The sequence below is a fragment of the Lemur catta genome, chromosome 15 (assembly GCF_020740605.2).
Source record: "Lemur catta isolate mLemCat1 chromosome 15, mLemCat1.pri, whole genome shotgun sequence".
NCBI lineage: Eukaryota > Metazoa > Chordata > Mammalia > Primates > Lemuridae > Lemur > Lemur catta.
In genome coordinates this window covers 3,623,902-3,768,080 of record NC_059142.1, presented here as the reverse complement: position 1 = coordinate 3,768,080, position 144,179 = coordinate 3,623,902, and the positions used below count along the sequence as shown (strand labels likewise).

At 43.8% G+C, this 144,179-nt stretch overlaps 1 protein-coding gene across 1 annotated transcript; it reads right to left on the bottom strand.

The window, feature by feature from the left end:
* Positions 1 to 80,114: 80,114 nt before the first annotated feature.
* HS3ST3B1 (heparan sulfate-glucosamine 3-sulfotransferase 3B1) lies at positions 80,115 to 120,926 on the bottom strand. Its single transcript, XM_045525174.1, has 2 exons — positions 119,896 to 120,926; positions 80,115 to 82,262 (listed from the first exon to the last, which is right to left on the bottom strand). The coding sequence occupies exons 1-2, from the start codon at positions 120,447 to 120,449 to the stop codon at positions 81,644 to 81,646; spliced, it is 1,173 nt and encodes a 390-aa protein (XP_045381130.1). The 5' UTR covers positions 120,450 to 120,926; the 3' UTR covers positions 80,115 to 81,643.
* Between the last annotated feature and the right edge of the window lie 23,253 nt (positions 120,927 to 144,179).

Genomic DNA, 144,179 nt, shown 5'->3' with positions numbered 1-144,179 from the left:
CCTCATCTTTTAAACACTGGTTTCCCATATAAGATTTTAACTGAAGAAAGGGTTCCATTCCTTTTAAAAGCCTAAAAACCTCTAAGCCTGTGTTCCCTAAGGATTCTTCCAGTCTGATCTCTGGCTTTGATATTCCATGCTTCACAGAGGACGCGAACACACACCGGTGGCCACCCTGAGCCAAGCCCAGCATAAGGAGTCGTTTAATTTGTGAAGTCAAGTTAAAAGGATTGAATTTTTTTTTTCTTGGTGACAAGACCTGAAATGAATCAAAGCTTTCAAGGGCTAGCATTCTTGTTCCCAGATTGTAACAGTCACCTCCCCTGTTTAAAGGAAAGAGTGGAAAATGCCCTCCAAATCAAAAACTCTTATTTACCAAACAGTAACAATGCCACCTTTTGTAGAGTTACCAGAAGAACACTTTATAGGAAATCCTTTTATCTGATTCTACCCCTTGATAGCACCTTCTTTGATCTTTCCAAGTTCACTCATTTTGCTTTCCTCATCCATTTTTGGTGCCCCGTTTTCTTTAAGAGCATAAACTTGCGATGCTTCTTTGTTTCCATTCCGAGAGGCAGACTTCAAATGGAAGTATGGCATCCGATTGCAGGTAGTGTGTTTGGTTGTTCTTTATTAAAAGGGCTTAAAATTCCTCTAAAACTCCTGGAAGTCATTCCTCCTCCTTATTTGGAATGTGGTTGGAACAGGTTCATGTCAAACTTTTTATTTCCCTGTAGCTTACAGCTACTGATGATACAGCCCTGTGCAAAAGTGTTAGTGGAAAAGAAATAAATAATGGAGTTTCTTGCTTGGAAAGAGTTGGCAGAGGGAAAGCAAATGATAAAACAGGAAAATCCGAGTAGATTCTTGAGAATAGGGACAATGTCCTATTCATCATTCTGTTTGTGTCTCCCCAAGATACTTGGGACACAGTATCAGTGCTACTGAGTATCCTAACTGTACGGCAAAGATTTGTTAAACTTTCTTCTCCATAAATCTCCACTTGCCTACTTTATCCTATAACTAACAGGAAGTGTTAGACACCTCCTGGGGATGGCAAACCAATACAAAGTTTAACTTCATCAATTGGAAGGACCGCTCTTAATGATTTTTGTGTCTGTGTGTGTGAGCGTGTGTGTGTGTGTGTGTGTGTGTGTGTGTGTGTGTGTGGTGTAAATACTTGTTATCACACCTATGATTCCTTCCCTTTTCTCTCCTGAAAATTCAATATTTCCTCTCATTTAGAGTTGATATTTATTTCTTTGAGTACTCAAAAATTGTCTCTTTATAGAGTTAGATAGACTTGACTTTGAATCCTACCTGTCATGTTTCTTAGCTATCCAAATGTGAGTACACTGCAGGGATTGGACCCACATAGGTATCAATCAGTTATTTAGATTATAAATTGGGGGGAGAGGAGTTTGCAAGATTTATATTTTGAAATATACACTAGCTACAGTGTGGACAAGTTAGAGGGGAGACAGGGAGAGACAGGACCAAGTTAGGAATTTATTATTGCCATAGTTCAGATAAGAAATGACGATAGTTTGGATTAGGGAGGTGGCAGTAAGGAATGAGAAAGATGGATGGGATTGGGATACATTCAGGAAGTCAAAATACTATAATGTGGTGACAAATCACATGTGAAAGGTGAAGGAACAGGGGGTATCAAGATTGAGTCTTAGATTTCAGGCTGTGCAAGTAACTGTCTGCATAGTATTGTCTTTCTCTAAGATCTTTAGGGTGGCCTGAGTTCAAGGGGAAGAGGAGAAGATCAGGAGTTTTTGTCACAGCTACAGGGCAGGTAGAGGCCAGAGATGATGCTAAACCCTCTGCAATGCACAGAACAGCTCTGCAACAGGAGATTATCGGACTCAAATGTCAATCGTGCCAAGACTGAGAAACCTTTCTACAAAGGCATGAAGAGCACTGGAAACAGTAACTGTTAATGGAGTAGAATTTTTTTTCTTGAAATATATCTCCATTTATTTAGTTCTTCTTAGATTTATTTTTGATTGACAAATAAAAATTGCATAAATTTATTATATGCAACATGTTTTGAAATATGTACACATTGTGGAATGGCTAAATTGAGCTAGGTAACATGAGCATTACCTCACATACTTATTTTTGTGGAGTGAACACTTAAAATTTACTCAGCATTTTTCAAGACTATGATACATTGTTATTAACTAGGGTCACCATGTTGTAAAATAGATCTCTTGAACTGATTCCTCCTGTCCAGTTAAAAATTTGTACCCTTTGACAAATATTTCCCCACTCCCCAAGCTTCTGGCCCCTGGTAGCCATCATTCTGCTCTCTGCTTCTATGAGTTCAACTTTTTTACACTCCACATATAAGTAAGACCATGTGGTATTTCTCTTTTTATGTCTGCTTTATTTCACTTGACAAATGTCTTCCAGTGTCATCCATGTTGTCCCAAATGATAGGATTTCCTTCTTTTTTAAGGCTGAATAGTACTCCATTGTGTATGTATAAAGTATAATTTTTTTTCTAATGTTTACAAGCCGAGGCAATTGATGAAATTGAGAAGAAAAGATTGGATATTCAGGAGATAAAAAAAAAAAACCCCATAGTATAAGGCTCCTGGGAAGGAGCCAAGAGATGGGGTCCAAAGCACACTTGAGGACTCTGTCTCCCTCAGGAAGAGAAACAGCTCCACTGTGGAACAGGCAAGAAGGAAGACCAGACAGGTCCGGCTGCAGTTATGTTAGTGAGTTTGGTAGCAGGATTGGGGTAGGGGGTGGTTCTTATGTGATGTGTCTATTTAGTCTGTAAAATACGAAATAAGGGCATCTGTTGAGAGATGGTGGGAACGCTGGGCATTTGAAGGGCCAGAGAGGGTCTGAAATAGTCACTGTGGATTGCTGGACTGTAAGTTGGCCAGAAGTATCTGCAGGATTGCCTGGCATGGTTGTGCCCATTGGGAGTGGATGGTCATGAATTTATGACAGTGCAGTCTACTCTGTTATGTGTTTCTCCAGCTGCTCAGATACAGGAAGATAGAAAGCATACAGTGGGGTGCTCTGGGAATGGATTTCAGCCACGTGGGGTCTGACAAAAGCCCAAAGGGTATTGGCAGTAGTATCACTGAAATAATGGACCCCAAAATCTGACCTGGGAAGGTAAAAAACTGAAGGAAAGATAAGGCTGAAGGATGGGGAAAATTCAGGAAGAGGAGCTAGAGGTCACAATGAGGCCAAGAACTATTTTAACAACTGTAATTAAAAAGCCAAGCCAGAAAGGAAGGAAGTTGCTGTCAGGAATAGGGTGCCTGGCATTAATGATATTAGTGGTGACGCTCTGATCCAGTGGGGACCAACAGTCACAAGAGTCCCTGAGATGAGAAGATTAAAGACCAAAACTTCAACATGTTCGATAAAGTGTGTTTCATACATTAAATTTGTTTTCTTTGTCCTTTTTTTTATTTTTTTAGTAATTTGGAAAGTATGCATCCTGTTTTTTCTCTCAACTAGCTCTTATTTTGAGGTTTAAAAACTACATCCTGGACCATATATTTCTCTAGTTATCTTTATCAAGAATGAAATAATATCCCCTTGGGAACAATGAGGAAATAGTATTTTCTCCTACCAGTGTGTCTCTGCAGTTTTTGTTTTTGTGTGACAACACCCTTAAACTCAAATTATTATAATTAGACCACCGTTTTTGTACTATGACTCTCCTCTTTCAAGAGTTGTTCTTTGCACTTTCCTTCTGTTTTATAATCATATATAAAACAATGACCCAGACTTAATAGATTCTTGTTATCAGTCCTTTATCTGATATGTAGTATGCAAAAATTTTTTCCCATTCTGTAGGCTGTCTGTTTATTCTCATGACTGTTTCTTTGGCTGTGCAGAAGCTTTTTAATTTAATCAGGTCCGATTCATTTATTTTTGTTGTTGCTGTGATTTCCTTAGGGGTTTTCTTCATAAATTCTTTGCCTAGACCAATGTCTGTAAGAGTCTTTCCTACATTTTCTTCTAGAATTCTAATCGTTTCCCATTTAAGGTTTAAATCTGTTATCCACTGTGATTTGATTTTTGTGAGAGGTGAAAGCTGTGGGTCCTGTTTCAGTCTTCTACATGCGGCTATCCAGTTTTCCCAGCACCATTTGTTAAATAAGGATTTTTTCCCCAGAGTATGTTTTTGTCTGCTTTGTCAAAGATTAGATGGCTATATGAGGATGGTTTTATATCTGGATTTTCTGTTCTGTTCCACTGGTCTGTGTCCCTGCACTTGTGCCAATACCAGGCAGTTTTAAGAACCACAGCCTTGTAGTATAGTTTGAAGTCTGGCAAATTAATACCTCTCATTTTGTTTTTATTGCTTAAAATTGCTTTTGCTATACGGGGTCTTCTCTGATTCCATACAAAGTGTATAATTATTTTTTCTAAATCTGTGAAAAATGATGTTGGTAATTTAATAGAGATTGCATTGAATCTGTAGATCACTTTGGGTAGTATAGACATTTTAACAATGTTGATTCTAGGAAAACACCACACCACGCAGTCATCAGACTGACCAAAATATCCATTAAAGAGACCCTTCTTCGAGCTGTAAGGAGAAAGAAACAAGTAACATACAAAGGAAAGCCCATTAGAATTACGCCAGATTTCTCAACTGAAACCTTGCAAGCAAGAAAAGGTTGGGGCCCCATTCTCACTCTTCTGAAACAGAATAATGCCCAGCCTAGTATCTTGTACCCAGTCAAGCTAAGTTTTCTATATGAAGGAGAAATTAAGACATTCTCAGATAAACAAGGACTGAGGGAATTCACCAAGACAAGACCAGCCCTCCAAGAAGTACTCAAAAGAGAGTTACATATGGATCAGCACAAGAAAGACTCATGAATGTAAAACTACTCAAGAGCCAAAGATCAAATTCCAGCCACCACAATGGCTCAAGAGAGAAAACATAGCAATGAAGTTCTATCCAACAAGATGAACAGAAATCTGTCCCACTTATCAGTTCTCTCAATAAATGTAAATGGCTTGAATTCCCCACTCAAGAGACATAGACTAGCCCAATGGATAAAAAAACCACAAACCAAGTATCTGCTGTCTTCAGGAAACTCACCTAACCTGCAAAGATGCATTTAGACTGAAAATAAAAGGATGGAAATCGATATTTCAAGCAAATGGTAGCCAAAAGAAAGCTAGTGTGGCAGTTTTACTCTCCAGTAGCTTAGTTTTTAAACCAACAAAAGTAATAAAAGACAAAGATGGTTACTATATACTGGTGAATGGCACAATTCAACAAGAAGACATAACTATACTTAATATATATGCACCCAACTTAGGGGCACCCAGATTCATAAAGCAAACCCTACTTGATCTGAACCAAATGTTAGATAACAATACTGTAATAGCTGGAGACTTTAACACCCCACTGACAGTACAGGACAGATCCTCCAAACAGAAAATAAACAAAGAAATAATGGACTTAAATAGACTGCTAGAACAAATGGGCCTATCTGACATCTACAGGACATTCTACCCAAAGTCCACTGAATATACTTTCTTCTCATCAGCCCATGGGACATTCTCCAAGATTGACCATATCCTAGGACATAAAGCATGTCTTAAAAAATTAAAAAAAAATAGAAATTATATCATGCATCTACTCAGATCACAGAGGAATAAAAGTAACAATGAACCTTAACAGAAACTCTCATTCCTACTCAAAGTCATGGAAGCTAAACAACCTTCTCCTGAACAATTATTTTATAAAGGAAGAAATCAAGTCAGAAATCAAAAGATTCTTTGAATTAAACTACAAAGGAGACACAACTTATCAAAATCTATGGGACACAGCTAAAGCAGTCCTGAGAGGAAAATTCATTTCCATAAATGCCTATATCAAAAAGACAGAAAACTTACAAATAAAAAACCTAATGAATAGACTCAAAGAGCTGGAGAAAGAAGAACAGACTGACCCCAAACCCAGCAGAAGGCGAGAAATTATTAAGATCAAATCAGAATTAAATGAAAAGGACAACAAAAATACCATAAGGGAAATTAATAAAACAAAAAGTTGGTTCTTTGAAAAGATAAACAAAATAGACACACCTCTGGCTAGACTAACCAAGAGCAGAAAAGAAAAATCTCTAATAACCTCCATCAGGAACATGAAAGGAGAAATCACAACCGATGCCACAGAGATACACGATATCATCTATGAATTCTACAAGAATCTTTATGCACACAAACTGGAAAATGTGGAGGAAATGGACAATTTTTTAGAAACACATAGCCTTCCCAAGCTCAATCAGGAAGAAATAGAATTCCTGAATAGACCAATATCAAGAACTGAAATTGAAACAGTAATAAAAAACCTTCCCAAAAAGAAAAGCCCTGGTCCAGATGAGTTCACACCCGAATTTTACCACACATACAAAGAAGAACTGGTGCCCATCCTACATAAACTATTCTCCAATATCGGGAAGTATGGAATTCTCCCCAACACATTTTACCAAGCCAATATAACATTGATACCAAAACCAGGAAAGGATGCAACAAAAAAAGAAAACTACAGACCAATTTCTCTTGTGAATATAGATGCAAAAATTTTCAATAAAATCCTAGCAAATCGTATCCAAGTGCTTATCAGAAAAATAATCCATCATGACCAAGTGGGCTTCATCCCAGAGATGCAGGGGCGGTTCAACATACATAAATCTATAAATGTAATTCACCACATAAATAGAAGCAAAAATAAAGACCATATGATCCTCTCAATAGATGCAGAAAAAGCATTTGACAAAATTCAACATCCTTTTATGATAAGAACACTTAACAAATGTTCAGGAGAAGGTTGTTTAGCTTCCATGACTTTGAGTAGGAATGAGAGTTTCTGTTAAGGTTCATTGTTACTTTTATTCTGCTGTGATCTGAAAGGATGCATGGTATAATTTCTATTTTTTTTAAATTTTTTAGACGGGACCCACCTAAAAATGATACAAACCATATATGACAAACCCACAGCCAACATCATACTAAATGGGGAAAAATTGAAAGCATTCCCACTCAGAACCGGAACCAGACAAGGCTGCCCACTGTCCCCATTACTTTTCAACATAGTATTGGAAGTCCTTGCGAGAGCTATCAGGCAAGAGAGCAGAATCAAGGGAGTCCAAATAGGGAAAGAAGAGATCAAACTCTCACTCTTCGCTGACGATATGATGTTATATCTGGAAAACCCCAAGGATTCAACCAAGAGACTCCTGGAATTGATTAATGAATTCAGTAAAGTCTCAGGTTACAAAATCAATACACACAAATCAGAGGCATTCATATATGCCAATAATAGTCAATCGGAGAACCAAATTAAAGACTCAATAACCTTCAAAATAGCAACAAAGAAAATAAAATATCTAGGAATATATTTAACTAAAGAGGTAAAGGACCTCTATAGGGAGAACTATGAAACACTGAGGAAGGAAATTGCAGAACATGTAAATAGGTGGAAAACCATACCATCCTCGTGGATCGGAGGGGATAAAATTCTTGATGCTTTGGAAAAAGGCTGCAGCCCTTCCTTGAGGTGGGAAGAGGGAGACAGGAGGCCATGGATGTGCTCCAGAAGTCAAAGGGGGCCAGGGGACCAGCGTTCTGGACACCAATAGCATCTGTGACCACCACCCGCCTTCCAGAGGATCCTCCAGTGTGCTGGGCAGTGGTCAAAGCACTGTACATGAATTAACTCATCTATACCTTTCAATAATCCTATAAGGCAGGTAGAGAACAATTATTTTTTAAGTTCTCTTTATACAAACTCCTCTGATTTATCATCTCTTTTTTCAAAAGATGTCCTAGCTCCCCTAGACAACCCCCCAAGACAGTTTTCTTTACTTCCCAATCCTGCCTAGATGATATTAATGTCCGTCTGAGATGTCTCTCACCACCACCTACAACTCTGTGTAACCCTGTTCTTCCACTGAACCCACACAGCAGGACGGGAATCCCACACTCTGCCCCTCAGCTTCAGTACTGAGACTGTGAAATGTGAAAAAGCACTAATTGACAATCCCCATTTGCAGACTCCATGTTCCACTGGACAGGCAGCATGACCCCAAGCACCATTTACCTTCCTTCGGCAGCTGTGTCTCCCATTTCTGCTAGCAATCTCTGAAACTTTTACTCACCTCAGGTCCTCCAAACGTTAACTTTTCACTTTAAGAACTTTGCGTCCTACTTCATCAAGAACATGGGTATCGTTGACCTTAACTGTCTCCATCAATGAAACAAATCTATACACTCTGCCTCCAGATTCAGAGAATGACAATTTCCTTCCCTTCATAACCAACCTCCCTGACACATACTCCTGACCGTGTGTCCTCTCTGTCCCATCTGATCTCCTACATCAGCTACCTCCTTTCATCTGTGTCGTCCTCTCTCTGTGTTCTCCTTCCCCATCACTATAAACTTGTTCAATATTTTCCCATGCTTAGAAAATCTCTTTCTTTTTTTTAAATGTTTTTATTTCAAAATATTAAGGGGTACAAATGTTTTTGCTACATGGATACCTTGTATAATGCTTAAGTCAGGGCTCTGAGTGTGTCCATCACCAGAATAGTGTTCATTGTATCCGATAGGTAAGTTTTTACCCCTCACCTCCTCCCATCGTCCTCCCTTCTTGGTTTTGGTGTCCTTTAAGTCTCTTTGTGCCCATAATTTAGCTTTTGATTATTAGTGAGTAGATGCAGTGTTTGTTTTTCCATTCCTGAGGTACTTCATTTAGGATAATCATCTCCAGCTCCTTCCAAATTGCTGCAAAAGGCATTAATTAATACTTTTTATGGCTGAGTAGAACTCCATGGTATACATTTTCTTTATCCACCCATGAATTGATGGGCACTTGGGTTGATTCCACATCACATCTTTGAAATTTTGAATTGTGCTGCAATAAACATTCAAATGCAGGTGTCTTTTAGATAAAATGACTTCTTTTCCTTTGGGTATATACCCAGCAGTGAGATTACTGGTTCAAAGAGTAGGTCTACATATATTTCTTTGAGGAATCTCCACATTAGTTACTTCAGAGGCTGTACGAATTTGCAGTCCCACCAACAATGTATAAGCATTCCTTTCTCTCTTTGTCCACACCAGCATGTACTGTTTTTTGACTTTTTAATAATGGCCATTCTGCCAGGGGTAAGGTGGTATCTCATTGTGGTTTTAATTTGCATTTCCCTGAATATTAATGATATTGAGCATTTTTTCACGTTTGTTGGCCATTTGTCTATTCTCTTTTGAAAAACTTCTGTTCATGTCTTTTGCCCACTTTTTAATATGATTGTTTGGTTTTTTCAAAATCCCTTTCATGACACTGAGTCTACCTTGAGATATCATCCTAACTCTCTCCTTCTCTTTTCAGTTAGCTTTTTGAAAGAATAATCTGTACTTAAACATCATTCAGATCTGATCACTGGTCTCTATGTTCCACTGAAACTGCTCTCAATGAGTAGTTGAGATCATTGCCAGATCTTGAGACACTCTTCTCTCTGGGCTCTAACAACACCAAACCCTCCTGGTTTTCCTCCTATATCATTGATTATTCTTTCTGCCCAGGATCCTTTGCTAGTTCCTTCTTTGTTCAACTTTTAAATATTGAAGGGCCCTAGGCCTGGATACTCAGCTCTCTTCTGCTCTTTCTAGATCTGTCAGTTTTTCTACATAGACAATCCATAGATCCATGAAGCTCAAGGAGCCCCAAGCACAAGACACAAGAAGAAAACTACACCCAGACACATTATCACCCTCTTCCTCCATACCAATGATAAAGATAAAACCATAAAAGCATAAAAAGGCATGTTATACACAGCAAAGCAAAGATAGGAACATTGGAAGAATCTGCTTTCACACAGTAGCCAAAGCAGTCTTTTTAACCATAAATCAAACCTCCAAAGGCTTTCCATCATTCTTTGAAGAACATCTAGGTATCTAATGTCCCGTAGACCATGACACTCTACCTGCCTACTCCAAGACTTCATTTCATGTTCTTTAAGGCCACTCTCTCTAGTCTAGCCAAGTTGGCCTTCTTGTCCCTCAAATACCCAAGCTCATCCCCACTACCCCCAGGCCTTTCCTTTGCTGTTCCCTATGCTGGCAGTGACATTTAGGTCTAATCTAAACATCACCGCTCAAAAAGACCCTCGACAATCCGTTTGATCTAGAATGGCTTCCTCTGCCTGCCAGTTAATTGCTATGTTGTCAGCCTTCTGAGTGTTTGTCAACACTTTAAATTGTCAGATTCAGTTACTGGTTTCCTTGTAATTTTCTGTCTTTCCTATCATCTCATGGTATAAATTCCAAGAAAGCAGAAACTTTCTGCTTTTGATATTACACATTCCTTAAACTCTTTGCTAAATGGCAGTCACTTGAATTATTATAATAAGGAGATGAGATAGTCAAAATCCAAAGCATCCAGGCACCAGACATAGTAACAGAATAATTATTTCAACTTTAAAAGTAAGAAAGGAAATATCTGAGAATTTGCAACTGAAAGTGAGATTTGATTCTTGTGCTCATTGATGTCTCGTGGCAACTGGGGTCATGGATGAGTTCTCTCTCAGATTCAAGCTCCACAGACTTGTGTTTTGAGCTCTCTGAGTTTACTTAAGCATGTTTAATCTGGACTAGGTTCAGAAGTCACCACAGAAACAGGGCTGGGTCCTGTAGCAAGGCCTCAGGTGTCTGACTGGTTCAGACAGAAGTGGGACTGGGTGCAGCAGGTAAGGATACTAAAAGATGGAATCATGCTATCTTCTGGATCCAAAGGGGCCAGAGCTTCTCCATCTAAAACCCTGGCCAATTTAATGTTTAAGAACTATGGGCCTAGAACCTGTGCTGTTCTACAGAAATGGATGAACGTTACCAGAGGCTGCAGTGGGGAAGCTCCTTACAAAAGGCACACAGGCACATGTCCTTAGAGTTACGCAGCTTCAGGAACCAAGCAGAGCTCCTCATATATATCCATGTATATTGTCATCCCAAATCAAGGGTACCAAGCTAAAGAACCCTGTTCCCCAAGATCTGCCTTTATTGTACACAGCCAAGCCATTGGAAATAAACTGTCTACTTTTACACCATCATATTGTGGACCTATTCCCTTTTGCCTGGACTGTTTCCTCACTAGAGGAAATCCCCAAAACTTCACTCCTGGGGGTTGATAATAACTAATTTCTCAGAGAGAAAAAAAAAGAATATTTTTGTGGTAAGGGTTTCAAATCAAGTCCAAAAGGTCCCTATGTCAAAATCTGTCTAATTGACACTTGGACCATTTAGAAAAAAAAAAAATGTAGGAATTAGCCCTCTCTGATTTCTCTATTCAATTCTGCTTCTGCTGTGAGAATCTCTCAATCAGTTGAAACCCCTCTTCTCAAACTCCTGCTGACTATTTGCTCTGACAAATCTGCCCACCTTTTCTTGTTGTCATCATCTTTACTATGCTCCAAAACACTTTCTTGGGGGGAAAAAACCAAACAACTAATTGGTCTGTCAGTCAATCCTGGAAACAAACAAAAAAAGGATGAACCAATCTCTGACTAGAAGGCAAGATTAAAAGTGTCTATGCTGAGTCTAGGCATAGAAAGTGCTTGGTTTTTTTTGTACCTGGCACATGGTTAAAATATTAGAATGAAAACTATAAGATCTGTTTCTGTCTATATGTTTATGCATGTTTGTATATATGATATATATGTGATAGTTTTCCATCTCCTTATAATATTGCCAAAAGTCAGTATTATAAAAGAGCTCTATTTGATTGGCTTAAAGAATATTAAGTGCTCTTATAAATTAAGTATTCCCTCAAAAAATAAGAACTAACCCAAATGCTTTTCAAGTTCATGTGACTAGAGCTATTTTTGGTAAATAAGAATATTGTTGGTTTGGTTAAAGCAAGCTTATCATCAGAATTTTCAGCATTAAATACTATACAGGCACACAAATTTTCCTACCTAGGTTTGCTGTAAATAAACTTATGTTATCTCTATATTACAAAATTTGTCAGCAAGAAAAATAACTTAAGATGATGGTGAACTATCTAATGTGCTTCATCTTCATGAGCAATCCAAGCATAATGGTTAAAAACATGTGAGTCAAATAGATATACATAAGATAACATTGCCACGTGAAAGATGTCCTCCCTACACCAGGAGGTTTTAACATTCTTATTATCAAGACTGGAAAACTGATGCTGACGAAAATCTTTAACAAATAATAATTTAATTCTCAGACCTACCAAAAAAAAAAAAAAAAAACTAAGAGAATAAGGATAAAATTCTGCCTCCTCTACACTTTCTTATTACACAGCGACTAAAGATATTTGGGATTGTTAGTAAACATGGTCTGTGCTACACTGACAAATTGTGCTATGAGAAAGCACATGCTTCTAGAAATTACGATTCATAGCTTTGCTATTCTACAAATTGCTGGTGTGGCAGACAGTTTACAATTACTTTCCTGCTGATGTTCAATGGAAATTAAGGCCATAAGGGTGAAGAATTCTAACTAATATATTTAACTAAAATTACTAGAAAAAATAAGGGTAACAACTCTATAGGTAGTATACAAGAAAGGTAAGATGTGCTTTTGATAAGAAAAAGCTATAAGGTATGAGGTTGTTCTATTTTGTTAAAAGAAAAAAAGAGTAATTTTTGTTCTAAAATAGAATGACAGGTTGTTTCAAAATGAGATAGGACAAAAAAGTGAATGGGTAAGAAAGTTGTAGAAGGTTTGTGGAAGACAAATCTTTTTGAAGAAATTTTACGTGTGACCAAACTGGCTAAGATTAGAAGAGAATTATCTATAAATTTTCCTAAAAATTAAGCATTAATATCAAAAGTACAATGGTGCAAAACTAGAATTTGGTCCTCTCTGTTAAAATAACAAGGTTTTCTTAGCATATTGGTCTGCTCTTAATAGGAAAATGTAAAAGCTTGTTCTTTGCCTTTTAGGTAATTGGCCTACAAGATAAAGATTCTGTGTTTTACCAAGATAATGTCCTGTGCTTTGTTGTTGTCTTTATTAGGTTTTTGATCATTAAGATAACTGAGTCCTCTATTAAAAGAGCTAAGGTTTTTCCACAACTATGTAACTTCCTATATTTGCCTTTAAAGTCTTTTAATTATCACTCTGTTTAAATGAACAACTATAATTTCACAGTGACCTGTGATCCAATTTTGGTCAAGTGTTTTAAACCCTTGATATTTTTGACAAACTTCCTAAAATTTAATTATAAACTAAGTCTTATTCTTTTTTTTCAACAGTAAAAACTATCATTTATTAAGAGATTATATTCCAAGAATTGTGTCATTGCTTCCAAGATTCATCTTATTAAATCCACATGGCAACCTTATTATACAAAAGGGGAATTTTAGGTTGTATAGTTAGGGTTATCCAGAGACATAGAACCAATAAGATATAAATATAGATGTAGATAGACATAGCTATAAATAAAGATATGAGAGGAAATTTATTAGGGGCATTGGCTCATATTATGGAGGCTGACAAGTCCCACAATGTGCTGTCTGCGAGCTGGAGAACCAGGGAAGCCGCCATCATAGCTCAAAGCTGAGAAAGTCTCTGTCAGGCCTGAGTACCTGAGGCAACACTGGTGCAAGTCTCGAAGTCCAAAGGCTAGAGAACTTAAAGTTCTGATGTCCAAGGTCAGGAGATCAGTGTTCCTGTTCCAGAGGAGAGCGAGTGAGCAAATGCACTTTTCTTCTGCCTTGTTGTTCTATCTGGGCCCTCAGCTGATTAGACGGTGCCCACCCACTTTGGATGAGGGCAGATCTTCCTTAGTTCACGGATTCAAATGCCAATCTTTTTCTGGAAACACTCTCACAGATATATCCAGAAATAATGCTTTACCAACTATCTGGGTATCCCTTAATTCAGTCAAGTTGACACTAAAAACTAAGCATTACAGAGGATTATATAGGTTCAGTGATATGTCCCAAGTGATACAGCACTTAAGTGTAGGGCCTGGGTTTCTAACATAGTTCAATTCAGAACCCACAGCACTCTTGGTGGTTCTGATGTCTTCATAATAGAGATGATGCAAGCAGAGTGTAGTTTGAGGGAATGTCTTCAGATCTAGATTTTTTTTATTTCAGCATATTATGGGGGTACAAAAGTTTAGGTTATGTATATTGCCCTTGTACCCCTTCCCCCCACAATCAGAGCTTCAAGCATGTCCATCCCCTAGACGGTGTGCATTGCGCTCGTTATTCTAGACTGCAAATTAATTTTAAGAATTTTAGATGGTCCTGTGAACACATTTGGGGCAAAAAAAAAATGAATTTTAGATGGGCCTTTGGAACATCTCAGAAGGATGTCTCTCCTTATAAAAAGAGAGAGATTAAACTAATTGGGCTTATTTGATATATATATATATTAAATTATATGGAGAGTGTTGTCAAATAATAAGTAATGCTAAGCCTTATTTGAGTTATATTTGTTTGGATGTGTTATTAACATGTGTTCTAGAAATTGTATTAAATCCCTAGAAATCTGATCATACCACTAGACTGGGTAGGAATCCATAGAACTCGAATGAAAAAACTGATTGGTTTTATAAAAGTGCTGGGTTACAACATCAAGGACAATAAGAATTAATTGAATACCAAGAAAATGCTTTGGCAGATTTTCATGCTAAGTCAGCTAGTACTGAAATAATTAACACATGCAATTTGAATGAACTCCATAGGATAGATCCAAGTTGAGTTACCTATGATAACCTATTTAATAAACAGTGTTATGTACTTGAACTGGAGGAACAACACCGGTATTTAAGAGGATGTAAATCCAGTATTAAGTGTGGACTCATGGAAAGGCTGATGGCTGTGGTCTTCCTGAAGTCCTTAAAGCTTCCATTATTAAAGGTTCTGCACTCTATGATTCATCATAGAGTAGTTAAAATAATAAAAATTATTTTAAAACTTGGCAAGGTGAATGTTCTAATATTGCTAAAAAGCTAAAATGGCTTCAACCAATGCTTGGTCTATCAAGCCCACAATTCTGATAAGACTATAAAAACTTCAGGTCATACATTTCAGCACCTGATAAATTACGGGAACACTTACAGATGGATTTTTCTCCAATTGCTACTTCCACACATGTTTCCTAGTTGTACAGATGCTTTCCCACACAGGAAAGCCAATGCTATAACAGAAGCTAAAAAGGTTATTAGAAAATATATTTCCCTTATGGGGCATTCCTGGAGAAATCTCCAGTGATAAAGGTACTCGTTTCAATGGACCAGTCATAAAATAGTTAAATAACGTATTACAAGTACAATGGCATTAGGCAAATCTAACTGAATTGATTGGATTCTCTTAGTCAATCCAATCTACTCTCAGTGAAAAACACAGCTTCACCCCTTATGAAATAACTCTTGGAAGGCTATGCCCCCAATAATAGAAATTCATGTATCTCCTACTCTTATAAACTCTGACATGACTCAATATTGCAATGCATTATGTCAAAGTATATTTTCACCAAGTTAAAGAAGACTTTTGTGATCCACCAACTGATGACAGCCAGATCTTTCACAATCTAGAACATTGAGTGTTTTGACCCAATCAAGAATCCAGGGTTGGATCTTTTGAAAAAGACACCAGAGAAAAACTGTCCTTAAACTCTATTGAAAGGGACCATACCAAGTACTTCACCACAGCAAAACTTCAGGGACTTGATTCTTGACTCACATTTCTCTGCTCAAGTGGGTCCCTCCAGACTCTGGGGACTGTACACCCATTGCAATCCTCAAGGTGAAACTGACCAGAGAGGTTTCTTCTCAGAAGCAGATGGCATCCTAGGTATGGACAGCTTTCCCTAAATTACAGATCAAGACTTCTCTCCTCTGTCACCATAAAACTTTTGTTCCCTTTACTCTTTTCCCTGTTTTTCTTTTCTGTTTATACATGGAAAGGTAATGCAATGTTTAAAATTTCATAATCAATAGTTTCCACAGGGAACTTAACTGAATGTTGTATATGTTGTGTTAAGCTTAAATCCTTACACAATCTTAGAAATTCTCTGGTTCACTCTGTAACAAATTTCACTGATATTCCAAATGTGACTGTTTGTTCAAATTCTACCTCTGGTCCTTTATATATGGTTAGGCTTTTAGATTCATGTATTCAGATCCCTTGTTTAAATTTAAGAGTAGACAAAGCCTAAGTGAGGAGTTTGCAATTTGCAGATAAATTAAGCCAGAAATTGAACGAGAAAATCAAGTGAAATATAATATAACAGTCTGTAGACAAATTTATAATCCTAATCCCTTAAAGGTCAGTATCTTCCAAGCATGCTATGATTCAGTAACGGAGCCTTGGACAAATATTACTAGTGTTTCCCTATTGGTAATTCCTAATACACAAGGGGCCCCCAGGAAACTGTCTTTTGTACCCCTCTAGGATATATTTTTATCTGTGTAGGATTTTAGTGACCAACCACATGTGTGGGCAACTCCATGTCAAAATAGTGAAAACTAAGGAGCCAATGTAGATTAGGGATTTTAACAGTGCAACTGCTGCCCCATAACCAATTGAAAACTGACATTGGTCTACTCTACACTTCTTAATTTGCACTATGGAATAAGGAGGAATTTGCCACCAGACATAAATCTCCCTAAACGGACATCCTTTGGTAGAATGTTCCTTCTCTGGCTTATCATAATTGTAAATAAAATTATGATTAGAAACATAGCTGCTATAGCTGACTCTACTGCGAAAGCTATAGTTACCCAGCAAACTTCTTTAAGTTCTCTTGATACAGTTGTTTTAGATAACATGATTGCTTTGGACTATCCGTTGGCAGAACAGGGGGGACTGTGTGCAATAGGTAACACCTCCTGCTACGCTTAGATAAACACATCTGGTATGGTAGAAACTTGTAAGAAATCAATGAACTCACTACTTGATTGAGACAAATAAACCAAGCCAGGCATGGTGGTGCATGCCTATAGTCTTAGCTACTTGGGAGGCTGAGGCAGGAGGATTGCTGGAGCCCTGGAGTTCAAGACTGCAATGAGCTATGATCACACCACTGCATTGCAACTGGGGTGACAGAGCAAGACCCTATCTCTAAAAAAATAAAAGAAAAAAGTGGATTACTCACATGTCTCATATTAGATATATTTGTTTTCATCAGTTCAGTTTGTGAGGGCTCCTCTTAAGGAGTGCACTTCAGTCTCTTAGTAGTATCCTCCTGATAACCATCCTAATAGTCTCCCTCATGTACCATACCCTCTGAAGAGTCTCGAACACTTCTATGCAGCTGCCCATTATACATCAAATGGTTTCACTATGGTTAGAATAATGAAGATACAAGGAGAACATAAAAAATCACTGACCTGGCTTGACATTGTGAATTGTGAATTCCATACTGAGACCAAACAAGTCTATTATGATGCCCAAGGTTTGAGTCAATCTCTCAAAATTGAGAGGCTGATCAAGAGGGGGGAATTGCTAAATTAAATTAAATTAAATTTGGCCTAAAGTTGCCTCTAAATGTAGTGACATGCAACCTAACATAGTATGTAAGTGAACTACAACCTAACTTAATAGTATATTCTTGTAACAAGCTGGCAATCACAGCAGCTAAGCTTCAGCCAATCACAGGCTGCCAACGATCAGCTCATGTCCATAAAAGACAAAAATGCCTCAACACACCATGGCCAGATAAAGTAAATTCAGGGCTCTAACCAGTAAAGCTGTTTCTGTATGTCACTTTCTCTTTGTGTCTATAAATACTGCCTGCCCATTTCTCTGGGGGAGCTCTTGGAGCCTCCCCTGGCTCTGAATATTGCCCAATTTGTGAATTGTTCTTTGCCCTAATAAACTCTGCAAGTTTAATTTGTCTAAGGTGTTTTTAACAAGTAAGACCTAAATTTAGTAATTTAATTCCTCTATTTTTCATTTAGAAGATTATTTTTATATTAAAGTCTGAAGTTAAAGATCAGAAAATGGCCCAGTAGCCTTGCCTCACCTATCATCCACGCAGCTCTGAGCAAGTCAGCATCCCCGGGTCTCAAATTCATTCCCTGAAAATAAGGACTAATAATACCCAGATTGAAGTACTGGAGCAATTTTCAAATGAGCTAATGGGTAAATGTGAGAGATGGTGGACAGTGCTGGGCCCCCACAGCGCAGACCCAGCAGCTATGTGGACACAAGTCTTCAAGGACCACCGTCACCATCACACACTGATTATCTCCAGGGCTCACGACTCTGGCTGTTGTCTCTTTGTCACTGCTGGCTTCCTCTCTCTCCCTGCGACATACATGGCATACCGTCCTCAATGCTCTTCCTGGCACACACACTAGCACGTGCAAAACCGCTGGGAACTGCTGGTGGCCTCAGCCCCTGCTGACCAAGGGACCCTGTGGAGCAATAGCCATCTGCGTATGGTGTCCATGCACTAGCAGAGTGGCCGAAGACTCGGGCAAGCACAAGTAGGAAAATTCTGAAGGAGAAGATGCCAGGTTTTCCAGAGAGTAAATATATATAAGTTACAGAAATCGACAGCACAGCTGCTTGTGCTGGCTTCCTTTACCTAATCTGTGAAAATGCCAAACACCGTCTTTCGCTAATAAGCCATCACTGCCGCAAGACCTTAACAAGATGGGGAAGTCCTCTCCTTATGTACATAGTGACTTCTCAGGCATGGGGAGAGCAAACAGGAGATCTAGAGATTACCAAATCCAATTAATGTCAACTGAGCCCGAGCTCAGCCCCCGTGGCTCAACAGAGCTGCCTTGTCCCTCGATTGCTATCACAGTGGCAGCCATGAATTCATCAGCTCCCCAGAAACAGCCCTTTAAGAGGCTTTTCCAAAAATAACCAAAGTAAGCAAGGCATCCAGAAAACTGTGGGCCCTTTGCCCTCTGGCCTTCCCAAGAGACATTCTCAAATGCCTCTCCTGTTGCTGTATGCCCCCTCCAGGGGTCAGGCTACTTATTGTCCCCACACTCAAACAGAGGTTCAATTAAAAATCAGGATTTGGCAGCAACAGCCTGTTTTCTTGTCAGACACATTGTAAATTGTATAACATCTATTTTGGTGCAATTTACAACTTTGGAAATAAAAACACCCTCATGCAGCAATTTGTCTGCTGTAGCACTGGGGAGTCTGGATACCTGGGCTCCCGGTCAGAGGCTGGAAAGTGGCCAATAAAGGGCACGTGTTTGGGGGTGGAATGCACACGGTAGTGACCACCAGCAGCTAGGTGTGGATGGAGAAACACAGTCCACCTCCTCTGGGTTCTGTATAAGGATTAGATGGATAATAAATTTAAAATATTTTGCACAGTGCCTGGCACATTGTATTTTAATAGAAGCAATGGCGTGGGGTTGGGGGCTGACTATAGCAGTAATAACAGTGATCGTCGTCATAGTAGTAATAATAGCTGTGAGTGCTGAACTGGAGCCAGGAAAACCCACGCTCCAGTCATAGCTCCCCCACTAATAAGCTCTCAGTCCCTCCTTCCTGAGTTCAGGAAGGATCAACAAAAACACTGGAAAAGCAGATCAAAGCCAGAGTAGCGGGCTGTGCTCGAGGATAGCTCATGACCAGGCATGCAGTAGTTCCGTGAAGCAGCCAGAGGTAGACAGAGCCAAAGGAAAAGTTAGGTCTCAGGACCTGAGAATGGGGCAAAAAAACTAATCAAACTGTCTAGTTACTGGTCCCCTCCATAGTTTTCCTCAGAGTGAGAATAGGTAGAAAAATCCTGAAAGAGAAGATGCCAGGTGTTCCAGATATTAAATACATATATGTTACAGAAATTAAAATTCAAGTTATAGGACACCAGGACAGGAATAGACAGATAAATGAAATCAAATAGAAAGTCCAGGCCGGGCGCGGTGGCTCACGCCTGTAATCCTAGCCCTCTGGGAGGCCGAGGCGGGTGGATTGCTCGAGGTCAGGAGTTCGAGACCAGCCTGAGCGAGACCCCGTCTCTACTAAAAAAATAGAAATAAATTACCTGGACAACTAAAAATATATATAGAAAAAATTAGCCAGGCATGATGGCGCATGCCTGTAGTCCAAGCTACTCGGGAGGCTGAGGTAGGAGGATCGCTTAAGCCCAGGAGTTTGAGGTTGCTGTGAGCTAGGCTGACGCCACAGCACTCACTCTAGCCTGGGCAACAAAGTGAGACTCTGTCTCAAAAAAAGAAAACAAAAAACAAATAGAAAGTCCAGAAATAAACTCAAGTATATGATAAAGGTGGCACTTTAAATCAATGGGGGAAAAAAGATAGATTTTAAAAAAGTGATGTTGGGGAAAATGGATAGCCATCTGGAAAAACCAATAAATAAATTTAGGTCTCTCTCTAACTCATATTTTATAATAAAAGTAAATTAGAAATGAATAAAATTTGAAATATATAAAATGAATCCATAAAAGTACTAAAATAAAATATGAGCCCTTTTTCTTAGAATGGCAAAGGCCTTCCTTAAGACAGTTACATAAAACCCAGAAGCCATTAAAAATGACAAAGAAACTTGGCTACCACAAAATTAAAAAAGAAAGTTTGCATGGCAAAACATAAAAACAAAATAATAAAAATAAAGCCACAGTAAAAATGTCAAATTAGGGGGAAAAATTTGTAGATCACAAAGTACTAATTTCCCCAATATACAAAAAGTTTTGGCAAATCAATAGAAAATGGCAAATGTGTAAACAGACTGTTCACGGAATACAAAATAGAGATGCTCTGAAACATTTCAAAAGAAGCTTGACCTTGCTCATGATTAAAAATCCAGAATTACTAGATACCTTTTTGTTCACCCCTCAGATTGACCATTAAAAAGAATGGAAATGTATACACTTCATCCAGCCCTCTGACTATTTTTATAGGTGAAAAAGAGGCCGCATAACAAGCTTAAGCTCTTACAGCTATTTAGTGGCAGATCGTAACCTGGAAACCTCCATCTCGTCCCCCTGCCCCACTTTGCCTGCTTAGTTTACCTGGGAGCCAAGACCAAGAGTCTTTATCTGCCCTTATCCACATGATGTACTAAGTGTGCCCCGGACTCGTGCCTAACTCCCTTATTCATCCACACCTTTCCCTTCCTTCAGAACATAGCTCAGAACTTCCCAGTGCCCCTCTGCCAGCTCTCACAGGCTCACGGACAACAATTACATGTCGTTATTGTGCTCTGGTCGCACAGCGTCCAAAGCAATATTGCACAAGTGGAAGGAGTCCTGGGCGTGAATTGCCAGGCCTTCTAATCACAAGTTCTCTCTCATTTTTGCTAGCTGGCGACCCTCTCTAAGCTCCAGGTTCCAGGTTACGTAACCTGAGAAGCAGAAACGTGGTACCTGCCCCACCTATCTCACAAGACAGTTACGAGAATATGTGAAAATGTGCTGTGCATTTTAGGAACTATTCTTTATTGTAAGCATTTGACCCCTTAAAGAAAGCCCACTGTTATGGAGGGCAGAGCCTGGTCAGCCCCAACCTGAGCACTCACACTGAGCACTTTGCTCTGCGTGCTGACTAGTCACTTCCCAAACGCAGGGAGACACTCTGAACACGGGCACGGGCGAAACCTCTCCCCTCCGCTTTCTGGGCAGGTAGTTTTAAGTAAGAAAAGCTATGGTATTGTTTTTTTTTTTTTTCTTTTTTTCTTTTTTTCTTAAAATCATTTTCTGGGATCATAGCAGAAGCTCCTTAATGCCATTGCGCCAGAGGGTCACAGAGTCATGAGGCTGCTTGTTGACTAAGTTATCTTTAGAGCTTCCCCACAGGGAGGAAAGTTGGTAACCGGGTTAATTGGGGTGCTGCCTGGAGAAAGAATGAAGTGTTAGCAAACACACACGCACACACATGCACGCACGGACACAAACACACACAGAGCTGGTTTATTGTGGTATAGGGACAAGAGCCCTAAGGTGGGCACTAGCAGAACTGATTCTTCAGTGGCCTGCTCTGCCACTAACTAGCTATGTGACCCTGGGCAAGTCACCCACCGTCTCTAGAATCGCTGCATTCTAGTTTACAGGGATGCTATGAAGGTTAAATGAGACAATGGACATGAAAGCACTTTGCCAGCTGGCTGCTTGAGCATGAACGACTATACTCTAACCTGGCGTTTCCCAGACGGGTGTTCTGCAGAGCTCTGAAATAAGAGGGCTGCGAGGGAAGTGTCTGTGCTCACATGTGCTGGGGAACTTACTCTCTTCACGGCAGGTCTTCCCAAAGCCCTTCATAGGCTTATACGCATTTGAACCTCCAAAACCAAAAGAAGGGATTGATGTTGCCGTGTTTCCCAATATGTTCCAAAGAAGGTCACTCACTTTAGGAAACATTGCACTCAACTCCTTTTCATTTGGAAGATAAGATCGTCATCTCGTTCCTTTCCCTGGTACGGGAACTCAACAGAGAGCCGACCTCACAAGTCTTTGGGGCATCGCGCACGTTGGTTACTCTCACTGGCCCTCACCACTGCTTCCCCTCCCCCGCCCAGCCCCACCCATTCTCCACCCTCTTCTGCTCCCTGCTGAGCCACAGGGCTCTGACCCCCTGGGCAGCCTTGGCTGGACTCCTGCGCCCTCCGGCTTCCCGGTGAGCCCAGCAGGTGGAAGACACTGCAGGAAACCAGGCAGAGAAGAGGAGAGAGATGGGGTATTTCTTCCCTGGTCCTTCTCTGTGTAAGTGTCATTGTTCTGGAAACACTGTATCCCTCGAGACAGTTTCTAAATCTGGAATCCATAGACCCTCCACCAAGAGAGAGATAAATAGAATTCTGAGGATCCGTGATTTTGGAAAAGGAAAAAAAAAATCTCATCTTTCTAAAACTAACTTTTAATTGAAATTTAAGCATTTCTTTCAATTGTGAACATAGGAAACAAATCTTAGTAATACTAGTATCTATGATCTGTCACCAGACAAAATTCGATATGTTTTGTAGTTTGCTACCGTTGTGGCAGTTATCCCCAAATATTGTTAATACTCATCACTGTCTTCACATTGTGGCATTATGAAACTTGCCTCTCAATTTTGTTATTTAAGAGGCTAATAAAGAGGTTTATAATTTACTATATCACAAGTTGGCTTTTTGAAATATTTTTAATAACTTTATTTCCATATAATTAGTTTTTGTATAATTCTATTAGTTTTATTAAAAGAAGGGCTACATAAATTTCACCAGCCTGCTTAAGGGGTACTTGGCACAAAAAAAGATTAACTCCTACCTAAAGGATCTGAATAGATTTCTCCAAAGAATATACACAGATGGCCAATACACACACACGCACCTGAACATTGTTAAGTCATTAGAGAAATGCAAATTAAAACAGTAATAAGATACCACTGTACACTCAGTAGGATAACTATTAATCAAAAACTCAGATAATAAGAAGTATCAGCAAGGATGTAAAGAAATCAGAACCCTCTTGCATTGCTAATAGAAATGTAAACGTTGCAGCTGATTTGCAAAGCAGTCTGGTAGTTCCTCAAAAGGTTAGAGTTACCATATGAACCAGAAATTTCACTCCTAGTTATATACCCAAAAGAAATGAAAACATTTGTCCACACAGAGTCTTGTTCACAAATGTTTATAGCAGCATTATTTATAATTATTTATAATTATTATAATTTAAAAAGTAAAAGAAACCCAAATGTTCGATGTATCAGTAGATACATAAAATGTGCCATATCCAATGGAATATTACTTGGCAATAAATAGGAGTGAAATATTGATAACATGCTACGACATGGATGAAACTCGAAAAGATAATGCCTAGTGAAAGAAGCCGTTCAAAAGAAACCCATATGGCAGGATTTCATTTATAGTAGATTTTCATCATTCACAGATTTCATATTTCCAAATTTACCTACTGGCTAAAGTTTTTGTAACCCCAAAACCAATACTCTCAGCAGTTTTGTGGTCACTTTGCAGGATGCCAAGAGCAGCAGAAAATTTGAGTTGCTCAATGTGCACGTTCTCAGCTGAAGTCAAACAAGCCAACACTCTGCCTTCTTGCTTCTGCTCTCTGACTGTAAAAAAGTGTTCTTTTCTCTATTTAATGCCACCCTTTTCCACATTTTTGTACTTTTTGTCTGTGATTCCACTGTTTAAAATGGCACCCAGGCATGGTGTTAAAGCGCTGTCTAGTATTCCCAAGCGCAAGGCTGTAATGTGCTGTACAGAGAAAATACATAGGCTAGATAAGCTTTGTTCGGGCATGAGTTATAGTGCTGTTGGCCAGGAATGAATCCATGATAGATATTAAATAAGGTGTCTTTAAACAGATACATGACATAAAGTAAGGTTATGCATTGATCAGTTGACAAAAATGTTGTGACCAGAGGTACATAGGTACCTAACCCTGCATTTTCCCTAGAAGAGCAATGATTCAATATTTGCTAATTCAGTGTTAAAGGCAACTTTATGGAATGTAACTGCTGAGAGTAACAAGAATTGACTGTATATGAAATGTCCAGAACAGGCAATTGACAGAGAAAGAAAGCAGAGCAGTGGTTGACAGGGGTTGAGAGGAGGGAGAAATGCCAGAAAATGGGGAGTGATTGCTAAGCGGTATGATGTCTCTTTTTGGGGTAATGAGAATATTTAAAAACTGGTAGTTGTATGACTCTGTAAGTGTATTAAAAGTCATTGAACTGTACAGTGTAGATGGGTGAATTGTACGATATGTGAATTACATCTCAATAAAGAAGAAGGAAGGGGAAAAGGAAGGAGGGGAGGGAGGGAGGGAGGGACAGAGGGATGGAGGAAAAGATGGAGAAAGAAAAAAAGAAAAAGAAAGGAAGGAAAAGGAGCCCTGGGTTTGAGTTATCCCTGTGGGTACCTCCCCCCCACCCCAACCTCCTGGCTCCAGCGTCCACTGGGCTCCAAGTCACACCCTGTCACCTCCTCTTGAAGGCAGTGATGGCTTTGCACTCTTGCTAGTCCCTGTGTGATCAATATTCTTTTAGATTTTCTTAACTCTGTCTACACCTGTGACAATAGTCCCTATATTGATATTGTCTTCAGTTAAACTCTTTTGAATAGGATCCTGCTTCCTGCTGGTACCCTGAATGCCCTAGCATTGGTCATCTCTTACACCGTAATCTGCTTTACCATCCGAGTTTGCTGTGGTGTGAGGGCACATGAGACAATAAAATTGAGTCACACACTTGAAATCACCACATCCTGGATTGCAATGCTCTGAAGCTCAGTTAGGACTCATTGATTGCACATGACAGAAACTGATTCTCATTATCTTAAGCAAAAGGGAAATTAATTGGAAAACTAAAGGGGAGTGCAGAGGATCAAAGGGAAGGCAGAATAGGCTAGCACCAGGCAGCTCTAGAAAGTTTCAGGGGCAAGTGCTACTTGACAGTGTGCCCAGGTTGCTGTCACTGGAAGGAATGTGCCACCTGAGTTGTTTCCATCCTTGTGACACTTCACTCAACATTCAGAATCGCAGGAGACAGGTCTGAATGGATGAACTTCGGTCTCAGGTCTGTCCCTTTTCTGAAGCCGGTGACAGACAGAGGACATGGCAGTAGGAGAGTCCAAGGGTTTCTCTGGCTTTTGTAGAAGAAGGCAGGTACCTGCTCACCACTGTGCTAAGGGAATAACCAGGGGGAGACAAGTGATTCCCCAAAAGGAAATCTGGGTGCTTTGAGGAGAAAAGGATGAATGGCAGGTGTCCTATCACGACAAACCCCCCACAGGCAGAGCAGGAGAAGGGGCTCCCGGGGAAGGGGCAGCACGGAAGGCTAAGAGCTGGGGCCTGGGCTCTGCCTTCTCATCAGTGGCGGCAGCAGTAGACAGAGAACACCACGCCAAACGGACACTTCTCGTCTTTTCTTTTTTCTAATTTACCACATACAGTGTTTTCTATTACCAAAAAAAGGGAGGATTTACTAGGGAATAAAAAAATAAAAGAATCACCAATCCAAACCAAACTTTCCCCATTTTAGTGACTTCTTTTCTGTCTTTTTTTCCTCTGTGTATTTTTTCAGAATTACAAACGCACTCATTTGCATTTCGACACCCTCTCCAGCACTGGGGACACGGATGAGCTGCCCTCACCAAGCAGGTTGTCGGTGGGAGAACAGACGGCACAGTCCCAGCTGCCGGGGTTCTCTCGAGGCCCCAGCACATGCCCGCACTGCCCCGGCCGGGGCTCCACACCAGCCGGCGCGGGTCCTACCCGGGCCAAAGCCCTGCGTGCCCAGGGGGACCCGGGCATGGCACAGAGCTCCGGCACGCAAAGGCACTTTTCTGTTTTCTTCACACAGCTTTACTTCATGTTGTTCTTCCTCTTAATTTAAATTAGAATGCCACTGTTTAAAATTCCATAGCTCTGCAAGAGGCCCTTGGTGGATTATGTTCCATATTCCAAATCTGACCATGTCCCTGTTTTGGTTGAGCAACATATTGTTTCAAAAGACTTTACCTTGTAAATGGAGATGTGCATAATCTGATATTAAGTTGATTTTATAAAAGTAATAATTAAATCCAGGGAATCTATCTTTAAGTCAAACCTTTTACTCGTGTAAAGACATTAGCTTTTATAGCAGATTTACCTTAAATCTAAAGCTTAATCCATTTGGTCAATTTCTTGACAACTATGTTTGGTAACTGTCCTGCTTGTTCTTTGACAAAACCTAAACACCTTACAAACATATGCAAGGGTGGAAGGTCTCCTCTCTGCCTATCTGTGCACCTACAAAAGCTTGCACCAGCAAGAGAGAAACAGAGACAGAGAGAGACAAAACCAGAAATGGAGAGAGAAGAAAAAGAAAACAAAACTTGCCTATTATCAAGTCCTGGGCAGCTACCGGGAGTCACTACCACAGGCAACTCATGCTCACATTCAAATATCAAGATTCATTCTTTAAATAACTAAAATTAGAATTTGAAGAGATATTTGTATCCTCATGTTCATAGCAGCATTTTTCACAATAGCCAAAAGGTGGAAGCAACTCAAGTGTCCACCAACAGATGAATAGATAAACAAAATGTGATATATACATACAAGAAAATATTATTCAGCCTTAAAAATGAAGAAACATCTGACACACACCATGGATAAACGTTGAGGACATTATGCCGAGTGAAATAAGCCAATCACAGAAGGACAAATACTGCATGATGCCATTTAATGTAAGGCACCTAGAATAGTTGAATTCGTAGAGACAGACCGTGGGATGGTGGTTTCCAGGGGCTGGGAGTGGGGCAATGAAGAGACATTGTTTAATGGGCACAGGGTTTCAGTTTTGCAAGATGAGAGGAGTTCCAGAGACGGATGTTAGTGATGGCCGCACAACAACGTGAATGTATTTAACACCACTGAACTGTGCACCAGAAATGGTTAAGATGGTAAATTTTATGTTGTATGTATTTGACCACAATTAAAAATAATTTTTAAAAATAACAAAACTCAAAATCAGCGTTAGGAAATGTGGCCTGACACCTTAACCTAAGCTATTACTATCGGGATCTAATCTCTATAAAGTTCAGTATTTTCTGCCAGTCTTCATTTTTACCCTTGGGGAAAAGAGAGGAAATAAAAACAAATTAAAATAGCATGCCTGCTTCTCCGCCTGCCCTTCTTTATTAAATACAATATTCCTGGAACTCTCAGTTTTAGGGGTCTTTAGAACTGATCTCCCATGGGTTCTGAAGGCAATGACTTTCCAACATTACAGCTCACAGTATTCTATAGCATGGAGAAAGGTTTGAAGATTTAATTCTAGAGCTCAAAGCAAAACTTGTAAAATTCCTTCCATTCACAGTGTATTGAGAGTGCAACTATAGTGCATAAAAGACCAGTTGCTTGGGACTTAGTTTTCACTTGGTCTTTTAAACAAAAACACAAAAAGCTTAGAGGTAATCTTGGCAAAGCTGTGTTGAGCCAGTGCTAAGAGAGCAGCTAATAATGTAGTAGCACCTTAGTAAAGTCAATTTCCTTTTTTTATATCTTAGAGCATGCTAATTTATAGACCATGAGCAGTCCACAGCATGAATGATTTTGCATTTCTGGGACCATTAGTAGTCAGTCTATAACAGACATTTAGAGAGTGCCTGCTACACGGCACGTGCAGTCTTCACGGAGCTCACAGCTCAGACACTGGCACTCCACTGAACAAAGCAACTGGGACATGCAATAACCATTTTCCTCCCTCCCCCGACCCTAGTCACTTCTTAACTAGGAGCCCCTATCTTCTTTCAGAGATAGATGAGGGCAGCGTTGGCAATTTATAGTCAGTAAATAAAACTCTATAGATCAAACCTTTATCAATTGCAAAGCTCAGCCCCAGTTCTATCTTTAGCTAACTAGCTCAGCCATGCTGCAGCCATCTCAGTTCACAGGACACACCCTCAGCTTCCCCTGCTTGACCATGCTGATTGTTTCATTTATATAATTATTGGTTTTTTGCTATTGCTAATATTATTGTTATTAGTAGCACCTGTATAGTGCTAGCTATGTAATATATATGTGCATATATGTATATATTAACATATATATACACACACATACAAACACACATTTAATAGTAGTATGGACTAGTATTATTATCCATTGACAAGTGAGGAAACTGAGTCACAAAGAGGTTAGATAACCTACCACAAATCACACAGCTAGTAAGTGGCAGAGCTAGGATTTGAACCCAAGCAGTTTGGTTCCTGAATTTGCGCTCTAAACCAAAGCTACACCAAGTAGCTAGCTTTTAAAGTTTTTAATACTGATCTGTGAGAAGGTAAGGAGTTTACGCCAGATTGCAGATCTGTGCACTGCGTCCTTCATCGAGAAAGTCTTACTATGAAAAAATGCCAGCTGAGCTAAAATGGTGCTTAGTTTCATAGCTGATTTACATTCTGGTGCAAGCTCCTTATCTCCTTGGGAACCAGGAATGAACAATTGTATATCAACATTGGTCAGCAGACCACACTTTGAGTAGCCCTGCCGAACCACTATGCTATCTGGCTCTCAAGTTACCTTCCATATGAGACACAGCATCCACATTTCTTTCGGTAGGGCCAGGACTATTAACCAAAGGTGTTTGGAGGAGTCAGTACAGGTCAAACACCATCAAAGGTACCCCAATTACAAAGAAAATCTTAAAGGAATGAAAGGATTTCCAAGTCCCAGCCCACCCATCCCAAGCAGCATTTGATATCCGTAAGGTATAGAAGCCTCCATGGGAACAAATCCTTTCCAGACTGATGTACAAAAAGGTATCTTCCAAAGTGACAGCTGGAGCCCTTTGTAATTTAGCTTAGCTTTGAACCCACTCTAGTAGGATGCAAAATAAGCCAAATTATGGTTCCTCTCTCAGAAAGAGATAAGACTTCAAGATTTGTCTTTTCTTTTATATGAATGACCTGAAGCTATAGCCAGAGGAGAGTGCTCAATTACAAAGCATGCTTGAAATAGAATCCTGTTTCAGTCAGTCAATTAGGATGGAATTTGGATGGGATAAATGCAATTTCACGTGCCAAATGTGGAAAGGTAAAGAACTGCAAACACATGCAACTCTTTGAAGCAACTAAAATTTGGGAACTGGAGATCCCAGGGGCTTATAATGTCAGAAACTGCAACAATTTCTTTAGGGAAGCACCAGTAAATGCAGTAAGTCATCATGAAATCTTACAAAGAACCAGGCATAGTCTGAAGATGCAACTTTGCACCAAATATATGCTGAGAGATGCTATAGTTTAGTGGCCAAGTATGGCCTCTGGTTCTAGTCCTGGCTGCTGCTTATAGTTCTGTGACCATGAGTATAATATGCATATTTTCTATTTCTTTATCTGCAATGGCATCTGCCTGGTAAAGATCCTATGAGGATTAACTAAAATCTTAAGCAGAGTTCCTGGCACAGAGTGAGGACTCCATAAGGGTCAACCTTGATTATCAGTGCATAGATCACCCCAATTTTAGCTTCTACCCATTAAATCTGGGAAAGTGTGCTCCTTCCCAAAGCCTCAGTTTCTTCATCAGTAAAATGGTAGTACTGACACCCTCTATTTCCCACCCACACTGGGCTGTTATAAGGATTAAATAAGACAACACACTAATGTTTATTATAATATAATACCTGGTATTTGATGAGAGCTTAAGAAGCGGTAACTGCTATAACCATTACATCCACCTCCACCTTTACCACCTTCACCATCATCACCACTATGAACATCACCACCACCATCACCACCCCTTCCATCATCATCACCACCATCGTCACCACCCCTTCCATCATCATCACCACCACCATCACCACCCCTTCCATCATCATCACCACCACCATCACCACCCCTTCCATCATCATCACCACCACCATCACCACCCCTTCCATCATCATCACCACCACCATCACCACCACTTCCATCATCATCACCACCACCATCACTACCACTTCCATCATCGTCACCTCCACCATCACCATCCCTTCCATCATCATCACTTCCACCATCACCACCCCTTCCATCATCATCACCACCACCATCACCACCCCTTCCATCATCATCACCTCCACCGTCACCACCCCTTCCATCATCATCACCACCATCGTCACCACCACTTCCATCATCATCACCTCCACTATCACTATCTCCACCATCACCACCTCCACCATCATCAACTCCACCATTATCATTGCCTCCACCACCACCTCCACCAACACTACCACCCTCACCACCATCCTCAGCATCATCACTTCCAACATTATCACCTCCATCACCATAACCACCTCCACCATCATCACTACCATTACCATTACCACCACCATTACCCACCTCCATCATCATCACCTCCACTATCACCACCTTTACCTTCACCATCACCTCCACCATCACCTCTACCAACATCACCAACTCTACCATCACCATCTCCACCATCATCACCTACTCTATCATCATCAGTGTCTCCACTACCACCACCACCACCACCATCACCACCATCACCACGATCACCACTGTCACCACCTTCCACCATCATCACCACACCACCTTCCACCATCACCACCTCCATCATCATAACACCACCATCACCACAACCACCACCACACAATTACGCAATTATTTTATTATCACAAAGGCAAATATCTGTCACTTGGACAGTCCTATTCTCATAATAGCAGAAACTATCACTACTTTTCTTTACCCCCTTTTATATTCCCCTTCCTCCAGAATATTTGAGAAAAAGAGATTTTTGTCAACATTCATTATAATATTGAGCCACCCTACCCCAGCTCCTTCACTGCAGGGATTGCTCTCTGCTGCACTCAATATGCTACATGTCAGAAGAGAAACCTAGGCAATTCTGTGTCTTCCTCGAGGCTATGCTTATAGGTCTATGTGTGTGTCTACTTGTCACTGTGCTTGTCATTTTCAGGCATCTGGTTTCCTAGTGCAGCACAATGCACTAGAAAGAGCATGGACTTGAAGTCAACCTGGGTCCAAATCATGACCGTGGCTCTAGCTGTATGATCTTAGGCAAGTCAACTTACCTCTCTGACTTTCAGAGTCTTCATTAATGTAAATGTCATTTATAATATTCACTTCACAGAATTTGAATAGGAATCATGAGTAATAAATGAAGTCATGACTATAAAGTACTTAGGACTCTGTTTAGCATAAAGCAGGTGCTGAATAAATCCAAGTTTCCTTTCTTCTTTTCCTATTTCTATAACTTTTGCTCAGTCCATAATGCTGTGATTCCCAAACTTTGATAAACATCAGAATCACCTAGAGATCTTGTTAAAAATCTCAATTTCTGAGTCCCACAGTCAGATTTCTGATTGGATAGGTTTGGAGTGAAGCCTGAGAATCTGCATTTCTAACAAGTTCCCTCACCCACTCACCCACCCTGTAATACTTGTTCTGTTGGTCCAGGGCCACGTATTGAAAACCACCACTGTAAAGAAACAGCAAAAATAAAAAGGAAGAAAAGTGATCACTAAAACTTGAGGATAAAACGCTAGTACACATAAACAAGTTTTGTTCTTTAAAAAACATAAACATTCAGCCCACCTGCTTTTATTTAAGAGAAAAATGATTTAAAAAATCATCTCAATGAAGACATAATGACAAAGAGTGCACATGCGTCGTTTTCACACTGTGGTGAACATTAGTAATGTCCCATCCTGTCCCTTCTCCGTCTTGACACACAGCAGCGGCACCTGTGCTTTCACACTCAACTCACACACCTGAATCTTTTCCCTTCTTTGAAAGTGCCTTGGGATTACACGTTCCTGGGTTACACCTTTGACCAATGACCAGAGGATACAGCTAAATAAACACCTTAGCTCCTTGCTCCAGCTAGGAATGACTTTCGGGTCTGAACTACCCTGTTCACTGTAAGAACTAAGCCAACATTACTACCCTGCACGAGACTTTGATTGATATCACTCTGTTTCTTTGACCTTTTTTTCCAAGTCTCAACTCTTTAATTCCCTACAACTTTTACTTGAGATCACTTTCTTATTATTTTTATGGACAATTGATACATAATAATTGTACATATTTATGGGGTGCAATGTGATGCTTCCATACATGTGTACATATAATGATCAAGTCAGGGTAATTCGTATATCCGTCACCTTAAACATTTATCATTTCTTTGTAATGAAAATGTTCAAAAACCTCTCTTCTAGCATTTTGTAATATACAATACATTATTGCTAACTCTAGTCATCTGACTGTGTAATAGAACACCAGAACTTCTCCTTGCAATCTAACTGTAGCTAGGAATACAGGTGTGTGCCATCATGCCTGGATAATTTTGCTTATTTTTTGTAGAGACAAGGTCTCACTATGTTGCCCAGACCTCAAGTGATACTTCTGCCTCAACCTTTCAAAGTGCAGGGATTACAGGCATGAGCCACCATGCCTGGCCAGAACACTACTGATTTTTTATGTTAATTTCATATCCTGCAACCTTGCTGAATTTGTTTATCAGTTCTAATAGTATTTTGGTGGACTCTTTGGAGTTTTCTATATATAAGATCATGTCATCCACAGACAGGAACAATTTAACTTTCTCCTTTTCAGTTTGGATTCCTTTATTTCTTTCTCTTGCCTGATTACTCTGTCTATAACTTCCAGTATACTGTGTTGAATAAAAGTGGTGACAGTGGGCATCCTTGTCTTGTTCCAGATCTTAAAGAGAAAGTTTTCTTCTTTTCCCTGTTCAGTATGATGTTAGCTATAAGTTTGTTATATATGGCCTTTATTATGTTGAGGTACGTTCCTTCTATATTTAATTTGTTGAGAATTTTTATCATGCATGGATGTTGAATTTTATCGAATGCTTTTTCTGCATCTATTGAGATGATCACATAGTTTTTATCCTTCTTTCTATCCATGTGATTGATGTACCATGTTTATTGATTTTCATATGTTGAACCATCCCTGCATCCCTGGGATGAATCCCACTTGATCATGGTGCATAATCTTTTTGATGTGCTGTTGAAGTTGGTTTGCTAGTATTTTGTTAAGGATTTTCACAACTATGTTCATCAGTGATATTAACCTATAGCTTTCTTTTTTTGTTGTGTTCTTGTCTGGTTTGGGTATAAGGACTTATAGAATGATGGGTTTGGGAAAAATTCCCTCCCTTTCAATTTTTTAAAATAATTTGAGAAGAATTGTTATTAGTTTTTCTTTAAATGTTTAGTAGATTTCAGCAGTGAAGCCATCTGGTCCTGGGCTTTTTTTTTTTTTTAATAGTAGACTTTTTATTACTGATTCAGTTTTGTTACTCATTATTGATCTGTTTAGATTTTCTATTTCTTCATAATTCAATCTTGGTAAATTGCTCAGGAATTTATCCCTTTTTGTCTAGGTTTTCCAATTTGTTGGCGTATAGTTGTACATGATAGTCTCTGTTGCTCCTTTGCATTTCTGTGGTGTCAGTTATAACAATTCTTTTATGTCTCTGATTTTATTTATTTGTCTTCTCTCTTTTTTCTTAGTCTAGTTAAGTGTTTGTCAATTTTGTTTATGTTTTAGAAAAACAACTCTCTGTTTTGTTGATCCTTTGAATTTTTTAGTCTCTATTTTATTTATTATGCTCTGATTTATTATTTCTTTCCTTCTACTAATTTTGGCATTAGGTTTATTCTTGTTTTTGTAGTTTTTTGAGTTGCAACATTACATTGTTTATTTGAGATCTTTTTTTTTAATGTGAGATTTAATTGCTCTAAACTTCCCTCTTAGTACTGTTTTTTCTGTATCTTACAGGTTTTGGTATGTTGTATTATCATTATCATTTGTCTCAAGAAATTTTGCAATTTCCTTCTTGATTTCTTTATTGATCTATTGGTCATTTGGGAGCATGTTGTTTAATTTCCATGTATTTGTACAATTTTAGAAGTTTCTTTTGTAATTGATTTCTAGTTTTATTGCATTGTGATTGAAAAAGATACTTGATATAATTTCAATTTTGTGGGCTACCATCTGGTGTACCCTGGAAAATATTTCATGCACTGTTGAGTAGAATGTGTGTTCTGAAGTCGCTTGGTAGAATGTTCTATAGATGTCTGTTAGGTCCATTTGGTCTAGGTTGCAGATTAACTCTTCTGTTTCTTTGTGAATTTTTTGTCTGGATTATCTGGCCATTGCTGAAAGTGCGGTTGTAAAGTCCCCTGCTATTATTATATTAGAGTCTATCTCTCCCTTTAGGTCTATTAATATTTGCTTTATCTATTTAGGTGCTCTGATGTTGGGTGCATATATATTTGCAATTGTTATATCCTCTTGCCGGATTACCCCTTTATCATTATATAATGACATTCCTTGTCTCTTTTTACAGCTTTTGATTTAAAGTCTATTTTATCTGATATACGTATAGCTACTCCAGCTCTCTTTTGGTTTCCATTTATGTGAGAAATCTTTTTCCATTCCTTCATTTTCAGTCTATGCATGTCCTTACAGGTGAATTGAGTTTCTTATAAGCAGCATTTATTTGTATCTTATTTTTCTATCCATTCAGTCACTCTGTCTTTAAATTGGATAATTTAATCCATTTACATGTAAGATAATTATTTATAAATAGAGGCTTGCTACTGCCATTTTGTTATTTGTTTTCTAGTTTTTCTGTAGTTCCTTTCTTCCTCTCTAGCTGTCTTCCTTTGTGGTTAGGTGATTTTTATTTTTGGTGAATCTATTATAGGTCTTTGCTTTGTGGTTACAAAAAAACATTTTGTAGTTATAACAAGGTATTTTAGGCTGATAGCAACTTAACTATGATTGTGAAGATAGGAAACAAAAGACAATAAAACAAAAAACTATACACTTTAGCTCCATCCCTCCCACACATTTGGAATTTTTGATATCCCACTTTACATCTTTTTATATTTGCTTATCTCTTGTCAAATTAATGTAGTTATTGTTATTTTAATAATTTTGTCTTTCAGTTTTTATACTAAAGATATAAGTGGTTTGTGCACTACATTTATAGTATTAGAATATTTGTGCGTATGCTTACCCTTACCAGTGATTTGTATACCTTCAGAGGTTTTCTTGTTACATGTTAGCATTTCTTGCTTTAAGTTTGAAGAACTCCCTTTAGCATTTCTTATAAGACAGGTCAGGTAGTTATAAATTCTCTCAGCTTTCGTTTGTCTGGGAAAGTCTTTATCTTTCCTTTGTTTCTGAAGGATAGCTTGGCTGGGCAAAGTATTCTTGGTTGACAGGTTCATTTTTCTTCTTCAGCACCTTGACTATACCATCTCACTTCCTCCTGACCTATAAGATTTCTGCTGAGAAGCCAGGTGAATTGGAACTCCCTTATGTGTTAATTGCTTCTTTTCTCTTCCTGCTTTTAGAATCCTCTCTTTGTCTTTGACATTTGAAAGCTTGATTATGATATGTCTTGGGGTAGACTTATTTAGGGTCAATCTGGACTGGTGACCTTTGACCTTCATGCACCTGGATATTTGTATCTTTCTCTAGGGTAGGGAAATTTTCTATTACTACCTCTTTGGCATCCTCAAGTCTCTACTGAATCTCAATAACATGAATATTTGCTCTTTCAATACTGTTCTCTGGTTCCTGTAGGCTTTCTTCCTTCCTTTTTTATGCTTTTTTCTTTTTTCTCCTCTGACTGTATTCTCAGATAGCCTGTCTTCAAGCCCACTAATTCTTTTCACAGCTTGATTAATTCTCCTGTCGATGCTCTTTATTACATTTTTCATATGGTTCATTGTATTTTTCAGCTCCAAGATTTCTGCTTTTTATTATTATTTCAATCTCTTTGTTACATTTATGTGATAAATTACTGGATTGTTTCCCTATATTTTATTGAAGTTCATTGAATTTTCTTAAAACAGCTATTTTGAATTCTCTGAAAGATCACACATTTCCATTGCTTTAGTGTGTCTTATTTTGGCCGTTTGGTGACGTCACAGTTCCTCAAATGTTCTTCACACTTACGGACATGCAATGACATATGCACATTGAAGGATTAGGTATTTATCTCAATCTTTTCAGCTTGGCCTTTTTTTGTACCCATCCTTCCTTAATTCTAAGCAAGAGCATTATTACATCCTTGGGATCACTTTCTAATATTCGTCTTCACTCCAGTCCTCTGCTTAGCTTCTGCTCTGGGGGAAACCCATTCCAAGATGTATAATATTGTGATTAAGTAAGAGAAAGACATGAATTGGAAGAGGAAGGAAAGAAGCTCCAAAATGAATTCAAGGGAATCAGAGCAGAATATGGAGATATACACAAATATATGTCTTAAGACAGGAAAGAAGAGACATATACATGTAAAGAGAGGAAGAAAGAGGAAGACCAGAGGCTTGTGGTATCTGAGGTGAGCATCAAGTTACAGTGTTCCATGAATCCTTCCCACCCCTTCGAACTATGGCCTGGCAACCCATTATTAAGTAATTTAAGATATTGATGAGACACTTCTTCCAGTTTCTCAAACAACTCTAACTCCTAATCTTGTAGAGACTCTGATTTTAGCAGCCCACAAGGGACATTATTCTCTACACAACCATTTACTGGGCTGGATACATTTGTTCATTTGCCCTGATGACATATTGCTAAGACCTAGTTCTAGACCATTCTGAAAGATCCAGATGGGTTTTCCTTTAGATAGGTACAAACATCTGGCTTATGACTTGCCCCTTTTTCATTCAGACCCAGGCAGAACTACATTGGGCAAGACAATGCCTGTTTTGTCAGGGATTATGAAGTTCCCAAGGGAGACTATAGAGGACTCTTGTCACCTGCTTCCAACAGTCAGATGAATTCAAGCTCATGCTTATCCTTAAGGGTCTTCATTAACCTGAAACCCAAAGCTTGTAGATTTCTGGACTCCAACAACAGAGTGATGCTTCTGAAATGATGCCGGAATAGCAGGTACAGATGGTCTGTGTGTTTGTTCTAAGCCTCAGTGGTAGAATTACAGATCAAGGTGTATTTGTGGCTTCAGCACCTACGTGATTAATGCAATTTTCTATCAACTTTATTAGATCCAGCAGAGCTCAGGAAAGAGACTGGGATTTGGATTTTAAATTCCACTTCAGCCAGTTGGACATACTTTGAGGTCCTTCATCATGCCATGGCCGTCTCTCACCTCCAGGCTGCTGCCCAGTCCAGACTTCTCATTCTTGCTTTTCTTCCACTGGCTGCTCCACTGCCACTGTGGCTCTTGGCTTTGCTCTCACTGCCAAGAGAAGACCCCCAGCCTCTCTCACAACTGGCTCTAGTTCTCTGTCATAATTGCATCTTTTGTTCTCCTCCCACCCCTGCTCCAGACAATAAACATCTTTCTTGTTCACTATTGTTTAACCACAAACCCTAGCCTTGTGCCTAGAGCAAAATAAGAACTCAAAAAATAGTTTCTTCAATGGATGAATGAATTCATTACTCTTCTTCCACTTATAAGCCATGTGACGTTTGGCAAGTTTTCTTGTCTATAATATAGGATAGAGGTCTGCTGCGAGGATTTAAATTTTTAAAAGATCTATAGAAGCATCTGGTATATAGTCCTGCTACATGATAGGTGCTCAATTTCTCCACCCCTATGTTTAAGCACAGGACAGCTCATGTATACTTGGGAAATACTGTCTGAGAACACTGGAATCCATTTCAAATACCATGGAATGGATGAAATTGAACAATTCACCATAGTCGTGCAGTAACAATAAACAAACCAACCGACTGGTGTGGGAAGCCCACTTACACACCTCTTCCCAGAAGTGCCATTTTATCCAGGCCCCTTCCTGTAGAGCAACCTCACCTGTTTTTCCCAGACATTATGCACTGCTTTCAAGAGCTGCTAAATCAAAAGCAATGTGAAAATCACTGTCATTAAATAGCAGAAGAAAAAAAATTCTTGAACTGAGCTTCTTACAAGGGAAACCAACATTAAAATATTCCCTGAAATAGTTCTACGCTATTAAAAAAGGAAGAAACTCTCCATTACCATATTTATTACCAAAGCAAACTACCTTTTAATCTATTATTTTGTTCATCTCTGATTTTCAGCAATTCATGTCTCCCCAACGAAGTCTAATTTCCATAACTGTTTTACAGAATTCAAAGAGGACAGATCTTCAAATCTTCCTGATATTATTAATAAATGCTAAGAGGGTATAACAAAATTAATGAGGAAATTTAATAATTCTCCTATTGGAATTTCCTTTCCCTGTAGTTCCCAGGGGAAAAATGTTAGTGCACACTTTCTGTAGACAATATTGTTTAATGGAAACTTTGCAAAAATTAGAATTAGGCCTTTGGTGAACAGGGATCTTTAATTTAATTTGTTTTTACTGCCAGAACACAGGGAGTTACTCACAGCGGATTGCACCAGCAGGCAGCCCGCTAGAATTAAGTTTTGTTGTGATCACCAGGGTAATGACTTCTCCAAGGCCCAGTGTTTGGAGAACAGCGTGGTATAGTTATTATGGGAATTGTAAATGGCATTAATAAAGTCCTGGTGGAGCAATCACATTGCAGAGCAGCCTTATAAACACAGGAGGCCGGTCACTCTTCACATACTTGGGAGGAGAGAAGGGGGTGGCTGTAACGCATTGGGGGAGGGGAGGAGGCAGAAATTTCAGGAAGGAATAAGAGGAGAGAGAGAAAAAAGAGGAGAAAATGGGATCCCTTGCTTTTTACTTGGATTTTTTTTCCCATAAAGTGTGTCTCCAGTTTAAAACAAAGTAAAACCCTATTTTGCTAATACGCAGTGTGCGTTCCTGATACTGACGCTCCTGCTTCCAATTCTGTAATAAGAGCCAGCCTCTCTAGAGGTATCCCAAGAAAGGTAAGGTTTGAATACAAAACTGCCACTTCTCAAAGGAATTGAAAGCAGGAACTCAAACAGATATTGGTGCACCCCTGTCCATAGCAGCATGGTTTGCAGTGGCCAAATGTGGAAACTACCTGAGTGTTAAGTGTTATATACTACCCTATGTATTTTATCACAATAGAAAAAGAAGGTGTGGAGGTAGGGGGACTCAGGCTTTAGGAATCTCTCTTCCTCTTGTCCCCCTCTTCCTTCTCCACTCACCCCTTCCCTCCCTTCCTCTCGGGTGTAGCTCTCAGTTTCCCACGCCATGACTGGAGGGCAGGTGAGTGGAGGTGCCAGGCTCATCCTCAGTGCCCCCTCCTGCAGCCTGTGTGCACGTGAGACTATGCTAATACAAGTTCGGTATCTCCCTCCCTTCTTTTATGTTGTCGATTTCATTTTGTTCATTAAAATAAAAAAAAAGTGTTTAAAATTATTTGCACTGAGAGAGAGCCTGATTCACAAAACATTTTCTGAGGTGTGTTAATTCCAAACACAGTGTTGGGAGAAGACTCTTTAAATGGTGACTTGTTAAGAGAATGATTTCACTTGGAATTTAGTTCATAAGAAAGAGCGGCAGAAAGTCAGAGGAGAATCAACTCATTTCGCACCCACCCCCAAAGATAAATCAGCTTCCGACTGGCAATTGTCACCATGGGACAGAAATTGGATGCTGGCCTGTCTCTGTGACGTGGAGACAACTTTTGGAATCTCTTGAACTTGAGAGTTAATGTGAAACATTAGCAAGGAAGACTAGGTATTTCCTTCGTGTCTGCAAAAAGCATCATCAGGTAAACTCTCTTAAAAGAGAAAGCAAAGACCCAGGCACTTGAGGGATTTTGATTTAAAGATTTAAAGCTGTGGAAAAGCTTTTCCCCAAATTAAAGAAGATTCTAATAAAATTTGTGCACACAATTGGGATTAGAAAGGTACCAAATTATTTATACCTGGATCCCTTTTGGACGGCTTGTTCTCAATTTTCTTATCTTACAAGGATGAAATAATCCTAAAATACAGGTTTAATTTGATTTATTTTGCCCACCCCTTCCCAAAGAAAATACACAGTGGATAATAACATTATTTGGCTGGAGGGACTCTGAGCTTTTTCCTTTCTTTTCTTTATTTTCCAAATTTGAAGTGGCTATTTTCTTCCACAATGAGAAAACATTACTATGATATATAATATGTTATTTAACATTGCTAAGATTAGCTGTTTTGATAAAGGGGTCTATTTCCATCTGTAGATTTTCAACAAAAAACCCAGCTCTATCTGTATCTCAGATCATCATGCAATGCTTGTTATTTAACCATGACAAATAACATGGCTCTCTCTTACACCTGGTAGTAGTTTGTGACTAAATTTTAAGGAAATTAACCGAGAGTGTCTTGGGCAACGAGTTTAGGAAAATGCACCTATAAAACAATGACGACAAAACATCCATATCACTGTTTTTCCAGGACTGGATTAAGACCTTTAGAGAGCCTAAACTCTTAAAAAAGATTATGCTACTCCCATCGTTTTGTGATTCAAAATACAATGAAAACAAGAGTAAACTGCCCTCATTGCTATTATTATTGAAGCATATTGTTTGCATTGCCTGGGCTTTGCCCAGGATTAAATGACACACTTTGGAAGTCCAAATCACGCTTAGGCCACCCAGGTGTTAAAAAAAAAAAAAAAAAAAAACACTAGGCATGAGACTTGAAGACCGTGCAGGGCATTTTCGAAGCTGAGCCTGCGTTGAATGAAAACACTAAACCAGAAGCAATTGATTCTGTATTTTCAATCATCTTACATGGCCTAATTGGATCGACCATTTTAATGGAACTGTCTCATCAATTCAAGCAGCCAGTCAATTAAATCTAACAATCTGTTTAACTGATCTCCTTCCCCTCCCCCAACAGCGCAAGGATTTGAACGAATGGAATTCACAGGTTGTTTTCACATCATGTACACATGGCCTTAATGACGAAATTGGACCCGTGCCACTGCTGAGCTCATCGATTGTACAGAAATCACTCCCTAATATGTGATCTCCCCACCTTCTTTCAAAAACAATAAAATAAAATAAAGTAAGAATCAATCAGTCTGCTACCAAAGAGTGCCTTGGCCTGAGGCTTTGAGGACCACAGAATCCAGCCTCTAAAATGTCTTAGCACAAATTCTACCAAAATGGATTTCAGACGACAGACACCTACTGGTAAATTATAGCTCCCAACGTGCATTTACATGCAGATCTGTGCCTGGTAATGTGGCCATACAGTCCAGAAAATTCACGACACCCTGTCCTGTTTTCCCCATAAGTATACTTGCCTGGGTCCTCATTTTTTTATTTCAAAACTATGGTCACCTTAGTACAGAAAGGATCCAAGTGTTCAGTCCCTTTAACAGCCCCCTCTTGGCCGCATTTAAGGTCCCAAGTGCCCATTAAAAAGTGGTTATAGGGCTCTCTCATAAATTGCCAGTGTGTAAATTGATACAACTTCTATAGTAGGCAATTTGGCATAAATCTATCAAAATCACAAACACATACACTCTTTGTCCAGAAAGCCCACTTGTCAGAATTTGTCCCACAGATAAACATACTCTCAAATTTATGGGATAACCTAAAACAGGATTAGTCATTGCAGCTTTGGCTCTAATAGCAGAAGATTGCAAACTACATCCATGTCTGTCAATAGGTGACTGGTAAAACATAGTATTGTAAATCTGTGCAATGAAACAATGTGCGGCCATCAGTGAGGAAAGTCTGCATTAATGTGGAGCAATCTTCTAGATATAATGCAAAAGTTTTTAAAACCTACATGAAAACAATATATATAGCAAGCTTCCATGTATTTTTTTTTTAAATTTGTCTTTGCATTTGTTTTCTTATGCATAACATAGCTCTGGAAAAAGGGTACAAGAAGTAGTGGATGCTTCAAGGGAGACCATTCATTGGTGGGCCGAGGGTTGGGGCTTACATGAGCAGGAAGAAGACATTTTATAATATTCTCCTTTTTTGTTTTTGAACTAGTCTTGACCTATGATAGACCCTTGCATGCAGAAAAGAACAGGTAGCTCCTAGCTGGGCGCTGCAAGCAAAAGGTAGGTTAGATGCCTTCAGTTGTGAGGGGGCAAGCCCATCACTCAAATGCTACATTCTCCTCTTTCTGACTTCTGGGATGGTCTCAAATCTGAAAGCTGGGACAATGTCATCGAATGGTTTTATTAAGGAAGGCATGGGGAAAGACATAAGGATCTTCCCACCCTCCTATTTCCTGTAGCTATAAAACCTAATTTCCTTTCTTACTAAAAATATAATATTTTGTAATCAGATACATTATTGCTGAATGGTAACTCCACTCTATCTCATTCAATTAAAATAATTACATTTAGTTTATTCATGCATGCATTTATTTATTTAGGCAAAAGCAACAGCTTGTTACTTGGTAGACAAAAATTCAAAGTGACTCCCTCAAGTCTGGCAGATGGGTGGACAACCTTAAGAGGTAACCTTGAGAATATTTCTCTGGAATTTGACAGAATTTCCTGAACCTCTCCCTCTCCTATTCCAAATGTCTATAATGAAACCTAGTACGCTTTATAGAGCCTTCCTTTAAGAACACACGTATTTGCTTTGTCACAAATACATAACATCTGAAAGCATCCCATTCATTCATTCAACAAATATTTATTGAGATGCCATTGCTGCCAGGTGCTGGGGAAAGTGGCAAATTATCCATGCCCCTGCTTTCATGGGGACAGAGTCATAAACACGTAAATAGTAGTCACATGGTAATAAGTGCTTCGAAGAAAAATAAAATACATGCTTCTGGGTGATGGGTACCCAACATTTTCTCCTTTCTGCCATAGAAAGTACAAAAAGGAGAGAAGGAAACTAAGCCACTGGCCATTCAATGACACTCAAATCAACTTCACTGAGCCCAATGCTGGATAAATTCATGGTTGCAAAAGTTTGGATTCTCAACAACATGTAATATTTCAGTGAAATGATGGGTTAATTCATTTAGCTGTAACAATCATCTAGCTGTAAATGAACAACAGCAATCAGGGATTCTGGACAGACTTTTAGAGACAAATAAAATAAACAAAAGTCCATATCAGTCTGAAGGAAAATATTCTCTCAGGGTTTTTTTGTTTGTTTTGGTTCTTTTGAGACAAGGTCTAGCTCTGTCACCCAGGCTGGAGTGCAGTGGCACAATCATAGCTCACTGCAGCCTCGAACTCCTGGGCTCCAGTGATCCTCCCAAAATGCTAATCCCAAGTGCTGGGATTACAGGCAGGAGCCCCCTCACCTGGCCTTCTTTCAGATTTAGAAACACACCAAACCTACAGCAAGATGGAAGATAGGAATGAACAGAAACCCTCTGCCCAGAAACAGGAACCAGGGAAGTCAAGAAGAAATAGTGTTATTAAAGTAAGCCCCGCAAGTGGCTACTGGTTAAAAAAATAAGTAAACAAATAAACAACCTATTTTTTAAAAGAGAGAAATAAAACGTTGATACTGTGTCTGGGTGATCTGTCTCGTGGTCAGGTAGCGGGCACAGAATATGAAAAGGTGACTGCTTGTATGCCATATGGACACAGGAAAGTAGACCCCAAATCTGGGGCCGACCTGAAGGCCAAGTGGGTTCTTGCTTCATGCAGGAAAGAATTCAAGGGTGAGCCAAAGAGTAAAGCACAAGCAAGTTTATCGTAGTAACAGAGGAACAGAAGGGAGGTTTCTCTGCGGGCAGAGCAGCGGCTCTCTCAGAGCAACGGAGAGTAGCACTTCGTGAGTTTCCAGGGTCTTATTTTATACCTTCTATTTATTAATAATTCCATATGAAGCAGAGGGAGGATTGTTCATAAGATTTCTGGGAAAGGGGTGGGGAGTTCCCAGAACTGAGGGTTCCTCCTCTTTTGAGACCATTTAGGGCAACTTCTGGGAGTTGGCACAGCATTGTGAGCCACAGTGGCGCTGGTGGCAGTGTTCTGTGGTGCGCTGATACATTACAGGCAGGGCATAGTGAGCAGTGCGGGTGACCTGAGGTCGTTTCTCATGGCCATCTTGTCTCTAGTTTTGCAGTCCCCAAGCCCTGGGCCGAGGCCTGTTAGGAAACAGGCTGTGTGTCACCCCCTGAGCCCCACACCCACCGCCCCACAACACCCCACGCCCTCCCCACCATCCCTCCGGGTCCATGGGAAAATTGTCTTCCATGAAACTGCTCCCTGGTGCCAAAAAGTTTGAGGACCGCTGTTCTAGTTGGTTGGGACCAGCTTCTCCACCACCTCCAACACCTAAAAATTCAGAGCCCTCAGTTTGGGTCTTATGACACTTTTCTGAGCGGGGCCTGCAGATTTCCTGTCTCAGTCTCACACACAGCAGTGTCAGCACAGCAGTGCCATACTCTGACACCAAATGTCATTTCTGAGAGTTGTTAAGAAAATGTGTTTTAATGCTCTCCCTTTTCCCCCTCATTTTTATGGTCCTTCTATATCTGCATCGTGAGATCATGTGACCATCGCCTGCATGGCCCTGTCTCCTGTTTTGCCCTCATATGGTGCCATCTCCAGAGTGACCGCACGCCGAAAGCTCAGCTCCAGCCCCACAGCCCTGTCTCCTTAGTCATTTTGGTGTCTGTCGCTCACCCTCCGCAAGTGTCCCCATTAGGGGCTGTGGGACAGATGCCACTCCATGTTCTCCTGGCATAAAACACTATTATCAAAAGTATGATGATAATCAAATTCAACTTGTTGGGTCACTGGGTCTTGCCTGAAGAATTTCTTTTCCTTTTTCTTTAAGTCCAAAACTTCTACTAGAACGTGTTTCAGCGTTGGTCATTCTCAGGAATATGATAACTTTCAAAATGTAGTTTCCCTTCTTTTCAAATTTCAGAAAAGTTTCTTGAATTATAATTTTTAGCTCCATTCCATTGCTTTGCTTTTTTTGTGGGTGGGGGTACCACTGTTATGTTGGACACCATCCCCACAACACCTTTGTCTGGGGCCTCCCAACGCAATGTCTGCTTTCTCTTCCGGGCACGGAGATGGCACTCGCTGAATGTGGCACCACTTCTCAATGTCCCCTCACTCTCCTGCCTTCTCTATGTCATGCACTTTTGCCTCCTCTCCTTAAAAGGACCACACAGCCCTTAAGAACTAGCACATTGTCTCACTCATCTCTCCTGTATCCCCAAAACTGTTCTCACCCACCGCAGCTCTGAGCTTCTCGTAGATACCCATCAAACATTCTTGTAATTGAATCAAATAACCACTCTGCCCTGAGACCCTGTGAGTGGCTCCCGGGGGTGGTAATGATCCGCCTCTTGCAGTAAAGTTGGGACGTGATAGGGATCTCAAGACAGAAACTCCCTTGCATTTCCAGCGGGTGGTTGGAGGCCAGATCACCGGCTGTCCACACTCTGCAGGCCTTGCCTAAGCCACCGTTGCAATCCTGGACGAAACGCACGGGCTTATTCTGCTAAATCTGATTGTTTGGCTTTAAAAGTAGGGCATAGCTTCATATATCAATCATTGTTAACAAGGAGGAAGGGCCACTAAGATTTTTATTTATACTTGCTGGGTCTGTTGCCCTTTGGGTGGGATCCACTTTGCCTACCTCATACACTTGCTTTGTTTAATAACATTTTTCTTAAAACAGAGTTATTCCTGTCTATTTTTTTCATAAAGAAAATAGTTTTCATATACTATATTTGAAATAGTCACTTATTTTGTCTTTGATTAATATCCCATTGATGATTGCCAGGTGTCTTAAGTGATCTCCAGAGTAGTATGTTTCACCTACTAGATTAAAATAATTTTTTATCATTTCTCATTTCTAGTCAAATCAGATTAGTATAGTCATTCTCTTACAAAATCACTTGGAAGTAAGAACAGGGTTTTCAAATGTTTTTGCTTGCAGAGCTCCCAAAAATATTTTCAAAAATCATTTATTAAAAACCTTTCAGTGTAGGTTTCCATAATTGCAAAAAATACCACTTCCAGTACTTTCTATTTTATTACTATCCCCAAAGCAAAACTGTCACATCGCTCAACAGATGAGTCTGATAAATACTCAGCAGTCTGTTAAGAGATCAGGAACCTTAGAATGTGTCTATTAAGCTCTAGAGTCCAGAACTGGACTGCCTGGGTTCAAATCCTGCTTCACCACGTCCTAACTCTGTGATTTTCAGAAAGTTAATTAAACTTTCCATCCTCTGTTTCTTCCCTTGTGAAAATGGCATCATTGATAAGCACCTCATGGCAGTTCTGGAAAATGACATAAACTAACGTGCTGCGTGAACACGTGCCAGGCACAGAGCCACCCTCAGCAGGACCGTTTGCTCCTGCGGTTGGAGCCAGCCGTTCTCGCCCGCCCGGGCGGTCTCCGCCTTCTACACAGCACAATCCCCAGTCCATGGCACGTCTGCATTCTTTAGACTTCCTTGATAGCCCACATTAATTTTAATGAAGAATCAGAATGCCACTGACACAGTGCTCTGGGTCGTGAATGCACTTTCCACACTTGAATACCTACAAAGACAAACCCAGCCCCACAGCATTCTATCAGGACCAAGAACAGTTGATCCAAACTGGCTGCAGGAACAAGGAGTCCTTCAGCCTTAGAGGAAGAGGAAAGGCAAAGAAATCCTAGTGATCTTGAAGTCTTCTGCGTCCAGGATATTGTGCTTCTCACCACAAAATGGCAAGAAAATACACACCTGAAATTCTGGTTTTGCTGTTTAAACAGGCAGACATTCACTGAAAACCTCATTAATAGCGGTGCTATGCCATTTCTTCTGAAAACTCATTTAGACAAATAACAGTGTTTATACATCCCATCTCCTGACCAAATTTGCTCAGGAACGGGGAAATCCTGATGTGATCCATTTGCAAACACACTCTAATGGAAGCATCCTGGTGCTGTCACTTAACAGCTCGTAAAAGCAGCCTGGCAAAATCAGTGGGCCAATTACAGCAAATGAACTAAGCCAGTCACAGAAAAAGACAAATATTGTACGATTTCATTTATATGAGGTACCTAGAACACAGGCAAAAGCTTGAATAAAGACTACCAGGGACTTGGTGAAGGGAGTGAGAATGGGGCATTATTGTTTAATGGGGACAAAGTTTCAGTTTTGCAAGACGAAAAAGTCCTGGCTATGGAGGGCGGTGATGGTTGCACAGCCATGCAAATGTACTTAACACTGACGAACTATACACTTGAAGTGGTTGAGATGGTAAATTTTATGTTGTGTGTATTTTACCACAATCGGACAATGTATATAACCTGAGCTTTTGTACCCCCATGAAGAGCTGAAATTAAAAAAAAAAAAAAAATGCAAAAAAAAAAAAAGAATAATATTAATAAAAAGATCAGAGGGCCATAACGAACTCCATTCTCACTCTGCAAGTCTGGAATACAACCAAACGGTCAAGTCTGAAAATGTTAAAGGAAGTTGGTTCAGGCTTAACTTTCTTAAAACAGGATGAGTTTATTTCTCCTACACACGAAGTTATTACTCAGCCAGAATTGGGCCTTATGGTGAGTTGAAAAGTGAGGCCCTGGCATGAGGAGAAGAGACTGGGAAGCCACAGCTGCTGGAAACTTTAGTGTTCTGTGTTTTTCGTCAGACTAGGGGTGTCAGAAGCTGAGACTTTGGAATTAGAAGAGCTTTCAACAGCAGAGCGTGAGTAAGTACACTCCTGCTGGAGCCGACATGGGACGTGTGCCCGTCCACTTCGCTCTCCCCTGCAGATCAAGGGCTGTGTGTGTGTGTGTGTGTGTGTGTGTGTGGTTAGAGGTGTGGGGTGAGTATTACACAACAGGACAGAAAGTGGGGCCCTGGGCAAACACAGTGTGAATATAACCTCTCTCCTTAGAGGATGGGCAGAGATAAACGCTCCAGCAAAGGGAAAGGAAAACATCTGTAGATCAGAGGTTAAAGAAAGCATCTGGCACCTGGGCCTTCTCCGACAGTGGGTTGAGACAGCGTTTTGGAGACAGATAACATCCATTTTTATTTTAAAATAGGAAGATTCCATAATCTACCAATTCCACTTCTAAGAATTTATAGTAATAAAATATAAATATATATCTAAAACTTTGAGCATAGGAATGACAGGTACACAATGCAGTACCAAGCATTTGCTTAAATGTATTTGTATGAGAATGTTTAATGAAAAATATTTATTGCATATTATTATGCAAACAAAATAGATTATATAATAGTTCATTTAATATGATTCCATTTTTAAAAGGTAATTATGTAGATAAATAAATAGATATGGATATAGGTATTAGTGTTTATCTGAAAGCACAGGTAGCAAATTATTAATAATATTTTACAGATGATGAGATTACTGATAATTTTTATTGTCATATATTTGCTTTAGTGAATCTTCAATTAGATCTGTGCTATTTTTCAAAATCAAAAATAAATTTTTTTGAAACAAATATAGAAGGTACACAGCACACATATGTGTTTAGTAGGTATTTGAATTTTCAGCCAAGCAGTATTGTGTTTACACAGCGGTTCTCAAAGGACAGCCCACAGACCCTGGGCATCCCTGAGACAGTTTTCAGGAAGTCTGTGAAATCCAAACTATTTTCAAAAAATGCTAAGCTATTGTTTGCCTTTTCCACTGTGGTGATATTTGCACTCATGGTTCAGAAGAAAACTGCTGGAACCTTCGCACAAGTAAAGGCAGTGGCCAAACTTGACTAGACATTTCAATTTTCACTGTCACACATGTGCAATAAAAAAATGCAGTTCCATTTCAGAGTGTCCTTGATAAAACAGTAACAATCATTAATTTTATTAAATCCTGACTGATCATGGAACACCTGTGTTTTTAATGTACTGTGTAACAAATTGGAGAGTACACACAAGACAGTACTGCCACATACCCCAGTATAACAACTGGCTCAAAGAAAAGTACTCGGGCAATTGGTTGAATCACACACTGAACTAGTGCACTCCCCCATATCCACAGAGCATTGTTTTTACTTGAAAAATTACAAATTATTGTGATTTGGACTTGGGTATTTGGTAGGTATGTTCTTGAAAATGAACAATGTGAGCCTGTCACTTTAAGGAAAACAATTGATGCTGTTTGTTGCCAGTGATAAAATACAAGCTTTTGAGTAAAAATCAGAGCTGTGTCAGTCACCATGAACTTGACAGCTTTGCAATACTTTAAAGGCTTTTCTGATGATATCAGTAGTGATACTAATAAATATGATTGTTTTATATTGTATTAAAAATAAATGGCTGGGCATGGGGGCTCATGTCTGTTATCCTAACACTTTAGGAAGCCAAGGTAGGAGGATCACTCGAGGTCAGGAGTTCAAGACCAGCCTGAGTAAAAGCAAGATCTGATCTCCACAAAAAATAGAAAAAGTAGCTGAACGTGGTGGTGTGCACCTGTAGTCCCAGCTACTCGGGAGGCTGAGACAGGAGAACCCCTTGAGCCCAAGAGTTTGAGGTTGCAGTGAGCTATGATGATGCCACTGCACTCTAGACTGGGCAACAGAGACTCTGTCTCAAAAAAAAAAAAAAAAAAAAAGAATCATTATTTGGAAGAACTACATAACTCAGTGAACTAGTGTTTTCCAAATGACCCATGAAAACTGTTTTAAGACTCATGTATGGTTAAAGATCTATTCAATATGCAAGACAACAATGAATTTTAATATAACCAATCACAAAAGTTCATCGATATGGTTTCAGATTCCACATTGTCACTAACCTTTAAAAAACTACTACTTAACAGTAGGGCAATTAGTCAAAAAATTAAAAATAGAATTACTGTACAAGCAATTCTTCTTCTGAGTGTAGACCCAAAAGTATTGAAAGCAGGGACTCATTCAGATATTTGTGCAACCATGTCCATTTGCAATAGCCAAAAAGTGGAAGCAATTCAAGTGTCCATCAGTGGATGAATGGATAAACAAAAAGTGGTATATACATACAATGGAATATTATTGAGACTTAAAAAGGAAGGAAATTCTGACACATGCTACAACGTGGATGAACCTTGAGGACATTACTCTAAGTGAAATAAGCCAGTCACAAAGAGGCAAATAGTGTATGATTCCACTTGTGTGAGGTGTCTAGTATAGTCAAATGCATAAAGACAGGGAGTAGAATGGTGGTTGCCAGGGGTTGGAGAGGAGAGATGGGGAGTTAACGTTTAGTGGGGACAGAGTTTCAGTTTTGCAAGATAGAAAGAGTTCCAGAGAGGGCTGGTGGTGATGGCTGTATGACAATGTGAATGTACTCTTAAAAATTGTTAAAATGGTTTTAAAAAATAAGGGAAGGAAGGGAGGGAGAGAGAGGAAAAGTACTACTTGTCAAATTTGGAGACCACATCAAAGAAAAATATTCACAGTTACCTGAATCGCTACTAAAATACCCTTCCTTTTTCAAGCATATATTTATGTATAAGGCCAGGTTTTCTTCATATACTTCTATCAAAAAAAAAATACTACACCAAATTGAATGCAGAAGGAGAAATAAAAATCCAGTTGTCTTCTATCAAGCCAGACATAAAAGAGATTTGCAAAAAGGTAAAGCAACACCACTCTTCCTGCTATATATTCTCTTGTTTGAGAAAATATAGTTATTTTCCATAAAAATTTGTTTTTATGTTAACATGTAATGGTTTTCTTATTGTTATTGACTGGATTAATAATACATTGTAACATGTTTCTCAGTTCTAAATTCTAATGTGATTAATATCAGTAGATATAACCCACATGAACAAGAACACTTTGTGGTCTTCAACAATTTTCAAGAGTGTAAAGCGTCCTGAAACCAAAAGAATCACTGATTTAGCACATAGTAAATGCTCAATTAACATTTCTTCTTGATTGACACTCCCTTTCTCCCCTCCTTGTTGGGTGCATACCCTGTAGAATAAATTAGGACTTCTCAGTCTCCATGCTAATCAAGTCATTCCATTTCTCTAGCACCCTACAGGGGAATTCTCTCACACCCTGCGGCCCCTCCCAGCGGCACCTGCTGGAAACCTTGCTATGTCCCGCTGCCTGTCAGAAACACAGATCCTACTCTCTTAATAACCATTTGCCAAAAGTGTTGTCAAACAACTAACAGCACATAATTGAGCTTCTGAAAGAACATGCCCTCGGGTGAGTGTAAAAGAAATGTTACAAATTAAGATAATAGATGATCATGTGAAACATACATCAAAATTGTCAGAAGGCTGCTAGCTCACAAATCCTGAGCTTGGCAAATAGATACCTGTGGCTCCGTGACTGTCCACTGGGTTCTCTCCCTTGATTGCTTTATCCAGATTTCTGCTGCCTCAGAGGTTTTTGTAATTCACATTGCATTGTAATCCTGGATTTGTACAAAGGAGTGATTAATCCAAAAAAAAATCTTTATTACTTGAGATAGATTCCTGAAGTTTAAAACAGAAACCACTAAAACTGATGGAAGAGCTGGAGCTCTGGCTGCCAGAAGAAGTGTGTTCCTCTCTTTTGATCAACGAAATTGATGGGATGCACATCAGGCGGGGAGTAAATAATTATGGCTTGTGTGGCTGAATCTTGCGCACCCCTGTGAGTGGAATGTTGAGTTTTCTTAATGACTTAAGCGCACACACTTGCCTTTTGTCGCACACACTCTGGGTGCCCTGCACAGGGACCAGAACAGCGTCCACTGCCCACACCCTGACTCTCTACCGTCAGGCACTGCCTGGCCACTGGAGGCCACTCAGCCAGAGTGGGGACAAGCCAGGGAGATTACACCACCTGGTAAAAACCCTAGCCAATGACTTGCAACAGCTGATGGACAAATGGCCCGGCTCCCTTTCATCTGGGATGGGACAACTCTGGAATCTGCTCTGCTCTGTCTCTTGGGGTTCCCCAGAGGCATGGAGCCTCGCTGCCCACAGGAGTCATCTGATCAATTGCATACTTGATTGGTTTCCTACATCTCAATTTCCCATTTCCCTTCTGGTGTTTCCTACAGCCACCTTCCAAATAAACTTCTTACATGTTTATCTTTGTCTCAGGGGCTGCCTCTAGGGAACTCAAGCTAGGATCTGATTTAAAGACACACGTACAACCAGGCACAGCAGTGCATGCCTGTAATCCCAGCTACTGGGGAGGCTGCGGGGAGGACCGGTTGAGCTCAAGAGTTCTGCGTTGTAGTGTGCTGTGTACTCAGGTGTCTGCACTAAATTCAGCATCAATATGGCAACCTCCTGGAAGCAGCAGGCAACCTGGCTGCCTAAGGAGGGGTGAACCGGCCCAGGTCGGAAACAGAGCAGGTCAAAACTCCTGTGCTCATCAGTAGTGGGATTGCCACTGTGAATGGCCACTGCCCTCCAGCCTGGACGACACAGCGAGACCGTGTCTCTACTATAAATAAATAAATAATTTTTAAAGCTGAAAACAAAAGCAGCACATATGAAAAGCTGAATTTTCAATTAACTTTTTTTCTTCTGGTGGTTCCTCTTAGATTTGGTCAAACATGGGTGAAGGGGCTCTCAGAAAATGAAGACCCTGTTCCTAGCACCCTACTCCTTTCCTTCCGGGGGGAACCCCACTGTTCTTGAGACATAGTGTAGCCTGCGCAAAAAGCCAGAAAGCGTATTTCTTTCCAAAGCAGTGTCAGGGCACTGCCTCTGCAGAAGGTCTGCATTTCCACTGCCCCCGCAGCTACCTGCCAGCTGCACTCTGTTTTCGGCACCTACGGGGTCCCCAGGCGGAACCCAGGGAGGACTGGTCGTCACCAGGGTGAAAGAGGAGCGGACGCAGCTGGGCTGAGCCAGCAGCCGGCCCCTGCGCTGGACCATCCCTGCCTGTCCTTGTCCTGCCTCTCGGCCCTTCCACTCTCCGGTGACCGAGTGTTTGCACGGGCTCTGCCCCCAGTTATCTGTGTCCCTTGATCTCGGTTTGCTGTTCTGGCCTCTGACCCTCTGTCGGCCAAACCTTCAAGTGTTTACCATGCTCTTTTGTCCTAGTCACTGTTCCGTCCTGGCCGTCAACACCAGGCGAGCACAGAATGAGAGGGAGGGAGAGAGGGAGAATCTCATTTGGTCAATTGAGTGGTTAAAAAGAAAAAAGTTTTTTTTTCTTTTTTTTTTCCTTTCTTTTTAAGTAAGTAACTTGTTTAACTTGCGTTGACCAGCCATTTGACCTAATCGACTCATCGGTTCCAACGGTCAAGCTGATAGAATTAGGTAAATAAAGGAGAGCGAGCAGAGAGGGGTTCAAGGCCGCCGGCCGGTCCCTCCTCCCTCCGGTGTGAGCATCGGAGAGGCTGCTGCCAGGAAACCAGGACTGCGGGCTTGTCCAAGGCGGGTCCGCAGGCAGTCTTTATTGCATGAAAGAGAGCCATGTTTCAGGAAATAAAAACTCTCATGCCGAACTCACCTTCTTTGGAGTTTTAAAAACATTTCTGTTCAGAAAACAAAACATCCTAACATCTTGTTTAGAAAACAAAAACAAATCCCTCCCTAAGGTATCCATGCTCTTGGCAGCACAGTAAGTTCTCACTTAACTTTGATAGGTTCTTAGAAACCGCAACTTTGAGCGAAACCAATTTTCCCATAGACTAATTATTATAAACAAGAGGGAAGTTGCTATGGCATATTTCTGGTCACAAAAACATCACCAAACTTCTAAATAAAGAGATAAAACATTTCTAATGTTAAACATGGAAATACATGTGAGCTACATATACATTTAAGAATGATGAATAAAACAGGTAAGATAAGGATTTACCCACTTATTCCAGTTCAGGGTTGCAGGTGCCGGAGCCTGTCCTGGCAGCTCAGGGCGTAAGGCGGACACCAGCCCTGGACGGGACGCGTCCCCTGCAGGACACGGTCACACACACACTGGGACAATGTCAACACCCCCGTGGACCAAACCTGCACGCGCGTGGGCCATGGAGGGACCCGGGCAGCGGGAGGAAGCCCACGCAGATGGGGGAAATGTGCAGACTCCACACAGACGGGCCCGGCTGAGCCAGGATCCGTTCTTTTTTCTACATCCACATTATAATGGAACGAAGTTGAACAAAACAACTTTATCTGAGCATCTGCCGTATGTTAGGTCTTCAAATATTATGTCATTTGAGGATATAAATGGGCCATTCAAATTCCTGGTTTAAAAAACAAATCAAATACAAACCTAGTTACACCAAGAGTGGAAGGCAGAAAAACCGAGGACGCGCCCCGCATGACGTGGGCTGCACGCAGACATCCGCGTACATGCACATGCGCTTCCATACGGACCTGCATGCAAACAAGGCTCACGTGTCAGCAACCTAAGAAAAATGGGGACTTGCCAAAAAAGAGGAGGAACAGGAAACACTTTAAAATTACATTTTAATATTTTTTAGTTAAATCTCTATAAAAACCTTGGTGGTGTATCCAGCAAGGTAGAACTCAGGTCATGTTTTTCATTCTCTTTTCCTAAAAATGAAAATAGCATCTAAAAACTCTGAATATATTTAGATAGATTGTTAATCAACAGAACCTAAGAGTTTGAGTAGTGTTTTAAAAATGTGTATCCATACTTTAATTTTTCTAAAAAGTAATTTGATGATAATTATTAAAAGCCTTAAAAATATTCACTCTCATCTACCCAGAAATTGTCATTTTATAAATCTATAGCAAGAAATTTTCAAAAACTCAGACTCAGGACATCCCCAGTAGTATGATTGTATTAATAACACAAACCTGGTGGCAACTTACATTCCAATAATAGAATTTGACGTAAAAGCAAATTACAATATATTCATGCTACAGAATATCATTTGGTCATCAAAATTATCCTGAAAATATTATAATGCTTAAAAAGTAATATTAACTAAAAATAAGATGTAAAACTATATTGGTGTAACTATGAAATATATATATATGCATGTACCTACACACATGATCTTGACATTTACCAAATATATATATACACACACACATATATATACACAAACACAATTATATTCTCAGGGGACAGAAGGCTTGGAAATTTTTGTAAATTCCCAAATTTAAAATTACCACCAGAGAATGGAATTTTTCTCATAATGGGCCTGATCACTGGCTGGCCAGGCCCCTTCAGTCACTGGGCATGTGACCAAATCCACACCTCTGCAATTGTACCACTTACCACGTGCCAAGGATTTCCAGCGTCCATCAAGGATAAGGGAAACTGAATATTACACTGATGACTCATAAAGACTTATCAAATACATGTGAATAAATAAGATTGGAAGCAAATTACCCTTCAACAATGCATTTCTCAGAGTAAATATATAAATATATGTGTGTATGTATGTATGTATGTGTTTATATATTTCCTTATTTTCTCTAGCAAATCTATTATTATTATTAGAAAATAAATATTATTTTTGAGTGCATCCGTGTGTAAACCATTCCATCCTAACTGCTCAGTCAGCCCAATCAGAACAATCTAGCCATAATCTCAGGCTGCTGGGACCTCCAAAAGGTTCCAGAATTAGTTTGTCACCTGGTGTCTTGCATACTTTGGTAGCTTTTAGAATGATCAGGGTGAACACAAAAATTCATAGGACTTAGCCACAACACCAAGTTAACACTTTTCTTACAGCATATAAATAAATCTCAATAAATCATTCTGAGTAAGACTCCATGTATTTGGAATCTGAATTTGCCTTAATCTCCGGCTGGCCCAGGCTCCTACTTCTCCCAGATGGCAGTTATTGAGATTATCGCAAACACATGTGTCTTCTTTATTTAAAGTCTGTCTTCCCTTGTGCATGAGAGCAGGGACAGTTGTCTGTTTTTTGCTTCTCTCTGTCCCCAGCACTAGCACAATGTGGCGTAGCAGATGTTGCCCAGGTCCAGACGTCACTGCGGCCCACCTTTGGGTTTGCTGGAGGTGAGCAGACAAATTAGTGCCTCCAAGAGCACATCTCAACCTATGAGGGGCAGGAATAAATGCCCCACCCAGCCCCAGCCCTTCCTGGGCGATTCTGAGATGCTCCACCTGCTTCCTCAGTGTCCAGGGCAGGACTGAGCCCGGCTTATCAACGTCACCTTCATGGGTTCTCCTTCCTTCGTCGTCTCACTTTCCCCCCTCTCCTGCTTCCTAGGGGCACCTCACAACTAAGCCACCTGCACCCACATTTCTTGCCCCAGACTCCACTTAGGGGCAAGCCCACCCGAGACACGTGGCCCATAGTGGGTTTTTCACCAACATCTGTGCGCAGATGGACGAGCGAATAGATTCTCACCGCGGCTGCTCTGGGGTTAACAGCGCAGAGCAAACGCTTTTCTCATAGCGTGAGATTATCAGTATGAGGAAGCCTGTGAGAGGAATCGAGAAATTTGAGGGCAAACTTGCATCTCCTGATTTTTGTAGAACAATTTGATGCCGTTTGCAAGTTATTCACATGCAGCAGGTCTCCGAGAAGCCAGGCCTGCGTGCCGTGGCTGCATTCTTCAGGTCACGGAGACACTCATTTCACCCAGGAAGGAAACCACCATTCTCAGACGGGGCCAGTAGACACAGCATATTTTCGAACTCTCTCATTTCCGAGCAAATAAGGGTCATGGATTAAACTAAATTGGGGGTAGAAACCAAATCGTTCATTTTCGACTAGTTACACATCATTAGGAAAATATCCTCAGCCTCACTCTTCGTGAGCCTCTCAGCGTTCCTTGATGGCCCCTTTCAACATCTGTGAACAGCTGGACGAGCCAGCCTTGCTGGGATCGCTCCTTGTATGGCCTAATGTAAATAAGCGTCAAGACACTGATTAATTTCTCAAGACTCGAAAATAATTAAGGTAACAATAATCCCTCACTCACACACTCCCCCGTTTTTACAACTATTTTGGAGGGAGGGGGTGGAGGGCAGCCGCGACACTCCGCCCAGGGCCCCCACTGCTGCCCTGTAGATTGTGACAATGCGTGTCCCTGAGAGTCACTGGGGAGAGTCCCCTGCTGCTTGCACCTATGAGGGAGGAGCAACCCCCCAGCCCCATGTACACACTGGAGAGTCATCCACCCCGTGTACCCGCTTCCACCTCTAGTTTATGAACGAGGGGATCCGTATGACTGTGGGCCTCTTCTTTGGAGGGAAGTTTCTCAGTGTATACCCATACAAAAAATGCTTAAGGGTATATCCCCAAAAGAATTGAAAGCAGGAATTCAGATATTTATACACCGTGTTCCCAGCAGCATCCGTGGCAGTAACCAACCCAAGTGCCCATCGACAAATGAATGAATAAACAGTATGGGGTGTAGCCACACAGTGGAATATTACTCAGCTTTAAAAAACAATAATATTCTGACACATGTTACAACATGGATGTACCTTGAGGACATGAAGCTGAGTGAAATAAGCCAGTCACAGAAAGTCAAGCACTGTGTGATTTCGTTGACATGAGGTATCTAGAGTAGTCAAGTTCATAGAGACAGGAAGCAGAATGGTGGTTGTGAGGGGTTGGGGGTGGGGAGGGTGGGGAGGTGTTAACGCACGCTGAGTTTCAGTTTGGGAAGATGAAAAGTGTTCTGGAGTTGGATGGTGGTGACGGTTGAACAACTATGTGAATGTACTTAAGGCCACTGAACTATATGCTTAAAAATGGTAACACTGGTAAATTTTTGGTATATTTTAGCACATTTTTTTAAAAAAGAATATTTATGCCATGGCTCCACCGCAGGGCTCACAAACTCGATGCCTCCAGGCACCAGGTGAGTGTCTCGGCTGGTGAAACCCAAGGAGGCCACAGTGTCCCCTGGTGAGCAGAGCCACCTCGTCTGGGGGAGGTGTGTCTCCCCAGCTCTCAGCAACCCGGCACAGCAAGGCAGCCTGCAGGAGCAGAGACGAGCACTGTTTATGACCCAGCGTGAGAAACACAGATGACTTAGAGCAAAGAGTCACCAAACCACTGGGGGCTTTAAATATCTGGCAAGGGCAGCATCTGCCAAAGTCATCGGCGCGTGTAAAGTCAGAGTGGCAGCAGTGATAAGCAGAGGCTCTGAGAGGAAGAGGTGAAAGTGTGGAATCATCCCCAACAAGAGAGCTTCACAAGCCATGCTGAGGTGTGAGGCTTGGTGACAGGCCCTGTGACTTGTGGGAGGCTGTTGATGCATTAGAAACTGTCAAGACAGAAGGATGCTGAACAGGTATCAAGAGGCCATTTGGGCCAGTCGTGGTGGCTCACGCCTGTAATCCCAGCACTTTGGGAGGCTGAGGTGGGAAGATCATTTGAGACCAGGAGCTGGAGACCAGCCTGGGCAACATAACTAGACCCCTCCTCTAATTTAAAAAAAAAAAAAAAAGCCATTTCAGGGACCTGAGTCAGCATGCAGGCAGAGAGCCTGGAGGGCGCCATGATGCATCGGCAAACATCAGGAATGCATCCACTTTCTTGATTCTTTAAGACCATCTCCGAAATCCTCCTACCATTTATGCCCTGGTTTCTTGTTGCTGCTCTGATTCAGGACCCAGCTTAAGTTCCACCTGCAAGCAGAACCTTCCTGACTCTCCAAGCCACCAGCTAGGTTCTAGTTATGGCAGAGCACCCACTCCTCAACTCCCTGGCCCTCAGCCTCCGTCCCTCTTGCTTGGCAGTTGATGACGTACACCCTGCGACATTGCCTCTGAGTGTGGATTTCTGGCATTGTGACTGCATTTCAGAGAAAGATCCTCCAGACAAGGAGTCAGGAGGCTTGGGCCTCAACAGCTCTGATGTTGTCTCCTCCACCCCACCCCTCCCACACCTCGGGCCTCAGTTCCTCCATCTGTAAAACCCAGGGGTGGGCTCTGGGGTCTCCAAGGGCTCTTAAAGTATATTCTATCATTCTGCCCTGTTCCTCCAAGAAATGCACAAACACCTGCATAGATGACCGGGAACATGTGCCTCTGCATAACCCCCTCCCCCGAGAGAGTCCCATATGGTTGGCACCAACTCGATGATGGATGGGCTGAAGTTTATTTATAGAGCCCATAAAAACACAGTCAAGGACCTTTAAATATGGTGTTGTTACCAGTCTGAGAACGAAAGGGCAGCACTTCAGTTGTGGCTATGTGGTGCCAGCCTTGAGTCAGCTCAGCCCATTCAATTAATAATTTAATAATAATTAATATTAATAATTATTAAAATATTCATTTAATAATGTTCTTATTAAATTCCAAAAAAACTTTGTCAATCCATTCTATAGTCTCATTTAGTGAATTCAAGGTGGTGGGGGAGAAGGATCAGAGGAGTGACTTATTTGATCCAGTGGAGATCAAGTACCCGGTTGGTTTGATGCAATTGTCTTGTCTTATTGTAGATGTTCATGATGGCATCATGCATGTTCCAACCCCAGTTAATTCTAGAGTGCATGGTTACAGCTGAAAACACAAAGGGATTATAGGCTTGATAAATGAAGACCATTGTCTTTGACAGTAGAGAGTTGAGGCAAATGTGGAAAATAAGTTTCTATGGTTTGACTATTTGTCCCTTCCAAAACTCGTGTTGAAAATTAATCCCAAATGTGGTAGTATTGAGAGGTGGGCCCTTTAAGAGGTGATTGGGTCATGAGGACTCTGCTCTCATGAATGGGTTTGTCCATTCGTGAATGAATGGACTAACGGGCTAATGGATTAATAGGTTAGCATGGGAGTGGAACTGGTGGCTTTATAAGAAGAGGGAGAGCGACCTGAGCTGGCGCACTCAGTCCCCTCCCCATGCATGCCCTGTGCCACCTCAGAACTCTGCAGAGTCCCCACCAGCAAGAAGGCCCTCATCAGATATAGCTCACAATTGTGGACTTCTCAGCCTCCATAACTGTAAGAAAAAAATTCCTTTTCCTTATAAATTGCCCAGTTTCGGGTATTCTGTTCTAAGCAACAGAAAACCGGCTAAGACACCAGCCAAAATTCCTGCCCTTGCCAATGCACTCAGCAAGTCTGCACTTCACCTGTGAGCTCATCACAGGGAAAGAAACCAGGTGAGGGGGACCTCCTCAGATGAGGTGGCCACGGAGGGTCCCTTGGAGACCTAAAGAATGAGAATGTACCACTCCAGAGAGAGCACACAGGAGGGACAAAACCCTGGGGCCAGGCCCGCGCAGTGGCTCATGCCTATAATCCTAGCACTCTGGGAGGCTGAGGTGGAAGGGATCGCTTGAAGTCAGGAGTTTGAGACCACCAGCCTCAGCAAGAGCGAGACCCCATCTCTACTAAAAATAGAAAGAATTTAATTGGACAACTAAAAATAGAAAAAAATTAGCTGGGCATGGTGGCGCATGCCTGTAGTCCCAGCTGGGACTATAGCCTCCCAGCCTCCCAGCTCGGGAGGCTGAGGCAGAAGGATCACTTGAGCCCAGGAGTTTGAGGTTGCTGTGAGCTAGGCTGACGCCATGGCACTCTAGCCCTGGCAACAGAGTGAGACTCTGCTCAAAAAAAAAAAAAGAAAGAAAGAAAAGAAAAACCTAGGGGCAGAGGAGGACACGACCCAGGATCAACCATAAGGCCAACAATCCAATGCACAGGTTTCAGATTTGATTCTAAGTGCAATAGGAAGTCACTGAAAAGTTTTAAGTCAAAGAGCGACTTAGTCAATGATCCTATTCCTGTTTCAAATATATCGCTGTGGCTATGTCATGGCAATTACACACATATTAGCAGAGCAAAAGCTTTGAAAAACCTGTTTAACTCAGCTAAGTTCAGAGTTTTCCAACTAGTTTGATCATAAAACCTCTTTTCTCGCCATGGAGCACTTTGAAGTTCTTTGATTCCATTCAGGTAAGACACAGCGTGGTGTGAGACACGTCATTTCCTGAAGAACTCTCTGTTGCTACAAATGTTTTGGGCATCCCATACCGAAATCTTGAACCCTTTCCAGATGGTTGTAATAAGAAGAAAAACAATAAATAATGTCTAACAATAATGTCTAATATGAGTACATACTTGGCATCACTTGCTACAGTGAATATTTTTATCATCTTCATTTTTTAGATAAGCAAATGGGGATTAAAAAAATGTAATTTTCTAAAAATCATATACCTAATAACTGTTGGCATCAGAACTCTCAGTCACCACATAATAAGCACATCTCTGATCATTACAACAGGCAGTCTCAAACCCTGCCTTCCTCTATAGGTTTATCTGAGATTCATGCTATCTGAATTTTCTTCTCTGAAAGGCTCAGAGATCCCTTGCTGGTGAGTTTACATATATATGGCTTAGTGCATCCTTTCTAGCCTGTTACTTAGACAATTGTGATTTCCTCTGTGTCCTCAGGTAGAGAAGAACACCAGCAGGGAAGGTAATGAGACTTCAGCAATGTTGGCCCCTGAGGCCTTCATAATAATCTCCCAGGAGGTCATGGACGAATTCCTTCGAGACTGACATACAGCTGGATGCCTCGTCCAAGTGCATCATTTTATGGATTAGTCACTGTGCTAAAGCTGTGTGATCAGACACCATGGGGAAGCCAATGTATGGCTCTGTTTAAAAACTTATCTATGAAAAAACATTTTGTTTTGTTTTTTGAGACAGGGTCTCACTCTGTTGCCCAGGTTAGAGGGTAGTGGCATCATCGTAGCTCACTGCAACCTCAAACTCCTGGGCTCAAGTGATCCTCCTGCCTCAGCCTCCAAAGTAGCTGGGACTATAGGTGCACACGACCATGCCTGGCTAATTTTTCTATTTTTTTTTTTTTTGTAGAGACAGGGTCTCGCTCTTGTGCAAGCTAGTCTTGAACTCCTGGCCTCAAGTGATCCTTCTCCCTTGGCCTCCCAAAGTGTTAGCATTACAAGTGTGAGCCATCACACCTGGCAAATTTTTACAAAGCACAAAATATCTGAATAGATAAGTCATAAGAGATGAACTAGAAATGGCCAATAAAGGCATTAGAAGATATTCTACCCCACTATGTATCAATGATAGGTAAACACAGTGGACACTCAAAAGTAACCAAATTCTACTGGAAAATGCTCCCCCCGACCATGTATTTCTAACGAGTATGTTACTGACCCTCCCCAGCACCAGACCAGACTTGTGATGCTAGTGGGCAAATCAGATTCTTGCCAAGAATTTTTACTTTCCTGGGAGCTGCCAGGGAAGGCCCTTTGATCTCTGTTCCGGTTGCTGAGGTCTTGAGTCTGGAACTTCTCTCAGCCACACCTACATGCCACCCCCTCCCTCCCAGGGGACACACATATTCACACCCGCACTCCCCGGTCAGCCAATACAGTCAGATGCCACGTTGAGAAAGGGAGAGCTGGGCGGCTACTGGACAGCATTTATGTCACTGGCTCCAGCTGTCCTCACGTCCAGTTCCGACTCTAATCATTCCCTTGATTTTGATACTTGTGCCAATAAATACTCCTGCTTTGCTCTAAGCTACGTCAAGACAGGTTTCTGTCACCTGCAACTAGAGTTCTGATTAATATACTAAATACATATGTGGTTTTTAATCTATGAGACTGACAAAGATGTAAGGGTGGTGAAGCCCACTGTTAGTGGCGATGTGAGTCAGCAGGTGCTCTGCTCTCTCTGCAGGGGAGATTCCCTGTATAGACCAAGCAGCTCACTGTGTAGACACCTTGACTCGGAAATCCCATATTGATGAATTTACCCTAAAGAGATAACTGGTAAGTATGCAACATATATGTTTAGGCATATCCATTGCAGTATTAACTTTATATTAATACTAGTAAAATGTTGGAAACCACCAAAAGTTCACCACCAGGGGAGTGGTTAAGTGAACTCTGGAGGGTGGAATTCTATGCAATAATTAAAAATGATTCATAGAGAGAGATGTTCATGATATTTTATTGAGTAAAAAGTAATATTTAGCAGAGCCATTTTTAGAGAGTGAATGTTAGGGACAGGTGCAGGCTGGCAGTGGTAACCACAGGAAAAGACGAGAGGAGCAAAAATGAGGAGGCCGATGTATGTTTAGAACCAAAGCCACAACAGCAGGAACTTGCAGTTAGGGACTTTTCCCCAGCCACCAGCAAGCACAGAAACTGTAAGCTCATGTCCAAAGGTGACCTTTCCCCCATTAACATATATTAGCATAGTAAATGTGCATTTCAAGAGTAAAGGTCAAACAGGAACAAGGAAGCTAAGAGGGAAGGAAGCTGGGGTGGAACTTCCCATGGACCAGCAAAGGACCATGCCAGGATGTCACCAGGCTCCTGACGTGGCACTAAACTGTGATTTTCTCCCTCTCTGAGGCAGCAAAGAGACTATTCAAGGTGAATTGGTAGTAGTGAGAGATGCATTATTATTTTTATAATTAATGTTGTGTCCATAGTGGTAAATCATGTCATTTGTAGGGTTTATAAATACATGTAGTTTTCTAAATACAGTGGAGTAGAAAGAAGGCTAATAGTGTGTGTTCTCAGTTAACTAATTTGCCTGCTTTGTTGAACACATGCACATAGAGGTGGCCACAGCACAGACTACACGGGGGCAGGCAGTGCAGGGGACCGGTCTGGGTTCTAGAATCAGACGACCGGGTGCAGGACTTGGCACTCCATCTGTGAGCTAGGAAACTTGCTTTCACTCTCCAAGCCTCTATATCCTCATCTGTCAAATAGGCATAAAAATAAAAGTATTACATATAGCTCATAAGTCTTTTGAAACATTAGCTAGTGTGCCTGTCATATCATAAGCATTCAATAAAAGTTTATGATGAAAGCCACACCAAAATCGCTTACCTATGTGGTAAGAGACCACCAACCGAGATGGCTCATTGGCAACAGTGGCAACCTGGAAGCACCCAGGTAGCTGTGTGTCATGAGTTGTGCATTATTTTGTGCACATGATGCCTTTGCACATGTTGGTTATCCATCTGCAACATTCTTTTCTCTGGTTTATTTTTCCTTACCTCATCATCTTCATTTATATCATCCCATCCAATCATAATCCACATGGTGTCCCCAACTCTAACAAATCGCTTGACTTTCTCAGCTGAAAACCATGCCACTGTGTTCATAACACTCTGTGCTTTCTTTCTCAACACTCGCCACATTTTCTAATTGCGTATTTATTTGTAATGACTTGTGGTTATCTCTTAAATGTTCATCTCCTCCCCAAGAGCACCACCTGCATGAGGTCAAGGCCACCAGCTTTGCCCAGCGCTTTACGCCCACTGTCTGGAATATGGCTGGCCTTCAAAAAGTTATTTTCTGAATAAATGTATTAACTAAATCGTTATAAAAGCCAGCATGCTTAAAGCTCTTTGGTGTAGTTACGTACCATTCAACACTTTTCTCTTTAAAATTAAATGGTTATCAATCATGGATTGATCCTGGCCATGTACCCAGCCTGAGAAAGCTCATTTTAACTTACCTTGAGACTTTTTTTTTTTTGACATGAATAATGTCAAGAAACCTTTGAGACTGCAGTGCTAATTGTGTGCCCACTCTAATAAGATAGGATCTAAGAGTAATTTGGCATCAGAAGAATTTAAAAGAGATAAGATAAAACAATCCACAAAATGAGTTGAAGCTGTGCCTCTGGGGACTGGGAGGGGGTGTTGGCAGTGTAGGGGGAGGTCATCATCGGGGTCAGAAGTCTTGATGAATTAATTGGCAGGTAGAACTGAGATTTAAAAAAACAAGCACCTCAGAAAAAGAAATGGGAAAGTAAATCAAGGATTAAAAATAAGAGAAACTAGTGCCTGGGTAGAGATAAGCCCAGTGTGCTGTGGTGGCACATAAAGACGTGTCCTGGGGGACATGTTCAAAAGGACTGTCCACAGGAATCCTTAGAGTTTCAGAGTTTAAAACTCTAATGAAGTGAAAGCCAATTCACTCCTCAGAGGCAATCACTAAAATATGTCAGTCCAATAGTTTTTGTGTGTTTTAATTCATTGAGATAACAATGAAGATTTAATTTTGTATCCTCCTTTTTTTCACGTGACACTGTAGAAGAATCATTTTTTTCCCCATATAACCATTACTAAAAAAGAGAGAAAGCAAGTACTTACAGTCTTCATAAAGACCACAGCCTTTGACTCTGTACTCATCCTACTGATTCCATTTACATCAAGACTGAGAAAATAATCCAAAATAGAAAGTTGTTTATATACAAAATTTTCATTAAAATCCTATTTATATGTAAAAAAAGAAACAGCCAAAATTTCCACTAACAGGGAAAAAGTTAAACAAGTTATGGTAAATCCATAAGATGGACTACCTTGAAGTCATTAAAAATTATGTTTTCTACGAACGTTTTACTGGAAAAGTGTAATGATTCACAATGCAATGTTAAATAAAGCAGAATACAAAACTACATATATTTTTATCCAGTTTTTAAATAGACTTATATATTTACATAAAATTATGCACAGAAGAAATTGGAAATATCCTAAAAGTGTTCACCATGATTATTTCCGTGGTAGGATTTAAGTGATTTTTATGTTCTTAATATATTTTTATATAATTTCTAAATTTTATATAATAAGTAGGCATTAATTTTTTTTATCCAGAAGAGAAAAGATATTATTTTTGGAAAGCCCTTTGATTGAGTTAATGCACAAAAATCATTAAGAAATTTTTTTCAAACTTGGATAATTCTACTCTACATATGAATGATAGCTGCAAATAAATCACAATTGTGTGACAGTCCTTAATTAGGTGGAAATAGTAGTGCTTAAAAAAACTTTCTTGGGTGAAGTTTTAAAGCTTTGGATTCATAAATCCCAAGCTAAGTACGGGAGCTGTCAGGCCTTCATCAGTCGCTGCATATCCAGGCCAATTTTTCGATGACATTTTGAAATGTTATTTCACCAACTTCACAACTAGAAATGATCGAGATGATAAAGGATTGAATTTTACAAACTCTTCAGGTCAAAATTTATTTTTTCAGAGACTTATTTATGTTTCTATCCTCTAAAACAACACAGTCCAGTCCATTCACAGAACACCAGGCCAAAGAAAAAGAAAGATGGTAATGGCCCGCGACGAGATTGAACAGATTCCATAATCTGCAGTACAACTCCCAAGTCGCAGCCCCGCCCACAAGGCCACGGGAGGTGGGGGAGGGCAGAGGAACAGCATGGGGTGAACTGCCATGAAGGATGAAGCAGCTCAAGGCCGGACCCTGGCCCCAGGGATACACTGTTCTTGTTCATATTTGTTTTAAAGGTTGAGGCAGAGTGTGGTGCTGGAAAGAACACAGGCTTCGGAGTCAGACTGGAGTCCAAGCCCTGGCTCTATGTACCTGGACGCTATATAACTCCTTTGGATAATTACTGTGCCCCTTGAGATTTCAGTCTGTCTGTAATATAGTGAGGAGGATTCTTAAAACAGCCCTGTGAAAAATCTCCAGTTTCTTTAATATTGGCAATCGGTTTTTGTCTTCAGTGTCAAAACCCTGCACTAGGACAGTGGGGGCAGCAAACTACAGACAGGACTATATGAGTTGTTGATGGTGTTGGGAGGTAGGAATCCGGCCGGACAGTCAGTCACCGGGGTGATTCCTGCCTTCTCCACTGTGTGACCTTGGGCAAGGGACTTAGCTTTCTTACACTATGCCGTCTGCCTCTGCAGAATAAGGATATAAGACTGCTGACCTCATGAGAGTTCCAGAAGATTAAATGAGATGACCCATGTGTTTGGGAGGAAACACTCAACCACCACAACTGTTGTTGTTGTTGTTGTTGTTGAAAGTTTGCACAGGGAGAATCTGATGAAGGCCTCACAGAGAAGGAAATATTTGAGGAATACCTCAAAGGACCAGGAAGAGATTGTCAAGTAAATATCCGTATGTTTAACACACATTTTGAGTGCCTACTATGTTCCAGTCACTGTGTACCTTCTGGGGACTTAGTGTTAAATAAATAGAGTCTTTGCTCTCATGCACTTTACATTCAATTGTGGAAGACGAACTTTAACACATTGACTACCACACTAGAAAAAAAAATTTTTCCTTGGGGCCATGGTGTTTTATTACAAAAATAGAATAAAAACTTCAAAAACAAATGATCCTCTCTAATTTAATGAAAAATTTGTTATTTTTATTGTTTTCTGTGAGTGAGTTATATGCAATTAAATTGTCAATATTAATTTTAACAATAAAAAAGTCAACAAGTAAGATTTTCACAAACCAACTGCAGGGTTTTGCCCAGGGAGCCGCCCATCACGAAACATGTATGCTACAGCGCGGCAGCGTGAGTTGCCTGTGCACCACGTGTCTCCCAAGGTAAAAAGACATGTGAATCACATATGCTTCACAAGGCCCTGGGCTCAAAACTAGTGTAAGTTAAATACAATTCACATGGCAGTTAAGGTGTTAGATGATATGCCTAGTGGCTGATAAACACTATGAAGAAGAATAAATGAAGTGAAAAACCCCAAATGTCCATTAACAGTGATGTGGCTCAATCAGACGTGGTCTATTCATGGAATGAAAAACCACGCAGGAGAGAACAGGAAATAATGCCAGCTGCATACACTGCACGAATGACTCTCACAAGCAGAGTGCAGAGGGAATGAAGCATGTACACAAGAACATGACCGCAGGCACAGAGGTGAAAACGGGTGAAGCTAGTCCTCAGTGTTCAGGCATCCACATTCACAGGGGCAAAACTCAAGAAAGTCATCGTGAAGCAATATTGCAATTGTTAGGATAATGATGGGGGTGGGTGACCATCAAGAGGGGTGAGCAGAAGGCTTCGGGGTGCTGGTGATGATCTATATTCTCACCTGGGTTGGTATAAATTAGACTGTCGTTAAACCGTCTATAGATGTTTCACGCATTTGTCTGCATGTATGTTTCACAAATTTTAAAATGTAGAAAAAGAAAAAAGCAGAAGTAAACAGAGAATGAAAGTCCATGGGAAAAATAATTTCAGAAAGAAGGAATTGTTCATGCGAGGGCAAGGAGCTGTAAAGGCACGCACTGTATGCTGAGAATCAAAAGATTTACACCTAACGGGTACAATGCAAGCTACCTTGGTGATGAGCACACTTAGAACTTTGACTCAAACTGCACAAAAGCAAAACATGTAATCAAAACATTTGTATCCCCGTAATATTCTGAAAAAAAAATGTTCTCTTTCCTGCCCCTGCCCAAAAAAGATATTCAGTACAGCCAGAGTATAAGTTATAAGGAGAGGTGGAAGTGGGTGGAAAGGGGGAAGAGGCAGGCAGGGGCCAGTTCAGAACAAACCTTGTGTGACATCACATGACAAGGAATGTAGATCAGGTCCTGCACATGGTGGGGGCCACCAGAGAATATTTTTGACAGCAAATCAGAAATCTCCCACCTGCGCTGTGGAAGGTGGATTGGGGCAAGATGGGATCGGGGCAGAGAGGCCCGGAGGAGGCTCCTTAAGCAGACATGACGTGGGTCTTGGCAGACCGGGAGCCAGGCATGCCTGCAAGATCCCTTGGAAGATGAAATTTTCTGAGAGAATAGACGAATGTGTACGATGAGAGAACAGGGAATTGTACTGCATTACGGTGATGGTTAATTTCATGTGTCAACTTGCCTAGGCTATGGGATGCCCAGACAGCTCATAAAACATTATTTCTGGATGTGTCTATGAGGGTGTTTCTGGAAGAGATTAACATTTGTGTGCGTGGACTGAGTGAGGAAGACTCACCCTCACCAAAGCGGGTGGGCATCATTCAATCTGTTGAGGGCTTGGATAGAACACAAAGGCAGGGGAAGAGTGAACTTGCTCTTTGTCTGAGCTGGGACATCCATCTTCTCCTGCCCTGGGACGTTGATCCTCCTGAGCCTTTGGCCTCAGACTGGGGCCGAACCACTAGAAAGCACGGTGGTTCAGGCTGGGACTCAGCCCCACCGGCTCTCCTGGGCCCCCAGCTTACAGACGGCAGATCCTGGGACTTGTCAGCCTCCATACTGGCGTGAGCCAATCCCGAGAAATAAATCTTTTTCTATATCTCTGTAGGTTCTGTTTCTCTGGAGGATTCTGACTAATACAACCTCAAAATGCTACGGAGTGTATGATAGGGAAAATAGGCAGCAGATGTTCCAAAAAAGGAGATGAAAGTGTGTGTACTTGAATCTTCTATTCGAGCTGGGCTATGAAGGATGCGGGACTGTGGAGGAAGGGGAGAGCAGGTCAGAGCTGGTGAAGGAAGTGGAATTGCACAGCAGGGAGGAGTAAGGGAAGAGCTGACTGGAAGTGTTTTCTCGCAGGGCTAAGGGGGATCCGTCACCGCCTCCTATTACTCACTTTGGCCTGTAGTGATTCTGCGACCTCAGATTTCACAGCTATCTTCCCACTTTCACAAGCACAGATTAGCATCATCCCTTCACACCTGGTGACTGTGCTACCTTCCTGCCCACGACATCCCCACGGTCCCCTCGGTGGTGGGAGGGGAGAGCAGGAGGGAGAAACGCTGAGGGCACGTGAGGCGGGGGCTAGGCTGAGACCTGCCCCATGGTGCCTGGGGCAGGGCCACGCCCACCCTCCTGGGGGGTGAACCGCGTGGAGGACAGGTGGCCAAGGATGCGCAAAGCTGTCAGGCAGCCGTATGAGGACTGCAAAGTACCAGCTGGCTGTTCAGAGCTGAGTGCGAATCTCTGGCTAGGGAGGAGCAGACATCACAGCTGCGTGCAAGAGTTGCCCAGGGCAGTAAGGACCCAAACAGACTGGAGTTCAGGAAGTCTCTAATTCCAAAGGAAATAGGAAATCCTAAAGCAGGTAAACTGAGGCAGAATCCCATTCATACAGCCTTGGCCAATGGGGCAAGGGCAGGAGGGACTCCCACATTCCTGAGGCTACGGGGGTTTGAAGGACTCACCCTGGAGCACCAAACACCAGCTCTACAGAAATGAGACTGTTTTTAGGTACCACCAAAAATGGACCTGAGGCTTTGGATATTCATGCCATCCTGATCCAACTTAGGAGGGGAGAATGAAGGAAACTAATGTTTATCAAATATTAACCATGTGCCAGATAATATGGTAAGTGTCGGACAGGTGAAATCTCTTTTAATCCTTTTAAACCTGTTAGGCCAGTGTTGTGGACTTCAGTCTGCTGTTAAGAAATCTTGGATTCAGAGAGGGTTAGTAATTTTCCTAAGGCAGCAGAGCTAGAAAATGACATGCAGAGTTTCGAATCTGGAGTGGAAGGGACTGAGCCTGTGGGCAAAAGATGTAAGAAACTCAAATAGGGGAAACTGAGGCAAGAAGCGTCTGCTCTTCTTAGACTGTTGTATCAGTACCAGCCTCACCAGATTCCCTTCCTCACACAAAAATAATCAGATCCCAATAGGACATAAGAAAGGGGGAGGGGGAGGGGCAAATTCACACCTAATGGGCACAATGCACACTACATGAATGATGGACATACTTACAGCTTTGACTCAAACTGTCCAAAATCCATTCATGTACCCAAAATATTTGTAATATTCTAAAATTTAAAAAAAAAAAATTTAAAAAGACATAAGTAAATAGGTGTTTGGTCAAAAGACAAAGACCCGAATGGATCTTCTCATTCAGATCATTAAAATGGCACTTACAGGCCTCAAATAGAGTTCATTGTCACACATACATACCTGTACAGAAAAGATACTCCCTTCCACTGAAAATGCTGGCCAGGTGTAATTAGCTATCAACCAGATGCCTTTAAATTACCATGTTATAAAGAGGGTTCATTTAATGACAAACTGCACTACCCCAAGTCACCCATGACTAATTCAAAGCACTCATCACTTGACACCTGTGATGGTTAATTTTATGTGTCAGTTTGACTGGGCTAAGGAATGCCAAGACAGCTGGCACATTATTTCTGGGTGTGTCTGTGAAGGTGTTTCTGGAAGATTAACTCCCAAAATCAGCAGACTGAATGAAGAAGATCTGCCCCCACCATTGTGGCCAGGCTTCATCCAGTCCACTGAAGGCCTGACTAGAACAACAAGGTGGAGGAAGGGTGAATTGTCTCTCTCTTCTTGAGCCAGGACATCCATCCGTCTTCTGTCCTCAGTCCTGGGAGCTTCTAGTTCTCAGGCCTCAGCCATGGACTTAATTACACTACCAGCTTTCCTGGTGCTCCAGTTCACAGGTGGCAGATGGTGGGACTTCTTGGCCAATCATGCCTGCAAATTCCCATAATAAATGTGTGTGTATGCATACATATTAATATATCTTGTTGGTTCTGTTTCTCTGGAGAACTCCATATGACATCCCACGTAATATGTTGTTTTGATGTTGTACAATGCTTGGATCCCTAGGAGTTCAAAAATCATTGAAGAATAAACACATGAAGTTAGAATGTTCTGCAACTATTGAGCAAGTTATCAATGTCTATATATTTTCTGATCCATGGATCATTAAGGAGAAAAAAGCTCAGTTGACATAATATCAGAGTAAAATTCTATAAACAATAAATAATTATTTTAAAGACTCAATAAAATAATACAGTTTTTTTCCCAAGAGTCCCCAGTTCAGCTAAGATTTTCTCTGACTTCCAACAGTTCAACCTGATTTTCTGGGTTCCCATACACATAAGGACCTCATGCAATCTGACGGTGCCTGGGTTGGGAATTTGGGGAAGAAAACAGACTGGAAAAGCAGGGGTGAGTCAGTGAGTCAGAGCCCTCCCCAGCCACCACCCCACCTAGGGGCTCATCCTTGATGTCTGCATTACTGCAACAATGGGCACCTCCTTGTTCATTTTCCATCAAAGCTTTAGCATTGCTCTCCACCCAGGTGTTGAAGCCACAAACCTGTCTGTCCTCCTTGGTGTCTCCTTACCACCTAAATTCCTTCAGTTTGTGCTCTGTGGTTCCCAAACCTACTGACTTCCCCCCCTCTCCAGCCCATCACTGTGATCCTGGCCACCTTCATTTCCTATCTGGGTCCCTGCCACAGCCTCTAACCCATCCCTATGCCTCTACTTCTACATCTTCCAGCAGCCAGCATCATCTTCCAAAGTGCTAATCTGATGGTGACTTGGGTCTTTCCCAAGTTCCACAGCCTTCCGTGTTCATGCTTTTCTTTCATAGCCAAATAAAACAGCTAGAACAGAATGACAGGAAGCACTTCGTCTTTTACTTGGGAGGCTCACATTTCCTGGGGTCCATCGTGGCGGACCACTTCCCTCTCTGGCGCAATTCTCTAAGTCCTCCCTTCATTCCTCAAGGGCAGAGCTGAGGTCTTCAGAATTCCACTGGGAAGGTTCACAAAGCCTGTAGAGGATAAGAAAGACTTTGGGGTTGCATATCGGAGTGGAATTAGAGCACCTCCCCATAGCAACTTAAACTGGGTGTCAGGCTGTCATGGGTTGAATTGTATGTCCACAAAGATAAGTTGAAGAGCTAACCCCCAGTACCTGTGAATGTGACCTAATTTGGATATAGGATCTTTGCAGATGTAATCAAGTTAAGATGGGGTCATTAGGTGTCCAGTGTGGCTGGTGTCCTTATAAGAAGAGGGGAATTTGTACACAGACACACACAGGGAGGAGAACGCCATGTGAAGACAGAGACACAGAGGGGAAACAGCCCTGAAGGCAGAGGCCAACACTGGAGCTTTGCTGCCACAAGCCAAGGAGTACCTGGGCCACCAGAAGCTGGAAGAGGTAAGTAAAGATCATCCCCAGAAGTGTTGGAGGGAGCATATCCCTGCCAACACCTTCATTTCAGATGCCTGGTCTCCGGAATTGTGAGACAGTAAATTTCTTTTGTTTTAGGACACCCATTTTGTGGTACATTGTCACAGCAGCTGCAGGAAACTAATAAACAGGCCTGACCATCCCTCATTCCATCACAAAAAATCTGCCCATCTCCCCTGTGAGACCTGGTCTCTATCCATATTCCCAGAGCACATTCTCAGAACCAGTTTCTCTCCATGCCTTTTTTCCTTAGGTTTCTGTCTCCCAAAATGCCTGTCTCCAGAGTCCATCTGAAGAAGATCAAAATCTCTTAATTTATTTTTTCTCTGCTAAAGAAAGTCATATTTCACATTATTTTTCATTGCACTTTTAACCTCTCTTTGTCTCACTCTCTCTTACCCAGACTGAGTCCAAAGCCTTCTCTTTTCAAAACCCAATGTTCTCATTGTTTCTTAGCCATAAGAAAATTCTCTTAGAAGTATTCTGCCCTCATTAAAAGCTAGCTTTTAAAATATCACTTTTTTCCCCTTGTAAAGCTATCTTGTCACTCATCTGTTTAAAACTCTTATCCTCTTGCCCTCAGGATATAATCTAAACCCCTTGTTCTTTCATTCAGCAGATAGTTAAACACCTCACACGTGCCACTGAAAATACTTTGCTGGTGAATAAGAAGCCATGGTTTCATTTGTCATGGAGGTGGAAGACTAGTGGTAGAGAAAGATAATATGTAAACACACAAATACATACATGGTTATGCCACTATAAATTCTGGCAAGTGCTGTGAAGAAAAGGGATTGGATTCCCTGAGCTAAAATAAAAGTAGAAGTTAATTTAGATTGGGGATTTTTCCAATTAGTTATTATTTGAATGTCAAACCATCCCAAAACTTAGTAGGCTTAAAAGAAAAATCAGTTGTGATCACTCTCAATTTTGTTGGTTGCCTGGGCTCAGCTGGGTGGTTCTTCTGTTTCACATGTTGTAGATAGTAAGAGAGTAGCTGCAATAATCCGGAGGTTCAACTAGACTAATATGGGGGTAGTTGATGCTGGCTGTCTGCTGGGAGCTCAGCTGCGACTGTTGACAAAAATGCCTACATGTGGTTCTTCCATGTGGTTTGAGCTTCTCATAGTATAGGAGCTAGGTTCCATAAGGGAGTATCCCAAAAGTGAGCATTCCAAGATAGAGGAAGTAGAAGTGGCCAGGCCAACTAAGGGCTTGTCCAGAAATGGGCACAGTCATGTATCTCTTGTATTCATTTGGCTAAAGCCATCACAAGCCCAGCGACTGGGTCAATGTGGAAGAGGGTTACCCAAGGTTGTGAGTACCATGAGGCATGGTTCATTAGGGTAGCAGTCTACTATAGGGACTTGGCGAAGTCCTCACGGAGGAAGTCATGAGCAAGGAAAGGGGAGGTGTCGAGATCTGAAAGAAGAGTGTGAGTTGACCAGGCACAGAGTTGACAGAAATGCATCTACCAGGAGCTGAAAGGAGACTGTATGGCTGGAACATGGGGACCAAGGGGGAGTGGGTATAAAATGAGGCTCAGTAGAGACTTCCAAGGCAAATTAAGGCATTGAGATATACCTAAAACATAATGGGAGGCTATTTAAGGGCTTTTAGAAGAGGGAGTACACTGTACAACTTGAGTTTTTAAAAGCTCCCTCCAGCTGTTGTGAGAAGACTAGGCTGGAGGCAGCAGGGAATATCACAGGTGGCCAGGGGGAAGCCTCCGTGGCAGCCCAGCACATGGGACAGTATCTTGTACCAGGTGATAGTGTCAGAGGAGACAGAAAGAAGTGAAGGGATTTGGGAGATCTTCTGGAAGTTGTCTTGGCAGGACTTAGTGTGAGGAAGGTGGGATAAAGCACTGTCAAGAAGGACTCCAGGTTTTCTAGCTGGAGCACTCCCCAGCAGGAGAGATTTGTGCAAAGAGAACCAAGTTCAGTTTGGGACATGTTTGAGATGCTTGTGGAGACATCCAAATAGAGAAGTCAAGTAGGCAACTGGAGAGAGTCATTGGGAGCTCAAAAGAGGCATTGGGACGGCTCTGAATTTGCCTGTGATACAATCAATCTTCTGTTTACTCCTGAGCCATCCTCATGCCTCACACTGTACACTCCAGCTATGTCCCTACTGAATGACCTACAGTCCCCTACAGACCCTATTTGTTCACGTCTAGATCTTTGCACATGACACTCTCTGTCTCCACCTCTCTAACCACCCTCTGTCGTCCCATCTCCTGGCTACATCCTGCCACATTTGTAGGTTTGACGGTCCCACCACCTCCATGATATGGCCCTTGTCACATTGCCTTCAAGTTGTACCTTCCCCCTGCCCTTCAACTCCACCATGGAATGCAAATTCCTTGAAGCAAGAAGCATGTCTAGTTTAGGGTTGTATCCTGAGCAGTGGCAGTAGGCATTTGATAAATAATAGCGAATGAATGAAACGACCTCTGCCTCCGGCCCCTTCTTGCTCCAATTCATAGGGAATATTATATTTATAATACACTTCTCTAAATAGCCCTCTCATCTGGTGCCTCCCTTTCCCAGAAATTCCAGAGGCTTCCTGTTGGTCACTGCTTCCAAAGGAGGATTGATGCCCTCCCTGCTCTTGTTTAATATATGGAAAGAGAAAGCATGCAAGGCCTGAATGTTCTGGGGTCATGATTTCTTAACAAGTAAGGAATTATAAACAGCTTCTACATGACAAGGGAGGCATGAGAGCAGGCAGCACTGAGGGCTGGAAAGGAAGAGACAGAGGAGCCTCCAACACCTTCTCACAGGTATAAGGCAGGTCCAGGAGAAGGAATTTCAATTCCTTATATTTGCCTATCTCAGGAAATACTATACATCGAGGTCCTTAAGCCACTTTTAGTTCACAAAGAAAGAGACTTGGATGGGAGCAAAACACCCCAACCTCTCAGATGGGGAATGCTGGCTCTGAGCCCACAGATACGTTATTATGGCTGACTTTATGCAACAATAGCACTATTTTATCATCTTTTGCACATAATAATGAGAAAGAAAAAAATGAAACTAGAAGCTAATGATAAGAAATGTAGGTTTAGAGGAGCTTATTACAATTGAGAAGAAGTTGGCCAGGTGGCCAGGTGGCCAGGCTAAATCCTTCACCTTGAATGGCCAGTCAGTGGATGTTAGGCAGTCAGCTATGTGTTTGTTCAGTTGTGAAGGATAAGAAGAAATAATTATCAACCATATACAAAATGATGAGAATATATTGTTGAAGACTGAATCTAGAAGGTAAAGTGAAATTAGGGATTTAAGGGATTTTAGCTCTCTTTAAAAAATCCTTTATGATACGTAAGTCTATCCTTCCACTTTCAGGCAGCTCAAGGAAGACATTACAGATGACAGCCTGGGGACTGCCTGATAAAAGAGGGCCCAGCCGAGGGAGGCGAGCCAGGCGTCTTGGCACTATTGGGAATGCTGCAAGAGCAACTATGAGAGGGTTTTCCTTAAAGGAGATGCAGAGTTATAAGGAGTGATGGCTTAATAAGTGACTTCATGGGTGAAAAGCAGGGTACAGAGGAGAACATCCGTGATCAAGAGTCCAAGCTCTCTGGTTTTAAAATGATAGGAAGTCTATGCTCTGCCTCGGTGGTTCACAAAATTGAGCATGAATCAACATCACCTGGAGTGCTTGTTAAAGCACCCTGATTTCTGATTCTGTAGGTCTGAGGAGGGGCCAGGAATTTGCATGTGTGCCAAATGCCCGGGTGACCACTGACGTGGTCCAGGGATCACACTTTGGGAACAACTGCAGATCAGTGGCTCTTAACGTTGCCCACACATTAGAATAGCCTGGGGAGCTTTTCAAATGTACCAACGTTGAGGCCTCACCCCCTAGAGACACTAAATGTAGTTGGTCCCAGGAGTGTTCCAGCTTTGGAATTCTTTGGAATTTTTTAAGGCCTCTCCAAGTCCTTTGAGCATTTGCCCAAGCTTGACAACTACTGCTCTAAACTGTGCCATCAGGTCAATAAGTAGAATCTAGGCCCATGTTATTACCTTTCTGTAGAAAAGGCACAAAACTGATGGGATGGGGGCAAAGTCAGGTCAACACTCCTATTTCACAAACCCATTTCACCAAACGGCCCATTTCTACTGCTGGCTTTTGAAAACCAGATCTTGATGAAGACCAACTCACACCCTCTCCATTTAAGTCTGGGTTTTCTTTTCACTACCTTCCTGAAATGCTAGGCTAATTTTAAACTCTGCGTCTGTGTCTCTACCCAAGGTATTTTCTTAGTGTGATTCACAATGTTTCCCAAAGGTGAGAAAACCAAGGGGGCCACCAGAGGACTTGGGGGTAAGGAGGGGGAAAATTGTAGGCATGTATGGACTCAACACTAAATAGCATTGAGCAGGTCATACCTTCTTCGAGACTCTTTCATTCTTTACAACGCACAATGCAAATCTCATGTGAGTGTCTTGGAAAGCAGAACCTGTACCAGGAGCAGCTAGTGAGCCTAAGGTTAAGACTAACGTGGTTGTGCTATCTAGCTGGAAACTAATAGCACTGCTTTGCTTTCATTGTGTGTGCATTGTTTGTTTTTGTTTTTGTTTGTTTTTATGATGACCTCTTTATGGTGAGAGATCATGGCTTTCACTTAAGATTGTAATATGTTTTTCCTTTTAAAGTTAAGTAAAATAAGAGAGTGAATCTAATGTTTAAAGTGGGAAATACTAACCTTACAGATGGTATTCTAGGTCAAAAGAAAACAGAAGGCAGTTTGAGACAGACGAAAGATATGGAAACACTGCCTTGTCTAACCCCTTTCTGCCTCTGGCTTGCAGATAAGGATCTCCACACAGCACTCGGCAAATGTGAGCAGGGAAGGCTGCTATTATCCAAATCCACCCAGCCATAGGCACTCTGCTCACATCGCACCTGTCGTGTGACATGTGGTTGCCCACATGCACCCATCCTGGCCTGAACTTGTGGCCCTGACAAGCGGCACCAGGCAGTGGCTGCAGAATTCTTGGAATCCTGTGTAAGGGAGAGCACTTCCTGGGGGTGGGAGCCTCTCCAGGGCACAGGGGCCCCTCTCACCATCTTGCCTGCAGAGTCATTTACAAAAACTCACCCCCAGTACTTGTGGATTAGTTGGATTTTAGATTGGACCCTTTAAAATCTGAAAGATCAACCTGCCATCAGAATGACTTTGTGTGTGTGTTCACAAGGGGTTAGTTATTGAATAAAATATTGCTACCTTGTCTATCTGTGATATTTAAGAGGACATAAAACTACCCACAAGTTGGTAAAAATATATTTTATTTGTTCATACAAAGAAATAGTATGAATTACCAGAATTTCATTTTCCTAGAAACATCTTTCTCTGTGTAAAATTAATTTGTGTTATACATAGGACAAAATACTTGATTTAATTTTTTGTACATATTGGCTATTCTAACATCCAGGTTATAGAAGACATACTGCTAGAATTTGCACAGTATTTTAGATTACTGGGCTGAATGAGACTCAGTCATAAATTAATGTTACAAAAATGAAAAAAAAATCTAACCACACCTTTAAGTTTTATTGACCATCCTTCCTGACAAACCAAATAGAAAAATGACATTAACTTCTGTGTCAGCATCTTAGATACATACTGTTTCTAATTTATTGGAACCTTCCATTTTCCTTTCTTACAAATATCCTGGCAGGATCTGAAACTGTGTTTCTCCAAAGGTCTATAATGTATCTGTCACTCAAAATGACTCCCAAAGAGAATCCCAATTTCTCCTCCTCCATCATCGTCTGAAGTACTTATTGTGACATCACTGTACCTAAAATACTTTTCCAGGTACCACCTACTAAGTTAACAGACTACTGTACAAACACTGCAAAGAAAGCATGGGATAGATATGAACAATAAAAATGTCCAATTTTTTTGTTAACCTTTTTGTTTTCAAATGAGAAAAGAAACAAAACTTGAGAGAAATAAAGTACTGCAATGAATACCAGAGGTTCCTGCAAACTAGAAGAAATTCAAAACATGTGCTAAGACAAATTGCCAAAACATAAAATGGTGTTTGTCTTCTAGCAGCTAAAAAGTTAAGCTTGGTGGCCTTGCAGATTGCTAGAACAGGAAGAAACCCAAGGCTTAATTTTCCACGTTGCCTAACTTCTCTAGGAGGAAGACACACAGGTTCTGTAATAACTGTTACATGATGGGGTGTAATCCGGGTCAGCCAGGAACTAGAAGCTATCAGACCCCTAGGAAGAGATGTACATGATGTTTGATTTATTTGTCTTACATAGAAAAACTTGCTCTGCTCCATCAGTACTAATTACGGACATCTGTTTGGGATTCAAGAATTTGACCCAGAATAGAATTTTGACCCACTTCAGTGCTCATGACAAAATGACCCTCCTTCTATCTGAAAATTTCCTGTTTCAGTTTTATTTTAAGGCGGGGAATAAACAATCAAGAATTGTCCAGCTTGGAAAGAGGGCAGGGCCCTGCAGGGGGAGGAAAGGCTCACGCACGCTTTCCTGCGGCTTTGTTGCACACTCTTCTCTGAACCCTTCTGCAATCCTGCGTCCTGAGCCACATCAGATCACAAGAGTGGCCAGAAAGTGGCCAGGGCAAGACTGGGGGCAGGACTTGGATATTGCCTTCTACTTCAAGCCATGTTATGCTGTAACTGAAAAGAGTTGCTCTCAGTTTGATTTCAAATAAATGGAAAAATGCACAACCAATTAGCCCCCTTATGCAGGTGTTTTTCACACCCAAGGAGCAAGAGGGCAGAACCATGCTTTGATTAGGGTGTCTCCTAAGTGCAGGTCCTACATCACTTTCTAGAGACAGTGAAAAAGCTGTGAAATGAATTTAGTGTCTGAGGGATGCACACAACCCCGGAAGATCTTCCTCCAAAACAGAACATATACAATGATAGTTTTGCTGAGAAGCACAAGCTAGCCAGATCTGGGCTAAAACTTGTTGGCAAATACAAACCGGATTATCAAGGTACCACTTAAAGACCAGTGGCATCTTTGATCAGTTTCTAAAGATGAATTATCTTTTCCTCTTTTCATACATGTTTTCTCACACTATCAGGCAAGTTATCCCATATAATAATACAAAAATGTCCTTGGAAATATCACATCTAAACCATTTTGTCAATATATATATATACACACATATATATATATATATACACACACACACACACACATATATATATATATATATATATATATATATATATATATAGACAAAATGGTTTAGATAGATAGATAGATAGACATATCCCCACATATCCCTTGATGAAAGTATAACTCAAATACCAACTCTTTTCTGGCAGAAGCGTTCTGGTTTAGAAAGTTGAGGATAAGCTGAATATGTCATTATGTGATATTGCTATATATTTAACCAACTGCCCCTAAATTGCTATGTGGTTATCCAACTGTCTAATCATCATAAATGATCCCCAATACCTCTCTCACCTGAGAGATACGTGGAGACCATTCTGCACAGCAGCGACAATGCTGGTAACCCTTCTGTCAAGACCTGGCTAAAACAAGGGACAGCTGTACAAGTGTTAGGTTCAAGTATTCACAGGTAACATGGGGCCAGCTTCCCCAACCTGTCTTTACAAGGGCCACTCTTGGTTCTTGCTGTTTGGCTATTGACTACAGACCGTGTTGTCACTCTGAGATGTCATTCTGAGATAAACTAGGAATTCCAAGGAGACATTAAGCAGGGCGCCAGGGCTTCCCTCCCCATGCCAGGCTGCCTGTTATTCTTGGGTCTTCGTCTTTTCACCCTACTAAGGCTATGGGCCTATTGCCTAACACTGGCTGACTCTGAACCTAGCAGTACCTTGGTAGGTGCTGCTGGTAAGGGACACATCTGATGCCACTGGGTCTTGACACCTGGCATCCTTGGTTTGTGCTGGTGGCTCTGCTAGCCTATGGGATTCTTTGGTGTGTCGAAGCAGAACCCTCTGCCTGGAGAATGGAGCATGGTGTGCTCTCATGCAAATTAGAACTAGAGATCATCCTTATTTCTAAAGCAGCACCCAAGCAACTCAAACACGTGACCTGGGAAAGAGAGGGGCTAACATTTGCATACCCTTCAAGCTGGTTAATGAGGCAGGGAATGGGGAAGAAGAGGATGCTGGGCCATCCTTCAAAATCGAAAGCTAAAGCAAATGGCCCCTGGCGTTCTGACCCTAAAAGGATGTGGGTGTTCCAAAAAAGGAAGTGAGTGATTCCCCTACGTGCTGAGTGGAGGTGGGGAAAAACCCTAGCTCTGTGGTTGGAGTCATTCGAAATGACACCACATCTGCACGGCAGCTGCCACGTGAGGTCTGACCTTCAGAATACAGCACTGTTGAGGCAGCTCAGCGCTCCTACGAGGTACGTGGGCGGGAAGACAGGACGCTGGAGTATGAGACCCAAGACACAAAGAGGCAACAACTGGAGGACTCAGATGGCGATTGAAGACTGAATACCCGTAACAACCAAAATCTCAAGTTGTGCTTTTCTTCTTTTTAAATATAATAGGGAGGGGAGAAAAAAAAAAAAAAACAGAAGCACCATCAGTTGTGAAGAATAGAACAAAATACTAGAGTCCAACACTTTGGAATGTTAACAGATTATGACGCTAACTCTCTAAAGAGTGTGGCCAGGCAGCTTAGTGAATTAATTGCTTATGAATTAAAAATAAATTATTATAAAATAGATTTCTGTACATTTTACATACATATACTCTCTCTCAATACATAAGCCACATGGTAAGTTACTCGGCCCAGGCCGTTCAGTCCCAGCCGAAGTCGTGCCCGGTCATCTGGTAGAACTTGCGGTTGAACGGCCGGTAGAAGTCGCGCAGCCTGCGCACCACCTCGCCGTCGATGGCCGGGTGCGTCCGGCCCTTGGTCTTGCCCAGGCAGTGCGGCCGGCTGCTGCCCTCGGCCTTCTTCAGGCAGGGGAAGCCCTTGGTCTTGTTGAAGTAGAAGTGCTTGTCCGTGATGATCCTCTTGAGGCCCAGGAAGTCCTGCACGCGGCCCAGCTCGCCGGCCGGGTCGCTGATGAGCCGCTCGCCGCTCACGAAGAGCATCTGGCCGAGCGGGAAGTGGCGCAGCCAGTGCTCCAGGTGCTTGGCGTAGATGCCGATCTGGATGGCGCTCCACGACGTGTCGATGAGGCCGGCCGTCCTGTTCCTGAACGTCAGGCTCTCGAAGCTGGGGATGTCGGGCCGCTTGGACAGCGTCTGCGTGTAGTCCGAGATGGCTCTGGTCACCGGGTCCCGCACCACCACGATGAGCTTGGTGTCCTTGGACATGGCCGAGATGCGCGCGGGCGCCTCCCGCGTCACGAAGTAGCTGGGCGTCTTCTCCATGGTGATCTGCCCCTCCAGGGTCCTCGGCATCAGGTCCCTGGGAAGAGCAAACAGACCAGAGGGGGTCAGACGCTCGCGCCTTTTGGCCGCACCTCCCAAGGTCGACGCTTCTAATCCCGGCTCCCTCTTGCTCCTGCGAGCAGCCGCGGACACGTGCAAAATGGCAAGCAGGATGCTAGAGCTGAGCGGTGGGTTAACATCCCAGCTGCAGTTTGGAGGGGACGCCCTCCACCCGAGACTTGAAGGCACCTTCACGCAAGGCAGAAAGAGCAAGAGCGTTTCTCAAAGATCCTCCTGTGGGTGCCACTTCTCTTATTTCTCAGAGCATCCAGCTTTCAGACAGCCCCAAACATCTGATGTCAACACACAAAAGCCTTTGGCCTCCTGTGGCTTTCCTAAAAACTAGCCCTGGGGCCCCCAGAGGTTTCAATGTCCCTGAGACCTGGCACTAGGCTGCCTTTGCATACCAAGCCCGGGCAAATTTGCCATGATCACTGGAAGAAAAACATCTCCCTGGTCCAGCCAGGTTGTTCCAGCCTTATCACGCGGCCTTCACTCCAAAGTGTCACAAAGCACACAGTAGCCAAAAAATCAGGTGAAATCAGCTAAGTATAAACTAATACACACAGGCCATGAGGACATTCCCAAGACACAACTCTAGAAGCTTCCAAAAATACTTTAGATTCCATTAGGGAAAAAAAAATTGTACTCTATCTGTCACAGCATTAAGCAAAAGTATGTATACAATACTTTTACAACCTTCAGCAGATAAAGGCCATGATATTTGGACCAAAAAGCAGCTTTGTGGGGGAAAATCACAATCACACTGATTACACAAATCTGTGACATAAGACCTTGGTTATAAGAAATGAAGTCAAAAGGCACATGAATACAGCTGATATTATAAAACAAGTTGCAAATTTTATTTGTTATTACATAGATTCTGTCATATGGCTGTGCAATTGTTGCTATAAAACATTTGGTGGAGAGTCCTGAACCTAGACGTTAGGTGTCTATTGATGCTGCTAGTCCACTCTGTAGAGCATTTTTGAGTGACTTCGTAGGAAGGTGCTCTAGGAAAAAGAAACAGCATCAGCCAAGGCAAGCAAGGGGTGATGAGGGAGGCTTGGAGACAGGGAATGATGAAGCCCTTGGGTAGGGGAGGACTGCCCATGTTAGGAAGAAGCAGGACATAAAAACAGGTGCCCAAGCAAAAGAAAATGCCTGTGGGTTTAATGCTCTGCAACACTTCAGGAGATGGGAAATGGAAGGATGGAGAGAAAGAAGAGTGTTGCGTGAGATGTCCTCCTGGGGCTAGAGACTTTCAGATGATGGCAGAGACTGTATTGGTTGCATCCTCTGCCAAATAGCTAGCACCTGCCATGGTGCCTAGACTAGCAGGCATCCAATAGATACATGAATAGAGAAGTGGTCGAGCTGACTGGTAAGTTCTGCATGAAAATACTGAGGATTAAGAGTATGGGCTCTGGTCGGGCGCGGTGGCTCACGCCTGTAATCCTAGCACTCTGGGAGGCCAAGACGGGTGGATCGCTCGAGGTCAGGAGCTCGAGACCAGCCTGAGCAAGAGTGAGACCCCTGTCTCTACCAAAAATAGAAAGAAATGATTTGGACAGCTAACAACCTATATAGAAAAAATTAGCCGGGCGTGGTGGTGCATGCCTGTAGTCCCAGCTACTCGGGAGGCTGAGGCAGTAGGATCCCTTAAGCCCAGGAGTTTGAGGTTGCTGTGAGCTAGGCTGACGCCACGGCACTCACTCTAGCCCAGGCAACAAAGTGAGACTCTGTCTCAAAAAAAAAAAAAAAAGAATATGGGCTCTGGCCAGGCGCCATGGTTCATGCCTGTAACCCTAGCACTCTTGGGGGTTGAGGAAGGAGGATCACTTGAGCTCAGGAGATTAAGACCAGCTTCAGCAAACTTGAGACCCTATCTCTACAAAAAAATAGAAAGATCAGCTGGGCATAGTGGCTCACACCTGTATTCCCAGCTAGTCAGAAGGCTGAGGCAGGAGGATCACTTGAGCCCAGGAGCTGGGGTTGCAGTGAGCTATGATAATGCCCCTGCACTCTAGCCTACCTATAACAGTGCAAGACCCTGTCTCAAAAAAAAAAAAAAAAAAATAGTATGGGCTCTGGTGTAAATGGGCCTAGGTTCAAGTCCCTCTCTACATCCTATTAGCCGTGTGACCAGGAGGCAAGTTACTTAATCTCTCTGAACCTCATTATCCTAATATGTGAAGTGGAAATAATTCCACCTACCTTGTAGAATTGTTGTTGAAAATTAAATGAAGTTAGATCTGGCAATCTCACTACTGGGTATATAGCCAAAGGAATTGAAATCAGTATGTCAAAGAGATATCTGCACCCTCATGCTCATTTCAGCATTATTCATAATAGCCAAGATATGGAAGCAACCTAAGTGTCTATTAATGGATGAACAGATTTTTTTTAAATGTGGTATATATACACAATGGCTGTTTTCAAACAGCCTTTGAAGAGAAGGAAATCAGTCATTTGCACCATGGATGGAACTAGAGGACATTATGTTCAGTGAAAGAAGCCAGGCACAGAAAGACAAATACCGTCCATGATCGCACGCATATGTGGACTCTAAAAAAGAAGATCTCATAGAAACAGAGTAAAAAGGTAGTTATCAGAGACTGGAGCTGGGGGCGGGGGCGGGGGTGGGGGTAGGTGACAACAGATGCTGACCAAAGGGCACAAAGTTTCAAGGAGATTAGAGAAGTAAGTTTTAGTGATCTATTTCACGGCATGGTGACCACAGTTAATAATAATGCGTTGTCTATTTCAAAATTGTTACAAGAATAGATTTGTAACATTCTTACCACACAAAAAAGGATAAGTTGTTGAAGTGATGGATATGTTAAATTATTTGATTGAATCTTTTTGTAATATATATGTAGATCAAAATATCACACTGTACTCCATAAATATATGTAATTATTAGTCAATTAAGAATAAATTTTTTAAAAAGGAAACACATTAAGTGTGGTTTGTAAAGCTGACTCAGTTTAGCTTAATACTTAAGGATTGCCTGGGTTCAAATTCTGGCTTTCCCACTTAGAAGCTGTGTCACCTTGAATAACTTATTTAATTTTTCTGGGCTTCTTTTCCTCATGTGTAAAAATGAAGCTAACAATATCTACCTCATGGGAGTTTAATGCGGATTAAAGGAATTAATAATCATAATATGCTTAGAACATGCTGACATATAGTACAAACTTGACAAATATCACCTACTACTGTTATGATTATTAAATTGTTCAATACATACATGGTGGGACCAAAATGGAAGTATGTGTGTGTGTGTGCCAATGTGTATACATCAAAAGGAGATGTGTGAACTAATTGGATACTAAATTTTGACCACATATCTATAATCATCCATTAACTATGGGATAGAGATTTCTGACTGATTCCCATCTAGTCACGGGAATGAAAAAAAAGACAGTTTCCACATCATATTTGACAAAGTATTTACCTCTCTCTCAGTAGGACATCCTAAGCTACAAGACGTCCTAATCTACTGAGACCACAACTCCTCAATCGAGCACATTTGCAGAAATGACACAAACTATATACCACCGAGCCAGAACTGGCAGTTCCCTGGAGAGAGTGAGCTCCTTCTTGCAGGACACTGCCCACAGGGGGCCAGAAGAGCATCTTTCCCATAAGGAAGACTGCACCAGCAGCACTGGAGTCATCCCGGCTTAAACTAAAGCTGGATTGACCCACTTTGCCCATTAGCCACTTAGATTAATGTGGTAGTGTCATCAGGCTAATGTGATGGAGGATTAAAGAGAGTCTCAGCTCTCAACTTATTTTGCATTTGACTAAAAAGCAGGTCAAGTCAGATAAAGCCCAAGTATCTTTCCTTGTGCTAAACCATCTGCAACTGGATGATCTACAAGTGGTTAATATTCAGAAGCAAAGTGTTATCACAGCAACTGGAGGAAATCCAACCCTCCAAGTTCTTCAGGGTATTCGCAGAGGGCAGGGTTTAGGCTCTGTGCTCAGAGTCAGTCTCGTCCAGCATGGGCTTCGATGTCAGGCCACCAGGTTGGACTCAGCATCAACGTTTACTGAGGTGTGCGACCCTGGACACATCCCTTAACCTAACCATGCCACAGTTTCTCATCTCAACAATGAGACAGATGATGATGTCCCCCTCCTAGGGTTTTTAAAAGGACTGCAAAGCTAACTTCTGCACCCAGACTGGTACCTAGTTGGTGCTAGGAAGATGTTATCAATTGGCTTCTGTTGACAGGATCTTGGCAAAGATGTAAGGAAGCAAGGTTTGTGTACAGGGGACTTGTCACTCACTGAGTTCTACCCTGGGTGCAGGGTGGGGGGTGGGGGTGCGGGATTCCGGGAAGGGAGGGTGCAGCTCCTGGGAGGCAAGTGCAGGAATGCGGGATCCCTCTCAGCCTGCCTGGGGTCCACCACACCCCACTGCCTGCATTTCCTCACTGGCCTTAAAGAAGAGCCTGTTGGTAACTGAACAAAATGGCTAAACTGGCAATTGTGAATGAGAAACCACATAATAGAACTAGTAAAAAGGAAGGAGAGATTGGCCATAAATAAGGACTCCCTGAGCCACGGGCAGACTTGCTGTGCTTGACTGCCTGCTGGTCCCCTAAACCATGTGGGGTACCAGCTCTGGGGGACCCCTCTCTCCCCAGGACAGTCTGGTGTTTGTCCATGTGCTGGGCAGGATTCAAGGAGCCCCAGAACCTATTTTGATTACTGTCAAAATAGTGGAGCCAGAGGAACTAGTGCTGTGACAAACAGACTTCTCAGCCCTCTCCAGCAGAGGCACTGGGGCCACTGGCGGCTCAGTGTGCTGGCATGCAGACAAGGCGTGGCTGACAAGTGACATGCACAGCTGGGTTCTCCATCATTTGGGCAAATGCCTCCTGAGCCCTCTCCACAGGCTTCCAGGGGCACATCTGCAGTGGGCACTGGGCTCAGAGGAGCCTGGCATCTCCCCTGCACACCCCTGTGGATCCATCTGTTAAAGAAAAAGTTACTCAATGACACTTGTTAAATCACAGTAGGGAAGCCTTTATTCAGGACCATCCATCCTGATAGGCGTGGGGACACAGCAACGCGGTCTTGCAGTGGGAGGGGAGATTGGGCTCAACTCCAATCACAGTGTGGGCAAGTGGGAATTCATAGCCAAGGAGCAGGGCGGGGGTCAGTGGGTGGAAAATCCTAAGAGGAAACATCAAGGTGAGGCGGATTCTGGCCAAACCGACATAACAGGATTCTTGCTGAAGACAGGCCACCAGCCACCACCTGGGGGATGGTGGAGGATGAGGAGCCCGAGCAGAGATCCAGGGTGACCAGCTGTCCGGGGTGAGGGCTTCTGGCTACACTGGCCTAGCAGGGCTCTTTGCTAAGACTGGGTGTTACAAGGAAGGGCACAGACAGGCCTAGGAGAAGGTTCAAGAGTCTGATTAAAGTTTGTTCAAGCAGGGAATCTTTGTCACACCACAGGGGAACACAGCACAGCTTGAGAAGTGTGTGGAAAGCTCCTGGCATCCAACATCCCAGGTGGTGACAAGCAAGTCCCTTTTCCCCATTTGACTGCTCTTCCCCCACCCCCCACCAGGCCCTGGAGCAAAGTCCTTCCCATTGGCCTCCTGGGCCCACCCTCCTCTTCCTTTGCCCCCTCTCTGGTCACGCTTTCTTGCCCTCATGCTCAGAAACTCCCTGAGCTTAACAGTGGCTAAGAGAAGAAAGGATGAGGATGTGGCCTGTGGCCGAGGGCGAGACCCCCTCCCGTGGGCTCTGCACACCCCTCCCAGGACCCCCAGCCGCGACGCAGCCCCAGGCTGGCCCCCAGGGTGAGTGTGCTATGCGGGGACGCAGCTGCTCCTTGGAGAAGCCAGTTTCTGAAACAGAGTCATAGCTAATAATTATATGGTGCTTCCAGCTTGCGAAGAAACTTTCACATACATTATCTGATTTAATTCTTCACAACAAGCTTTTGAGGTAGGTATTATAGTCCTCAGTTTACTAAGGAAGAAAGCGAATCCACAGGAGAGAAGGTGACTCGCTGGAGCTGGGTCACCAGCCCACAGGTCAGAGGTGGGGCTTGGAGTGAGCTCTCCCGCATCGTCGGCCTCCATCACCACCATCCTCTCCCTCTCAGCCTTCTCTGCTTCTTCCTAATATGACTAAGGACATGTACAGCCACACACCTGTCCTCTCTTTAAATAGCTACCTGTATTTTTTTTCTCCCCTTCACAGATTAGGATCTTAATAGTAGGTATTTCAGTACGAATCAAATCACTGGTGATCGTAATTGTTCCAATGAGTCTGATTTCGAAACAATAAAGCTCTTTGGTTCACATACTCCCATTGTTAATTGCATTCTATGGGGCCTGGAAAATTACTACTCACAGCAACAGCTCCTCCCCTCTGGTGCCCCCAGCCAGGCCCCCTCCTCCCCTCTACCAGGTGGGCAGGAAGGGTCGCCTCTTGGAAAGCACAGACACCTGGCACACATCACTAAGAGATGCTTGTGAAGCCCATGGGGCTAGACAGCTTCTCTCCAGTTCAAGGTGACGAAAGACACAATGTTCTCAGCCCAACAGAAGTGTCCCTGAGAACACGCCTAGGAGATATTCACCTGGCGTGTGCGCCCAACAGTGAGTGCAGGGAGACAGAAAGTGTAAAAGAGACCATTTCTTAAATGAAACCCAAGGGGCTATGCAGGCTTGTCTGGAGACGACAAGCACAGTGAACTTCTAGCAACGCCAGGGGCCTCAAAGACCTGGGCCTCGGCAGGACTCTGAGAACCAGGCGGGTTTGGAGCGGGTATTTCAGGCTTTCAACTTGTTTGAACGTATTTACAAGAAAGTTATGTGCCACCTCTGTGAAAGTCGATTCCACCCCTCCCTGCACTTTAGAATCACCCAAGGATGCTTTTAACAAGTGTCAAATGCCTGGGCCCCCGGCCGAGACCTACTGAGTCAGGCCCTGGAGGGGTCCACCATGGGAATCTTTCAGAGGATCCTAATGTGTAACCAGAAATGGAAAACATTACTCTCTGGTACCTGTGGGCCTGGCACCTGTCATGCGCTTCGGTCATTCATTCGACTGATATTCCCGTGCACCTAGTGGAGAGACCATGTATGGTGGGGAACAGCAGGAACACAACATTGTGAACAGAACTAAAGGTTGTTCAGCTATTCCAAGATTTACTTTTTGAGTCAAGGCTAGAGAACTAGGGGTCACACTCCCAGCTGCCAGGAGACCACTTCCCAAAGTGCGTGAGGGCTTATGCCCTGGTGGTCTCCACGTTGCAGAGAAAAGAACAAATAAAATACAACTGGGCTTAAAGCAAAGATATTTGTTGCCCCTAAAGGCACACACACCCACAAACCCCTCTGACAGTTATCAAATACAAATCAGACTACCAGTAAAACCAAGTGAGGCAAACTAAAGGAAACTAGAAGAAAGATAAGCCCATCTATTAACACTGGCAAGATAAAGCTAACAGATGCATCTAATTCCTTCATCATCAGAAGTTAGATACTATCACCCTAAGCAGAAGAAAGAAAAACAAACAGGTTTTGTTTAATACAAATGCTAGTATTAGATTATCTCATTTATGCTTTTGTAAATGTTTGTGGCTCAAAGTGAAGCTAAGTTTTCTTTTAAAAGGAAAAAAAAAAATCCCATGAAACTAGGATGAATGAATCCCAAAAATGATCCCCAGGCCGTTTTCCTCTTTTCTAGTCTCAAGGCAGGGTGGGTGAGGAAGATGGCGAGAATTATGCTTGAGGATTTCGAATCTCCAGCCTCAGTGGGAGCCGGCCCTGCCTGCGCCTCTGCTCTCCACGCTCAGAGGTCAGCTGAGGGGAGCCGGCCCAGCGGCTGTCCTAGGGCTCCGGAGAAACAGTTTACCACGGAACATTCCAGGTCTTACTGGGACTCTTAAATGCTGCTGCTAGAAGCAGACTATTAAAAACAAACCTTCAAGCCTAAAGGAGTAGGAAATGAGAATGACCCAGAGAAGTTCTAAAAAGCCCTATAATTCTGATGTTATCCAGGACCCAATGTTTCCCTGATTCCTTTTTCTGCTTCTTCCTTTCCTGGGGTGATACCACTACTGCCATAGTCCAGCAACTGACTCATTGTTTGAACTGGTAAATTACACAACAATAAAAAGGAAGATTATTGAAATGGGCGTAACCTAATTCACTATAGTCAAACAGATGTTGGGACATTTATGCAAAACAGATGATGGAAGTTAATGCACTTCAGAGCGGAGAACAAGCTGTGGCCCACATTGAGCTGGGACAGGCCCAGTCTCCCAAGCCAACTGAGGAAAATTGGAAAGAGCAAGGGAAACATTTGGCCCCTCCCCTTCTCCCATTCCACGGGGAAAATGACTTCCTTGCTTAGTTGCAGAAATACCCCACATTTTCTGAACCCCACAGATTTTATTCCTTCTTTTAAAAAATTGACTTGTTAACTTAGGCATACTAAAAATCATTCCTGGTGTCCGGTTCTAAGAATTTTGACAGGAGCATAAAATTATGTAGCCACCACTGCCATCAAGATACAGAACAATTCTACCATCCACCCAAATTCCCTCATTCTGCCCCTTCTGATGAAGATTTTACAAGTTCTCTTTAAAAGGGCCAAGATTGCCCAAATCCTTGTTTTGACACTGTTTGGGGGAAAATATTGATTAAAATGAGAAAATGGTCAGTGAGGACCTAGAAATTTTGATATAACAGATATATTTACTGTTGCTTAAAAAAAAAAAAAAGAGAAGTCACTTTTGTGAATGTCTCTGGCCCTCACTGGCATGTCCCCCTGGCCACCTTCCAGACTTTCTGGGCCTCAGCTTCCTCATCTGTAAAACCAGCCCTGCAGAGGAGGCTGTAGAGGCTCTGCCTGGTCTGATAAATTATTCCGACAACAATCCCTAGAGCACGGGCCAGGAAATTGTGATGCTGCATCAGCTTTAGCTTTTCCACGAAGCCCAGGTTTAATTGAGATTTCAATTTTTAAAAAAATGGCAGCAAAGAGAACTCTGTACCAACAGAAGAATCAAGATTTCTAGGAGGGTTTTGTCTCCCTGCTCCCCACTCCAAAACAAAACTTGTTTGTAGCATCTGCACAGTCACAAGTCTGTTTAGGAAATAAGGATGCCCCTAAGAAGGGTACAACCAATAGAGAGTGCTGTTTTTGAGTACTTGATAAACTCATAAACATCAGCAGCTAAATTCAAAAACACTGGGATTCTGGGGGAAGGAGGGATGAACAGGCAGGGCAGAGGGTTTAGGGCAATGAACTAGTCTGTAGGATGCTACAGTGGTGGGCACCGGTCAGCATACATTTGCCCAGACACATAGAACGTACACCACCACCACCAGTGAGCCCTCGGGTACACCGTGCACTCGGGGTGACAATGATGTGTCAATGCAGGTTCATGATTGTAACAAAGTGCCACTCTGGCCTGGGATGTTGACAGTGGGGAAGGCAGTGAGTGTGTGGGGGGCGGGGATATATAGGAAATCTCTGTCCTTTCCCCTCAATCTTCCTGTGAATCTAAAACTGCTCTAAAAAATAAAGTCCATTTTAAAAAATGAAAAAACACCGAGACCCGGCAAAGCTGCTCTTCCCGTTCAAACTCTACCCAAGCTCCCCTGAACTTTTCAACTAGGCCTTGACTTTTAGACTTCTGTTTGTCTCTGCATTGTCCAACTTTAGCAAGAATCCTGCTAAGTTGGCTTAGCTAGAATTCCTTTTCCTCCATAACTGATGGCCCTACATATCTCAGGGTTCTTTCTGGTCACCGGGGCCTGCCTTCAGCAAGAATCCTGTTAGGTCACTTTACCCCTCAGGTTTCCTCTTAGGAATTTTCCGTGCACTGACACCCCCTCCGCAAGCTCCTTGGGTAGAAATCCCCGCTCACCCATGCTGTATTAGGAATTGAGTGCAGTTCTATACTGAGGTCTCTGTTCCCCAGAAAAGAAGAAAACCCCCCTACCCAAGCAAAACAGAGATTTGTCAGAGTTAGTATATCTTAACCTAAAACATAAAGGGAAAAAAGGCCTTATTTTATGAAAGGATGGGAACCCTGACTGCTCTGCGCCCTGCCACCCGCATCGTGCGGAGTGCAGGGGCGGCCCACGCCCCCCTCCCCGGCGGGGAAGCCTCAGCTCCGTCCTGTCCACCCCCTGGGAAGGAAGTGCGAGAATAAGGACAATCGGGGACCCAAGAACTGGCGCGATGGAAGCTGGGGGCTTTATTTCAGGCTCGGCGCTCTCGGGACCAGCTGCCTCAGTCTCCCCTCCCAGGGAGATGGACGAAACCCTCGGCTGGCCAGCCTGACAGAGCAGGGAGCGCTGCGACTTTCGGGCCACTGGAGGGGCGGGGGAGGACGCTTTGCAGCAGCAAACTTCTAAGCTGCCAGGCAAGTCCTAGAGGTGGAAGAAGCTGGCAGGTTTGGGGGTGGGCATTTGGTACTCCAAAAGCCACCGCAGTAAAGCACTTTCAAAAGAAAATCCAGGGAGAAGAGAAAGAGTGGGCTCCGCCAATCACAGGATTTTCTGTAGTAACAAGCTGGGACTAAACTATTATTTTCTCTGAAGGCCGATCTACCAGTCTAAATATTCATCCAAAAAACCTCCCTGGGGTCTTTCCACCTCATGACCTTGTAAATCACAGGGGACCTCTGGGTACAAAAGACAAAAGCATTCTCTCTTCTCCATTTTCTTCTCCTACGGAAAGATTAGACACCCAGCCAGGGATGAGAGGAGGAAGTTTTCCTAGGACACTTAACACAGTCTTGGGGACAATGGCACAGGAGAGCTGTAACTTGAACTGTAAGCTGTAACTCAGGGAAGTTTCCTCTTTAAAGGGGCTCTCTTCCTACGGAGTTTAGTCTGGCGGAGGCTGCGGTGAAGACGTGTACCAGCTCAGACACTCCTTATCTGGAACCTCCTTCCTCTCCCAGGAAGCCTCAAAGCCCACCAGTTCGGAGCTGCCTTCAAAGGGCCACATCTCCATAAATAATTATCTCCATTTGGGGGGAAACTGTTTGCATATCAAAGAACTCCTTTGGGAGGGTTTAAAATAATTTAAAATAAAATTGCAAATACTTTGTTGCTGTCCATTTCAGAGTTCTCAGCTAAATCCATGGAGCTACCAGAAGTGATGTCATTATTCATTAAAAAGTTTACTGGGTCTTTTTTCTTCCTTTCTTTCTTTCTTTTCTTTTTTTTAAGGTAATGGGGAGGAAAGAAGAAAAATAACAAAGGATGGACTCCCTAGCCCTCCGCCTTGTCCTTTCTCCACTCCCAGCCCCCACCCCCATCCCAAGGATTTGGGCTCCATTGTCCTGGAATTTCAATACTGCTCAGAAAATGAAAAGCCCCTGAATGCCATAAGGGGGTGGGGTGCAAAAGAGCATCTCCCTGCTCTGGGTCAACTCAAGATCCCTTTCATTTGGGCTGAATCCTCGGTTATAGGCCCTGCTTCACAAAGGCCACGAGTTCCTGTTCCTGGAAGGGGCTGGGGGTGGGCGGTGGAGGGAGGGTTTCATTAAAAGCTAATAGTCTTTTGTCTACCAGCTCTCTGGGGCATTGCTCCTGTTTATGGGACCTCACTGTGTGCTGGGACAAATCATGTGAAATTTGGAGTGATCCTGTTTCCTGTTTCTTGAGGGGAAAAAAAAATCCAACATTTACAAAAACAATCATTAGAAAGAAAAAAGAGATTTCTGGGAAGTAGACTTTTTAGAAAGTAAAATCAGCCCTGCCAATGGGCAGAGGCGGGGCAGAGCTGAGTACCCAGAAGTAAGGGGAGGGGGGCTCCAGGGTCCAACCGCGGCCGAAGTGCTCTGCCCTTTCCTGCTTGGACAGAGTCCTCTCTGCTCACACTGAGCTGCCGTTTTTGTCGTGATGAGTTCTGGCTTCCCCCTCTGCAATACACTTCTTTTCTCTGGGGCAGCGGGAACCCCAGCCCTATGTGGGTTATTTCCCTGGCAACAAAGGGCCAGTCCTCCAGTGGGAAGTTTGCTTTTTCACATGCTCCCAGCTCCCTGCTTCATCCGAAGAAAAGCAGCCTTCCCTTGGGCCCTTGGTAACACGGTGTAAATGTCTGTAAACGGGCTTTCGCCCAGGAGCTTCTGAGACACTGGGCAATGCCAGTCGACACAGAGTTGATGACAATCACTAACCCCCCATCCCCGCGCGCGCGCACACACACACACACACACACACACACACACACGCCCAAACCAGGAGAGAACAAACAGGACGAGGGGAGGGGCTTCCCACACCGAGAGTGAAGGCAGAGTGGGCACAAGGAACCCTGCGTTCCGGGTCCTGCCCTGCCACAGACAAGAGGTGGACAGGGTAAGATCTTGGAGGAGGCACTTGAAGCTTTGGGCTCAGCTCTCCATGTATAAGAATTACTGCATTGGTTTAAAAGAGTGTTCCTCAGCTCTAAAATTCTGTTAGATGACCTTTATAGTCACCATCTCTCCCACTCCCTCCCCCGATTCCACCTTTCCCTATAGCCAGCAGTAGCTTGGCACAAGTTGGCAGAGGTTAGGTAGAGCCTCCATAAATAGTTGGCGATTGAACATGTACAAAACACACAGGGGTGGGGGGGCATCAGTACAGACCACCCCCAGGAGGTGTCATTCAGATGCAGCTCAATGTCAAAAGTACCCTAAAACGAGAACACCTACTTGTTAAACAGCCTGGTAGTAGAAAGAAAAGTGGAGTTCAAAGTCAGGCTGTGTGGCCTTGGGAAAGCTGCACAACATCTCTGTGCTGTCCTTCCTCATCTGTAAAATGGTTAACATTTGTTTTTTCGAAAATCAAATGCAGTCTGCAGGTGAATAGGCTCTGAAAGCAGCAAAGTCCTACCTAAGGGTAAGGTGGGATGAATCCCACTCACATCCCCTCTAGATCTCTGCGGGCATATGGCTCTAGATGAGAGAAATGCTGTTAAGGAAAAATAGACATTAAATCTGGTTTTAAATTCAAAGTCTCATACAAAAACAAACATTTGAAAGGGTTTTGATTTCCCATACTTCTTCACTTGTGCTATGAAGGATCCCATTCTTGTGCCCTCCTTCTTAATTCCCCTGTAGGATGTTGGAGGAAAAGGAAAACTGAACTCTCCTTCTTGGGCTGACATCACTGAACAAATAGGACGACCATGCAAAGAGGAATGGGAAATGGGGCAGCTTTTAATACAAGCACAACCTGCTTTGGAGGATCCTTTCTTTCCCTTTTTTTTTTTTTTTTTTTTTTTTTTGAGACAGAGTCTCGATCTTTTGCCCGGGCTAGAGTGCTGTGGCATCAGCCTAGCTCACAGCAACCTCAAACTCCTGGGCTTAAGCGATCCTACTGCCTCAGCCTCCTGAGTAGCTGGGACTACAGGCATGCGCCACCATGCTCAGCTGATTTTTTCTATATATTTTTAGTTGGCCAGATAATTTCTTTCTATTTTTTAGTAGAGACGGGGTCTCGCTCTTGCTCAGGCTGGTCTCGAACTCTTGACCTTGAGCAATCCTCCCGCCTCGGCCTCCCAGAGTGCTAGGATTACAGGTGTGAGCCACCACACCCAGCCTCTTTCCCTTTTTTTAATATGGCAGAGAATGAGGTTGGCAAGGAGTGAAATGGCCACAGTTGAGGGGCAGGGTCCATCTGAGGCTTGTGAAAAGCAACAACCCAACCATTGAGAAGACTTGATATAATCCGTTACCTTCCACGCCTCCTCATTGTGGGGCCAGTAGGAGTTTGGGATGAGAGAAATCCCAGTCTTGACTTAAGTCCGAGATAAGGGACCTGAGCAACTCTGGGCTTCCCTTGTGCTCAACCAGCAGACCCATTTCATGGTAACCAACTGAAAACAGTATAAAGTAAATTAGATCAATAAATATCTTAAGACATAAACTTGAGTTAAACTAAAATGAAGGGAAATTAGTGCAAATAAACTTCCCTTATCATGGGCTATAAATAGTTCCTGAACATTCTAGAGAAGAGAAGCACTTTTCTAAGCAGAGAGAACACCCCAAGGAGTGAGTGTAAAACTCAGAGACAGCTGCTGACAAAGAAAGAGCTGCTGTTTCTTACCTTGCACTCCTTCCTGTCACCAGAACTTACTTATTCGTGGTTGGTTTTTTTCATGTGCTTGAAGCTGACCAAGACATGTCTCAAGAAACAAAGTGACATGGCAGTGCCAATGGAAACTCTAACTGGACACTGAGCAATTAAAGTCCCCCCTTCTCCAGTCTTTTTGGAATGTTCATCTTGTGAAGTTTGCTTTCCAGAGTCTACTTTCAGCAGGAGAAAAGTCAATCCAACCTCCGCAAATTCTCATCTTTTCACTGTCCTGGTGCACCATTTATTCTAAAAGCTCAATAGGTCTGCAACAGATGACTACACACAGTCCAGCTCGCCTTGTGTAGTGCACGTCCAAAGGCACGAAAGAGGGAAAATGTTGAAGGCTGGAGCTATGCACAAATGTTCTGCATTATTGAGCGGGTTCCATCATTATTTGCTACTTTCTAGGAGAATTTTGTGGTAGGTGATGTTGCCTGACTGGTGAGTCTTAAAATAAAATTTCCAGCTCTTCTAGGCTTTAGACAAAGTGTCCATCCCTGTCGCCCACTTCCCACCCCCAGGGGAACAAAACTGTAAGCAGTAAGGAGATGAAATAACTAAATGGTTAGTGAGAGAGCAGCTAGTGATTACAAATGAGATTAGCCTTTACCCTGCATTGGCCCAGTGAAAAACCAACCCTGTGACTATTTTTAAGCCTAATGACTATTTCTAAGAACAACAAGTTTGCTTGAATCTTATTGCCTTCCGTGTTTTGTCTTGTGTTTATTTGGACTGTAAGTTACAAAGATTTTATCTTCAAAAAAAAAAAAAATACAAAAAACAACCCAGCAAAACATCAGGCATAGGAAGCACTTGAAAATATTTATCTAATAAATAAATAAATGAATCAAGGAAAGGAATCAACTAGCAAGGCTTAAATTAATGACTGAAGGTCACAGTGCAAATATATCAAGAGATTCGGGGACAGCCTGGAATAATAAATTACCTTGTAGGGCCAGGTTTGAAAGTGGTGATGATCTCAGTAACCCAACGCCCAAACATGATACATTTCTGTATCATCACACACATTACACTGAGTGGCATCATTACATTAGGAGGCCATGCACATAACGAAGGTCTTGCACTTGAATGCTAAGCAAAAGCAAAGAGCCAGTGTGATGTAGGATCAGAGTTCCTTATTTTACACAAGCAAACTGTGAGCACATCTCACCGCTGAACTCCGGAAACTTTACCTCTAGTGGCTGCGGTAATAAGCTTTCTCCGTTCAAACTAATAAATGGTTACAGTTAATAACAATAAGAAAAGATGGTTCTAATCAGCATATTTATAGTAATTACTATTTTACTTATTATTCTGCTTTAATTATTATTAAAAACAGTTTGCACTCCTAGGCATCCATCAAGTGATGGTGGGTTGAGATACCCCAGATGTCTCCTACGTAGCAGCAAAAGGCTAGACTAGAATTGAAATTCAGGATTTATCATGGATGATGGAGTCAGTGATACGGCCATTAGGTGTTGTTTAGGGGGATGACTCTTGCCCTCCAAGGACTTACCATTCATTGTGAGAGAAATTCCACACACAGGAGGTTTACCAATAGACACTGTATAACCGGCTCAACATGAGAAATGTGGAAAAGAAGCACCTAGAAGTTGTGTCCCTTGGGACAACTGAAGCTTCCTTGGGCTTATCCCAAGGATAGGTGGGCATGAAGAAGTCAGGAACAAAGACACCTGTCTACATTTAGGGACGTGAACAAAGCCTGCTCCGTGAGATAGAGACAGGCCCATTCAGCCTGGACTGAAGATTTTTTTGTTTGTTTTTGAGAAATAAGGTTAGAAGGATTGAAACACAGGCTGGGGTTGCTCTCGTCCACCCTGCCCATCCTCCACCCACTGCTTCCACAGTCATCTCTCCCAAAGTCAAATCTGGAAACCTTCCCAGCTGCTCAGGGGTGACCATGACCTTCAAACTCCCTCGCAGGGCACATGTGAATTCACTCCACATGGATTCTAAGTCCCTCCCTGGCCTCCTCCCCACTTCTCTCAGCTCTGCTTCATCCCAGCAATGATAAAGGACCTGCGGTTCCTCCGATGGGTCATGAGATTTCTTGCCCTCCTTGGACATCCCTTCTAGAATATTCTTTCTGGCCCTTCTCTTTCTAATAAGTTTCCATGCAGTCCTTGTTCCTTTCTCGTAACCACCACTCTTTCCACTTTCTCCCTGAAAACACACACACACAGAGTTATAACTTTTACCCGTCTGCTGTGACAGTCCTCCAGAGGTTTGAGGACTGGCTTGTGCCTTGTTTGTACTGTGGAGAACACAAATGGTTGTTAGATGAATGAAGGGTAAATGAATAAGTGAACAAATGCTGGGCAGAATTTGGGTCTGACCTCAGAGGCGATGAGAGGCCACATCAAAGGTAGGAGGTGAATGGCATGAAAATGTTGTGTTAGGAGTGGGGACGCAGTGCCTAACAGCAGGGTATTTTGAGCAGATTTTGGGCTTTTTAGCTAATTATAAACTCCACAAGCCCGCTGAAGATCGATATAAAAAACTACAAAGAAATTTGGAACAAGCAAAGAGATTCCTGGTGTTTCCAGGGGAAAACTTGCACTGTTTGGAGCAATACCTTTCTGGTTATCTGACTCCAGCCTTTTATTGCCTTTGAGATATTTCGCAACTCTGAAAATTATAGATAGCAATAGAGCAATGCAATATAATTCCTGACCATAGACATGCAAACAAATTCTTTCTGTTGGGGGTTCTATGGACTTCCCTCTCCACCGCTATCCCATGGGTAAAGTCTGTTTCTCAGCTGCTTGTAAATTTAAGTCAACATCCCTTTATTCCAAGTAAACTTGAATTCTGTTGACGTCTCCTCGAATCAAAGGTAATATTTGCCTGGTTCCTTCATCAATAATGAATGAAATAAAATCCTTAACATGGTCATTGTATGAGAGTCAAGATTTTACCTTTTTAAAGAAAATTATCATTTTTTTAAGAAAAGGCTGGACTGACCATGTGCTTCTTCCCAGTGCTCGATCTGTGCCGGTGGCCTTTGCCCAATGGCGTCCTCTGCATACAACCCTGAGCTTATTACTGAGAACAGTCACGGCTGCTTCTGAGCAAACAGCCTGTTGTGACTTGTGTAACCGAGGTTTGCCTTTCCATGAAGGATCACGTCCACAGCCACTTGAGAGACATTTCTTAGGCCAATTCCCAGCTCCATTTTAGAACCCCACTATTGGTTTTCTTCTTTATTCTCATATTTTAATGTTTCTCTGCTCTTTATGTATCATCTTTAAAAACCACCTGAAGTACTTTTTCAGCAAGGTAGATAAAAATAAACTATGTAGACTCGAATGGGGAGGCGATGGCAGGAATGACGAAGAAGGGGCAGCTAATCCCAAACATTTTGAAGGAAGAAAAAAAGTAAAAGCTGGGGACAGGTTAGACAGGGGGAAAGAAGTAGGGGCGAGGCGCAGGCTTGACTTTTAAACAATGTCCACTGACTGAGGGCAGGAACCTGTGTTCTGAATTCACCCACAAAGGGGCAGCACTCCAGGAAGTTTTGGGGCCTGGAAGTAGCAGCAGAATTTAGGTCCCCTCCAGGAAATGTTAGAAACAAATGAGGACTCAGGTTCTTGTGTCCATGTGTAAAAACAGATAGAAATTGAGGGAAGACAAGTAGAGCCCCTGCTTCCAGGCTAGAAAAGGGTCCCTGGGTCCAGAAAGGCCAGCTCTGTGCAGATGGGTCAGCCTGGGGTGGGCACAGAACCAGCAGGAGAACAATTACTGCCTCGCTCTGAAGTGCTCAGTGGTGTTCTCCATTTGCTGACAAAACCGAATAAAGAACTTTTAAGCTGCTACTTTGCAAATGAATCCACATCCAAGTCCCTGGGCTGGGGACACAGGGCACTAAGCCCATAAGCAAACATCACCTAAAGGGGAGAACACGAGATGTGCTCTGCATTGTCCCATTAGCACGTTTTGGAAATTAGTCAAGCTCAAACCTCTCCAAAGACAATGTTTTCTCCCTGGGTTTGCTAAATGCACAGAGATTCACTTGTCACTTGGAGGCAGACAGGATGGCCTGGTAACGAACTGAGGAATGGACTCAGCTGACTCTGTGAAGAGGCCCTGCAGCTGGTGCAGTGATCAGCCTCCTCACACGGACCATGAAGACAGCACAATGCATCCAGAATTCAGAGAACTTTCTTTATGAGACAAATATCCAAATATCCTTGGGCATTTATGAGACAAATGTCCAGGGAAGGACCCCCTTTTTTGGGCCCTCCTTCTTCTGAAGATAGATGGTTCTCTGCTTGTTTAGAACAGAAGTGGGGCTTGTTAAATATCAAAATAGAATGCTACCCTTGCTGACTGCAAAAATGGTATGCAAATCCCACAGCGCAGTATCCCTGAAGCAGAGCTCTTCAGCTTTTAGGAGTTGCAGAGAATCTGAGAAGAGGGATGGACCCTCTGGGCAGCAAAATGCAGATACATAACATATACAGACCTCAGTTCTCAACTTCAGGGGACTCACAGACCCCAGGCCCATCTGTGGGCCCAGGTTAAGTGCCCCTGACATGGCCCAACAGCTGTCCCCCAGCCACTGGTCAAATGCCTGGTTGACATTGTCTGTGTTAGGGGTCAGGGAATGGGGATAGAGGAGATGGATTCTTCCAGGTTTTCAAGATTCCGTTCACCTGGGAGGTTAGCATCACTCATAGGCCCCATGAGCGGTGCTCACCATCCAAATGCTTTGCCTGAACCACATACACATGGGATGCGCCTTTCTGTTTGACAAGGCACTGAGACGATGAGCTGACACAATAATGGGTCTCCAGGGTTTCGTAAAGTCACAAAGACACTGGCCCATAAAGTATTCAAAGCTCACGCCACAGAAAAACTAGTCTGTCTGCGGAAGAGTAAATAGGTTTCCTTTCTATCAGAAGGTGGTTCTCCCTTGGCCATGGCCACAGTGATGTCCATGCTAAGACCTGCATGCCCAGGATCTCATTGGCTCAAAGGCTATTCACTCCATTTCACAGATGGGGAGAGTGAGGCTGAGGCTGGATGGACTGAGTGGCCCAAAATCAAACACAGGGTCTCAGACTCCAGAATGTTAACTCCGAATCTCATGTTCCTCCCACTTCTCTACCTGTCTAAGACCCTCCAAGATCAAAATGCTCAAATATGGTAACCACCCCCTCTCTGACTCAACTATAAACACCCATCTCCTTTGCAAAAGTGGTTTCCACCTCTCCCCCATCTGACAATCAAAAATACAAAGGTTTCCTTTTCAACTAGCTTTTTGTAATTATATGATCTATAAATTATAATGAAATAGTCATTTTTATACACATATATGAAAGATGATGGTGTGCACACATACATATACATGAGAGAGGTTAACACGGAAACTGGAGCTAAATCTCTCGCTGGCTCTCTGCACTTCTGCCCTAACACCTTTATTTTAGGAGTTCATTTTTCACTCAGTCCCACTGAAACGAATAATGCACACAAAACCGAAAGTGACCGGATTAGCCTTCCCAAACCACAGCCCCCATTCCTCCGTCCCAATTCTGGTTCGGCGTTGCATGCTTTAGGCACAACTGTGTCAGTGTTCTACAGAAGGAAAATGCTACTTGTCCCAAATCCTGGAACCAACATTACGAGCCAGAACTGCTCTATGCAGCTCATGCAAAGGCTATACCGGAGACACAAACCCAGCTGGAGTGAACGAGAGAGTTGGGATTTCACAAGGTGCTTCACAGGTACCCTGGGCAGATGAACCGGCCGGAGGCTGTACCCTTGGCTCTCCTCTTCCCCTTTAAATAAACCATGTGTGTCAAAGCAAAAGGGAGCCCTTCTGAATGCTCAGAGGGTAGAAGTCGAGTTCAATCCATCTTTAGAATAGGGGGGGATGCAAGAAGCTGTGCCAGGCTGAACAAGCCTCTCAAAGCAAGAGACAAACAGGCTAATAAATTAGCACTGCTAAACCACTGAGCCGAGGAGCAAGAATCAATCCAATAGGCCGCCTCTTCTCCTAGCTCATTAACTATTTGAGATTACCATCATATGGGGAGTAGCCTCTCAGCTGGAAATTAAATTAGCCTAGCTATAAACCCGGAATGCCGACTGGAAAGTGTCTGATGAGTGAGCAGTCCCGGGGAAAAACTCCATCACCACATGCTTGCCCAAACTCCGTCCTCCGGCCCTGCAAGCAGGCCCTCCCTTGCAATTTCTCTTCTGAACAACAACAAAAGGAGAGAGACTTTCTTACTTTGATGTTCAGATAAAAGCACAGTAAACCGAAGTTCCTCCCGATAATGTAAGGAAAGAGATGGCTTAATGAGATGCAATGGTCTGGTTTTCAGAAAAAACAGAGTAAGAAACGTTCAGATTAGAAAGAAAGAAAGAAAAGGGTGTGGGGGACACAGAGAAGGAGAGGGGGTGTCAGGGGCATGCGAGGCCTGAGCTCAGTGAGAAGAGCAGCAGGCACTAATTGCACACTCGGAACAGGTGTGTGCCTGCACAGCCACCTCTTAATTACCAGGTTTGGCAACTTGGCACCGGCAGCAGGGCCCTGCTCTGCAAAGAATGCTGGAGCCGAGTGGCCCCCGGCCTGTTCCTGTTGTAGGTCCGAAGAGCTAAGAAGTGGAATTTCTAATTACATGGCTTTACCCTAATGAACGTCTCCTTCTAGACAAGCAAAGAGCAACCAGCTTCGAGGCTGTGGATCCTGGAACACATCCTGAGAGGCTCTCCAGCTCTTGCCTTTTTTTTCTGGGTGGCATCTTTTCTGATCACCAGCAAAAGCAATTCCTTTTTACTGCTATTCAATGGCTTGTAATTCCCACTTCCAAGTTAAGATACTTGAAGAAGAAGAAAAAAAAGCACAGGACAACCTGTACTAGTTACCCTCTGACATCACGGTGTGAAGGCTCACTCACAAAAGACCTCGGTGCCTCTCATGCCGTCCTGCCTCGCCCTCACTCTCCTCTGCTGGCTCTTCCCTGCATCTACCATACTTCTTCATGTAACCTCCTTGCCTTTTCACATGCATTCCTTCTGCCAAAAAGATCCCCTTCCCCACTTGGTCTGCACACGGACTCCTAGTCATCCATTAAAACCTCGTTCCAGGGCCACCTCCTCTCTGAAGCCTTCCCAGTGCAGTCCTCCCCCACCTAGATGGACTGAATCACTCCTCCCTCTACCGAATTTCTGTACCTTAACCTACTTCTGTTTTTGCACGCATCATGCCATACCGTATATAGCCGTCTCACGCCCTCCCTTCACTCTTACCTCACTCTCTACAGTCAAGTCTCCACAAAGCAGTCAGGGCTTTTCTAAAACATAGGGCAGACCCAGTCCCACTCACAGTTCACCCCCACTGGCATCCCACACTAAGACCTGCCTCTCTGCCTCTCCCTCCTCCTCCTCTTCCTTCCTCCTTTTCCCACTGGCCACAGTATCTTCTCACTGGGACATTCTCACAGCCCACGGACACCCAGATTATCTCTTGTCATCATTCAGGTGACTCAATGTCACCTCTTTAAATCAGTCTTCCTAACATCCTTCCTAAAATAGCACTTTTCACCCATTCACCCTCTCCCCAATAACTCTCTTCCCGCACTCTTGGCGACACCATATTTTGATTAGTCCTTTTGTTTATCTCTTTACTCCCCACCTCCCTACTAGGATGTGAGCTGCAGAGGGCAGGAACAGTGCTCATAAAATAGGCACACAGTAATATCTGTGAAATGAATAAATCTTTGAATCCCAGAGCCTGGCATGAAGTAGATGCTCAACAAATTAATAAAGTCAACATGCAACTACAAGGAACAAAACTAAAATCAGTGGACATTCAAATACAGAGAGACCAAGAGCTCACTGAAATCAACCTGATGCCTCCCCTCTTCCCTGCACCCACTACCAGTTTCCAAATGAATATAATCCTCAGAGACGTCCCTGAGGCCAGTTTCCTCTGGTTGGGAGGGGACACCATGGTGCCTGTCCTCTCCATACACATAATCAAGAGAAGACAAAGGACTTTATAATTGAGACTAAACAGCACCAAATCCAAACCAGAATGTAACTGACAAGCAACCAGCAGCTGGAAAACTCTTTCTGGAGGGCACGTGTTACACATGCATGGAGGGACCGATGTTTGGGTCCTGAGCCCACGCTGACCTTGAATGTGCAATCACTTGGGGAGTATGGTTACCTGCAGCCCAGACTGCCGCTGTCCACTAGTGCCCCTGCCTGTCCGCGGCCTGAGCTTCTGGGACACACAGTCCACTCGCCGCATCTGGAGGCTGATCAACCACAAACCCTCAGTAACGTGCTCTTACACTTCCATCCCCCAAACCCACATCCCCAAAGACACCATCTGGGTAGGATGAGGTGGCTTCGATCAAAGTCCTCAAAACCAATGAAAGCTTCAGTCTCGAGGAAGCTGGTACATCTGCTGCCTGGCAAATGCTCTTTTTACAGAACACGAAATAGTCACGGGCCTGTTCTGTACTTCAGTTTCCAGCTGGGACTGGAAGGAAACACAGCCCTAAAAATAGCAGTGACAGACTGAACATTCTGTAGGAGAGGACAGATGGGAAGGAGACAGGGCCAGCGCAGGGGCCCCTACGCAGGAGCACCCTGGCTACACCCTCCTGAGTCCACTTCTCAGCCTGTCCTCTTTGTCTCCTCCAAACAAATATTAATAAAAGACTCTGGACAGGGCAACACAATTCTAAGCCAGACCTGATCAGTACTTGCAATCACTTTTCTATGCTAACATGAATGGTTCCCAAATTTAACTGAGTTCCTCCACAGTGAGAGCTGGGAAGGGGACTAAGTTACGCTGGATGTCCTGGCAATCTAGAACCACACATGGCTTCTCCCACCCTGGTCAGGATTCTGAGACAGAGGGCAAAGGGTGGCCCTGGCCCTGCCTGGTTGGGCCAGAGAGCAGTGGCCATGTGGCTTCCCTCGCCCCTGCCGAGGAATGACAGGCGTCCTCTCTCAGCAGAACTGGCTAAGGGAGAGGAAGGGGCTGGCAGGGCCCAAACTGCCGACCTCCGCTTCTCTCCACTGTCGGGCTGGAGACCCGGCTCCAGCCTCTGGAGCTGAGCCGGCAGTGGAGAAGAATGGCTCTCTTTCCCCAAAACTGCAAACCATGGAAAAAAGGCGCTTGGGGACAGCTCTCTGAGCTACCCAGGGAGGCAACAGGGAGAGGAGCGTGTGGATTCTGCAGTGACAGTGAGTGGGAACGAGAAGGTATGTCCCGTCCATTCTTATGAGCACCATTGGGAAGAGATGCTTGTTCCACGAACTCACCTGAATCATCCAGAAGGGCTAAGTGTGGTTCATCTTAGAGAACCACCTGTGCATTCTCTAGCTTTCCTGCCATGAAATACCAAACTGTTTCACTTTTCTTGAAAATACATGAAAAGAGCTTGACTGCACAATTCATGTTAAGCTTGTACATTTTGTTGGTATGGGAGGCTCTGCTGGCTTGAAAAACTCCCTTTGGCCTGTGGATGAAGGGCCTTTCCTTAAGGTGACATTCCAGCCTCTCCACTTCTGAGCCGGCCTTCCTGACTTCTCTCCCACAATCCCTGATACCATCTCTGCTCTGCCCAACCTACAGTGCCCTAACAGGCCTCTCTGGCTTTTTTTCATACAGAGCTTCCCTTCCCTGAATGCCTTTATCAGCTTTCTGAACAATCAGTCAGTGAACTCCTATCCATGCTTCAAAGCCCAACTCGGGCATCTTCTTTGGCCCCACCCCCCACCCCCTCTGCTCCCACGACATTTCTTGTATTAATATACACCTCTCACCACTGCCTCTTGACCAAGATTGTGAGCTCCTTGAGGATTTGGACAGTGGCTTAATGCCTTGCTTTCCCAAGTGCATACTTATTGCTCCACCCATTCTAGGTGTTCAGAAACTGCCTGGTGGATAAAATCATGAATGACTGAATGGCAGACATCACATTATTCCATTAGCAGTGCCATCTAGATGCTCTGGTCACAAACTGGCAATAAGGTGCCTTGCTATTGCCTGATTTTCACAAGGCCCTGCAGAAACAGAAGGTGGGTATTAAATATCCCTTTAAAAGATACGTAACTTTATAGGAAGGGAAGTGTGATAAGAATGAAAAGCTAGCCGAGTACACGCAATGGAGGATCCCGCTCGGTGTGAAACTGTTCACCTGCAGACCACGTGAAATGTCCTTGCCAAACGCCTCCTCCTGAGCAAGGCCACAGGGTAGAGGTGAGGAGGTGACCCAAGCAGGTGTTAGAATTTCCCCAAATACGAGGACTCTATGGTAAGTGTATCAGGAGATAATGAGACCATTATAGCAAGCTCAGAGTTACTGCAGGGGAAATCCAGATACTCCTGTAACTTAAGTTTTATACAAACAGGTAAATCAATCCCCTTCGCCTCTGTTAAAAGGTTGCACTCTCCTCCTTTCCCAGGGTCACCTAATCTGAAAGTTTCCTTTGTTTCCGGTGCTGTGAGACTATAGAACACTTTTAAGTGTTCCCCCGGCCACACAAAAAGGGAAATGCATTTTTTTAAAAAAGGTTTTGGCTTTGTTTTCAGCTCAAGGCTGCCAATGTTTATACGTGGCGCTTGTGTTATTTAGCGAAAACCTCCACATTATATCCTGGGTGACCAATCATCTCGCTGCCAGCAGAAAACATACACAGACCACAAGAGCTAGGCCGTGCCAGGCAGCGTGGAAAAAACCTTCACCTTTTCCAGCACCATCAAACATCTTGCTCTGTAAACACCACCGACACAGAGCACTTACCTTTGAAAACAGACATAAGCTGCTTGGAGGAAAGCTGAACCTGCAATTAGCCTGCTTAGGGCATAACAGCAAGTGGAAGCCTAGCAAAGAGGCTTTCGGCAAGACCCAACTTGAAATCCTAATCAGCAGCCGGTCTGTTTTCTCTGGCCTCAGCCTCAGCAGCTTTCTATCCAGGGTCCTTGACTTATTGCAACTGCATTTCTCATTCCTTATGCTTTTTGTCCCAATCATCTGGGGTGGCGGGAGCATGCAGACACATTAGGTTTGAGACAATGTGGCAAATGGGAGTCTAACTCAACAACAGGAAGGGGCGGCCTGTCCCAAGGAGTAAAGGGGAGCGGAGGGGAGCGAGTGCACAGGGTCAGGGTCAGACTCAGGACTGCAAGAAACCTCAGAGACCTGTTCTCCTAACACGGCCCAAAGTGACATCCAGACGAACACAGCTTCTCAAGACACTGGTAGGTACGAATGAAAAGAGGCTTTTGTACTCAAGGGGCCATGCTAGGTTCAACATAATTTTATTTATTTTAACTTATAAACAGATTTCTATTTTGTTTTTAGCTACAGTACTTCCTCTCAGGGCCTTCAATACGCTAACATGGCACCACTTTTTCTATACATCGCCTATTAATCTTTCCAGAACTTTCTGTTCACTGAAATAATTTAGGGCACGGCAACTCAAAGTATGGTCTTCTGAATACCCACAAACTGTCCTGGAGGAGATAAATGCAAAACCTGAGAGTAAGGGTTTAAAACTATTGTAAGTAACTTGACATTACTGTAGCACCCAAGGCCATGGTGCCTGAGCTCACGTGACAGGGTACAGACCAGTATGTGTGTTGCTAAGTGCATGGCAGGCGGCGTGTGGAGTGAGCTGTGTGCTGGTCACACACAGTAGGACAACATATAGATCCACAGTAGATTGGGGGAAACGTGTGATCCTACAGCAGCCTCTGCTGAGCACTGGTTAGGAGATGCTGATGGGTCCAATTTCTATTGTACTTGTGGGGATGCTGACACCAGACAGAGAAGGTGACTTGCTCAAGGTCACAAAGGGCCTGTAGCAAAGGGCTGACCCTAAGAGTTGCCAACTGGGGGACCAGATGGAAGAAGAGCCAGGTAGGGACTAAAAAAGTAAAAACTAGGAGAAGCTTGTCACTAAAAATGATTTTTTGATGGTGATTCTGATTTTAAACGGCAGCCAGCTACGCAGACCTCCACGCAGTCTCTCAAAGGTGTAAAATGAAAAAGAAATCAAATAGATAAAAGCTCATGCTCAAATCTAACAAGAATGCCCACAATGAGCTGGGTGGAGGAAATTCAATCCTGAAATGTGCACACCTGCAAGAAGCGGACAGTTTGCAGCTCCCCACTCTGGTGGCAAAGGAGGGGGGAATGTGGAAGCAGGCAACGCGCCCCGCCCACAGGCGCAGCCCTCCCCAGCTCCAGCCCGTTGCCATGAGAAAGGCAGGCCTAGGACTGTGGGAGCCTTTATGAAAGTGGTAGGAAATCTGGATTTGAGGGTGAAGTCTCCCAATCTGTCAATGCTAGGGATGAACTCACGTTTTTAGAACCCTATGAATAATCACTCCAGGATTTCATTTATAGTAAGTTCAACAGCAAGCAAAACTAGTCAGTGGTGGGAAAAGATAGGAAAGTGGTTGTCCTTGGAATGGGGACAGTAACTTGAAGGGGGCAGGAGGGTAGCTCTGGGGGTTCTTGAACTGCTGCTTCTTGATCTTGTGCGTTGGAAAGAACCAAGTGTTTTTTTTTCTTTGTGAAAATTCATCAGGCAGCACACTTATGACTTGTATACTTTCCTTTATGTAAGTGAATAAAAATTTGACCAAAAAAACCCATAGGCCAAATTTATAGATACAATAATATGATTGTTTGAAATTTCTCTCAAATAATACCAAAAAGAGAGAATACGCTCCCTTAGCAATGTTGGAGGAAGTCTGGGGAAAGATATAAAACAAGGCATGTGGAGAGGTGGTCAAGAGAGTGCTATTCACATAAGCGCCTCAATGTACCTGAAGTTTCTCCCTGTGTGGAGGGAGGGAGAGTTACACCAACCGGTGCTTGAAGGAAGAGGATGCCACGCAGAAGGGACGATGCATACAGCAGGTCTTGGCACGAGTGAGGGGTGGTGACTAGCAGGGCTAGTAAGATGCAGAGCAAGGGCCAAGCTCTTGGTCAAGGGCATAAACTCAGGGTGGGCCAGGTATGCTTTAAGATAAGACCTTCTCATGCACAGCTTCTGGGGTAGGTACAAACCAAGGTGTCCCTGGTGTTGGACAACGCAGCAGGGGAGCAACAGGCCACAGTGTCAGCAGGGGAGGCTTTCAGTGTGACCCTGACAGCTGAACATCTCAGCGGCGTGGCTGTGGCAGGCAGCGTAGAGCAGCAGGTGGGACAGAAGGGATGGGCCGGTAAATGAGGGGAAGGAAGGAGGCTGCGTCAGACAAGGGCAGTCAAATGCACAGATGGTACAGTTGGAGCAAGGGCCGCAGGGATGACATGAAAGTGTCGGGCTGGTCTACAGATGACGTGGACAAAGACTGCCACCATCGTCTAGGATGCTGGAGCAGTGGACCCAAGCTGAGGAATGAGTGTGGGGAGTCAAAGAGAACGTAGGTATAGGGACAGAAAAAGGTAGGGAAAATATAATCATGGGGATGCTTTTATGTGGAAAGGTCTGTGTCTTCGGGGAGAAAAAACAACAGAAGAGATGGCTTAAACTGGTCCAGAAGGAACATCGTGTTGAATTTCTGCCAGGTATCGAACGTATTTACGCAGAGTTTGAAGGGTCCTCAGGGAGGCTTCCCTTCTTCTTTGGGTTCAAGAGACCCACCTACAGATACAGCTGTGTGACCTTAGGCAACCTCTGTGAGCTTCCATTTCCTCCTTTGCAAAATAAGGGAAATCACACAGGAAGGGTCACTGTTAAGATTAAATAAGGGCCTGGCCCCTCGAGGCACACACTGAGGCTGAGACCTCTTTTTTTCCTATTGAATCACACAGTCACTGACTTTCTGGCTCCTTACCTCCTTAGCTCTCTTTGGAAAGCTCCTGGAAAAGTAAAATGCAAAATCGTATTTCAAAATTGTCAGTATATTATCTCATTCTTCTTCTTCTCCCTAAAATGGTTTTTAGATTTATCAGTGATTGGGCAAGACTAATGAATAAAACAAACAAACAAAAAAACAGTGCTTAAATTGCTTGGAGACCTCTTTGAGCCTGTAGGTTTCAATCCAGCAACCAAAAGAGGCTTCTCAAGTTCACGGCTCTGGTACTTCGTCAGTGCCTCAAGTACTGCCTGTACAGCACTTGACAAGAGCAAGCACGCAAACAAGATTTTTAAGGCACTGAAACTACCATGTATGACACTATAATGTGGGATACATGTCAGTATACTTTTGTCCAAAACCAGAGAATGTATAATACCAACAGTGAACCCTGTAAACTATGGGCTCTGGGTGATAATGGTGTGCCAATGTAGATTCATTAATTGTAATAAATGCATGGCTCTAGAGGGGGATGCTGATGGTGGGGGAGGCTGTGCATGTGTAAGAATGAAGGTATATGGGAAATTAATGCACCGTACTCAGTTTTGCTGTGAACCTAAAGCTGCTCTAAAAAATAAACTGTATTTTTTGAAAAGTGTTCAATAAATCCTTGCTAGTTAAATGAAATAATTAGGTAAACATATTTTATAAGAATGTATTATTCACTGGCTATAGAAAAAGATTTAAAATGGTCGCCTTTGGCTTCCTCCATTAAATATTTCCAATCAATGACAAAGTCATGTTCACTTCCAAACCTTACTCTCTCTCTCCCCCACCTTCCCCCCACACCCACTCACCCACTTGGGGCTTCTGTAAAAGCTCTTCAGTGGGAACAGGATGTTTACTTCTTTGTGTATCTGTGTTAACTGGCAGCAGTAGCATATGCTAAGTGCCTGGAGACTCTGGAACAATCAGACAGGAGGGCACCAGGGACCAGCCTAACAGCACATCAAGAGGAAAGGCTGGACCCAGACAGAAGAGTGTGGAGCCCCAGAGCTCAGGACGCGCAGGAAGAGGCCGCTCAGCTGATGCAAGGCGCCAGGAGTGATCTGGAGGGAAGCACTGTTCTCTTGATTGTATGCTCTGTGTGTGTCTCTCCAGGGAGACTATATTTTAATGGAAGTATGGACCAAATCTTGCTTTTCTTCAACATCTCACACAGCAATGAGCAATGTCCTATGTGTGCTTCCTGCCCTTTGTATATGGGTCATCTACCTACTCCCCACTTTAAAAATCCAGAAAAAAAGGTTTCCTCTTTCAAATCCACGACAGATTTCTCAGTGCCATGGAGGAAGCCAATCCTGAGAGGAGGAGGCTTTTGCAGTCTGAGTGCACCTTGGGTAGCACTGGAAGGGTGAGATTGTCAGTGCCCACGAGATGAGGCTCCTTCCCACCCACGCTGCGGGCCGGGGGCCGGAGGCAGCTGCAGGGCTGTGGGCACAGGGCCCGAGGGGAGGATGAGGCGGAGTGTGAGCGAGGGGGACGTGGGGAGTAGGGAGGAAGGTGCTGGGGAAAGCAACGGGCCACTTGGTCTTAGTCCAGGTGACATTCAGGAATGCCAAGGGGGCTTAAGAGTTACTGGTCTTTTCTGTTCCCCCCTCTCTTCTGCATCCAACTCCTTCCCACTTCTCTCTTCATCCTGTTATTTAACGGACCAAATTGTGGAAATGAAGCTCTTTTTAGTTATCTACTTAATTTGCTGAATCGTCTCACAGGCACCTATTACAGCAGTGGGTGAGCCGAGGGTTACCTATTTCCCTCCCCCAAAGAGAAAAGGGCGCAGGGGGAAGGGAGGGAGAAAAAGAAAAACGTGCTAGTTGGAAACTGATTCAATTGATTCACTGCCTTGCCAGCAACCCCTCCCTCTTCCCCGCCCCAAAATAAAGCCCTAAAAAGACAAAGTGTCTTCCTCCGGCCCTAAAGAATCCACTCAGGCCCACGTCCTGGCAGCCGCGGACGCCAGGAAATCAGTGGGTCTGACCGTCGCTTGACAGAGATGAGCATTCCGAGAAAAGACACCTCCGCTCCAGAGAGCAAGAGAATTTGTGCAGGAGGGTGTAGACAGGGCAAAGAGGAAAGAAGAGACTACAATAGATGAGCAGATAAGCTCGGCTGGGAAAGCGAACGCGGCTCAGGACTAACTGGGCGGCAACGCAGCGCTGCGGAGCCCGGGGACAGTCTGGCGCCCCAGCGGGGCGGGGCGCGTCCGCTCTGCCCGCCCCTCTGGGCGGGGCTTTCACGCAGACGGGACACCATTGGTCTCCCGGCAGCCGATCCGGCCAATCAGCGCGGGGACAGGTCCCACCGGCACCTCCCACCGCGAGTGCGGGCCGCTCGGAGAGGCTCAGCCCAACAGGTGAGGCTGGAGCGCGGGCTGGTCACGTGGCGCGGCCGAGGACCCGCGCGGCAGTGGCGGGGCGGCCCCCAGCCTGGCCTGCGGCCCCGCCCCCAGCACCGGGAAGCTCCGCCATCTGTCCTGGGGCTCAGCGGCCCTCGGGCGAGATGCAGTGGTCCCATGCGACACAGGGACCGTGCTGACCGATCCCGAGGCCGGCCAGCCTCGGAGCCATTTTCTCGGCCACTGGCCACGCCCTTGGTCCCCCCTGAGGACCGGGTGTCCCCGCGAACGCTCCTCTGCCTGCCAGAAAGGAACAGACACGTGGCAACGTCGGGGGTGGGGGGGGCCCTGGGGCCATGTTGGACGCTTCTGTCACTAGACCAGAAAAAGGGGGGCGGTTCTTTCCTCTCACCCACCCCACTCCATTCATTGAATCAAGAGTGTTCCAGGAAAAAAAATCTGTTTCTTCTCACTTTTCTTCCCAATGTTTTTTTCACTCTCCATTTGCTGCTTCAAACCTCATATTGCCCAGAACCATCTTTCAGCATTTCATGGGTTTCTAAGCAAGTGTAACCGTGTTAAGCAGTGTGGAGCAGAGACGGGAGAAAACGGATTCTGAATCATACACCCCAAGTTGCTTGACGAACACACATGGAATCGTTCACATTCCAGTCAAACGTATTTAAAAGCAGTGACCCCCTTGGCAAGAAAAGTCTGGGCTGAAATACAATCAACTTGATGTTAAACCAGAGTCTTATTTTTTCACATTTGCCACGTTTAGAAGAAAAATATCTTAGACCAACAATGTGTGGTGTTGTGTACTTTTTTTTAATGTCCAGAAAATATGAACTACTCTCTGGCAGTACTCTAACCAGCTATATCTCTACAGATAGGCACTCATAATTTTAAAAAACAGCACTCTTTGGGAGGCAAAGACTGTAGTACAACTTTGCTATTTAAACATGTTTCATCCATGACACAATGAAGTAAATTTTTTGAATGACCTAGTAATTTAAGCTATTTTTAATATTTTCAAGTCACCATTAGGTGTATGAATGTGTATTTAAAAGAACTTAAGATATAGGTATAAGGGAAATTAATACCACTCATCTATGTACAAAGAAAATTAATGGTGGATTTTATTAGCATTAGCAGTATTTTAACACATAGCCTCTTGGCTGCAATAAAAATTATTTATTATCATGTTATTAAGATGCTAATTGCTCTTCACATCCTAAACTTTTCCCCAAATCTCTTGACAAGAAGAATCAGAAATAAAAATCAACATCCAATAACATCAATTTTATTTGAAGTTAGTTTGATTTTGGCATAGTTTGAGGGAAATATGAGAGCCCTAAGAAGGTAATCTTTTAAATATAAAAAAAGTTTCATGCTTTACTCACAATTAGTTTTCAAAGGTATCAGTATCTCATTTCTTTTTGGTCATGGTAAATGTTTTCATTTGAGATAGGCAGCATATTGTTTTCATTACCCTTGAAAATATGCCGCATACTTGGGGGATTCATTTTGCTGGGATTCCTGACTATCCCAACAGCTTAGGACTGAAATTTCCTTTACTATCTGAAATCATCGACTGTTAAATGAAAGAGGTAGCGCCCTATTTGGAAACTAACTCTATTCACAGCAAAAGAAATGCTCATTATCCTCTGCCTTTAGAGTGAGCATTTTGTGTTTCTGTCAATCAACTTAATTTCCATGTTCATAGAGTGAGAACATAAAGTATTCAAAAAACTACTGACATAGAAACCAGTCGGCAAGTAGTCTGAGTCACGTATTTCAGTTCTGAAGCTTTAAATAAATGCCACCTCCCTGATTCATAGCTGAGGGTGGGTTTGTTTTTCTAAAATTCCTGGTGAACTTTTAATTATAATTTTAGTGATTCAAAGAGTCATTTCACACAACCAGAAAACCGTATGTTCCTACAATATGTTTTAAACAAAAAGGTAAATTAGCATGCATATTTGGAATGAAGTTTTGTGACATACTGACTTTTTAAAATATCAAAAAGTTTTCTTCAAACAAAAATAAAATACCAAACTAGAAACACAGAAGCTGTGACAAATCACTTTGAAATTTCAAACCATATAACTTCATCTGGGAAAATATCTTCCAGAAATATTAGTCTACATTAAATTATAAAATTTCAATGACCAGGTTCCATTAAAAAAGCAAAATCTAGTTTAGCCAGCATTTAATTCTGAATTGTAGTATTCTATTTTGATAAATATTTTTTAAGACATGGACTGGAACCTAATTTTTAGAGACCTGTTCAAATAACAGCATATCATTTGGAAGATAATAAGTATAATTTAATTCATATATTTTGGCATTTTATTTATCTAAAACAAATAGTTTGTTATTAAATATTTACTATTTTATTAACTCAGAGCATCTGGGAAAACACTTATGATTAGGTTAATTTATGTTATATTTTCCCCTCAACTTGTAAAAGATTAATCAACCATTTTATGGTCTAATTTAGGTGCCTAATTAAAAACAGAGTTCAACACATGCTACACTGTCTTGCTAATAAATCTTGACAGCTTTGTAACATGATGGTTTGTATTTCAAATTGTTGCATATAAATGTAGATTTTTGATCTTCACCCAGCAGCTTGGAAGTGAGTTACATACTTGGTTTAAACTCCAAGACTGAGAAAGTGCAATTACTTCAAAACAGATTATCCTCAATCAGATCTTATCTTAAATTTCCCTCAGTGAAGACAGAAACAGTCTTTGCCACCAGGTTTTTAGAAAGAGACTAGGAAAATACAGGGAAATTTTGTTTTCTCAGCATCTGTTGAATTAAAAAATGTAGGAAAATTGCTATTTTCAGCTATTAGCCTTCAAGAGAGATTTTTGAAGTTATTGGGTTTTAGAATATCATTCTAAAGGAATCTCCTCAAAGTGTTAGCTATAATTGTCTTCTGCTTAATCAGCACAAGTTAATTATTCAGTCTTATTTTGGAGGCACTCTGTTTTTTTAAATGAATAAATTAATTCCAAGAAGTTCTGGAACACGTCAGTTAACCCTATGTCCTCCCACACCTCCCAGCCTTAAAAAGGGCAAATGCCAGAGAATAAATCAGAAGGGACGCTATGTTTTCTCAGTCTCTATACTTGAGGGATAATTTTGTCATTTTAATGTTTCCTTTCTAACAGTTCTATGCAGAGAAATACACCACTCACAGTGGTAGTGTGAGTATCCTCACTCTAGTTATAAACCAACTTAAGATATAGCCTGTTTTGGAGTTGGTATTCTTTTAAAGTGAATGACAAAGTGTATAATCCACACCAAGATCACTGAAGGCACATCAGAAAACTGTCAAAACTTTTTCAAAGCAAACTCAGTTTTGGAGTCATGACATATGACAAATATCATGTTTTATTTGCAAGGGAGCACAGCACAGAATAATCTCTGGAGCACAACTACCTGAGTTGGTATATTAGCTTTGTCATTTTACAGCTGTGAGATCTTAGGCAAGTTGCTTAACGTCTCTGTGCCTGTGTTTCCTCATCTGTAAAAGTATCTACTTCATAGAACTGTAATGAGGATTAAATTTGCTAATCCTGTAAAACTTGAAACAGTGCCTGGCACATAGGGAAAACATTCAGTAAGAGTTAGCTACCAACATTAAAGTGCACGCACACACACACACACACACACACACACAGACACTACTTTGTTTAATGTTGGTGACAGTATTGAAGTGTCAGCTTATTTTGTACAACCAAAAGTGGAAAAGGGAGTCAGTCAAGGTGGGGAAGGAATTTCTGCCACTATAAAATCTAAGGCTTCTGTACAACAATAATTACACAATATTTGGCTAGCTTCATTTCCAAACTGAGGTCATTAAAATTTTTTAAAATCTACCAGAATTTAAGTCAAATCACAGAGAAACTTTAAAAATTACATATTTAATTTTTGACTATTCAAAGCTGAAATCAATATTCCAAGCCTAAATGTACAGGGTGGGTGCTTCACAATACGTGAAGTTCTGGACCACAGCGCCATATTTCTCGAACACCATCACACCCATGGAACAGAAGGCCAGATGCACCAGGTAGCCTGATGAGCCACTCAGCGGAGTCCTTATCAGCACCTGCTAGGTCTGGGAGGCCTGACTGAAAGAGCTGGATAAAGAACTGGAAAGGTAAACCAAGACTAAAGCAAACTCGGGTTCCAGTGCAAATGGACAGCCGGTACTGGAGCGTTTGGTTTTTGCAGCGGTTAAGGAGGGGAAAAGGCTCCAGTGGCGGGGTCAGCTCTGCGCCTCCGCCTCGGTGAGCGTCACCCTCCATGACCCCTCCTGATCGGGCTGATGGTGTCTCCTTATGCCAAGTAGAAGGAACTGCAATCAAATTCCCAGACGTCATGCAAATCGGTCCAGGCCCTGGGCTACTGGTTAGGCCACTAGCAGGGCTGTGTATCAACCGACTAAACTTATTAACGACTGGCAGCCACAGCCACGACCTCGTTCTCCAACAGATGATAATGTGATCCTCAGACTCAACCATTCATGCTCACAGTTTTTGGTCTCAAATCCCTTCCAAATGTCTCCCCTCTCTCGTATGTTCTAGTTTTGAGGACTTGTTTTAACCATGCTTTTGAATTGCAGCTCTCTCTGTTAATTATTACTTATACTCTTCTCCAATTGGCCGGCGACTGTGCAGACTGGGCGGAGGTGCAATGAACACACCTCTGGCGAGAAGCTGGGCTTGGCCGAGCAGAGGGAACCCAGCGAGGGCGAAGGGTGCGTTGTGGGAGCCGGATTTTAGGTAAGCGCTCGGGCTCAGGCGTCTCCTCCCGGCAGGTCTGTTTCAAGTTTAAAAAGCAGCCTTCAAAATAATTGTGAAGTCTATACCCTTGCCCAGACATCCATTAATTATTCTCTATTAATTAAAATGTTAATTAAGCAGAAAGCATTTAAAACATTTTTTTTTCCTTAAAAAAATTCACTAACTGCGGCCGCGCCAGGCGCTGCTGGGCAGTCTAGGAAGGAACTCGGCGTTTGGGGCCAGTCGCGGCATTTGCAGTTTGCTCCTGCGGCCGCCGGGTCGCCGCCGCGGGCCCTGTGCCTCCTGGTCCGGGCAGTCCAGCTCCTCAGTTCCGGGAGATGGCTCGGAAGGAGGATGACCCTACCGCCTCCCGCGGCCCGGCGGAGCCCCCGCGGCCCCCAGGCCCAGCCGCCGGGCGCGGGTCCCGCCCGAAGCTCCACCGCGGCGCTCCCCTCTGCTGGCGCGGCGAGGGTGTCCAGGGAGACTTCGTTCTTTAGTCGGCGTTTTAGAGTCAGTCAAAGGGAACGTGGCAGGTAGAGGGCAGCCGCCTATGAGACCGTGTGAATCTTCCTGTGGGGATTTCCACAGCTTGCCCCAGGACCTTCTAAACCGCCTGACATTAAGGGCTCAGATCTTTTCCTGCCAGTTCCTCCCAACCCGGCCCCACGTGTGTCTGATCTCAGAAAACCCCAGGCTGCCTCCGGGCTCTGGCGGGTTCCACCTGGAAGGGCGCTGGTTATAGCCTGCCACCCTGGAATCACCGTCCCAGGAGGAGGGGGAGTGGTGGTGGTAGAAGTAACAATACACTGGATGACAACAGTTAACAATTAGAGAGGCCCCCACGTGCCTGCCAGGCACCTGACTGCACCAGCGCATTCACTTTTCCCAGCCGGGTCAAGAACCTCATTATTCCCACTGCACAGATGAGAGCGCCGAGGCTCACGCGACTGCCCAGGACGTGAATCCAGGCGTCGGACTCCAGAGCCTGCATTCTTCACCACCAGTGTCCCGGCAATGGGACACGGCCCGCGGACGGTGGGAAGGGTGACTGTCACGGCTGTGTAAACCCGGAGACTTGGGCAACTGCTGACGATAATAGAAACATTAAGGACAAAGGGGAAAGGGGAGGGCGAGGCTGGGAAGGGAGCGGCTGTAATCCGCGGGGTCAGCCCCCTTTCACTCTCCATCCCATCCGGGTCCTGAAAGTGGGGTGGAGACGGGGAGAGGGGTTCAGCTTGCTTTCCCCCCTTTGTTTTCCGAAGTCCCGAGCCTCTTTGAAGCTAATTGGGCCTCAAGGGGTGCCGAGGACTCTAGGGAGACTTGCTGGCTGAGGTGGGGGTCGTGGCCAGAGACAAGGCGGGGGGCGTGCCTGGGTCCTGGTCCGAGACCGGTTTCCGGAGGCCGGAGTCTGGACCACCCTGCGCACCGGCCCTCTCCCAAAGCTCGGTCAACCCAACGGCTCACTCCAAAGCCCAGTAGCTGCGGAAAGCGGTGGGCAGAGGTCGTGATTATAACCCCGGGGCCAATGTCCCTTTGGAACCTGACCCGCAACCCGACACGGGAACAGAATTTACGCAAGCCGCGACCTCGGAGCTTTCATTTCTCAGTCAGTGGGCCCCGAATATTCTTTGGCCCCGACGCGTAAAGGGCCCGCGGAGACACGCGTCCTTGCTCTGGCTCTCCCAGCGCCCAGGCCGAGGAGGCGGAACGGGCGGGCAGTGCCCGGGGCGCTGTGGAGCCTTCAAAGCCGCGCGCCGCTCCCGCCGCTGCAGTGCGCGCCTTTGCCCGACAGGGACCAGCACCGCTCCACGCTGGGCGCACAGCCCGCCCGTCCGCCGGCGCCGGCTCCGCGCCACCCGCCCAGTTCACCTCCCAAGCCCAGGCGGCTAGCGAGCGAAGCGGGTCTGACCCGCTTCGGGTTCCGGTAACAGGGCCGACTTCAAAGAAAGTTAACAGACTCTGCGGCCTCGGCGAGACGCCGCCGCCCCCACCCCCTCGCCCATCTGGGGAGCAGAAGCGGCTCCAGAAGTTGCTTTAGGGAGGAGACCGCGACCGGAGAGGCGCAAAACACTCCTCCCAGCGTCCCGGGCTCTGCGAGGAAAAACGCAAAAACGAGCAATAAAATACGATTCGCATGGGGCACCGCCAAGGTTAGAGGGTGGCTCGTTTCCGCTGAGTGCGATCTTAGTCTCTGCCCCGCTTTCCTGCGGCGAGGTCGCCTGATTAATTATAGGGCACCATAGACCACAGAGCCGACAGCGCTCCAGCGCTGCGGGAGAAGTTTCTGTGTGTTGTGGGGAGGACAGAGCCGGCCTCCCCCGGACCGCGCCCGGCGGGATGCGCTGCGCCACTGTCCCACACCGCTCCTCCCTGCCCCGGTGGTCCGAAGCTGTACCCCAGTCATTTTCACATCTTATGCCATGTGTCCCTTCGCTCACGGTGTGGATCCCGCTGGCGCCCCAGCCCCTGGCGGGGAAACTCACCGGTACCAGGCGAGGCCCTTGTCGTAGCTGCGGTCGAAGAAGTGGGGCTCCGCGCCCACGGCGCGCACGTCGGGGTGCACGCGCAGGAACTCCAGCAGCGCCCGCGTGCCGCCCTTCTTCACGCCGATGATGATGGCCTGCGGCAGCTGCTTGCTCCCAGACCCGCTAAAAAAGCTGGAGATGGGGCTGGGGGAGTCCTGCGCCTCAGGACTCTGTTCCTCCTGACTCTCTGCGCCCTCAGCCATCCCCTTGCCCGCAGCCAGCTGAGTGACGGGCGGCCCCCGGAACGGCAGCCGGGGGAGCGTCCCGTCCGGAGCAGTGGCCAGGGCTGGCGGGGCGTGAGCGGCGCGGGACCCCGAGCCCAGCAGCAGCAGCCCGGGCGCGGCGGCGCACGAGCCGGCGCACGAGTACAGGAACATGTAGAGCCAGACGCAGAGCATGGCGAAGAGCAGCGCGAGCTTCCTCCTCACCGGCGGCGGGGACGGCGGCGGCTGCGGCAGGAGGCTGCCGGGGACATCGAGGCAAGATCGGCCGCCGCTCAGGCGCTGCCCCATGCGCTGCCCGCGGGCGCGGCCAGGGACATGGCTCAGCACATGGCGCAGGTCCCGCCGGAGCAGTGAGCGCGGAAAGGGTTCCCTGGCCCGCTGGACGCCCGGGTGGCTTGCTTTATTGCCCCCGCGTGCCCGCGGCCGCCGCTGCTGCTGCTGCTGCTCTTCCCCAGGTGGCGGCGGCAGCTGTAGCGGCGGTGGCTCTTGACATGTTGCCCGGGAGGAGCTGCAACTGGAACGGAAAGTCGGGCGGCGGTAACTGCTGGCCACGGGGCTGCTCCTGTGGCGCGACGACCCTCTCAGGGTCAGGAGAACGGTGCACTCCCGCGCCCCGGCCACTCTAGATGGTGCGTACGGCAGCAAGCCGGGGCTGCCTCCTTGCAGCCCTAAGAACTGAGCCTTGAGAGCAGCCCCGGCGCTTCCCCGCAGAGGCTGCGGAGGAGAACTGCGCAGGAAGAGAGCTGGACACCGAGGTGGAGTGGGCGGGCCTGCCCTTCAGAGTGACAGGCTGCTCTACCTACCAGGAACCCCGAGCACCATGCAAATGCAGGCGCTTCGCCGAGCGCTCCGAAGCCAACCAGCTCCCGGGACGTGGGGGTGTGGAAAGGGTTCGGGGCGGTGTAGAGCTGTTGGGTGTCGCTATTGGCTGCGGGTCAAGGGGCGGGTTCAGAGGGGCGGAACCAGGGGTGGTGACAGGAGCAGATGGTGGGAAGAATGCTGCAGTGACCCAGCGCTGAGAGAGGTCCTACCCCACCGAGTGGTGCGCTCCTGCACCCGCGCGCATTTCCGCACTCTCTCCCCAGGAGCCAGATGTAGTTGCCCAGATGTCGGGATGTGAGTCCCCATCCAAATATTTCGCAGGCAGGCTCGTGGTGTGTACGTGTTGCCGAGTAGGGAAGGGTTGGAGGAGGGAGGGCAGGGCCAGAGGTGCTCTCAGCCCCCGAACCAACCCACCCCAAGCCCGGGACTCACAGAGGAACCCTTCCGGGACAGACACGGGAAGTTCGAGTGGAAAGCATGTTTGGAAATCGCTGTCAACTTTCCCCCTTGTCTTTCCTTCTTATTCCTTGCTAGGGGTTGATGTCCCTTGGCCCGCCAGTTAACTGGAATCCGTGTAAACCGTCCTCAAGAAAACTCTTCTCCGGCCTCCCAAAAGGCCAGGAAAAGGTTGAGGAGTTGGAAGGAGGGAAGGGAAATATTAACAGGGAGATAAAGTCTGCTAAAATGTTTTCTGTCTGAAACGCGCGCGAGAGAGAGCGCTTGTGTGTGTGTCGCGTGTAGGAAGTTTCATCTGGACATGAGTTTGTTGGAGACGTTAGGTTTGAGAAAATTATCTTCTTTTTCCTGAATATTAAAATCAACATGCGCCTTCTTTTAGGAGACAGTTTGGTTTGCTGACCTGTGACACCCATTATTAGCTATTGTCTTTTGCCACCGGTTTTTTTTTTTTAATGAAACGTCAGTTTGGATCAAATCCGTCACTGAGTTGCACTTATTTCGTAGCCAAGTCCATTGGAAGCCTCCCTCGCCTATTTTCTTGGGCAAAATGACCCGCCTGGGGTGGGGGCGGGTCAGCGCGCCTCGCGAAGAACTGTAACCGCTGGCGGCGGGTAGCGCGAGCCAGGGGTGCCGCGCTCTGCCGAATTCCTGCCCTGGCGACTGGAGTTAGGAAGCTCCGTGTCCTCAGGTTCATCCCGGTCGTGTTCAGAAAGTTTTCGATGCCTGTAACCCGGCTTCTGCGGGGGCCGTGGGCCTCCAGTGCCCGCTGCGCACGGCTCCGGGACACAGCGTTCCTTCCGACTCCGACCCCAGCGCGGCCCCGGGGCTGAGTGTCGCCCACGAGGTGACTCACCGGGAACCACGGCCAGCGCTGCATTTCACTGTCGACTCAGCGGAACCGACCTGAGCCTGGGTCCTTCTACCGCGCTGTCCCGGGCTAGGAGCCAGCAGCCGGCCCGAGCACTCTCCCTTCCTGAGTAAATGTCCCCGAATGTCCCCGAGTCCCTGCAGTCCCACCTGGGTCCGTTTCCCCTCCATAGGGAGCCAGCTGAGAAAGCCAGTCTCACTTTAATACTTGCAGTCCGAGAACGTGCCCGAGTGGCGGCGGTGACCAGGGAGGATTCAGACGACCCAGAGGCCACCATGGGACCCACGCGCCCCGGCTGTGCTGCGGGCGATCTCTTTGTAACTACCTTGAGCCCAGACATTTGCCTACAAAACTGTTGAGGGGGAAATAATTCAGATAGAGGGTTTTCCTCCCCCTTTTATATTCTCAGGGAGAGAACTTCTTTCCAGCCCTTTTTCCTTCTCTCGCTGGGATGTTGTGTTTGTTTCTAGGAAGTGACTTATTCGTCCTTAATTTTTAAAATCAATTTATTTATTATCAATTTATTTTAAACTTCTAAAACATGAAAACACATATATTTCTGAGCTCTAGCCCGACTCTATTTTGAATGTGAGGGAGAAATGTGTCTCCAAAGGGTGCGTCTCCAAATTCATGTTGTTTAGGTGGAAATTCATGTTAGGTAGGTGTGTGTGCGACTAATTGTAGCTCCCGTGTGATTAACTGCAGGCCTGACTGGGTGTGAATCTTACAGTGTTTTAAGGACTTTGATGATCTTAATTAAAAAAAAAAAATCGCTGCCCTGAGGGTAAGCAAAGTCCAGTAAGAGAGCGATTACAAATCGAGGCCACTGGGCATATTTAGCATTTCCTTTTTCCGGGGGTGAAGGGAAGGGAAGGAGGGAGGGCGTGGAAGAAGACATGTGGGCGTCGGAAATTGCTTCTGAGTGCGACCCGAGCTGAGCACCCCAGAGCTAAGTCGCCGGACGGGCCCACCAGGCGTTCATTCCATCCCCACTGCTAGGAACAACCGGGAGTTCGAGGTGCGGGCAACACCGAGGGGCCTCCGCCGCCCAAGGTCGGTCGGTCATCCCCGGCCTGGGCAGCCCCCCGGGCGGGCTGGGAAACCGCGCTGCGCTAGAGGAGGGCCTGGGCCCCCACCCGACGCTTTGGCCCTTTCGCCCACCTGGCTGGTCCTCCCATTGCGCTGGGGAGTCCCAGGCCGAGTCCCAAAATCCCCACGCGCGGCAGTGGCTCTGGGTCGGCCCTTGACAAGCGCCTTGCCTGTCATTGTCCCATTGCGCAGATGGGGAACCCGAGGTTCAAGCCTGGACAGAGCCGGTGGCCTCCGCCCTTAATGCAGGTTCCCCCACGCTTGGAGCCTGCATCAGCGACCAAAACCTACGGAAAGCTTTACCTCTGATAAACATTCAAAATTTTTGCACTAGGAAAATGGAGAAAGGACAGAATTCAATTCCAGCATACCCGTCAGGTTTCTGTTTTATTTTGGTATGTTTGTTTATTTGGATTACCTGATGGGGAGCCCAACCAAGACTCTAATCTGGGAGGCAGCCCGTCTCCTACCAGAAGGGCAGGGTCGCCTCAGGGTCCTGTCCTTCCGCAGCTCTCAAACGTTCTGCTAACAACCCTCCGTATGACCCCAGCCAGGCCAGCCTCTGGCCCTAAAATTTCACATCTGTAAAGTGGGGGACTTGAGCCAAAAGACCCTGCAATATTTTCCGCTTGAAGTTTCCCCCATCCTACGCTGGGATGGGAGGCCCTGCAGCTGCTCGAGTCGTATGGCTCTTCCGCCTACGACCCCTGGCCTTCCCGGGCCAGGTGCCCCCACGGCCCCTGCGGGACCGGGAAGCCGGCATTTCCTGGGGCTGCCGGGCCCGTGGCCCAGAGCCCCAGTTCCTGCCACCGGCACCCGGGCCCACCTCCCGCACCCCCAGCCAGCGAGGCGGCCCTCGGGGATTAGCAACTGCGAGCTCGCTGCGCCCTGCTCCTGCGGCTGGCGGGGAGCGCGGTCCACGCGGCAGCCGCTCCGGTGCCCGCCCGCCAGGGAGCGCTCCGGCCCGGGCCGCGGGGCTGCCGAGTGGCCCGGAGCGCGCCGGGGAGGGGACTTGCCCTCCACTCTGACTCCCGTGGTGCCTCCCGGCGCTCCGCGGAGCCTCTGCGGCCGCCCGAGCCTCCTGATGTCCCCGACGCCGCGACACCCCCTTCCCCTCGAGGGCCAGGGGCGCTGCTCCGCTCGGGGAGCCACTGGCCAGAGGTGGCGTCTGCCCAGCCCCCGGGATGCCGCTGGCCAAGCAGATGGCGGGGTTGAGAAATCCTTTGTGAAGAGTGGCTAGAGGGCTCCACCGACAGGAAAGAAACGCATCCCAGAGCCAGCTCCGGGTGCGCCTTGGGGAACGTGCACGCCGCCCCCCAGCCCGAGTTGGACCCTCCACCCCTATTTTGGGGCATTGTCACAGTAAGCTCTGCCATGTACAAGAACCCTCTGCAGACCACACGAGAGAGCTGACTGCTCTTATATTAATGATAAAAGAAGTATGGTGCTCAGATTGGTTTGGTGGCTTGTGTCGTTAGAAGTTGGGTTGTGCGCTGGTTCCAAATCCTTCCTCCACGTTGCGTCCGGCTCTGGGCTGGGAGGCTCCCTGACCTCCCGGAGAAGGGGGCAGGGAATGGGGCGTTGAGGGACTGAAGGAGACGTATCTGTGCCCCAAGCTCTCTCCTGGCAGGGTCATGGAGCGCTGGCTGCTTCCCTCCCCTGGAAGTCCCAGCTCCTGTCAGGAAGTCCTCTCCACACTGCCGCCGGGCCATTGCCCGGTGCTGACAGGACTGTCCCCCTCGCCCCTTCAGGCCTAGGGTGGTCAAGACCGCTCCCCTGACCAGAGCCAAGGCGCTGTGCTGTTCCTGCGTGTCCTCTCCTCCTCCAGCACCTTTGTAAGTAGACCTTTTATTAGCTGCCCAGTGCAAGGGTGTGGTGCCTTCCCTGCCAGGTCCCTGACACATGACACAACAGCGCTGCATTGATCTCCTAATCTGGTCAAATTGCAAAACCCTTCTGAGCCTCAGTACCACTGTCGGTCAGTGGTCCTCCGTTTGTCCTCTCCTGAAAACACTGCCAGCCCCTGTCTCCCTCCCGTATACCTTCCCAGCCCTGGAAGTCCTCCAGGCCATCTTGCCTTTAACTTTCCCGGCCTGAGCCGCTGAGTTGATGGAGGAAGGCATGTGGCAGAGATGACTGGTCCCAATTTAATTTTCCCACCACAGACTTCCTATGGACACAGAAGGGTGGCCTGCGACCCTCCTAAGTGTCTCCAGGAAGCCCGTTTTCCAAATCTCTGAACCGAGTGCTCCTTAACCTTCTCTCCTACAAGAGACAGCATTTCTCAAAGCTTCTTTGACAACACAGTCACTGACCGGAGATTGTCTACACCTTGTACCACCAAACCCACACACCACAGGCACCTCCTCAAACCCTCCTTCTTCCCTTTTGTCACAGTGATGGAAGCTGCAGGCTAGCCCCGACAGAGAATAAACCGGTTAGTGTTGTGCATCTCAGCCTTGCTTGCCTCTGGGCACCTCCCCATCTCCTTGTCTCTGAGTCATCAGTCTCCCTGTGGTGGACACTGATGTGTCACCAGGACCCCGTTAGTGAAGACTTCCTGTGGCAGCTGCCAGCGTGCTATCAGTGCACAGCCTCCAGCTGTCCTCCACTCCACGACCGCAGAGAGTAAGTAGACCGAAGGGCCTGCCCCTTCCCAGGGTGGCGCCCAGCCAATGACTGATGTAGGGGTTAAGGGCCTGGTCCTCCCAGCCCAACTCCGGATGTCTCTGAAGGGTCTGAGAGCCAGAGCTTCCTGTGGGTTAGCAAAGGATGTTGGGCCTGTATCCCAACTGGACTTCTCCCTCTGCCCACACCTGCTTCCTCCTCTTCCCTTCTACAGGTGTATGTCCTGTATGTGTTGGTTAATATGCATCTGGCACATGTCCCCAGTACCCAACCTGTGTCCCTCCCTCTCTATGGTATGGTTCCCATTGTCATCCAAACACACTCCTATTTTTCACTTATTATTTCCTCTTTATTAAGCTAATTTTTTCTTTAATGATAAAAAAATTACACAAGTCATGAAAAAAGTCAAATTTTCAAGAAATATGGAGTATGACTCTCTCTGATCCCAAACCCCAAGTCTCTCTCTCCAGAGACAACCACTGTTGTTAAATCTTATATGCAAATACAAGTGAAAAAGTACACATTACCTCTTCCCTTTTTTTCCAAACGGGAGCATTCAATAGCAATGTTCTGCCATGATATGTGTGATCCTTCCCTACCAGTGTGTGTTTTTAAAAAATGCTGACTATAGATAACTTCAATTTAAAAATGAAAAAAAAAATATTATAAATGTTTCTTTATTCCTGGGAGTATAGTTTCCTAAAAGATACCTCTAAAGTTCAGAAAAGAAAATCCATGTATCTGAAGTCATTTCTTAAAATGATATATTTTACTTATAGTCTTTATTCACTCTTTGCTTTGAATAATAGGTAAATTAGCACACATACTTGCTTTCACCAAAAATTAACTTTAAAAAAATTAACTAGTGTATACTTTATCAAGATTGATATTATTTATACTCAACTATAATTACCTACAATTTTATGAGTTTTCCACTCTTTAGTTATATTTTTATGTGATCTAAGGGAGCCAGGAAATCTGAGAGCTTCATTTTTGGTTATTGTTGTTCATTATTGTTGTTTAGAGAAGCAACATTCATGGATGCTGTACTTTTTGAAGTCTTGCCTGCTTGAGAATGTCTGTTGTCTTTTTATACTTGATGAAAAAAATTGGGTAGAAAATTCTTGGGTTATACTACACTATTTTTTTTTCCACTTATAGTTTCATGAAACCAGTTCTGCTCTCTGCTGGTATAGAATGTTGCTCATTCATTTTTTGTGTCCATTCAGTTATTTAACACCTCTGTTGGGTACTTGATTTTAACCACTGTATATGTTATATGCATAACTGTAATTATTTTGACTACTAGTTTACATGTCTCAATTGTCTATTTTTTCTCAGTGAGCTCATGCTCCTGGAGGCTCTCAGCTACTTAGCTGGTAATATGTAGCTGAGAAGGACAGACTCCCAGGTCCTAGCATGTAACCCTCCATGTTTTTAGTGGGTGGTTGTGGTAGGGACTCTGGCATTATAAATGGAGTTCAACTATTACCTATATAGCCTCCTGCCTACCAATTCAAATGACCTCAGGAAAACTGCAAGTACCTGAGCTCAGGGTACTATTATCTCTAAGTGCTGCGTGCCTACGTGGTAACTTATTTGTCAGAGGAGGTGGTGGGGAACAGGTATCATGGCAGGAGTTCCGTCCTGGCCTATTTCCTATTGTAGCAACTGGCCCTCTTCTACTTTAGGGCACCATTTCTCTCCTACCCTGAAACATAAAAACATTCTCCCTTCCAAAGGCTTTTTATGTTTTCCCCACTCTGAAGTCTGGGCTGTCTTGCCTCTGTGGCATCTTTAGGGTTGAACTTAAGGGTAGAAGTTTGCAAAACATGTTTGTTGAAAACTTTGACTCAAATTTTTACTGTTTTCTATTTTGTTTGTTTTGTTCTTTTTTTTTTTTTCCAGAATACTGTCATGTTCCACATGACAACATTGTAGTCAACAAAAGGACCATATATACGACAGTGGTCCCATAAGATTACAAAACCATAATTTTACTATATCTTTTCTATGTTTAGATACATACACACTTACCGTTATGCTACAATTGCCTACAGTACTCAGTACAGTAAGATGCTGTGCAGGTCTGTAGCCTAGGAGCAACAGGCTGCACCATGTAGCCTAGGTGTGCGGCAGACGGTACCATTTAGGTTCAAGTTCACTCCATGATGTTCACAGGATGAAATTGCCCATGATGCATTTCTCAGAACATATCCCTGTCATTAAGCAACACGACTGTACTAATTATAAACACATGATATCTCCTTTGTCTTTCATACCTATACTGTTCTCTATAACAATTTTAAATCTTACATGCTTTCCAGTTTTTAGTGTGTGTATCATTTCCTTTAGCCTGTCTACTTGATCCCTGAAAAAATTCAATTGTTTTCATTCTTTTCCTATTTTTTCATTTTGTTCTTCTCTTTCACCCTTTCCTGGCCTCTGTCAGCAGCTTGCTTTTTCTTGTCTTCTGTTGTTTTACGGAATTTTATTTGAAACATTGAGCCTATTGTTTGATCCTATTTGTTTTTCAGAAAGATCATGTTTTTATAATTCTTTGAGAGTTTAGGGAATTATTATTCTTCTCACTTTTTTGTCATTAATAAGCTTTATCTTTTAGAGTAGTTTACAGAAAAATTGAACAATACAGAGTTTCCATATATGACCCCCAACACACACACACACACACACACACACACACACACACACACACACACACGCAGTTTCCGCTATTATTAATTTTTGCATCAGTGTGGTACGCTTGTTACAATTGGTGAGCCAATACTGATAGATTTTTATTAGGTGAACTCCACAGTTTACATTAGGGTTCACTCTTGGTGTTGTACATTCTTTGAGTTTGGACAAATGCATGACATGTACCCACCATTATAGTATCACACAGAGTAGTTTCACTGCCCTAAAAATTCTCTGCACCCTGACTATTCATCCTTTTCTCCCCATTAACCCCTGGCAAACACTGATCTTTTTAAATGTCTCCATTTGTGAGGACACAGCACCCCTCCCCTCAGGAGGATGCAGAAGCGGAGAGCAGCCCTCACCAGACACCAACACTGCCAGCGCCGCGATGCTGGACTCCCAGCCTCTGGAACTGTGAATAATACATTTCTGTTCTTTATAAACTACCCATTCTCAGGTATTTTGTTATAGCAGCACAAATGGACTAAGGCAGTCATGTAGCTGGAGTCGCACAGTATGTGGCCTTTGCAGACGGGCTTATTTCACTTAGCAATGCGCGTTCATGGCTCACCCAAGTCTTCTTTTCATGGCCTGATAGCTAATGTCTTTTCTGTTGTTGAACAATATTGTATTGTATGGATATACCACAGTTTGTTTATCCATTTGCCTATTGAAGGACATCTTGGTTGCTTCCAAGTTTAAATAATTATGAATAAAGTTGCTATAAGCATTCATGTGCAGCTTTTTGTGTAGTTGTAAGTTCTCAGCTCATTTGGGTGAAGACCAAGGAGAGCAATTTCTGGGTCCTATAGTAAGAGTGTGTTTGGATCTGTAAACAGCTGCCAAGCTGTCTTCAGAAGCAGCCGTGCCGCCGTGCACTCCCATCAACAGCGAATGGGACTTCCTGCTGCTCCACGTCCTTGCCAGCAACCTGTATCGTCTACTCCTCACTTTTTAATAAGATTTAAAAAACAATTCCTGTGTGAAGTAGGATTTTTTCTTTTACTCTGTTTTAAACAATATATATTTTTAAACCAGGAGATACTTAGAAAGATTTTTATAAACACAGAAAATAATATAACAAACATCTGTCACTCCACTATCCAAACATTTTATTATAATTTATTTTTTAAAAAATAAAATATCACAGAGAAATCCCTTTTTATATTTCAAATAATGAAAGAGTTGGACTTATTTCTACCATTTGATCTGAGATGCTAGCCACCATCCTTTATCTTTGCTTCTTTTTTTCTTCATTTCCTACCTTCTATTGGACAGTTTTCTGCATTTCTTCCCCTTATTCCATTACTGATTTGGGAGTTATACATTATATCTACATTCTTTTGGTGGTTGGGAGAGACTGTTACACTAATGGACCTCATTAGTCCACACCACTTGGCATTTACACCCGTATACAGTCGTCTCCCAGATTGAGTCTAGGTTTCACCCCTGTTCTGATTGGCCCAGTGAGACGTGGCAAACATGATGCAAGCAGAGATTTCAGAAGCGCTTGCACATGAGGGCACTGTGGAATGTTGCCACCACCTTCCTAATGATGAAAATGGTGGGGAGACAGAAGCCCCACCATCCCAGCTACCCCAGGGACTCAGCTGAGCTCAGCTCCTAGCTGACCCTCCGGCAAATGTCACCACCTAAGTGGGACTAGTAAAAGAACTACCCAGCTAACCAACAGGATCATGACCAATAATAAATTGTCAGTTTAAGTCACTAAGTTTTGAGGTAATTTTTTAAGTAGCAATAACAGAAACAGTGGATATTCTTAAATTTGTTATAGACATATGCAAGAAAGTCGTAATGTTTTCACAAAGTTGGTGGTCTGTAGATGTCTTCCACAATCTTTTGGTTTATGTGCCACTCTGATTCTTTTTTTCCTTTTATGTAACTGCATTACCTAGACTTGTTAGTATTTCTCTTTATTCTTGGAGTTACAGACTTTTCTCAAGATAGGTAAAGCTCTCAACAATCCTTCTAGGAACTTAGTAAAATTCTTCAATCCAGGGAATCAAATCTTCCTTTTAAGGTAATTTTATTTTATGGGTTGAATTGTTGCCTGTCCTTGCATTAATTTTACTTCCATCGACATTCCTCTTTATTGTGTGTTATATCTCCTTGCTCTGAGTCCAAGTGTCCTATCATTTTCTTCCTATTTTCTTTTCCTTTGAACTTTTGCTCTGTTCTTTGAGATATTTCTCTCCCTTGATCTTCCAAGCAGCTTTTTTGGAACTCACCAGCATTCTTCTTCTCCTTCACCCGCTGAATGTTTCATTACAGATCACAGGTTTTAAAAATCCATTGTTGGCCGTGTGCGGTGGCTCACACCTGTGATGCTAGCACTCTGGGAGGCCAAGGCAGGAGGATCGCTTGAAGCCAGTGGTTCAAGACCAGCCTGAGCAAGAGTGAGACCCCATCTCTATTAAAAGTAGAAAGAAATTAGCTGGACAACTAAAAATATATAGAAAAAATTAGCCAGGCATGGTGGCGCATGCCTGTAGTCCCAGCTACTAAGGAGGCTGAGGCAGGAGGATTGCTTGAGCCCAGGAGTTTGAGGTTGCTGTGAGCTAGGCTGATGCCACGGCATCTAGCCCAGGCAACAGAGTGAGACTCTGTCTCAGAAAAAAAAAAAAAATCCACAGTGTCTTGTTTGTGCTATACTCAACTGTCCTAAACTGCTCCTGCTTTTGTTGAAGTCTGTCTGTCTTCCCCAAGGGTTTTATTTTATTAAGTGTCTTTTGTGAGGGTTCCGCTTGTCCCTCCTCTCTGCAGCTGCTGGGTCCCCTGGTGTGGCACTCTCTTCCTGCCTACTCAGTGGTGCTCAGTTGCTGCTGCTGTGGGACTATAAATGGTGCAGTCCTGCATGGTAACAGGGACACCAGCCTATGTCCCTGTGAACCTACAGTGAAGCAAGGTTGTCAACCCTCTACAGAAGCACAAAAGGAAGACTCTGTCCTTGAATTCCCATCAGCATGGACAGAGATGACACAGGCCACCTGCTTACACTTTGTGGGGCCAAGCACACAGAAACCCTCATGTGAACAGATGGTACTTTCTTTCCCAACAATCTCTAAGTCTCTACCAGCAGAATTCAGACACTTGCCTTTGGCTATTTCTTGTCTCTTGGGAGGAGACTGGAGTTGAGGTTGGGAGAGGTGAGGGGGGCTGTACACATCTGGGAAGATGCCACCTCCCCAGAGCACCCGGATTCCCCAGGAAGCCAGTGGACCCTTTTCTGTCCTTACCTTACAGGAATTCTTGGCAGCATTAGATTCAGATGACCATCTGTCTTCCTTGACACTCACCTCTTTTAGCTTCTGAGACATCGTGCTATTCTGTTATTTTTTGTTTTTTTCTCTTACCTTACTGTTAACTATTTCCCATTTCCTTTGTTTCTTCCTCCTCTTTTTCCAAATCTCTAAAAAATGTTAGCGTTGTTCAGAGCTCAACCCGTCTTTCTTGTCTTCTCTTTCCATACTCTCCCCCTAGCTCAGTGGTTCTCAACCAGGGGCAATTTTGTCTCCACTCCCTCCTCAGAGGACATTTGGCACTGCCTGGAGACATTTTTGGTTGCCACAACTGGGGGAGGCGCTACTGAGGTCCAGTGGGTAGAGGCCAGGGACGCTGCCAAACATCCTACAGTGCACGAGGCAGCCTCCTCCACAGAGAATGAGCTGGCCACAGGGTCTGTAGTGATGAGGCTGAGAACCGCTGTCCTACATGATCTTGCCTGGTCCAATGGCTTAAAATACTTTGCATATTCTGATGACCCCTCAACGTGCATCTCCAGCCCAGAGCCTTTTTCTGAGTCCTAGATTCATAATATCCAACTCAACTACTGACAGTTCCACTTGGATACCTCACGAAACATCACATTTTATTAATATATATTCAGGATAGGAATCTTGATTTCATGATTTGGCTCCCCTCATCCGTATCTCACCTAATTTTTCAAGCTAGAATCCTGGGATGATCCCTCGATTTCTTCCTTCCCTTCCCTTCGCGCAGCCAGGCTACTGCAAGGCCTGTGGGCTACACCACAGCACACAGCCGGAGTCTGCACTCTGCTCCTCATCGGCACTGCGCTGCTGTCACCCAGGCCTCCCTCTTGTCTTCCCTGGTCTTGTGCAACAGTCCTCTAACTCATCTCCTGGAATCAGTACGTTCCCAGTTTTCAGTTTAAATGTCACTTCCTCAGGGTCCTTTCCTGCTCATTTTATCCAAGGTAGGTCTTCTCTAGCTCAACTCCACTTTGTCCTTCCTAGTACTTTTGGCAATTTATTAACAATGTTATTTGTTTGTTCACCCCTCATGTCATTTGTCTCCTCTGCTAGGAACATACCTACTTTGTTCTTCAGTGAACACTAGCACAGTGCCCTGAAAAGCACAGGGTCCCCAGGTATATTTGTTGAATAAATGAATTTAGTTTGAGAGGATTGAATTAAAATGTATATATACAGGGCCTAATACTATTTCTGACACATTGCACAAGTTTAGCAATAATTAAATTACACTTCATCCAGAATGTGGCTATTTCCTCAAAGGCACTATGGGTTGCTTGCAAAAATTCCAGCCAATTGCCGTTGCTTTTGAAAGGAAAAGGATACACTTTATAAAATCCTTGGGGCAATGGTTATCAAAGTGTGGCCCTTGGACCAGCAGTGGTAGCATCACCTGGGGAACCTGTCTGAAAAACAGAAATGCTGGGGGCCGGGCCCGGCACTCTGTGTTACAGCAAGATGGATGTGTGCTCAAGTTTGAGAACCGCTGTCTTAGTGTTTCCTTCCTTCCTTCCTTCCTTCCTTCCTTCCTTCCTTCCTTCCTTCCTTCCTTCCTTCCTTCCTTCCTTCCTTCCTTCTCTTTCTTGTTTTAATTTTTAATTGTGATAAAATACACATAACATTAAATTTACCATCTTACCCACCCTTGAATTTACGGTTCATGGTGTTACATATGTTCACATTGTTCACAGTCGCAGTCTCCAGAACTCTTTTCACCTCGCAAAACGGAAACTCTACACTCCTTAAGCAACAGCTCCCTGATTCCTCCTCCCCTAACTCCTGGCAACCACCATTCTGCTTTCTGCCTCTAGGAACTTGACTGCTCTCAGCATCTCGTATGAGTGGAGCATATAAGACAGTATTTGTCTTTTTATGACTGGTTTATCTCACTTAGCCATGGAACCTTAGTCCTGAAGGTTCACCCATAGTGTAGCATAGGTCAGAATTTTCTTCCTTTTTAAGGCTGGATAGTATTCAACTGCATGTACCTACCCCATTTTTCTCATCCATTCACCCACTGATGGACACATGGGTTGTTTCCAGCTTTTAGCCATTATGAATGGTGCTGCTATGAACATGGGCGAGCAAATAGCTCTTTGAGAACTTGCTTTAACTTTTAAATTCTTTTGTGCATATACCCCAGAGGCAGAATTACTGGATCACATGGTAATTCTATGTTTAATTTTTTGAGAAACTGATGTGCCCTTTTCCACAGCGGCTGCACCATTTTACAATTCCACCCACAGGCACAAGGGTTCCACTCCCTTCACAGTCTCACCAACACTTAGTATGTTTTGTTAAATAGTGACCATCCTAATGAGTGTGAGGTAGTATCTCACTGCGGTTTTGATTTGCATTTTCCTAATAATTAAGGTGGCTTAGAGGATTTTTAGTTATACTTGGGCCCAATTTATAGGATAGCAGACTCATCTGCAATGCCACTGATCAGAATTTTTTAGTCACTTTGAAATTTAATTTTAAAAGTTGGACAAAAATTCAAATTTCCTATCAATGCCCTTAAAATCCTGACCTGTCTGTATTTTTCAACCCTCAAATGGGACCGTTGTTTCATTTCCACCATCAGAGATGTAAAAGCTGACAGATGCCTCTGTGGACAGGTCTGTACCAAATACCTACCCTTGGAGACTGATTCTTCCTTCACGAAGAGACAGCATGGTTAGAAAATGGTAGAAACCACACCCAAAGTTCAAACATCCTACAGTAAATTGCTCAGGGAATTGAAAGACCTTTTGAAGTGACACGTGGCAGTTTGAGAGCCTTTGAACTAGATTCTACTTACTTACTGGGTAAAAAGGAATCTTGTCGTTTTAATCGAAGAGAAACTCCTCAGAGGTATCTGGGGGCATCAGTGGTTCTTATAACCTGTCTCCCAGAGGTCTGCATCCATTTCAGTCAGGTTCTTCTTAAAGTGGCAAGAAGTTATTGGCCATCTTACTAATTATTTTGTTGACCAATAACCACAGACTTGCTGAAGTCATGTAGGGATTTTGCTCAAACCAAACCCACTGAAGTATAACTCAGGGTCCCTTCGAAATCTCTTTTTTTTAATTTCAGGATATTATAGGGGTACAAACATTTTGGTTACATGTTATGACTTTGGGGACTTGGAGATAAGGCCATAAACCTTCAAAATCTTGAGACGTGTTCACCTTGGAATTTTTCCTGCAGCCAGGTGTTCGCTACCCTGCTTGTGTGAATAGCCAAACGTTCACTCTCCCTTCCTGCATCTCTCATCCGAAGAGGGCTGCTGATTCCAGAGATTTCCATACCGTATGTCACTGTCCCTTTATCCCCACTGTTAATGTCACTCAGCACTCACCTCACTGTCATGCATTCTCCTCTTTCATGTCTAACCACTCTTTTGCATTTCCCACCCTCTCTCCCTCTGGAAATCACCTTTGTAACCTATTTCTCATTTTCAATTCCCCGCAGTCTCCAAACAGGCTGAAGTAATAGATGAGTGAGTTTCCTGTCGTCATAAATGCAGCACTCGTCTCCTTCTCTAGGCTAAGTGCATTGTGGAAAAATTGTCCACGCAAGGAGTATGACTTTCCCACTGATTTCCGCTAGCACTTGATGAATTCCTGAACTTCGAGCTTTTCGGAAACCCGTTGGAAACAGGGATAAGCCTGGTGCTTATTGTGAGGTGAGTCTGCAGGTGTGAAACAGTGATGGTGACTTTCATGAGCCATCTATGAAAATCAGTGACATTACTGAATGGTAGGCTTTGTCTTCACAGGGCTCTGCCCTGCTTTTAAACTGTCCCAGGCCACAATCAGACTTTTAACCCCTGTTTCTACCTGGTAGGCATAAAAGCACAAAAGTGATTCTCCCCCAAAACAAGGTTGACTTATAAAACCCAGAACTGCCTCTTCTCTGGTTTCCTCAGGACTTTGTCTCAAGGAGAGTAACCGTGAAAGTGCTTTACTGGAAATGACTTTTCCAGGCCTTATCATCAATCCAGCTGGTACGAAGCACCCAGGCTCTGTCCTGCCCGTGCAGACTAACCCTCCTCACCAGCTCTGATTTCTGGCTGTCCCTTCCCCACTCAGAGGCCTTCGGTGCTTCTTGGTTGTGTACACCTGTGTTTCTCAACCTTGATTTCACCTGGAGTGAGACGATCTGGCTCTGTTCCTTGCCATCCCAGAGCTCTTTGCAAAGTTATTCATCTCTCTGTGGCTCAGTTTCGGTCTGTAAGACGGGGTCGATAGTGCTTGCAAAGGGCTCAGAGCGGTGCCAGGCCCGTGCAGGCATGTGGGGGACACTGGCTCTTCTTATCATCCCTGAAATAGTCACTGCACACCGCTCACCTGCCCTGACGCAGTGCTTTTGCTGTCACTGTGACGTCCAGTGATTCTCAGTTAAAGAAGTGGGGAGAGAGTGCTCGAGAATCTTGGGGGCTGAAAACCCTGCTAGGTTTCACCTCCCTGGGGAACACTCTCCCACCCACACCCTGCCTAAAGCCATCTAGGGAATCACTTGCCTGCAGGGTACACTCTGGGCTCCTGCTGCTCTCTAGACCTGTTTTACCACTTGCTCTACAGACAAAGACAGGTGAGAAAGCACAGCCAGGCTGCAGGTGAACGGAAAAGCAGCACCATCTGCCTCCCAACTAGTATCGCCTGGTGTTGTCAGACCTTCTGATTTTTTAAGCAAAGCCTGAAAACTGGATTTTTATATGAAATCACCTGCATTTTAAATATGAATTGGTTTTAAATGTTACAAACTTGAAATAAAATTTGAAGAGCCATGGAAGCATTCATGTTTGAGCCAAACACAAGTCGGTACTATAAGTAAGGAGTTCTCCAAAACTGTAGAACTCCAACTTCCAACCCCTGGCCTAGACAGACCCCAGTTCCTTCCTTCCAGACAGTTCCTGAACATGGAGAGAAAAATGACAACGTTAGAGTCGAAAGGACTTCTGTGTGCCCAGAGTCAAAACTCTCCTTTTTATAGAAGAGAACATTGATTTTCAACAAAGTGAAGTGACTTGCTGAAGGTCACCTAGACTGTAGCACTGTCTCCCTTCCACCTCTCAGAGGCCTCTTGATCTAGAGTCTCCCCTTAGGGAGAGGCGCAGCCACTCACACAATCCTTCCTCTCCGCATTCTTAATGGTCTTCTCTCTATATCTTTCTATCTGTACCTACATCCCGGCTCACCACCCAGGGACCGACTCTTCGACGTCTTTGTAAACCCTCCTTCAATCCTGCCCCTGCCTGGCACAATCCTAGACCTACGGTAAGTGGCCAGGACATTGTCGTTGCTCAGAGTCATGAAAGCAATTAAGCACCGTGGATTACTGCATTAGAGTAATAGCTTACTGAATGTCCATTTAAATACTTAAGTGGATAATGTCAGCTGCTGGTCTGCCTCAGACCCATGAGGTTCTAGAGTAAATGAGTTTCTGGATCCTCCACTAGCTCAGAGTCTTCATTCATTCATTCATTCATTCACTCCTTTGGCTTTTCTTGAGCTAATCCCTGTGTGCTAGCAACAGAGACGCAGTCGGACACGAGAGACTAAGTGCATGCTTTCAGACAGCTCACGATGTGCAGAACAATCTTGACGGCATTAAGTGTAGGTGTTATAAAGGTACATATATGTCATTATAAAAGGGAAAAAGATATAGTAATTAATACATGAACACAAAAAGTGAATGCAGGTGGAGTTGAGGCAGCTGCATACAAAGAATCTCCCCCCCTCCATCTGTCCACCAATCCCTTTTAGGTGGCTCAGAAACAAATAGATATTTCCTGAGATGACTGAGGAAGCCTGAATAATTCGTGCACAGCGAGCTGACATTACAGGAGCATAGGACTGCTAGAGGCCTGGGGGATAGATTTGCCCCATCCAGAAAGCATTTACCAGCCTTTCAAAGCATCATTTCATGACCTTCCGTCTACCTTTGACTTCTGAGTACAAACACAGATATTGTCTAAGTCATGATTCAGGCAAGTAGATCCTATTGAATGATTCCAGAGAAAGTTTGTTTTAGTGAACCCAGGCTCAGGGATGCCAGTCCAGATACCCATTAGGGCCTAGGTAACGTTCGGCAGTTTGGCTCCTGCTTCTCCTCTTCTGCTCAGCCTCCAAAAGGGAGGCTCAGGGTCCACCTCTTCTTTTCTTTTCACACACTCTCCCTAGGTGATCTCATCAATTTCTGTGGATTCAAATACCACCTGTGTTTTGATGGCTTCCAAATTTGTATCTCCAGCTGGATGTTCTTTTTTGTGGGGGGGGGGGGGGTGAAATCTCACTCTGTTGCCCAGGCTAGAGTGCCATGACATTAGCCTAGTTCACAGCAACCTCAAATTTCTGGGCTCAAACGACCCTCCTGCCTCAGCCTCCTGAGTAGCTGGGACTACAGGCATGCGCCACCATGCCCGGCTAATTTCTTTCTATTTTTAGTAGAGATGGGGCCTCGCTCTTGCTCAGACTGATTTCAAACTCCCTGACCTCAAGCGATCCTCCTGCCTTGGCCTCCCAAAGTGCTAGGATCACAGGCGTGAGCCAACACGCCTGGCCATGGGTCTTCTACTCTTTGAACCACAGCCTCACATGTTCTCCTCCCTACCCAACATTTCCACTAGGAGGTTTTATAAATATCTCAAGACAAATCAGGAGAACTCTTTCTCCCTCAAATTTTTCCCACCACAGTAAATGGCACCATCATCTATTCATCATCCATAGAGAACCAGGTGTTATCTTTAAGTTCCTCCTTGCCCCCTTGCCCGTTCCCTCGTCCTTCCAATCCCCTGCATCAGGGAGTCTTGTCACGTCCTCCACCACAATGTGGACTCACTTCCCTCTTCACTGACTCTCCACTGGTACCTCCTCAGTCCAGACCGCCATTCCGTCTCTCTGGAACTATAAACATCCTGGCTGGCCTTCCTGCTTCCACAGTACCACCCTCCAGTGAGTTCTCCACTCAGCAACAAATAACATTGAAAGATCAATTAGATCGTGTCACTTCCCTGCTTAACACAGGGCTTCCCACTGAACATCCGTCCAGTGGCCTTCAACCACTGTGCAGACCTGCCACCTCACGGAGTGCCCTCTCCTTACTCACAGCCCTGTAGTTTCCATGGTTATCTTTCGGTCCTACAAGCATGCCTCTACATCATGCCTTTGCCAACGCTGCCCATTGCCTGGCTTCCTTTGTCCCGTGTTTCACGTGGTTTGCTGCTTTCCAGTCTTCAGGTTTCATTTATGTATCCCCAGTCCAGCGGGCTTTCCCTGGAATCCCAGAAAAGTAGCACCTTCAGCCCCCAGCAATGCAGTCACTCCCCATATGACATTAGCCTTTCCCCCCACCTCGGGGCACATATTAGAACTTGCAATTACTTGTTTTTGGTCTCTTCCACTAGAGGACAAGCTGCATGAGGACAGGAACTGTGTACGTCTTGTTCACTGTCCTGTGTGCTCAGAGTCACATAGGAGGTACTCAGGAAATGCCACTTTTCATCACACAAAGGAGTGGCAAAACTAGAGAGAAGGGCAGAGCAAAATGGCAGACTAGGAAGCTCCAAGTTCCTGTTCCTTCCCAGAAATGTTGAATAAAACAAGCAGAAAATGACAAAATTGACTTTTTCAGAACTCTGGAAAAATGTCATAGGTTTATATTAATCCAAGTAAATGCCAAATCAAAACAACAAAACAAACAACAAGAAAAGCCATCTTCAATATGGTAGGAAAGCTTTGTAGCACTTTCATTTACCCTTATGCCAGCCCCTCCCAGTGGCAGTCTTTGTCTTGAAGTGACAATAGCCCATGTTCCCACTTTGGGACCCTGTTCCTTCAAATCAGAGGAAACAGAGTAGAGCTCTTTTGAAAATTATTGTGTATGTCTGTTCTAACCCATCTGTATAACTTGAAGGGCTGATCAAGGGGCTCATCTATGTTTCACCTAACTTGCAACTCAGATGAGAACAGAAGGTGTTGCTCATAAAGCTGCAAGGTGGACTGAAGGCCTACTGATGCCTAGGGCAAGAGGTTAAGCATGAAGACATACCATAGATCACCTAAGACCTGGAGGAGAGCCTGGGAGTGAGATTCTTTGGGAAATTAGGGCATTAAAACACTGCCATATATAGGAGAACTTAGAGAGTCATGAACATGCCCAGGGAAAGAGTTACGCTTGGAAAAAACTAAAAAGACCTTAAAATTTTGCTGTAGGCTGATTCTCTAGGCTTAATGAAAGCCTAGCTGAGCCTAAGGAGTGCCCCAGCACAAAGCCAAATCTTCAAAGACTAGGAGAGGTGTTTTTCTCCCCTTCTCTTTGTGAGTATATGTTTTGTGTGCATTTTGTTATTGAAAGTGGGGTATTGAAGTTGCCAACTATCACTGTACAACTGTCTATTTCTCCCTTCAACTCTGTCAAATTCAACACCCTTTCATTATTAAAATACTCAATAAACTAGGGATAGGAACTTCCTCAATATGATAAATGCCATATATGAAAAGCCCAAAGTTAACATCATATACAATGGTGAAAGACTGAAAGTTTTTCCCCTATGATCAGGAAAAAGACAAGAATGTCTGCTTTAACCACTTCTATTTAACATACTGTTGAAAGTTCCAGCCTAAGCAATGAGACAAGAAAAAGAAATGAAAAGCACCCAAATTGTGGGGTAAAAAAAGGTAAAGGTAAAATGATCTCTGTTTGCAGACGACATAATCTTATATGTAGAAAAATCTTAAAGAATCCACACACACACAAAACCTTTTAGAGCTAATAAACATATTCAGCAACATTGCAAGATACAAACTCAACACTCAAAAAGTAGTTTCATTCCTATACACTAACAATGAACAATCTAAACAGGAAATGAAGAAAACAGTTCCATTTATACTATAAAAACAAATAAAACACTTAGGAATAAACCTTACCAAGAGGGTAAAAAGCTAGTACACTAAAAACTATAAAACATTGCTAAAAGTAACTAAAGAAGACACACATTAAATGGAAAGACATCTTCTGTTCATGCGTTGGAAGAATTAATCTTGTCGAGATGGGAATACTACCGAAGGCATTCTATAGATTCAATTCAATCTCTAACACAATTACAATGACATTTTTGTGAAACAGGAAAACTCATTCTAAAGTTCACAATGGAATCTCAAAGGATTCTGAATAGTCAAAACAAACTTAAAAAAAAATAACAAACTTAGGTGCTCACAAATCTTTGTGGTAAGACTTCAAAACTTACCATAAAGCTACAGTAATGAAAACAGTGTGATACTGGCATAAAGAAAGACACATAGACCAATGGAATAGAATAGAAAGCCCATAAATAAACCATCTTGTATATATGGTCAATGAATTTTCAACACAGGTGCCACACTAACCAATGAGAAAAGATAGTCTTTGTCAACAAATAGTTCTGAGAAAACTGGATAGCCACAAGCAAAAGAATGATGTTGAACCCTTACCTTATACCATATACAAAAACTAACTCAAAATACAACAAAGACCTAAACTTAAGAGCTAAAACTATAAAACTCTTAGAAGAAAATGTCGGGGAGAATTTTCATGACATTGGATTTAGCAGTGATTTCTTGAATATGCCATCAAAAGAGCAGACAACAAAAGAAAAAATAGATAAATAAGAACTTCTAAACTTAAAAATTTGGGCATTGAAGAACACTATCAAGAAAATAAAAAGATAATCCACAGAATTGGAAAAATATTTGTAAATCATATATCTGGTAAGGGATTAATATCCAGAATATATAAAAACTTCTATATTTCAAGAATGAAAATACACACAATCCAATTAAAAAATGGGCAAAAGACTTGAATAGACATCCCTCTACAGAAGACATGCACATGGCCGATAAGCACATGAAAAGATGCTCAACATCATTAGCCATCAGGGAAATGCAAATCAAAACCACAATGAGATACCACTTCACACACATTATAATGGCTATAATTTTTTTAAATGAAAAATATCAAGTATTGCTCAAGATGTAGAAAAACTGGAACCCTCATGCATTGTTGGTAGAAATGTAAAATGGTGCAGCTACTGGGGAAAACATTTTGGCAGGTCCTCACAAAGTTAAACATAAAATTACCACATGGTTCAGCAATTCTACTCCTGGTTATACGCCCAAAAGGACCGAAAGTGGGGATTCAAACAGACACTTGCACACCGATGTTTATAGCAACATTATTCACAACAGCCAAAAGGTAGAAACAATTCAGTGTCTATCAACAGAGGAACAGACAGACAAAACGTAGTGTATACATACAATGGAATATATGTGTGAATAGATTTTTATGGCTGAATATGTCAACCTTTTTATAGTATATTCAGACTGACATATTAGGCCGTAAGAAGGAATGAAGTTGCCACAATATGGATGAACCTTGAAAACATGCTAAGTGCCATGAGGCAGGTCCAAAAGGACAGGTATTGCATGAGTCTCCGTATGAGAGGAAGCTGGAGTAGGCAAAGTCACAGACAGAAAGTTCAGTGTAGGTTACTAAGGGGTCAGGTAGGGAGGAATAGAGGGTTATTATTTAATGAATATAGGTTTTCTGTTTGGAATAATGAAAACATTTTAGAAATAGATAGTGGTGATGGTTGTACAACGCTGTGAATATAATTAATGTTACTGAGTTGTACACTTAAAAATGGTTAAAATGGTAAATTTTATGCTATGGATATTTTACCGCAATAAAAAAAGTGGAGGGAAGAAGAGATCTATGAATCTGTGACTGAGACAGGACAGTGAAAAAGATTGAGAGGACACGAAAGCCTCAGGTGTTAGATAGAGGCTTTTAAAGTGATCAACTGGGAAAAATGACAGTGGCCCATTTGTGGAAGGGGACAATGGTGCAGTGATTCAGTGTCTGGTGACGCCGAGAGCACGTTCAGTGGGGGCTCCAGGGGGACGAAGGGCCGAGCAGGTGGTGGTCATTAAGCTCTTCTAGGCTGCGAGGGGCCAGGATGGGCTCGTCCCCTCGGGTGATGGGGGTTCCCTGTGAGGGCTCGAGGGCAGAGAAGGCACAAGAAGCTCTCTCTCTGCAGCCACCCAGCCCCTCGGAGCCACCCACAGCTGCCCAGGCAGACCTCTCAGGGAACTGCCGCCCTTCTCCACGCACCTCCAGGAGCGAGCGCCAGGGCTGTCTCGGGCTGCCCCGGGATCCTCGCCAGCTGCTCTCTGTTCCGGCACCTGCCTCCTCTCCGTGTCGTTTGGCTGCCCCTTCCTCTGCTGTCTGTCCCCTCACGGGATGTGCTGCATCCACACAGCTTCCCACGGCTGTTCCGGTTGTCCCAGTGACTCCCCCTCTGGGGCGGCAAGCCCCTGCTGGGCACGGGGCAGCCCGCAGATCCCTCCTGCAGTCAGCTGGGTCTGCGCAGCAAGCTAAGTGCTACAAAAGACAAGGAGCTTACGCAGGGGACACGACCTGTGCCCCTCCCCGCCCCAGTCAGTGGAAACTGCAGGCGTGAGTCATGGTCCGATTCCTCTACAACACAACGCTTGAGACAAGGAGTAAGGAGTAACAATTTATTTGAGAAGCACAGGACCACGGAGGTGTGGATGAGCGGCGAAGGGAAGAAGTGAGATTGTCACCTGGGGTGTCCGCTTCACGAAGAGCGAGGAAGACAGGAGGCAGGTAGCCTGGCAGGCTGCACACGCCTTCTCCGCAAGTGCTGCAGGAGGCCCACGGGAGGGCTGGGGGTACATCTACCCGCTTTCCTCCTCCTGTTTCTCATCGGTCAGTGTTCATCAGTCCAGCTACGTCCTTACACTTCCAAATTGCATCATCTGCCGCTGGTTGGCTGTTCAGGAAGCCAAGTCTCACACCCAACAGGGTGGTGTGTCTTCCAAAGTCAAAACAGAGAGGTGCAGGGTTCGAATGGTGGCCCGTCAAGAGACTTGGCCACTGGATATCTGTGAATATGATCATATTCAGAAACGGGGTCTTTATAGATGTAATCAAGTGAAGGATCTTGAGACGAGATCATCCTGGATTAGGGTGGACCCTAAAGCTAACGACAAGCGTCCTCATAGGAGAGGGGGACAGAGAAGGCCACGTGAAGACATGCAGAGATTAGAGTGATGTCACCACAAATGGAAGAATGGCTGGAGCCACCAGGAGTGGGAGGAGGCTGGGACTGGATTC

Excerpts from the sequence above, each read along its gene's own strand:
- HS3ST3B1 (XM_045525174.1), bottom strand. The coding sequence starts at position 120,449 with ATGGGGCAGCGCCTGAGCGGCGGCCGATCTTGCCTCGATGTCCCCGGC. Across the intron at positions 82,263-119,895 it reads AAGGGCCTCGCCTGGTACCG|GGACCTGATGCCGAGGACCC; the intron begins GTGAGTTTCCCC and ends TGCTCTTCCCAG.